The following is a 144,179-nucleotide window of genomic DNA, read 5'->3' as shown; positions in this document are numbered from 1 at the left end:
TTATGACATATTCTGTTACGTTTGCATCACATGTCTATGTATACGCCCTGTACACGCCTTCTTGTTGCATCAGTTATGCCTTATCTTTCGCGACTGTTACAGACTCCGCCTACTGCTACGCCTATTGTATTGAATACAATGTATTTTGTTTAACTATATATACCAATGTACTGTTATTAAAAGTTACCCTCCGTCCCTGTATCCTGTTCCTGCCCCAGATGCGCATCATCTTCCCCATTCCTGTACAGGCTGTCCTGTTCCAGTCCTTTATGCTTAATTAAAGCCTGTCAACTCTAGCTACCTCGTATCTTGACTCTTATTTATTGAGCTAACCCGTTTATTGATTATAGTCAAAAATAGATCAGGTAATAATTTATTTACTTACCACATAATGGCGCCCGAATAGGGACTTGCCCTTTCCCCACGCGCCGGAGAAGCCACGCAGGCCCCCTGATCCTCTGCAGCCGTGACGGAACCATACCGTGCACGTGCAGATATTTCTGCTTCAAGTATCCCTCAGGCCCACGGAGGAAACGGAGGTTGCGATCCAGCGTCCAGACGAGGCGGTGGAGGAACGCGGCGAGTCCCGACCAGAGCCCAAGCCGAGAGTCCAAGGTCCGAGGTATCCAGAGGCCCACCTGTAACTGAAGTCCGAAGTTCGTCCGTCCGTCGTCGTAGCAGTCCAGTCCAGTCCGAGGCCTTCCGTTCTTGCTGCCCGGTGAGTACCGTTGCTGGGGTAGTATCTAGACAGGGTCAATTAATTTGTCTCTGGTCCGTGGGTTTGGGTACACAGATCCAACACGAAGTGTCCACTTAGGTGGATGCGGGTCCTGACGTGTCTCTTTATGGGACCGGTAAGTTTCGTACTGTTTCAGCAGTGCATCTAGTCATTCTAGTGAGTTCTGTTCTCGGGATAATTCATGTGTTCTGTTTTCAGTATTTCAGGTAGTATTCTGTCCGAATCGTTATTTTTTAAATGTTATTTCATGTGTTTTCAATGTCGTGGTATGAATGATTGTTTTTCAAGTAATTATTGTGTTCATTGTGTATTGTATTGTGTCCAGACTCCAGCCTAGTTATGTTTTCAAAGTTACGTCAGTTAAAAACGAGAAAAGGTCTGCTCGAAGAAGCAGTTCCTGTCCCGCCTAGGGACAGTCCAGGTCATTTTATGTATCAAAAGCATGGCATAAGTGCCATATTATATCTAGATTTATGGGTGGAGTACACCAAACAATTAGAGGAAAAGTATAGATGGCCCGTATCAGGTACGTGGGATGCCGAGTGCATCATGCGAGTAGAAGAAGTATTATGGAAAAAGAAAGCCAGACAGTCCCAGAAAGATGCCATCGAGTTATGGCGCAAAGAATCTCATAAAAGAACAGAAAAAGAAATCAGAAAGTCAGAATTAAGTAGAGAATCCTCAGAAAGAGCCCAAGAAAGGGAACTAATTGAAGTAGGTGAACGAGTTAAAGCCGAACAGTCAGACAGACAGAGAAATGCCCTCATTAAGGGTATGTATCCTCTTCTTGCTGAGGGCTTGCCAAAAGCAACCCCGGAAGCATCGTGTAATTTTCCGCCGCCATTAGTTCCGATTAAGCTACGTCACAAACCGACCGCAGCTGATATTTTTCTCTCGTCCTACTTGGACGACACAGTCCCAGAGTATGCGAATCCTGCTCCGCCAGCTCCAGTAAATAATGTAATTCTCGTTCCTCCAGCCACCGGGGCACCTATTACAGTACCTGTTACGGTACCCCCGGTCCAGCCCATAGTACAAGTTCCCGCTACATCAGTCACTCTGCCAGCACGAAGAGTATCAGTCGACGATTCCAGTCTAGGGGCCGCGGGAGGAGGTCCTCCTGGTACCCCGCCGCCACACAAACGTATAACGTTAGTCGAGTTACATGAACGTGCGTTACAGCGTATGCCCAAATATCAGTCCGTTGCAGAAATCAGGCGAGCTCTTACCGAATGCTGTTATGATCCAGTCCCAGGCGATGACAATATGGTTTTATATTCATTGCGTGTAAGACGGGTGACCGAGTATTTGGACACCCTACCGAATATGAAAGAAGATCTAGACAGAATGTATCGTTTCATCCGTACAGGAGAAGATCCAGAAAGTATTGGCGAAATCATGTCTCTAAGGAAAGCTGAGACCCAGCTCATGCTATTAAAATTTCTAATCAATTGTTTAATAAGGGAACAAGATTATCCGACCAAAGATCCGACCGAAATGAAAATTCTAACAAGGTGGAGTGATAATATAGCCGAGGGTAGACACAAGACACTCAGTAGTATAGAGAGTATGTACAAGAAAATCCGTAAGGAAATAATGAGGTTACACGAAAATCGTAAAGCAGTACAAGTAAGCGAGAAAGAAAACGAATCTGATACCGAAGAAGTAGAAGACGAGAATACCGCCAGAATAGCGTATGTAGGTAAATCTAGATTTCCAGACCGACATTTACGCCTAGAACACAAGAAAGTCTTTCATCTTCCAGCACCAGAACAAGGTTCTCTAGAACAAGTATTTCAAGCTACCGATCACATTCTGAAATCACGAATCGGTTATAGTGAACTTAGTACCATGCATGAACAAGAACTAGCCCGATCAGCAGTCCGATGGATTACTGATTCTACCACTTTTCCAGACGAAATAGTGGCACAAATGTTTCTGAAACTGCCCCCAGCCGAGCAGCGATTGGTGGGTATGTATATGATCCAGCACCTCATTACATTGTATGAGGGTCAACATTCTGATCCAGGTCCGTTACATGATGTCCTGAACGAGTTACTCCAGTATAAATGGAAAGGTTTAGGTACAGATTTAATTAGTGTCATTCTAGAACAGCGCCACAAATATAGAACGTTTCTGAACCCGCATTTTGTTCACGTCTCACCTCCAGAAAGTAAACCATTTTACATAGATAGACAGCATCCGTTACGAGAAGTACATCCAGTTAGGACACCGGATGGTGAAATGCAACGAGTATTTGTTTACACTCCTGTCACAAAGATGGAACTCTTAGAGATGAAGAAATTAATTCCCTGTCACGACAAAGATCCAGCAGGGTTCCATCGCGAATTAAAAGACATGCTCCGTATGGGAGAATACACGTATCCAGATATCATTAAAATGTTAAAGGTCCTGTTGCCCGCAGGGGTATATGAAAAACTCAAGGAAAAAGAATGGGAGGTGGGAGAGAAAAAGATTGATTGGACAGCTCTAGAAGCTGAAGATAAAATACGAGTACCAGGTACCGGTCTTGGAGAGAAATGTAAAGAATTACCAGAGTTATTGATTCAGGTTTTGCCCAGGTTACTAGCCACGAAAAAGGAAGATTGGGATGCAATCTCCGCATGTAAACAGAAACAGGATGAAGATACTAGTGATTTTTATTCTAGATTCGAGAAATGTTTTATTATCAACAGTGGTTTGAAGACAGGTAGCGAGTCATACCCTCATCTTTTTGTTACTAAACTAGTCGAGAATTCAAGTCCACAAGTTAAAAATCGAGTTTTGAAAGTCGAAAGTACCTGGCAAGCTAGTACCCCGTCCCAGATGTTACAGATGCTCCAGTATCACCAGAATAGAATCAGGGAAGAGCAAGAACACGAAAGGAGACGTATGAAAGACACGAAAATGAAAGTACTAGTTGCACAATCTGTTCCGCAAGACAGTCAGAAGAGGGGTCCGAATCAAGCCAGTCATCCTGCAGCTCCCGTTAAAGGGACATGCAATTATTGTAAACAGCCAGGTCATTTTATAAACGAGTGTGCAGTTCTGAAACACAACATAGCCACTGGTAAGACTAAAGAAAGACCACGTCCGCCTAGACAAGAACAAGTTTCACAGACTTCTCAGCCACAGAATGCACAACAGACAGTTCCAGCACCGCAGCCTATCGCTGCAACACAGCATGTTACACAGCAGATGTACCAGTATGCCCAGACAGAGTATCCAGAGTATCAACCGTATTCATGAAACAGCCTAGAGAGGGAGGTAGGCTTGCCTCTCATCGAGATACCTGTAGATCAAGAGGGTCCCTATGTACATAGTCAAGTATTAGGGAAAGACAGAAAGTTTTTGATTGATACAGGGGCAAGTAGGACTACTATCAGTCATGACGAGGTTCCAGGGGCTCCGCTCTCAGGCTCTAGAAATGTTTCCCTTGGATTTTCAGGAAAGCCTATTGTAAACGAGATATCAAAGCCAGTTACTCTAGAAGTTGGTCCATTGTCCCGAACTACTGATTTGTTACTTACGAAATCATGTCCAGAAAATTTGTTAGGTATTAAGACATTGAAAGAATTAGGTGCAGTTATTTGCTGTTCCCCAGAAGGAATACGTATGTTTTTAAGGGATTTTAAAGGTCACTATGTATTACGAGATTTTGATCCAAGATTGTCTAATGTTCCGCAGCATTTATGGGCGCAAGGTCCAACTGATGTAGGTTTTATGCGAATCACACCCCATCGTGTGACTCTCAAGCAAGGTATAGTCCTGCCACGAATCAGACAGTACAGATTGCCACCTGAGGCTGTAGCAGCCTTATCCAAAATTATTGACGAGCTCATTGCTCAAGGAGTAGTTGTAGAAACTGACTCCAATGTATGTAATTCTCCTATCATTCCAGTCATGAAACGTACTGATCCAAATGCACCCCCAGTATATCGATTAGTGATTGACCTTCGAGAACTTAATAAATGTATCATACCCCAGTATCCAGTAGTCCCAGATATTTCATCCCTATTGACAGCTATTGACTCTGAAGCTATATTTTTCACTGTAATAGACCTCAAAAATGCATTTTTCAGTGTTCCAATTCATCCAGATAGCCAATACCTTTTCGGTTTTTGTTTAAATGGAAGGAGCTATAAATTCACACGAGCTCCTCAAGGTTTCACAGAAAGTCCTAGCATTTACAGTCAAGCACTTAAAAGACAACTAGACAATATTCATATGCCAGCTGACACTGCCCTGCTCCAGTATGTCGATGATCTACTGATCACCGCCCGTTCTGAACGTGATTGCGAGCGAGCGTCACTTACAGTCCTGTATTTCCTAGCCGAGATGGGGCACAAGGTGTCCCCTTCGAAGCTCCAGTTCTGTGTCCAGCAAGTGATCTACTTAGGCCACTTACTGTCCAAGTGGGGTAGGCAGTTGACACCAGACCGTATCCAGTTAATAGCGAGTCTTCCACAGCCCAAGACACAGAAGGAGGTACGTGCTTTTATTGGCCTTACTTCTTACTGCAGACAATGGATTCCTCAGTATGCATTTCTAGCAAAACCACTGATACAGTTAACGACACAGGAGGCAGCCGTATCGACTGTTCTCCCTTGGACATCTGAACATACACTTAGTTTTAATGAATTAAAGAAAGCTTTATGCCAAGCACCTGTTCTAGCTACACCGAACTACAGTAAGCCTTTTACACTTTTTGTCACAGAACGTGATGGTACAGCATTATCTGTTCTCACACAAGATCAAGCCGGACAGTACAAGCCTTGTGCTTATTTTTCGAGCACATTAGATCCAGTAGCCCAGGCTTTGCCTGCGTGCCTCAAGTCAGTTGCAGCCACAGCTCTAGCAATCAGACAAAGTGATTCCATAGTATTAGGACACTCCCTGACAGTACAAGTTCCACACTCCGTGGAAGTTCTTTTAAACCGAACACAGACTCAGCACTTGACAATTGCACGCTTAACAGGTTATGAACTGACATTGTTCCAGCCACACATAGAAATCAGACGCTGCAACGTTCTAAATCCTGCTACACTGTTACCGTCAGTTACTTCAAATCCCGCCACACATGACTGTGTGGAAGTCATTAACACTATGACTAAGCCCAGACAAGATCTGACAGACATTGCATTACCTGATCCTGACCTGACACTTTATGTGGATGGTTCATGTATGAGAACTAGTACAGGAGAACTAGTAGCCGCGTATGCAGTGACTACTGACACTGAAGTTATTGAAACACACCGTATTGACACCTTGTCTGCTCAAGCAGCAGAGCTAGTTGCTCTGACCCAAGCCTGCATACGTGCCAAGAACCTGAAAGTAAACATATATACAGATTCACGTTACGCATTCGGAGTTGTACACGACTTCGGAGTGCTCTGGCAGGAGAGAGGTTTCATGACTTCTCATGGAACCAAGATTCAGCATGGTCTCCTCATTCAAGCTCTGTTAGATGCAATACATTTACCGACAGCTATCGCTATCATGAAGTGCAAGGCACACACGAAAGTTACAGACATTATTTCCCAAGGTAATGATCTAGCAGATCGAACAGCCAAGCTTACAGCTCAGACACCAGACATTCCAGTTAACAAAGCACAGACATCCACTCCAGAACAGACTACTTGTATGACAGTTAAGGACCCTACACAGGATGTCATAGACATACAGTTACATGCTACTCCCGAAGAAATCAAGAAATGGTCCGAACAAGGAGGGGTCCAGACAGATCAGGGATGGGTGACGAAGGGAAAAGCCACATGGTTTCTCCCCGACTCTATGGTTCAAGTCATTATCAATACCGCACATAGTCCAGCACATCTAGGAGAAAAAGCCATGTTAGACAGTATCCAGAACCTTTGGTTTAACAAGCACTTACGAGCTGCAGCCAAGCAGAAAGTCCGTACTTGTATGATATGTTGTCAATTCAATCCAGGTAAAAGTGTCCCGGTGGAACAAGGTGGATTCCAGCCCCCTGACCACCCTTTTGAGGTCCTCCAGATGGATTATATTCAGATGGAGCGATGTCGAGGTTTCAAGTATGTCCTTGTAGTTGTATGCGCTTTGTCCAGGTGGACAGAAGCATATCCAGTTCCAGATTACACAGCAGCGACCACTGCCAAGCAGTTGGTTCGTGAATTCTTCCCCCGTTATGGACTCCCTAGGGTCGTGTATTCTGATAACGGCCAGCCATTCTCATCTGAGTTAATGAAGCATGTTTCCCTTTTGTTAGGGTACCAGTGGAAGTTCCATTGTGTACGCCATCCTGAAGCAGCCGGTCTCGTAGAGAGACATAATCAAACCCTGAAAATCCGTATTGCTAAGATATGTCAAGAGAAAGGTGTAGACTGGCTAGTTGCCCTGCCAGTTGCTTTATTCTTTATGCGCATGGTCGCACACTCCAGATCAGGTCTGTCCCCTTATGAGGTCGTATTCGGCCGCCCCCCAAATATGTGGGGTACACCTAGACCCCGCAGTATTACAGATGTTTCCAGTAATATGCTGACAGATTACCTAGCTTCCTTGATGTCTGCCCTACACTCTTGTCGTTCACAGGTTGCCGCTGCATTTCCAGACAATACTGAAGTGAAACCGCACGAGGTCATTCCAGGCGACCTCGTGTTGGTCAGGAACTTTGATCGTTCAAATCCGCTGGAGCCTCGTTGGAAGGAACCGAAACTAGTCCTCCTGACCACCCGTACGGCCGTGAAGTTGGAGGGCCGTAAGGGTTGGGTCCACCTGTCACATATCAAGAAATTTCATGGAATCCGGAAAAAGACTTTTAATGACAATGCCAAAGACTGTTCCATTTCTAAAGACTGCCTGAAACCAGACTCTAAATCAGACACTAATCTCAATCCCGATTTGAAAGTTCCTCTGTTAGAGAAAACTCCGCAGCAGGAGTATAAGTTAAAACTCCGGTCTAGTAAAATAAGTCAGCCAGTTTAATTGTCTAAGTCCCCCTCGGGTGAAACGGTTAGACAGGTATCTGACATGTATGAGATAGACCCCCATAGTGAGAGAGTTAGTCAAAACTCTATCCGATGTATCGTTTTTCTAAGTTTTCTATTGTTTCTAAGTTTGATGGTTACCTGCACAAGTTATGCATTGCATTTATGTTTTCCAAATTCTCATGTAAATAAGTTTTCTAATGCTACAGTAGAGCACACGTTTAGTGATCTGCCTCCTCACGAGTTATCCTATCGTCTTGCTATGAGAAATAACACATTCATTAGAATGTTACATTATTCACACCAGACCAGCAATGCTACTAATTGTTGGGTGTGTGGTCGACTCCCCCCTTTCCAGACACCGAAGGGAGTTCTGCCACTTTTTCCTTATCCGTTTTCACATAATGGTTCGTGTGGAGCATGGTCCATGTTAACGTCATCTTCAAATGATATGTCCCTTCTGAATAGAACATGTTTTCCAGACAAGCAAGGTCTCTCCCATAGAACAGGGTTAGATCTAGAAAATGAAGTTTATAATTTAGGTAATTATTCTTCGAATTTTATGGTCCTGAATGTTCAGTCTGATACTACTCCAGACTTACCTGCTATTTCAGTACTACCAGTCAAAGGCGAAATATGTGTCCGAAATAATGGTTCCGTACATGTAGGACATAGTGATTGTACTACTACTGTTGAGTATAGTGACAGTGGGAAATCTATTTTTAAAGCTTCACGTCATTCTTATTTTGTTTGTGGTCAGACCGCATATGTTCGCCTGCCCCTCGATTGGGATGGAACATGTTACATTGCCTTCCTACTGCCACCAGTTTTTCTAGCCCCATCTGATTATCACAGAAACACACATCTAGTACACGTCAGACATAGAAGGGAGATTGAGTCCCCAATTGTCGATCAAACTGAAACTGCTCTAGAACAGTATACAGATTTCAATAGAGGTTTCTTTTTCTTTATAGGACCTGTCCAGAATAGTAAGTCAATCCGTAGATTAACCAGAACCCTTGAAGCAGTAGTGAATGAGACTACTTCTGCCCTAGGTAACTTAACCGAAGAGCAATCTGCTATGAGATTTGTCGTGCTCCAGAATCGTCTCGTTCTTGACGTCATACTGGCCGATAGAGGAGGAGCATGTAGAGTCATCGGATCTAGTTGCTGCATTTTCATTCCTAAAAACGCGCCGTTTGTTTATTCAGCTATAACCAGACTTCATAAAATTGCCCATCAGTTACACCAGAATCCAGGCACCTGGACATGGTCCGGTTGGCTCTGGAGTATCATATCTGCCTGGGGATGGAAAGTATTGTCATTCCTAGGTATTGCAGTAATGATCATATTCAGTTGCTGCCTCTGTATACAATGTGGCCCTGCGATTTGCGGCATTTGTGCTACCTCTTGTATTCCTAGTCCTAAGTCCCGTTCTAAATCCCGTTCCAAGACGATTCGAGACGAGCAAATGATGCTGTATGAAATGATAAATGGTATCATGAATATAGATGTTTCCTGATGGAAACGTAGGGCACAAGGAGGGAATGTGGAAAAGTAAATTTTGCCATGTTATATGTGCCTACGTGTTCCCCATGTTATGCCATATGTGCATGATCGATATGCATGTATTCCCCTATGATCGATTAAAGACGCAATTACAGTTGTGTCCATCTCTAGTATGCCAGTTTCCAGTCTTCGTGAATACAACGAATATCAGGCCTATGTAAAGCTACGTTGCCACGTTTTACAGTATGCATGTTAATTCATTGAAAAGTCCCCGTTTCTAGGCCTCAAAAGGGCCCGGACTCAGATTCAGCTCCTGTTTCCTGAACCCTCTCCGAGGAGCGATACAGCCCCCACCTGTATCCCTGACCCTTAGCTTACTTTCATGCCTCGCAGTGCCCGGCTCGGCCTGGCTCTGCCTCCTAGTCTGCCAAGAGTATGTTATGTTTCTAGTTATCAGTCCAGCCCTCCTTCTCTGCATTCCTCAGCTACTGAATCGCATCAATAGTTTCCGTCATGGTCTAGCCTTTATGTCTCCATGTAAGAGAAATACTGTATTAATATTCATAGAATATTCCCCGCACACGCACTACATGTAGGATTATGTATGCACCAGCCTTAATGTCTGTTAGCCTTTACTCTGATAACTTTTGGATTCTATCAACATGTTCTCTAAACACTAGATACTAGATAGGCTTTAGGTACGTGTCGCTCTGACACTCCAGACTTTAGTCTCCTCTCCTAGCGCAGAAGTCATAGCCCCCCAGTTCTCCCTAGTAACACGTCATTGTCAGTTTGCGCGCACCACTAGGTTAGAGGTCCCAGCTGCTCAGGTAGCCCCCTCCATGTTTCCGCCCCGTTTATAACATATTCTGTTACGTTTGCATCACATGTCTATGTATACGCCCTGTACACGCCTTCTTGTTGCATCAGTTATGCCTTATCTTTCGCGACTGTTACAGACTCCGCCTACTGCTACGCCTATTGTATTGAATACAATGTATTTTGTTTAACTATATATACCAATGTACTGTTATTAAAAGTTACCCTCCGTCCCTGTATCCTGTTCCTGCCCCAGATGCGCATCATCTTCCCCATTCCCGTACAGGCTGTCCTGTTCCAGTCCTTTATGCTTAATTAAAGCCTGTCAACTCTAGCTACCTCGTATCTTGACTCTTATTTATTGAGCTAACCCGTTTATTGATTATAGTCAAAAATAGATCAGGTAATAATTTATTTATTTACCACAGTTTCCGCACCCTCTTGGTAATAATGTGCTGAATACTAACTTGGGACCCTTTTAGATGTTAAAGAGATGCCACTCCACAGAATATGGAAGCAGAAGTGCAGTGAAGAATCTGCAAGATAGGGTATCCACCAAAAAGACATGGCTGTCAAGGCAGAAGTGGTTTGTGGATATATGCACCAATGTCCACATTGCAGCTTTGCAGATATCGAAGACAGGCATCCTGTGTGCTAGTGCAGTGGTAGACCATGGCCCTGGCGAAAAGGATCCTCAGACCTTCCAGATGCTGTTTTTTGGCCTTTGTGTAGAAGTTCTTAATGCAGAGAGCTATCCACCTCAACAAGGTTTTACTCTGTGCAGGCTTGCCTTTCTTTGCTCTGGCCAACCCCACAGAAATATTATCGTCCACTCAATGGTCTTTCGTACGATCTATCTAAAAACTTAAAACCCTTTTGCGATCCAGCCAATGGAGCCTCTCCTCTGCTTTCTAAGGCTAGGGTGTAACAAAGAACGCTGGTGGAGTGATGGATTGCCCAACATGGAAGGAGTTATGACTTTTCATAAGAAGGCCACCCGAATCCTCAGCACCAATTTATAAAGGGGTATGGCATTTGCACTGACAGTGCTTGCTGTTCACTCTCATAAGACAAGCCAATATAATTACAAGTTTTATATATATATATATATATATAATATAATTACAATTATAATTACAAGGTCAGGAGAAGCAGTGAGCAGCAATGCATAGGCGCGAAAAGGTGTACATATGAGTAATGTTAAGATTAAATTACGGTCCCACTGTGGCACACAAATGAACTGGGAGGGAACATACCCATCAAACCTTTAATAAATCTCATCACGAGAGGTGATTTGAACAATTGTCTTGTAAATGTAGAAAGGCCGAAAGGGCCAACAAATAATGTTTTATTTTATCCACTACAAGGACTTGCTAGATAATGGACAAAACAAACAAAAAAAATTCTGAGACCTTCGTTTGTAAGGGGTCGGTGTTCTGGGCACAACACCAGCTTATGAGCTTATCTCAGTGTCCAGCATAGATGGATTTCATGGAGGGTGCTTGGCAGCGAAAATTACATCTACTACCTTAGGTGGTAGATTGAAAGCATTTAACTGACGCTGCTCAATCTCCCCGCATGGGGGTGTAATTTTTTCAAATTTAGAGGGAGTTCTCTGCTGTGCTGGTGGGACAGGAGGTCCTCGCAAAGTGGTATCCTGATTGGAGGACATACACTAATGTTCAGATGCTCTGGGGACCACACTCCCCTGACCCAGTCCGCAGCCACCAGGATGATTTGAGCGCCGTCATTCTTAATCTTCAACGGAACTCGGGACAGGAGAGGTAGCGGTGGAGAGCCATACAGTAGTCTCTTGTTCCATACTATCAGAATGCTCCCATTGAATTCAGGAGCGCACCAATATCAGCTAGGGAATCGTCTCTGTGATCGGAGATTGAGGAGAAGACCAACTCTCATCATGATACTGTTGTATTCGCCCTGTGCCATGCGTCACTGTCATTGTCGCGCGCTGTGCTCGCGCTGCCGACTTGGTGACATATCTCGTGTTCGGTCCAACGGTCGTCAGTGGCCCGTTTGGTTCTGTCCACGATGGTTGGGTTTTCTACGTCGTAACTGAATAAACAAGCCTGCTTGACACGACGCTGGTGTGCCGCCTCATACTTCAATTTATAACATTTTGGCGACTTTGACGACGGCTGGAGGCGGAGGATAATCCGAAGAAGGAAAACAGAGTTTTAAAAAAAAAAAAAACGACGCAAGAAAGGAAACCCGACCAGAGGAGATTTTCAATGACAAGAGGAAACCTTTGAAGCATAACGTAAGCCTCTCCTGAAGGTATGTCAGAAAATCACTCACCGTGAAAGGAACCACGTTTAAAACTGTCTTCGCCCCAAGCCTGACGGAGTATTAACTATTAACTCTTCCTCCTCAGCCGGTCTACGTTGCCTCCTGCATTAAAGGGGAAGTCGTTGCTTAAAGGGGAAGCCTGTAATTAAAGAAAGGCAAAACAAGTGAGCCCCACTGCCCGGAGGGAGGAACGAATTAAAGGGGAAACGCACACCTTAAGGGAAAGCTTTTCAAGCAGATTTCTGCGCAATTCTGCCTACAGTGACACACTCACTTCCAAACTAAATCGCTTCGGTGTGTCACGCAGCCACAAAACGTTTGTCAATAAAGACGACCGTCTTGGAGGAAAGCAAATTTACAGTGACACACACACTTTAAAAATCGACCTCGTCACAGTGTGTTACTCAGCTTCTGTCAACAAGCAAATTTACAGTGACACACACTTTAAAAATCGACCTTGTCACAGTGTGTTACTCAGCTTCTGTCAACTTACGAGTCAGTGACACACACACTTTAAATGGGGACATTGTGAAATTTACTGAGCGTGCAAAAGGTTTTATCCTGTTTAACTTTTCCTTTTTGTGTTTTGTGCATCACTTTTTGGTATTCACCATGAATGTGAGTAATGCCATTCAAGCACCTGTTCCTTTTCTTAGTGCCCCTGGTGAACCCTCAATGGAATGGGATGACTGGTGTGAGGCGTTTGAAAATTATATCATAGCCTTGGATGGTACAAAGTTTTCTGCCATCAGGAAGAAAGCGTTGCTTCTGGGTGCCCTAGGGAAGGAGGGACAAAGAATATTTAAATACTTGCCAAATCCGCCTCTTGACATTGATGATGTGTACAAAGATGCTCTGTTTAGACTTTACACTAGATTTGCTAAGCAAGAAAATGTTGTGATGCGCAGGCACAAATTCTATACTGCTCCTCAAAAGGAAAATGAAACAATAGATGAATTTGTCTCTAGGCTAAGGGAACTCTCTATGAAATGTCAGTTTGGGAACATACAAGATGAGATGATTCGAGATCAGTTAATTGTACAATGTTTTAGTAAAAAAACACAGGAAAAGTTGTGGGCAGCTAAAAACCCCACCCTTACTGAGGCAATTACCATTGCCAAAGTCGCTGAAGAAAGCGATAGGTGTATGAAGGAGCTTAAAAGAATACAATTGGGACACAATAGTTGTCAGGAGGTTGCGAGTTTACAGGCAGATGCTTCGGAGAGCATTGGTTTAATACAGGGGAAACAGACAAGTAAGGGGGGGAAACCCACAACTTCTTTTAATAAAAGTGGTACAAGCAAGTTCAGACCGCCTACACGGTCTTGTAATAGGTGTGGAAGTCCTTTTCATTTAGCTGATTGCAGGAATTGTACGGCTTTGTCCAGGGATTGTTTAAAATGTGGGAAGAAAGGGCATTATGCACGGATGTGTAGAACTATTGGCTCAAGAAAGGTTGCAATGGTCGAGAGCGAAATTACTGATGATGAGGCGGAAGTAATGATGATTACGTCTGCTGGCAGCTTGGAGTCAACTGAGGGTGTTGTCCTATCTCGACCTAAAGCAGATTTTGAATTGAATGGTATTGTTGTTAATTTAATGGTGGATACAGGGTCGCTTTACACAATCATCCCTAAGAAATTGTATAATTCAGCCTGCACTGGTTCCATTTTAGTGAAATCTGACATCACACTAAGGGGTTACCAAGGTGTGAGCATAGGTGTCCTTGGATACTTTGAGGCCAATATTGAGTTCAAAGGGAGAGTCACCCAGGGGAAAGTTTATGTGTCTCCACATGGCCCTGCTATTTTAGGGTGGCTACACCAATACGAGCTCAACATAAGGGTGAACCCGAGAGCTGATCCACCTGTTATGTGTGTTGAAGTTGAGAGTGCAGCATGCACTATAGTACAAGAGAACTTAGTGGGTATTCTTAAAAAGCATGAAAGCATTTTCAGTGAGAAGTTGGGGGAGGCCATTGGTTACCAACATGTTATCAAAACAAAAAAAAGTGTAGCACCTGTGAAACATACTGCTAGGAAGATACCCCTATCTGCAAGAGATGAGGTCAGGAAGGTTATCAAGCAATTGTTGGAGGATGACATAATTGAGCCTGTGGAGGCCACACAGTGGTTGAGTCCTGTGGTTATCACACAGAAACCGGACAAATCCTTGCGCTTCTGTGTGGACATGCGGAGCCTTAACAAAGCCGTGATAATGGATAACTTTCCGCTTCCAAACATCAATGAGATTGTCCTGAGTTTGGGTGGAGGCAAAATCTTTTCAAAATTGGACCTTCGCAGCGCATACCATCAGGTTAAGCTCCATCCGGACTCAAAGCAATTCACATCGTTCATCACTCCGGAAGGAACTTACCAATTCAAAAGACTTCCTTTTGGTCTCTGCTCTGCAGCAAGCGCTTTTCAAAGAATCATTACAGATGTACTCAAAGGCATTGAAAGGGTAGTATTTTTCCAGGATGACATCCTGATTCATGGTTTGGATGTTGGTGACCATGATGTTATCCTGGACAAAGTTCTTTCTGCTCTTTCAAGGGCAGGCTTAACATTGCGCAGAGAAAAATGTGTGTTTGCTGTGGAGGAAGTAGATTACCTGGGGTACCACGTATCTGGCCGTGGCATACAACCCAAAAAAGACCTAGTAAGTGCTATTTGTAATGTGTCTGAACCTGATGACAAAGACAAACTAAGGTCCTTTATGGGCATGGTTGAGTACTATGCGAAATTTGTACAGAACTTTGCAGAAAAGGTTGAACCCTTGCGAATTATTTTGCGAAAAGGGAAAGGTTTTACTTGGGGTGCAGATCAGAGGAATGCCTTTCTATTGATCAAGCAGAGCATATTGGATGCTAACATTCTTTCAAGTTTCGTGCAGTCATATCACACCATCCTCACTGTTGACGCCAGTTCTGTTGGGATTGGTGCCGTTCTAACACAAAAAGGGGGTGGCAAACAGAACACTATTGCTTTTGCGTCGCGTTCTCTGACTGAGACTGAAAGGAATTACTCAGTCATAGAACGTGAAGCACTAGCGGCTGCGTGGGCAACTCGGTATTTCAGGGTGTATTTGTGGGGAATCACCTTCACACTCAGAACAGACCATAAGCCCTTGTTGAAGGTTTTAGCCCCTGGGGGGATTAGGAACTGCTCTGGGAGGTTAGCGAGACTTGCTGTCAGTGTGCAGGAGTTTACATATAGTGTGGAATATTTGCCTGGTTGGTGCAACAGTGTAGCGGACTGCCTATCTAGATTACCTGACACTAAAGTGTCGCCTAAGGAGTTGGTGACCGAAAGTGTGGTCGCGTTTTTGGATGATTTAGAAAGCGATTTACCCAGCTCTATATCTAGGAGGGAATGGATTGAGGAAATGGGGAAAGATCCTGTTATGGTTGGCCTATTCAAGATGTGCAAAGAAGGGGCGCCAAGGCAAAGTACAGTCTCACCTGCTCTTAGGCCTTATGTTCAGTTACAGGATGAGATTTCTTTACAAGGGGAGCATATCCTTGTGAGGGGTGAGAAATATATACCTCCGGTATCCCTCAGACCCCGTATCATTGCCCTGGCGCATGAGGGCCATCTAGGCCAAACCCTTACTGGCAAACGGGTCAAAGCTGATTTCTGGTGGCCGGGGGTAGATGCACAGGTGAGGAGTTGGGTTGAGCAATGCCAGCCTTGCAAGGAGTCTGAAAAGAGGTTGCAGGTTTGTGCGGGCAAAGGTGACATGGGGAAAATTATCACAGACGATGGGGTATGGCAGAAAGTCTGCATTGACTTTATAGGCCCCTTTCATGACTTGACTGATGCTGAGAAGTTCGCCTTGGTATTGGTGGATTCCACTTCTAGGTGGGTTGAGGTTGCTTTCATGAAAAGCATTACTGCTGAGTCCACTGTCAGGGCCCTTGATGAGATATTTCGGCGTGAGGGTATTCCCTCAATGGTGTTAACGGATAATGGCACGCAGCTTACCTCTGCCATTATGGAGGATTACTTTATTTTTCTGGGAGTAAAACATTTGCGTACATCGCTTTACAACCCACAAGGGAATGGACTTTGTGAGCGAATAAACAGGCTGGTTAAGGGCACTATGCAGCTCGCCTTAGCGTCAGGACGCCCTGTGCAGAAAGAGATTAAAGAAATGCTGTGGGCATACCGCACAACTGTTCATAACAATATGTCTGTAACACCTTTTGAACTCATGAGGGGGAGGGTGCCAGGCACGAAACTCATTCCTACTTGGCTACATGAGAAAAAGAACAAGGTGGGAGGCTACATCCGGGGCAAAGTCCTCTCTACCAAAATAGCTGAAGGAGACCTGGTAAAAGTTAAACCGGGAGGTAATCAAAAGATGTTCAACAAGTTCAGGGGACCCTACCTGGTCAAGTCTGTAGTTGACAATTATGTGAAGTTGCAAAATGGTCAAACGTGGAACCTCCGCAGGGTAGCACTTTACCAGAAAAGGGTTAAATCTGTGCCTTTAGCTCAAACTTCTAAGAATGTGGTTGCAGATAAGGTTTATAGACCTATTCGCTGTAAGGTTGCTCCTGCCTATTTGAAAGACTATGTGTAATTCCGTTTGTTTAAGGGAGGATGTGGGGTTGAATGGCCTGTTTTACCTTGTCCTGCATTCTCAAATGTAGCTAACATGTTCGATTCTGCTTTGTTCCTTTTTGGTGTTTCATCTTTTCTCCGCAGAAGGTTACTGTGAAACTTTTGACTTATGTATTCTACTGCTTTCTTTTTATTCTCTGTTTAAGGAAAAGAGATGTGTTGTATTCGCCCTGTGCCATGCGTCACTGTCATTGTCGCGCGCTGTGCTCGCGCTGCCGACTTGGTGACATATCTCGTGTTCGGTCCAACGGTCGTCAGTGGCCCGTTTGGTTCTGTCCACGATGGTTGGGTTTTCTACGTCGTAACTGAATAAACAAGCCTGCTTGACACGACGCTGGTGTGCCGCCTCATACTTCAATTTATAACAGATACCCATTGTGCCTTCTATTTAAATACAGAGTGATGGGATGGGCTTGAGTCGCACTTCGTTTTTTAGTGTTTGCATTTGGACTGCAATTTGGACTTACTGGAGGACTTTGATCACAAAGAATAAGTTACTTACCTTTGGTAATGTCTTATGTGGTAGAGACTCTATCTTGCTGCAGATTCATTACCTTAGAATATTCCTCGGGCATCAGACTGTATTTGGACGTTTTCGAGCAATAACCCTGCGCTCCAGTAGGTGGCATTGTTCAGCTCTGCGTTGGCATTGTCGCGGTCGTCCACGCCGATTATGGCATGCGAGATACCTATGTAGATGCCACCCCAGCGAGCTGATGTCAGTTACTTTTGCGACTTCCCACACTGGAGCACGGAGCCACCTCAAAAACTGACAACTGATGTAAATTTCTAAGGAGTTTAGAAGTATGACCCTTACACTGTAATCAGCTCACAGAGTGGGGAGGATGGGAGGGACAATAAGAAATCTGTGGCTGGATAGAGTCTATATGTCAGAATTTCTGAAGACAAGAACTTTACAGTTGGTATCACAGCTCAAGAACTGCCGCAAATCAACATTAAGGAAGGAAGAATTGTTACATTGAGCAAGGCATAGATTAATAAGACGTATCAGAGCCTGCAGCTGATTTTAAAATGTATTATATATTTTTCTCATTGTAAATCTTTTGACTAATATTTAGCTGTTTGTATTGTTTTTCTAATATGTAGACAAACTTTATATTAAACAAAATAGTAGTCTGCATGCTGCCAAGGCAGTTGAAACTAGTGGAAGCGATGGCATTGATCTGGCGGCTCATGGAGAGGGTGGAGTCCAGGATGATGCTGAGGTTCCAAGCGTGGTCTGTTGGGGTGGGTGGGTTCCCGAGGGTGGAGGGCCACCAGGTGTTGTCCCAGGCGGAGGTGCAGGGTCTGAGGATGAGGACCACGGTCTTCTCTGAGTTGAGTTTCAAGCAGCTGTCTTGCATCTAGGTTGCCACGTTCTTCATTCCTTCCTGGAAGCAGTGTCTGGTGTTTTCGGGTTTCTTCGTGAGTGAGAGGATGAGCTGGGTGTCGTTGACGTAGGATACGATGCTGAGCCCATGCTGTCTGACAATGGTGGCAAGGGGGGCCATGTAGATGTTGAAGAGCGTGGGGCTGAGTGAAGATCCCTGGGGCACTCCGCAGTTGATTTCTGTGGGTTCGGAGAGGAAGGGAGGGAGGTAGTCTGTCAGACTTAACAATTTCTTAATATTACTACACAGGAACAGAGATGCTTGCTCCCGAATCCACTCCGACAGCTACCCAGAGCTTGGTATCAACAAGCCTCTAAGTATGCTATCAAAGGGGAAGGGGGAAAGTGGATAAAATAACAAAAGAGAGAAGAGAGTGCTCTGGTGGTTCCCTCTGTAGTCCGTTGTGCAGACCTTTTACAGTTGACGAAACCTGTAGGCAAGAATCTATTTCAATTAAACAAATCTACTCTAATCCTGAATGTGAGAAGTTGGCCTGATATATGATGTTTCCAATTCTGGAACCACCTTGTATCAGTCCAAACTACCCCTTATGTTGTCTGGTTGTAAGTAAACCTTGTAGACAAGCTATCTGAATGGTAGCATAGACTAAGCAGCCTTAAAGGCTAAACTCAAGAGGTCGTGTTAAGCGAGCTGTTTTACCAATCACAGTCCTGTAATATCAAATGAAAGGACACCACACAAGTATATATTATAAAAATATATATGTTTATTTCTAAAAATAATCCCCAGTACTCTTTATGAACAAAGGGGCACAAGCGTTAAATCAAAAGCACAGTATAACATACAAAGTTGCACAATTATGGATGAGGGCGGGGGCCACTCAGACCATATACTAAGAAAGTGGTATAAGAGATACCAATCGAACAGTGGTTAGGCCTAGGGCCTAGGGAATCGCTGAGAGCAGTCGGGACAAGCAATGCTCAAGTCGTGAAAAGCCCGCGGGATTCGGGTGCAGTGCTTAAAGCACACGCATGCACCAATGTTAGTCAATGGTGCGTAAAAGTTACACAAACAGAGTTTTAGGATACTTCCGCTGAACCTAGAAGGACAAAACTTTAGACACAGACCCTAGAGGTGTGTACCAGTGTGGGAACACTAGTGTTGCAATGTTACCTCACCCACAGGAAGCGGGTGCATAGGGTCGAAGTGGCGTCGTGGTTTCGTCACGCAGGTTCTGGGTGCTTGAAGCAGAAGATGCTGCAGGCGATGTGAAGTAGAAGTGTCCGGTGTGATCCAAGGGTGGATCAGAGTCGAAAAGTACCTGAAAGCAGAGGGTACAGAGTCTGGGTCACTCAGCAGTGACCAGGGTGGAACCAGGACGGAATCAGGCAATGTCGGGCGCAATCAGGTGGTTGTCGAGGAGCTTCTCTCCGCTGCCATGTGGGCTCTGGGGCATCTGCAACGTCCAGGAGCGGGTCACAAGCTGTCCCACAAAGGCTCTCACCGTCGGCACTGTCGGCTTCAAGATTGGAGCAAACAACACTTGGCAACAGCAATCCACGCGGAACTGGAAGATTGCTTCTCACTCGGACCAGGAGGGTCAGAGTGGGTGCTCCTTTTCAGAGGAGCTGGTGTAAGTCTGGAGCAACCAGAATCACAAGTCGTATTTAGGTTTTCGCCGGCACAGGGACCACAAGCCAGCTGGCAAGTGACCGGGCCAACGCGTTGAGCCAAAGAGAGCAGAAGGGCCCCACGCAGCACTCGTCGAGTGTAGAGGGGTGACCTTCGGTGCAAGAGTGGCTCAGGGTTGGGGCTTCTTAAACCCCGGTGTACAGCTTCGAGGGTCACTCGTGGGCTGCACGGTCAGCGTCTCGTGGTCTTTTCAAGATGGCGTGCCCCACGCTTCCGGTCGCCTCCACGGGTCTCAGCTCTGCAGGGACTGTGGATCGGGCTGTAAGAAGGCAGGCAAGCTTGATCTCGTCGATCTCTGTCGCTCGAGTTCCGGCGGGAACTGCAACAAAGCAGACGTCGAGGTGCTGGATGGTGCCTGTGTGCACAGGTTGGTCACTCCTTGACCACAAGGGAGATTCTTCAGTCTTCTACGTTGAATAGGATGTCGAAGGGTCCAGAGTTTCGTTTCTTATGTTTCATCAGGATAATCTGAAGTGCATTGGCACTGCTCCCATTCTTATACCAATCTAGGGGGCTGGATTACCTGCTAGGTCCCCTCCTATGGGTGGGACCCAGGAAGGGGGTGGGTACACCCCTTTCCTTTGATTCAGGCCGCGCTGGGACGGGGGCTGGTGTGCCCCAGAACCGGTTTGGCCGGATTATGCAAGGGGCAGCCTTGTGCTCCCCAAGCAGTGTCTGGTTTCTTTCAAACCTCCCTGCTACAATCCACTATCTCCTGTCTGGGGGGGTGTGACACCTCCCTGCGACAGGAAACCCTTTGTCCAGGCCCCCTTGGCTGAGTTTCGGTCAGCTGCAGGGGGTCAGACCCGTGTCTGTGGCAGAAGCATCCATTTTGTGGATCTGAGGCTCTTTTAAAAATCAACCGCATTTCAGCAAAGTAACATGTCTTCTCCCTCAAGAGGGGTGGAATGCTATCCCCGTCGCCAGGACTGGCGAGGGGATAGTATTCCAAATCGTATGACACCTTACACGACATGTTTTGATAAAGCCAAACCAAAGTTGCCATATAACCGCGAGGATTATAATGCACTTAATAGTATATGGTATGGAATTATCCCGGAACAGCATAGGGAGTTGTTCCCGACAGCTGCAGACAGGCTCAGCTCATGCTAGAGCTCCATCTCACATTAAACCACGCACTCTGCCTCCAGGATTGATAAGGCCTTCCATAGGAGTGGCTCACAGGTTTATATGTGTCCAGATATAGGTTTAGATCTAGGTATACTATATCTAAGCAAGAGGTGATTACACCATCTTGCCCCAGCTGAGTGATCAGCCAGTTGTGTCAATTTAAGAACCAGCCAGGGGTGGCAAAAGATATGCTGCAGCCCCTGGTAGGCCTTGGTGGCACCTATGCCCTGAGCACCTATAGTGCATGGTACAGGGGCTGACAAGGAGTCCATTTCCAATTGTGGTATGTACCTAGGGTACATGGAATCCATTTTACAGAGAGAGCAGATAGCCTGGGGCCCTGATTAGCAGGGAACCAGGCCAACTAAGTCGAAAACCAGCTAAACACAAGGCAAAAAATCTGGGGTAACCATAGTCAAGTAGCCACCTTCCTACACTGAATCTTTATTTGTCTTATCTCTATTTGTCGCACTTCCTTACCCTTAACTTCCAGAACACTGCTTCTCTTCTATTTTTATTTGGCTTTCTTGTGTTGTGTGCTATTTAGTTTTCTGACTGATTCTTCTTCTGCAATTTAGAAAAATATTTTTTAAGTCACAGCTAAAAAACCTCCTCCTGTGCTTTCGCTCTCCCTTTAGGCTTACTCACTTGTCTATCTTCTGTATATTCCTTTCTATTTATGTCTTCTTGCTCTCTGCCTTTACTTGCAGTATTCTCCTCAGCTGTATTCCTCTCTTGCACACCTATAACATATTTATATATTCTTATTAATTAAACAACTTTTAACTCCCTTAGTGGTCTTTTTAATTTTTATTTATTGAGTTAGCTTTGCACTTACTGTGTTTCCTGACCTTTTTCCTATTCGTAATTATTCTTCAGCAATCATAAATCTCTTCTTTTATATATATATAGGTTCTGTCTTCTCGGCGTAAAGAAATCAAGTCTGTCTGTTGTTGACACTACCTCTCAGGTATGTATTCGTTTTCTATCTCTATAACTATTTACACATATGCATAATGTAGATATTTGTCATGAATTATCGAATTGTCACTTAGCTTCCGTTTCGTTTCTCTCTGCAGGCGCGCTGGTGAAGACGTCGCGGCTTCACTCGAAAACGCGGTAAGAATCGCCTCAGAATGTCATGCTCGACGCTCTCTCTTTGACCCGATACCTTCTTCCTCTGTGAACTCTGGAAACGTTGTCCGTAAATCTTCCTACTCCCTCGAGCTGATTCTAGGACGGAATTCCTATGAAATACTTTTAAACTATGAACATGAGTTCCGTTCCGAAAATACACTCCTCACGCTGTCTAATCCTTGGTGAAGTGCGCAGTCCGTGGCAAGCGCGAGCCTCACCTGGATTCTGCCGTGATTACTGCTGGGCACTAGAACGCTGACCTCAACTCGGATCTGGCGACCATCTTAAGGTGCCATTTCCGAGTTGACTCTGTCGAGGTACTCTCACTCGCTCGGATTGCGCAACTATTCCTTCTCTTATGCGCAATTACACCGACTTGGAATCTGGGGGTCCTGACAGTGTCGAATCCTCTGGGTTTCTTCCGGATAGGAAGGATTGGAACGAGTCGAGGGCAGCTCCTTGTATCCCCGCGTCATGAAGTCTGGCAGCGAGCGTGTGATGAGAGACGGTGTCAAAGGCCGCGGAGAGGTCGCAGTGTGTCCCTGATCTAGTTACATGCGGATGTCGTCAGTGGTGGCGAGGATGGCGGTCTCGGTGCTGTGGTTGCTGCGGAATCCAGACTGGGAAGAGTCAAGGATGGAGTTCTCTTCGATGAAGGCGGTCAGCTAGGCGTTTCACGAGCCTCTCGGTGACTTTGCCCGCAAAGGGGAGGAGAGACATGGGGCGGTATTTTTTCAGTTCCGTTGGGTCAGCTGTGGGTTTCTTGAGGAGGGGTTTCACCTCCACCCGTTTTCAGTCGTCTGGGCCGATGCCAGATCTGAGGGAGGCGTTGATCGTCCGTCCCAGTTTGGGTGCGATGACAGCAGCGGCCCTGTGGAAGATGTGCAGTGGGCAGGGGTCCGTTGGGGCTCCTGAGTGAGTTTTCTTCATGGTTGTGGTGATGAGTTCTACGGTTGCTGGATCCCAGGACATGATGGTTGGCTTGTCAGCGGTAGTGGGTAGTGGGGTAGTGTCCGGTGCTGGTTCCCTGAAGTTGTCATAAAGGGCCTTGATCTTCAGATGCAAGTAGGAGCTGAGCTTGTCGCAGAGTTCCTGGGAAGGTGTGATGTCTATGGCTTCGCAGGTGGGTTTTGCGAATCGCTGTATGACGTTGAACAGCTCCTTGACGTTGGTAGTGTTGGTCTGGACTTTGTCTCTTATGAAGGTCCATTTGGTGTCTCTTATGCACTGGTGGTATTCCTTTAGGCCACTCTTGTGGTTGTTCCGTGCTTCCGTGGATTTCTGGTTTTGCCAGGTTTTCTCTAGGTGTCTGCAGGTGCGTAGGGCTTCTTGAAGTTCTGTGGCTGCCTTCAGAGGGCGTTGTTTGGGGGGGGTGGCGGAGGGGTGCCATCTTGTCGGTACAGCAGGAGACCCAGCTGTTAAATTCCCTTGCTGCGGTGTTGCTGTCGGTCATGGCGCTGGGGGGATTTTGACAGAGGGGATGTTTCGGTGGTCCTCCGTGATCTTGCTCCAGTTCCATCGTGATGGGCGCGGGCTTGGCTGCGGTGGTGGTGTTGAAGGGGAAGTGGCCTTAGTGGTGGTCTGTCCAGATGGGCTGGGTGGTGTGGCTGAACTGGATGTTTGTTCCTCCCGCGAAGATGGGGTCGAGGGTGTGACCCGCTCTGTGGGTGGGCGTGTTAACGAGCTGCTTCAGTCCTAGGTTTGCGAGGTTTTCGAGGAGAGTAGTGGAGTCGGGGTCGTTGCTTTTGTCAAGGTGGAAGTTCAGGTCTCCGAGTAGAATGTAGTCCGTGGAGGTGATGACGTGGGGTGAGGCGAGCTTGGCGATGGTAGTTGTGGGGTGGGTGCGAGGCCCTGGCGGTCTGTAGATGAGGGTGCTGCATAGCGTGGTCCTCGGGCTGGTCTGGATCTGGAAGTGGAGGCGTTCTGTGTTGGAGTGGGGGTCACTTGTCCTGGATGTGGAGAGTCATAGGGGGGTCTTGTGAGCGATGGCGAGTCCTCCTCCTGGGTGGTGCGGGCGGTTCTTTCTCTGAATATTGTAGCCGTCGGGGGAGGCTGTGGCGATGTCGGGCCGGAGGAGGCGTTGGTCCAGGTTTTCGTGAAGAAGGCGACGTCGGCCGAGAGGGTGTCGATCAGGTCCCAGATTTCTACATCGCACGTTGAGAAGGATGTAAGTCAGGGTTTCGGCAGTGCATGCATCAAGCGGGTCTTCGGCGGTTGTAGAGGCCTTGTCGGTGGTGAAGGAGCTGCGGCAGGGTCTGCACAAGAACTGCCCATGTGTGGTGTTCGGCGAGGATTTTGCGCAGTCGGCGTGTCTTCTGGGATTGAGTCAGTGGAGGGTGGTTGAGTGGTAGCATTTAGGCCCCGGAGAACCAGGGGTCCAGGCACTGGGCGCGTCGCGGACGGGCACAGACAAGCTTGCCTTAGGTGCGCCCCCGGCGCGACCGCGCTGCGGTCTGCACTAAGTGACCAGTTGTAGGGTGGCGAGAGCGGGGCTGTGTCGGGGAGCGGGGCCGCAGGGGCAGCAGCGGTGGGAAAGAGAGTACAGCAGAGCAAACAGTAAAACATGGTAAAATAAAATACAGTAACCCAACAAAATGCAAATACAAGAAATTAGAGTGGGGGATTACTAAAAGAGCGGAGAGGCAGGTGGAAGGGAAACACCTGAGGCACGCTGCCGGCGCAAACTCGTTGAGGAGTGGCTCAGAGCCGGAGCAGAGCGACTGCAAGCCGGAGCTGCTGGGGAGTGCTAGTCTGGACCAGGAGCTAAGGCTTTACACGCGCTCCCCCACAGCGGTTGGCAATAAGTAGTGAAGGGGGACGGGACCAGAGGTAGGGTGGCAGGAGCGGGCTGTGTCAGGTGGCGGGGCCTCAGGGGCAGCAGCGGCGGGAAAGAGAGTGCAGCAGAGAAAACAGTAAAACACGGTAAAATAAAATTCAGTAACCCAACAAAATGCAAATACAAGAAATAAGAGTGGGGGATTACTATAAGAGTGGAGAAGCAGGCGGAAGGGAAACACCTGAGGCGCGCAGCCGGCTTGAATTTGTTGAGGAGGGGCTCAGGGCTGGAGCGGTGCAGCTGGGGAGTGCTAGCCTGGACCAGGGGTCAAGGCTTTACATGCGTTCCCGCATCAGTCAGCATTAAGTAGAGGAGGGGGCGGGACCAGAGGTAGGGTGGCGGGAGCGGGCCGGGTCGGGTGGCGGGGCCGCAGGAGCAGCAGCGGCGGGAAAGAGATACAGCAGAGCAAACAGTAAAACGCCGTAAAATAAAACAGAGTAACCCAAAAAAATGCAAATATAAGAAATAAGAGTGGGGGTTACTATAAGAGCGGAGAGGCAGGCGGAAGGGAAACACCTGAGGCGCGCTGCCGGCGCGAACTCGTTGAGGAGGGGCTCAGGGCCGGAGCAGAGCAGCTGCAAGCCGGCGCTGCTAGGGAGTGCTAGCCTGGACCAGGGGTCAAGGTTTTACACTAGAATAGATCCCCAAGCAATGTCTGCCTGGAAGTGGGTCTGCAAAGCCGATTTAAATTAGAAAGTCCTATAGGACTAGGGGCCCGATGTAGGTAGCCCTTTACCGATCGGAATCGGCCGAAAATACCGATTTTCGGCCGTTTCCGATCGGTAAAGGGCTATGGAGATGTAGGGGCACATTTTCGGTAATTTTACCGAATCGTTATCATTACCGAATCGGTAAATTTACAGAGTCGGTAATATTTACCGATTCGGTAATGATAACGATTCGGTAAAATTACCGAAAATGCAATGTAGGTAGCCTATGTTCCGGCAGCACATGGCTTACAGAATCGGTATTTTACCATGGAATACAAATCCATGGTAAAAAACCGATTCCTGTGTACATACACATCTGTGCATGTACACATGTGCCATGTGACAGACAGACGTGCCCATAGGGCATGTCTGTGTGCCACATTGCACACATGGCCGTTTTGGGGGTGCTAGAGGGTGTCAAAGTGACACCCCCTGCACCCTTGTGAATTCTTAAATTACCGATTTGGTAAATACCGAATCGGTAATGCCTAATCATTCCTATGGGCTTCAAAGCCCATAGGAATGAATGGGCATTACCGATTCGGTATTTACCAAATCGGTAATTTAAGAATTGTTAAGGATTCGGTAACGAATCCAGATGTTGGGACCTACATCCCATTTACCGATTTTTGAATACCGAATCGGTAGGATTCGGTATTTCAAAATCGGTAAATGGGATTTACCTACATCGGGGCCTAGATGGGCAAAGTGCCCGTCACGACAGACCTGACTGTCCAGACAGTAGTGCTTAGTAAACGTGTGCAAAGAAGCCCTTGTTGTTGACTGACAGATCTACAGGACAGGGCTTCCGCGGGCTAATGCAGTGGTCACAGCCTTGGCTCTGGAGAATGAACATGCAAGCCCTCAGGTGCTTTTTGGCCAATGCTTAGCAGATCTTGATGCAAAGTACTATCCATCTTGAGATGGCCTGTTTCTGCAATGCCTTCCCTTTTTTGGCCCCTATGTACCCCACGAAGAGTTGATCATCCACCCAGAACTCTTTTGTGAGATCAAGGTAGAACTGCAACACTCTTTGTAGGTCCAGATGGTGGAGTCTCTTCTCCTTTTTGGAAAGCTGAGGCACAGCAAAAAAGGTGGACAGGGTGATGTTCTGGCCTACATGGAAAGTAGTCACAAACTTCGTAAGGAAGGAGGCAGGTGTCTGGAGTACCAGCATGTCTTGATAGAGAGGGTGTGCCAAGAGTGCCAGCAATACGCTGACCCTCCTAGCTGATGTAATCACCACTAGAGAAGCAGTCTTGATGTACAGAGGCTCAAAGGGCACACACATTAAAAATGTCAGGGCAATGTTTAAGTCTCACTGGGTCATGATGTATGGCCTTGGAGGAAATATATGTTGCAAACAATGGAGGAATCTGGCCGCAGCAGGTGACTTGAACAAAGAAGGTTGATTCAGCAACCACAGAAATGCTGAAATTGGCAATAAATAACCTGTAGCTGTGCCTAGAGCCCTTCTGGGCTAAGTATAGAATGCAGATAGAACATGAGAAAGTGGTTCAGAAAGAAGATTGCTGTTCCTAGATGCATACCATGCCACAAATGTATTCCAGCAGCAGGGTATGCTGACTTGATGGAGGAACAACTGGCTGCTAGGATAACATCACAGACTTCGGGAGAACATTGAAAGCTGTCAATTGTTGCTGCTCATTCTCCATACATGAAGGTGAAGGGTGCGCAGGTTCAGGTGCAGAACACTCCCCTGTTGCTGAAATCAAAAGATCCTCTTGAAGAGGCAACCTGATCGGGAGACTGATGCTCATGCTCAACAGTTCAGGGTACCAAACTCTCCATGCCCAATCCGGAGCCAGAATAATAACTTAGGCCCGGTCATTCCTGATGTTCTTGAGAACTCTGGGCAGGAGTGGTATTGGCGGAAAGGTTTACAGGAGACCGGAGCTCAACTCGAGATGAAAAGCATCTCCAAGTGATAGCTGCTTCAGAAACTCCAGCACGCAGAATTGCCGACTTTGCACGTTCTCTGCAATGGCAAACAAATCTAACTAAGGTCCCCCCACTCTTAAATAGAGACCTTGCACACCTCTGGATGGAGACGCCATTCACGATTCGCTAGGCATCGTTGGCTGAGTTCATATGCACTGGTGTTCAGTGAGTCCACCAGGTGTTTAACCACCAGGAAAATTTCCTGGCATTCCAGCCATGTTCAGAGATGCAAAGGCTCTTGATGAAGCGACCATGACCTCACCCTACCCTGTTTTTTGCAGTACCACATAGCTGTGCAGTTGTCCATGAACACCTGATCACCCAAAGCCCCAACAGGTTGATGTAAAGCCCGGACTCCACCAGTGACCAGAATCTCTGATCTCCATCTCTCCCAGATGGCCTCACCATCCCATAAGGGATGCATTTGTCACTACAGTTAGCTCTCATTGAGGAAGGGAGAGGGGTCTGCCCCTTACCCAATTGACTTTCGTCAGCCACCACTTCAGATCTTTCACAGTTCCCTCCGAGATCTGGACCATGTTGGAGAGATTCCCCTGGTGCCTTGCCCTCTGGGACTTCAAGTCCTACTGCAGAGCCCGCTTATGCCAACAAGCATGTGTTTCAAGCAGGATGCAGGAAGCCATGAGGCCCAACAATCTCAGGGTAATTCTCTCAGAAATCCTTTATAGAAGCTGAAACATCTGTATCATAGGCTAAATACCCTAGGCTCGCCACTCGAGAGGATAGCCCAAAACTGTACTGTGTCCAGAAGAGCTCCAATGAAAGCGAGCATCAGAGAGGGAGTCAGGTGTGACTTCGGCATGTTGATTGTGAACCCCAGTGAGTGCAGGAAGTTCGCTTTAGTCTGGAGGTGGGAGAGGACTGCCTGTGGTGCGCCCACCTTCAACAGCCAGTCTTCAATGTAAGGGAAGACTGGAACCCCGGCCTTCGCAGATGAGCTGCAACCACCACTGTCACCTTGGTGAACACCCAAGGGGTGTTGGTAAGGCTGAAGGGGAGCATGGCAGACTAAAAGTTCTATTGGCCTACAGTGAATTGCAGGTAACGTCTGTGGAAAGGCAGGACAAGGATATGGAAATATGCATCCTGCAAGTCCAACGTTACCAACCAGTCTCCCGGGTCCAGGACAGACAGAACATTGGAGGCTGTGACCATTTTAAATTTCTCCTTTTTCAGAGGACAGAAGGAGACAGAGATGGCACAGGTCTAGGATAGACTACCACTTGTGTGGGGCACCAAAAGTAGGAGGAATAAGTAACCACAACCTGCTTCTGATGCCGGCCCTCTCTCATTGGCTCTCTTGGCAAAGCAAGTCAACACTTTCTGACAGAGCCAGAAAAGTGGTGGGGTGGTCTCAAAAGGGATGATGATCTGTAAAACCCAACAGTCAGATGTTACTGATGTCCAGTGGTGCAGGTTATGGTGTATCCTGCCCCCCACTGGTTGCCCATTATGGTCGTAGGGCAAACTAAAGGGGTTTAGAGGCTGCATTTGCCGGGGGTGGTGGGGGCAGTGTGGACTGGCCTGACATCTGGCTACCTGTCCCACTTGATCTATGGGACACCCATCCTTAGCCACAAAAAGGCCGGAGAGCCTGTTGGCCTTGGTGACTGGAAGCATATGGACTCGGTTGGAAACACCTTCCTTGACTATGAAAGGGGCAGAAGCCAGACTGTGGTTGATGAGGGGCCATGGAGAGGCCCAAGGACCTGGTCATAACTCTGCTATTGGTGTGAATCTATCTAGGATCCTAATCAAGATATCCCCGATTCATGCCCTTATATGGTTATAACAAAACATATCCTTATAAAGGCATAGGAATCATGTCCATATCTAGTCATAGCCCATGCAGTCCAAATACGGCAAGGCTACTCCCATAGACTCCTAGAGAGTACAACGCTTTCTTTAAACAAACCAAGCCTCCAGCAGCCCGGGAAATCCCCCTGCTTTTGTTTTGATTTGCACAAGAACTCCTGGAGTCCAGAAAGAACTGTTAGTGATGTCTTATGTCCAACCTTAGGTCAAACTTGGCACCTTTCAGGTATAAATATACCAACAGTTGCCTTAAGCAAACACACAGTGGTTTGGAGCAGAGCGGCTATCTACTTGCCCGACGCCCAGCTGATGCGAGTGCCGAAGGAAGCTGACTCTCCATTTGACGCACTGAGAGACGCTGTCTTTTCTCAAGCCGAGAAATCCAGCTCCGGTGTTTCCAGTCACCCTTGCGGGTTGCTGGGAGATCGAGTCCTGAGAGAGAAATACAAGACCTCCTACATTCTATTACCAAGGTACGGAGCTGACTAAACCCTTAAGAGAATTCTTGATTCAGATTCTTGGCAAAAAACCAACTTAACTTAAACTGCAACTTACTTACTCCTTCCCACGTATTAGGCTTAGGTCAGGTACACCGGGGTAGGCGTATCTTAGAAGCACCAGTTGAGTACGTTAGTCAATGTTTTTATGTATGTATATATTTTATCCATTTTAAAGTATCATATGGCTAAGAAACCATATCAATGCTTTTACAGTATTATTTCATAATACTCCTTTTACTGTACGCACTTTACTTTATGATAAGTATTGCAATTGTGGCAATTCATTTCTCTTGCATGAGAAAGAAGACTGCTCAATAAATAACACCATTTATTGAAAACGCCCGTCTCTCTATTTCTCTGCACTCCTGGTGAAATTAAGCATGCACGATTGACTGAGTGAAATAACTGTCTATTGTTTTCACACAACTCTAGAGATATACTCCTTATTCTGAGGGAGCAAAGTTGTCATGTTTATGCGGTTGTCAGAAACTAATCCCTTCTTGTCTATTCAGGAAAGTTAACCTTTTCCTGTTCACTCGAGAAAGTTTCTAGTGACCTCTGAGCTAGCTGGCAAAACTAATTAAGTCTAACATAGTCAGTAGAGACCTAGATGACCTCAGTCCTACGTCTAAACTACTGTTTATGTTATTCCAATGCGCAGAGCCTATTGGGAATATAGGAACTACACTACATGGCGCCCAACGTTTGGTAAGGCGATAATCTAACGCAAGACATTAGAGTAACTCAGTCGTGCTTTTCACACAGACCCCTTTTTTCTATAAAAACTCCAAAAGACGTCTGGAGTGGGTAAAAGGTTAATATCCGCCGGAACTTAGTAGGAAGAGATTCCTATGTATTAGTTTTTGGTTTAGTCAACGTTGAAGGATACAGTGTTCCAAAATATTGTGCACCTAATCTTTGTTTCCTTGAAACTTGCTCTGCAACAAAAAACTTTCTGTCAGTAAAATGCCGGACGGTGACGAAAAAAGAGATGCTACAGCGTATCAACTGTTGTTAGATGACACAACTCTCCAACAGAATGCTCCGAATGCTATAATCATTCCGGTTAATGTAAGAAAAACTATAACTATTAAACGTATAGAAAATGGACTATCATCGAGAGGTGGTACAGTCATATTCGTGGTAGAGGCCCATGAATATCAGCAGACAGAGGTATTCTATTCATGGATACATTTTCCAGCAGCAAATACTGTGACACACGAATTCCACTATTACAAAACAGAGGAATCTCCGGATGAATACGCTCCTTTCGAGGACGTTGAAATTCCACTAACTTACCAAGAGCACCTGCTCTGGTTTAATGGCGCCCTAAAACATCAAAACACATCACCAAGCTTGGTCCACTAGGTAGACCAGGTGCCACGTGGCCGGTTCTAGCCAGCTACACAACACATCACGACATTGAAAAGATGTCAAGCGAAGAACTTTTGGTTAAACTAAAAGAATTAACAAAGGCATATAGAGAATTAGTTTAATTGACAATTGACGATACAATATACCTGCAGAAATTGAAAGAAACAGATATAATAATAATAATAATAATAATCTTTATTCGGAATTTCAAAGTTAGAAATCCATAAAAGCATGACAACACATACTAAAACAGTTATATATAAAAAAAAATGCAAAATAATTACATGTGACTGGTAAGTTCCACGTCTGACTTATAAAAACATTAATTTGTTTAAGGAAATCACTTTAAAGATTTTTTCTGTGTCTGTATATACACTTCAGAAAATTGATCACATGGTAACAGGTAACTTCAGTGTCCAAAAGCTGTAAGCTCAACATGGCAGGGCGACATTGTCTGAGACCCCAGGATTTTAATAAAGTCAATAGCCAAACCTTGCGGTGATCGTGATAAAACTTGCAAAACAAAACAGTGTGCAAGGTGGTTTGTGTTGACTTTTCATCACAGGGGCATAAGGGTGGATTCGGATCCCAAACGTTTGGTGTTGGAAAAGCTACCAGTCTGTGAAACATGTTTAGTCTGAATCTTATCAGTAGGAAACGGTCAAAAATACCGATATTGAGATTTAGATAGGGCTGAATTAAAAGAGTGGATTGGACCATTATCGCGTGTTGAACAGACGGTTTGCCTGCTTCAGATTGTAATCTCAGGTTTTCCAAATGTCCCAGGGCTAATGCTTTTAGTTGTTTCTTTGTAAGTTCTCTAATTTTTTCAGGATTTGAGTAATATTGCTCTGCCCCAAGGTCAATGCAGAAATTCCTGATATAGGCTAACCATTTGATTTTTAAAGCGTGGTCTAACATCATGGCGTCTGCCACTATCAACTTGGTTAGGTAATTTTTTTCCGAGGTCCAGACACGATGCCATAAAAGTAGCGGTTGGATTTTTGCAAGGTCCTCGATGTGTGGGATGCCAAGTTCAGCGTGGCAAGCATAAGTTGAGGATCGCTTTGGGGCCATCAGAAGGAACCTTAGAAAGTTATTTTCTGCTATTTGCAAGGAAGTGACGTCCGTGTGACCCCATAAACTTGCTCCATACAGGGCTGTCGATATGCATTTGGCCCTATATATCGCTAACAATTCCACAGGCGGTCGTTTTCCCAGTTTTTGTGAAAAAGTCACCAATGCCGCCAGCGCTCTTTTAAAGCAGTGTTTCCTCGCTTCCACTGCCTTCTTCCAGGACAATTTATTGTCTATTGTAATTCCCAGATAGCAGTATTCAGTTGCAGAGTCTATTTTTTGTGTGTTGAGGGTAATGTTTTTCAGGTGTTTTCTCCCAGCACCTGCCGTCATCACAAAAGTCTTTTTCACATTTATGTGAAGATCTAAGGTAGCCATAAACTGAGAGTACCTGTTAAGGATCTTTTGGAGTTCGCGGGGAGTCCGTGCCAGGAGGACAGCGTCGTCCGCATAGAGCAGAGCGGGAATCGGGCGTTGTTTTGCCTGTGGGAGGTCCCGGGCACCCTTCAGAAGCTCAACCTCCAAGTTGTTAGTGTAGAGGGAGAAAAGGAAAGGCGCCAGGACACATCCCTGTCTGACTCCACGCTCCACTCTGAAGGACGCTGTCAGCTCTCCCTTGATGCCATAACGGACTCTAGCTGAGGAATTGGAGTACATTTCCCTTAAGAAATCCAGGAGTGGCGGATCTACCCCCATTTGAGCTAAGAGGGACCACAATTTGGTGTGAGAGACACAGTCAAACGCCGCGGACAAGTCCACGTAGATCATGTAAAGTTTATCTTTTTTGGCATGTATATATTTTCCAATGATCACGGAAAGGTTTAGGGCTTGCTCCACCGTTCCAAAGCCCTCTCTAAAACCAAATTGTAGGTCAGACAGTATGCCTCTCTCCCCTACCCAGTCCTGAAGTCGCTCCAGAATCACCCTACCTGCCATTTTTCCCAATGAATCCAACAAGGATATTGGACGGTAACAAGCAGGGTCCTGGCGATTACCCTTCTTGAATATCGGTACCATGACGGACCTTGTCCAGGACTCCAGGATTCCTTTCTTTGCCGCCGCCGTGCACACCCTGGTAATGATCGGGGCCCAGAGATCTGTATTGTACTTGAAGAAGTCAGCCGGGACTCCGTCCGGGCCTGGGGCTTTTCCGTTCTTGCTTGAATTCAGGGCCAAAAGGATCTCGGAGATTTCAAAGTCTATTTGGATGGGGTAAAGCGGAGCTTTTAAGTTCTCATCTTCAGTTTCTTGGTCTGAGGATGGTTTTTGGAAGATTTTTGAGAAGTGTGACACCCATTCTGTCTCATCTATTGCAACTTCAATTTTTGGATTTGTGTCGTCAGCCAAAAAAGGGGTTCTTTTTACTCTCCAAAAGGCCTGGCTGTTTTTTTCCTGTGCACTAACGTGGAGTTCATCCCATAAAACTTGCTTTAATTCCGCTTTTCTCTTTTTTCTGATTGTAAGGTATTCCTTTCTTAAAACGGATATGGTATGAGGATCCCTTTCATCTTTGTTTAGTGCTACTTTAAGGTTTTTATGGGCCGGAGTACATTCTTGGTTAAACCATCCTTTTAAACGACGCGGTCCAACTTTATGTTTAGCTGTGAGTAGGGACTTTGTTTTTTCCAAAATTTGGGCAAAACTTTTAAGAATTTCCTCATCTTCTGCCAGGGTATCTAGACATTTCTTGATTTGGGGGTATACTGATTTTATCAAGTCCTTGGTAATTTCCTCTGGGTTTATCTTCCCCCACTTTATTGAGTACCCATTCAGTTGGCCCAGGTTTATATTGTCCTGGGACAGTGCACTAGCTATCGTCATGGGGAGAGATTGTTGATGATTAATAGTCATTTCCATTGTAAGAATGGCGTGATCACTATGAGTGTTGGGTATGACTTCAAAGCCATTTACTCTGGGTAGTAGGCTAGCTGATATTATAATGTAATCAACCGTAGTGCTAAAGCCTCTACCTATAAAGGTCGCTTCTAATGAACTTGTTCTGTGATCCGGGATGTTTGCTATTTGGAGATCCAGATCTGATAGGAGCTCGTTCATTACTCCTCCTGCATTATTGTGTGAAAAATGGATAAGGGAGTCACCTTCCTCTGTCACCATACCAGGACATTTTTGCTGTGGTTGGGTACAATGATGTAGATTGAAATCTCCTGCCCATATTATAGACAATACACCCCTTGCTCCTTGTTTCTGTCTAAGGGTTGTTAATTTTTCGTGGAGGTGGGTGAAAACTCTCTGGAGCTGTATTTCCTCAAGGTTGTTATAAAAATTGACGAGGACTACAAACTCATTTTTTGATAAAGTGAGACCAATGATCTGGAAGTTAGGCTCCAGTTCAATGATATTTATTTTTATGTTTTGGATGGTGTTGGCTATGTGAATATTTAGTCCTCCCTTTGGTCTACCCTTTTGTCCCCCCAGTGCAGGGGAAAAATATTATACCCCTGCAAGTGAAGTTCTAATTGTGACCATGTCTCCTGTAGGTAGACTATTTGGTGTCTGTGTACATGGTGCATGAGAGTCCCATCCTCCAGCTTTGGTCGTAATCCCGCGATGTTCCAGGAGATCACGCTCAGAGTTGAGGGATTACTTTTGAGGGCATTGTCTATTTGTAGATTACTGGGGATGGCTGGATCTTCAGGGATTAAAAGGTTATCTAGGATTGGCGGGATGGCTGGAGTTTTAGAAGTCTGTTCTTCTGGCTGTGGTGGTCAATCGACACACTCTAAGCCACTATACATATTTGTTAGTGGTAGTCCATTCCAGCCGTCCCAACGTGGAGGTTCTCTATATTTTCTCCACTGTTCTTGCCCTCTCCATTCGTCCCTATCTCTGCCTCGATAACGAGGACCTACTGTGTACCAAGGTCCCTCCATTTGCGAGGGACCGTCTTGAAATGTAGATGGGTAAAAGAAGGAGAGACGTTTTATTCCTACCCCCCTATTTGGAATTTGGTCCTCTCCTGAGCAGATGTGTTCCACTATTCTCGGGTCCTCAAAAGTAATTAGGACACAGTCCCCCTGTATTGTTTTTTTGCCATGGCCGACCCAAGGGGCTCTTCTGATCATCAGAATTCTAGTGGAGCAGTAGGGGGGTGGTGAAGGACGATTTATGGTAAGCCAGTGTTGTATCTTGTTTTTTAATGACCAGTTTGGTTCGTATTTTTGGTCCGTCAGCTCTGGTACACCAGTCAATATAGCAACAAAGGGACTGGCTTCTGGTGGAAGTGTTACTGGTCGTGTTACTGGTTGTGTATCGCCCTGTTGTTGTCTTTCCCTCGGTCGGTAAGGTTGAGATTGCTTGGTTGATGGTTGTTTATTTTTTGAGGCTATGATAGTGGCATTACCAGAGGTGCTATTTTTTCCTGGCGGGATTGTTGAGACTAAAGTGTCTGGTACTTTGTTCTTGGTTGGTATTATAGCTGAGGGTTTCGGAGCTGTGGTGGGTACCGGTAGCGAATTTTCTCCTTGGGGCACAGGGATTATATTTACCGGTTTCAGTGGACCGGGTTTTTGTACTTTTTGTAGATCTTGTACATGATTTGAGGCAGAATTGGCTTTCAACGACACTGTGAGGTCGACTACGGCTTTTTCTAGTTTTGCCAAGGTCTCTTGAATGGGTGAGAGGGATTTATGTAGGAGATTTCCAATTTCTTCCAGCAGGTCTGGATTGTAATTATAATCAGTATCGTTTGATGGGGAACCCTCAGATGCTATCACTGAGTTCGTGGTAGGTGAGGCGTCATGGTGTATACTCACAGTATGCCTACTCTGGTTTCCCAGGAGGGGGGGACTAAGTGTATTTCGTATTTCCTCTGTGGAGGATGGAGTTTGTTTTCTCGTTGGTGTTTCATTTGTCGCCAGATCATTTTTTCTCTTTTTTATAGCTCCCTCCCTCCTCCCTCTTGCCTGTCTTACCTCTTCTGGTGTAGGGTGTAGATTTAGGTCAGGAGTTTTTTCTAGGTCAAAGTCAGCTATAAGTTGGGATTCAGAGAGTTGTGACACTGATAGATCAACTATATTTGAGAGACTCTGTCTGTTGTTGATCCCGCCCTCACTTTGTCTTTGACTTTTAGTTGGAACTGGCGTTCTAGCAGTTGCTAGATGTCCCAGTGAGGATCGCCGGGCCTCCAGGAGGTCTTGGGATACTCTCCGTTCTATGAGTAAAATACTCTGATCTATGAAGCTGTTAGCCTTTGTTAGGAAACTATCTATGGGGCCAGTTAGTTGTCCTTTTTTTGCAGCGGTCTTACTTCTGCTTCCCCTTGGAGACATGTTTGTACAAGTGGGGATATTTAGGAAAGATTTTTGCAGATGGGAGTTAGGGGGGTAGCCCGGCCCGGCTCTATCCGGCCTCTAACGGCCTAAAACGGCCCGCTCTTTGCCCGGTCTTCGCCCCGGGATATGCCCCGCGCGCGTCCCGCGGTGCTCGTCACTGGGCTTGGTTTTGTAGTCTAGGGTGGAGAGGTGGCACCGGGAAGAGGACACAGCTGTGGATGTTGTGAGCTGGTCCTCGCAGTCCCGGGGCCGCGCCTCTCGCCTCCTCTGCGGCCTCGCGGCTGTCACCTCCTCACGCTGGCAAGAATAATATCCTGGAAACAGTTATTAGCTACACCTGTAGCACGGTCAGAGTTGTGGCAAAGAGACTCCTCTACTCGAGCGGCTCCCGCGAAGCGGGGGCCGCGAGGAGTGAAGAGCGCTTTTGGTGGGGGCGGGCACTGGGAGGGGGCGCGGCTCACCCGGGAAGAGGACACAGCTGTGGATGTTGTGGGCTGGTCCTCGCAGTCCCGGGGCCGCGCCTCTCGCCTCCTCTGCGGCCTCGCGGCTGTCACCTCCTCACGCTGGCAAGAATAATATCCTGGAAACAGTTATTAGCTACTCCTGTAGCACGGTCAGAGTTGTGGCAAAGAGACTCCTCTACTCGAGCGGCACCCGCGAAGCGGGGGCCGCGAGGAGTGAAGAGCGCTTTTGGTGGGGGCGGGTACTGGGAGGGGGCGCGGCTCACCCGGGAAGAGGACACAGCTGTGGATGTTGTGGGCTGGTCCTCGCAGTCCTGGGGCCGCGCCTCTCGCCTCCTCTGCGGCCTCGCGGCTGTCACCTCCTCACGCTGGCAAGAATAATATCCTGGAAACAGTTATTAGCTACTCCTGTAGCACGGTCAGAGTTGTGGCAAAGAGACTCCTCTACTCGAGCGGCACCCGCGAAGCGGGGGCCGCGAGGAGTGAAGAGCGCTTTTGGTGGGGGCGGGCACTGGGAGGGGGCGCGGCTCACCCGGGAAGAGGACACAGCTGTGGATGTTGTGGGCTGGTCCTCGCAGTCCCGGGGCCGCGCCTCTCGCCTCCTCTGCGGCCTCGCGGCTGTCACCTCCTCACGCTGGCAAGAATAATAGCCTGGAAACAGTTATTAGCTACTCCTGTAGCACGGTCAGAGTTGTGGCAAAGAGACTCCTCTACTCGAGCGGCACCCCAGAAACAGATATAGCAGAACAACCTTTTGAACTTGCCAGAATCATAGAAAAATCCTATGAAGAACTAGGAAGAGATAGTTTGGGTGGGAAACCACTAAAACCACAACTAATTGAAAGTCCTGAAAAAACATTTATTAAAAATAATCTGAATACTCCAAAAAAGAGTTGGGATGGTAATAAACAATCCACTCCCAAAGAAAAACGTTTTCAGTCCAGAGGAAGGTCTCCTCAACGGAGAGATAGATCTCCAGAACGAGGAAACAAGTCTCCACAAGGGAGCCCTCTGAGAAAAGATACAACCTTAGAGATAGGGATAAATTGAGAAAACCTGACAGATACGGAGTAGTTTCTGTCCTGTAACTCCAGTTCTGTAGTAGGGGTATCTCTGTTATAGTCATAATCTAGTGAATAGTCCCGCCCATGTGTGAGGACCCCGGCAATCAAAAATAATCTCTTAAGTTGTCAGAAAATTGCAGAACTGCAAAGACACTTAAGAGAAAATTTAAAGACAAATAATGCAGCCTATATCCACAGGCTACACTGTCCAGTACAGGGGTACTCATAGTACGGCCCGCGGGCCAGTGGTGGCCCGGCAAGCCTGCCGTGGCGGCCCGCGGACCTCGCAGACATCATACCTGTGTTTTAAAGAACACATTTTTAAAGAATGTCTGCAAACAGCAGCGACACTCGAGAGACTCTGCTGCTCTGTGGGGGCCGGGTGATTCATTCCAGTGATAGGCAGAGCAGCAGAGTCTGTCTCACACACACAGCCGCACCCGAGCACTTTGACAGGTCTTTAAAAAAGACCATTTGCATGTTAGTGGAGCTTTGTTGATTTTACCTCTTCGTAGGCCCCTGCAGCTCCACTCTGCCTATCACTGGAATTAATCACCCGGCCCCCACAGAGCGGAGCTGCAGGGGCCTAAGAAGAGGTGAAATCAACAAAGCTCCACTAACATGTAAATGGTCTTTCTAAAGACGTGTGAAGTGCTCGGGTGCGGCTGGAAGCGAGAAGCTGTCTCAGCCCTGGCAGACACAGTCATATTAGCAGTCTACTCAAGGAGACATTTTACCACAGAGATGCACTGCTCTAAATGTAATGCAGCTAATTCCTTCAGTATCGAGTCAAGGGCAGTTTAAATTTGAATATTTGAGTTTGGATTTGAATAAATAAATAAAATAAATAAATAAGTTTCCGATATGGTGGTGGGGGTCATGTGCTTCTTCATCCTGCTTGGGAGTGCCGAAGAAGAGCATTTATCTATGCTGCTTTTGGAGAAACATGCAATGATTTTAGCATTAGAATATAATGCATCATAGTGTGGCAAGGGTCTCGGAACACCTCAGGGTTCACAAGGTTGGTGGCACTCTGTCTGTAGTGAGGGCACGTAAGAGATGCTACTTCCAGAAAGTAAAGTGAATCAAGATTAGCCACTGCTAAGAATTAGTCCTATTGAATAGGAGTTCATGGGGCAAGAGCATTCTTAAGGTAGTGAGACTCTTTACGTCGAGGGAGGTAGAGGGAGACAGAGGGAGAGGGAGAGGGAGGGAGGGAGGGAAACAGAGGGAGAGGGAGGGAAAAGGAGACAGGGAGTGGAGAAGGGAAGGTGAGTGGGGAAGGGGAGAGAGAGAGGGAAGGGGAGTGGGGCGAGAGGGAAAGGGAGTGGGGAGGGACAGAGGGAAGGGGAGCAGGGGAGTGAGGGAAGGGGATAGAGGGAAGGGGAGTGAGGGGAGGGAAAGAGGGAAGGGGAGTGGGGAAGGTGAGGGCGAGAGGGAAGGGGAGTGGGGGCGAGAGGGAAAGGGAGTGGGGAGGGACAGAGGGAAGGGGAGCGGGGTAGGGGAGGGAGAGAGGGAAGGGGAGTGGGGGCGAGAGGGAAAGGGAGTGGGGAGGGACAGAGGGAAGGGGAACAGGGGAGTGAGGGAAGGGGAGTGAGGGAAGGGGAGTGAGGGAAGGGGAGTGAGGGAAGGGAAAGAGGGAAGGGGAGTGAGGGAAGGGAAAGAGGGAAGGGGAGTGAGGGGAGGGAAAGAGGGAAGGGGAGTGGGGAAGGGGAGGGAGAGAGGGAAGGAGAGTGGGGCAAGAGGGAAAGGGAGTGGGGAGGGACAGAGGGAAGGGGAGCGGGGTAGGGGAGGGAGAGAGGGAAGGGGAGCGGGGGCAAGAGGGAAAGGGAGTGGGGAGGGACAGAGGGAAGGGGAACAGGGGACTGAGTGAAGGGGAGTGAGGGAAGGGGAGTGAGGGAAGGGGAGTGAGGGAAGAGGAGTGAGGGAAGGGAAAGAGGGAAGGGGAGTGAGGGAAGGGAAAGAGGGAAGGGGAGTGAGGGGAGGGAAAGAGGGAAGGGGAGTGGGGAAGGGGAGGGAGAGAGGGAAGGAGAGTGGGGCAAGAGGGAAAGGGAGTGGGGAGGGACAGAGGGAAGGGGAGCAGGGGAGTGAGGGAAGGGGAGTGAGGGAAGGGGAGTGAGGGAAGGGGAGTGAGGGAAGGGGAGTGAGGGAGGGAGAGTGAGGGGAGGGAAAGAGGGAAGGGGAGTGAGGGGAGGGAAAGAGGGAAGGGGAGTGGGGAAGGGGAGGGAGAGGGAAGGGGAGTGGGGAGGGACAGAGAGAAGGGGAGCGGGGTAGGGGAGGGAGAGAGGGAAGGGGAGTGGGGGAGAGAGGGAAGGGGAGTGGGGAGGGACAGAGGGAAGGGGAGCGGGGTAGGGGAGGGAGAGAGGGAAGGGGAGTGGGGGAGAGAGGGAAGGGGAGTGGGGAGGGACAGAGGGAAGGGGAGCGGGGTAGGGGAGTGAGGGAAGGGGAGTGAGGGAAGGGGAGTGAGGGAAGGGGAGTGAGGGAAGGGGGAGCGGGGAAGGGGATTGAGGGAGGGAGTAAGGGAAGGGGAGTGACGGAGGGAGTGAGGGAAGGGGAGTGAGGGAGGGAGAGAGGGAAGGGGAGAGAGGGAGAGGGAAGGGGAGAGAGGGAAGGGGAGTGAGGGAGGGAGAGGAGGAAGGGGAGTGAGGGAGAGGGGAGGAGAGAGGGAAGGAGAGAGAGGGAGACAGAGAGAGGGAGTGAGACAGTCGGAGTGAGGGAGAGAGAGTCAGAGTGGGTGAGACAGAGGGAGACAAGGAGAAAGGGAGAGAGAGGGATGGAGGGAGGGAGACAGAGAGAGAGAGATAAAGAGAGATGTGTGTATGCCGGGTCTGGTGGCTCAGTGGACGAAGGTGTCCGCTGCAGGGACCTGTGATCAACCACGTGGTCACAGTTTTTTGTTGTTGCTCTAGCCCCGCCCCCTCCCCCACTGACCCCGCCCCCACCGGTGCGGCCCTCGGACCCAAACCACAATGTAAATTTGGCCCCCGAGAGAAAGTTTGTGAGTACCCATGGTCCAGTACTTCAACTAGAAAATTCCACCAAAAATCCACAAACAGCAAAGCCTGTCCAGATTTCCCTTGCTTTAACTGCAAAACCCCTCAGAGATGATAGAGAGGAAGGCATGGACAGACAAGCCCCATAGGCTGCCATTATGTGGCTTAAATAGGATACTGTGCCTTTAAGAGAACCTTCCAGAACTTTCTCCCAGTATCCCAGAATGCATAGCAGGTCCAACTTACTTTCAGTTCTTTTTGAAGGCGTAATACGCCAGACCTGTCGCATTCCTCAAAGGAACATTTCTCTCCACCGGGGAGGCGGGAGGGCGCTTATGACTATAACAGAGATACCCCTACTACAGAACTGGAGTTACAGGACAGAAACTACTCCTTCTGTAGTAGGGGATCTCTGTGTATAGTCATAATCTAGTGATATAGCCCATCCCCACACCAAAGCGGCAGTGGAGAAAAGAGAATTAATACCACTATTGTGCGAACAGATTCCGCAGCGAAGCCTGTCCAACCTGAGCGTCTGCTCTGGCATCAGTGTCCAGGCAGTAATGCTTAGCAAAGGTATGGACCGACTTTCAAGTGGCCGCCTTGCAGATTTCTGCAATCGGAACATTACGGAGCAAGGCTGTCGTGGCAGCTTTGCCCCTGGTGGAATGAGCCTTAGGCTTACCTCCTAAGGTCTTACTAGCTTTTTGGTAACATAGCTGTATGCAGGACACAATCCACCTAGAGATAGACTGCTTAGAGGTCGCAAGACCCGTCCTGACTGATCCATAATTGATAAACAATTGGTCAGACCTACGAATATCTTTGGTCTTATCCAGATAAAATTTCAATACCCTCCTAACATCCAGGGAATGTAACGACCTTTCCGCTGGAGACGAAGGATTCTGAAAAAACGTAGGCAAAGTTATGGTCTGGTTAACATGAAAATCAGAAATAACCTTGGGAAGAAATTTAGGGTGAGTACGCATAACAACCTTAGCAGCATGAAATACAGTATAAGGTTCTTGGCAACACAACGCCTGAATTTCACTCACCCTGCGGGCCGATGTAATGGCCACGAGGAACGCCCCCTTCCAGGACAGGTGCTGCAACGAAGCCTTATGAATAGGTTCAAAAGGCTCCTTCATCAATCTGGACAGCACCACATTCAATTCCCATGAAGGCGAAGGAAGCCTGACAGGAGGGAACACTTTCTTCAAGCCTTCTAAAAAATCTTTGATCACAGGGATCTGGAAGAAGGAATTCTGTGAAGGGCATTTCCTGTAGGCAGTCAAAGCAGCAAGATGAACCTTAATAGAATGGACATTAAGGCCAGACTGCGCCAACTGAAGAAGATAAGGAAGGATGACATCTTCCTTACATGTCGTCGGGTCATAGTTCTTGATCTTGCACCAGATACAAAACCTCTTCCACTTGTAAGCATAGGAAGTCCTAGTGGAAGGTCTCTTAGACTCCTTCAGTATGTCCATACAATCTGCAGGAAGATTCAAATGGCCATATTGCACTATTTCAGGAGCCATGCTGCCAAACTCAAAGACGAGAGGTTGGGGTGCAACATCAGCCCCCCGAACTTCGTGAGAAGGTCCGGCCTGCACGGCAGTGGCATGTGAGGAAGGAGAGACCGGTGAAGCAGGTCCGTGAACCACCACTGTCTGGGCCATTCCGGGGCAATCAGTATCATCCGCGCCCTGGACTGGGACAGCTTGATGAGAACCGTCGGAATCAGGGGAATGGGTGGAAAAGCGTACAGAAAGCTGTTCGACCAGTTGATCCATAACGCATTCCCCAGCGTCCCCGGCTGGTAGTACCTGGAGGCGAAGTCTCGGCATTTGCTGTTTTCGGCGACGGCGAACAGATCTACGTCTGGAGTCCCCCACCTTGCGAAGACTTCTCCTAGTATTTCGTAGTTTATGACCCATTCGTGGTTTTCCTGAATCAGTCTGCTCAGTGCGTCTGCCTGAACATTCTGCACACCTGGCAGATGGGTAGCCGTTATCGTCAGTCCTCGAGCCAGAAGCCAGTGCCAGATCGCCTGCGCCTCCTGCGACAGGGTGCGCGATCTCGAGCCCCCCTGCTTGTTGAGGAAATATATCGTGGTCGTATTGTCCGTCTGTACAAGCAGAGAGTCGGTCTGGAAGGACGGGTGAAAGGCCTTCAGTGCCAAGTGAACAGCTCTGAGTTCCAGGAAATTGATGTGGTACGTGGACTCCGTCGGGGACCACGTCCCTTGAATCTGTAGGTCTCCGGAGTGCGCTCCCCATCCCTGGAGAGAAGCATCCGTCACGATAGTCTGTGTGGGAATGTCCTTGTGGAAGGGAACCCCTCTGAGGAGATTCTCCGCTGAACACCACCACTTCAGAGACTGAAGAGCATGCAGAGACAGTCGTATCTTGTCGTCCCAAGATCCTGTCTTCTGATCCCACTGATCCTCCACGCACTCCTGCAGCGGTCTCATGTGTAGCCGCGCATGTGGCATCAGGAAGATGCAAGAGGCCATCGATCCCAGTAGAGAAGACACCGTCCTCACTGTCGTGGACGGAGAGGTCATAAGAGCCTGGGCCTTCCGAAGCAGTGATAACCGTTGCTCTTCCGAAGGAGACACGCTTGCCGACAGCGTATCGATGGAGGCCCTCAAGTACTGAATGCACTGGACCGGAGTCGGGACAGACTTGGACATGTTGATGTGCAACCCCAGCTTGTTCATTAAAACGCACGTCTTCTGGAAGTGTGCTTGCGCTTCCGTGAAGGAGTAGGCCTTGATCAACCAGTCGTCCAGGTACGGGTATACAAACACCTTGTTCTTCCTTAGGTGTGCGGCTACCACTGCCATGCACTTTGAGAATGTCCTTGGCGCAGACTTCAGTCCGAATGGCAGTACTGTGTATTGATAGTGATTGGCGCCGACTTGGAACCGCAGGAACTTCCTGTGTTTGTGTGCAATGGGCACATTGAAGTACGCATCCTGGAGGTCTATGGCACACAGCCAGTCTCCCCGTTGCAGCTGAGGATAAATCTGATGCAACGAAAGCATGCGAAACTTTTCTCTGCGAATCCATGTGTTTGCTTGTCGCAAATCCAGAATGGGCCTGAACTCGTTCTTGTCCTTTTTTCGAACCAGAAAGAACCTGGAGTACAGACCTCTTCCTCTTTGAGACAGAGGTACGTCTTCTATCGCCCTTTTCCTTAACAGGATATCGGCCTCCGCCTGGAGCTCTCGCAGTTGATACTGTGAACCGACCGGAGGAATCGATGGAGGCGGGCTGGTGAATCGAAGACTGTATCCATTGCAAACAATATTCAGCACCCACTTGTCCTGAGTAATTTTTCTCCACTCTGCCAGAAAAGATTGGATGCTTCCCCCCACCGGAGCGGGTAACAGTTGTAGGGAAAGTAAGTGCTCAGGGCCTAGACCCGGCCTGGCCCTTAGTCGCTGGGACCGACTGATGGCCGCCTCTGCCTCTCTGGCGCTTCTGGAATGGTCTTCTGAACTGCTGCTGCTGTTGTTGCTGCTGTTGTCCAGAAGACTGGCCACGCCCTCTGCCTTGACCACCGAACCGACGTTGGAACGGACGGTACGACTTCTTGGTCTCCTTGGGCTTCTCCAAACCCACTGCTGTGAGCGTTTCGGCCTCCGCCTTCATGCGGGCCATTTCGTCATCCGCATGCTTCCCGAACAGGGTTTCGCCAGAGAATGGCAGATTGGCAACCCTTTGCTGAGCGTCCGGTTTCAGAGACGTAAGGCGGAGCCATGCATGTCGTCGCTGGTTAATTACGTGGCAGAAACCATGCGCCGCCAGTAGAGAAGAGTCGGCTGCAGCGCTGATGACTTGATTCGCCACCAACATCCCTTCGTTCAGCACCTCCAGGAAATCTTCCCGCTTGTCCCGCGGTAGAAGCTCCACAAACTGTTGAAGGGATTCCCAGAGGGCTCAGTCATACCGACCCAACAAGGCAGTGGCACTAGCTGCCTTCATTGAGGTCGCCGAGGTCCCACTAACTCTTCTCCCAGACGAATCCAACCACCTAGATTCCTTATCTGGCGGAACCGTGGAGGAAGGTGTGGTGGCATGCTGTTTGCGCGCCACCGTCACAATCACCGAGTCTGGAGGGGGCTCCATCCTTAGAAAGGCCGGGTCCGAGTCCGGAGCCCGGTACTTCTTCTGCAGTCTGGAAGGCGCCGCCTTAGTCACTGCTGGCGTGAGGAAAAGATCCATGGCCGGTTCCTCCAGCCCCGGCACCAGTGGCAGTAACGGCCGAGACAAATGCTTCTGGTGGAGCGTCTCGAAGATGACCGATGTCTTGGGAGTGGGAACCGTCAAAGTAATGCCCAATTTCGCCGCACCACGTAACAACACGTCCTGGAAGGACACCAGATCATCGATCGGTGAAACCCTCATGTCCGGCGAATCCGACAAGGTCGGGGAGTAGTCCCTGGTCCCAGACGACCGGGTCCGTGAATCAATCAATCAATCAATCAGAGCATTTATATAGCGCACTACTCACCCGGAGGGTCTCAAGGCGCTGGGGGGAGGGGGTCCGCTACTACTCGAACAGCCAGGTCTTGAGCTGCTTCCTGAAGGCGAGGTGGTCCTGGGTCAGGCGAAGGTGGGTCGGAAGGGAGTTCCAAGTCTTGGCGGCCAGGTAGGAGAAGGACCTTCCTCCTGTGGTGGCTCTTCGGATGCGGGGGACGGCGGTGAGGGCGTGGCTGGTCGATCGCAGCTGGCATTTGGGAGCGTAGAAGTTGAGGCGGCTGTTGAGGTATCCTGGTCCTCGGTTGTGTAGGGCTTTGTGTGCGTGGGTGAGGAGCCGGAAGGTGATTCTCTTGTTGACCGGGAGCCAGTGCAGGTCTCTCAGGTGTCCGGAGATGTGGCTGCGGCGGGGGATGTCCAGGATGAGTCGTGCTGAGGTGTTCTGGATCCGCTGGAGTCTTTTCTGGAGTTTGGCGGTGGTTCCGGCGTAGAGGGAGTTGCCGTAGTCCAGACGGCTGGTGATGAGGGCCTGGGTGACCGTCTTCCTGGTCTCGGTGGGGATCCATCGGAAGATCTTTCGAAGCATGCGCAGGATGTTGAAGCATGACGAGGAGACGGCGTTGACTTGTCTGGTCATGGAGAGGGAGGAGTCCAGGATGAAGCCCAGGTTGCGTGCGTGGTCTGTTGGTTTGGGTGCGCTGCCCAGGGCGGGGGGCCACCAGGAGTCGTCCCAGGCGGAGGGTGAGGATCCCAGGATGAGGACTTCCGTCTTGTCTGAGTTCAGTTTCAGGCGGCTGTTCGACATCCATTTGGCTACGTCTGTCATCCCTTCGTGTAGGTTGGCTCTGGCGGTGGCGGGGTCGTTGGTGAGGGAGAGGATCAGCTGGGTGTCGTCGGCGTGTCTCCTGTGGCGCCTTCTAGATCGTGTGAAAGACCTGTGACGCGAACGTTCCCTTCTCCTGGGGCAGGAGCGCGACCTCCCAGCACGTGGGCGCTCCACCGGTTTCCGTGGAGGCGTCTTCCGTGGCCCATCCTGGGGCTTCGGAGTAGGCGTACCCTTAGGAGGTGTCGGCAGCAGCAGAGGCAGCGACATCGCTCTCGGTGGCTTATGAGGAGGAACCGGCGGCAGAGGTTGCCCCGCAGGAGGCAGCGGAGGAAGGGAAGGGAGCGGCAGATTAGCCGGAAGGGTCTCCTTCGGTAGAGGTGGAGGGTTCGCAGGCCTTGGCGGTGTATAGACCACCAAGTACACCGTGCCCGTTGACTTCTTCGAGGGAGGGGCCCGTGATCCAGACCCTCCAGAGCGTGAGCGACGTCTCCGACGTCCTTCACCAGATCTAGCGTGACTTTTGGCACCAGAATCCCTCCTGCGCCGCTTAGAAGAGGTTGAGATCCTCGGTGACGCTGATCTCTTCCTACTCGACGTCGAGCGTCGTTTCTCAGGCGTGGAACGGCGATCCCTCGACTCCGGCATCGAACGCCGTCTCCTCGACGTCGAGTGCTTCTTCCTCGACGTCGAGTGCTTCTTCCTCGACGTCGAGTGCTTCTTCCTCGACGACGATCGTCGCCCCCTCGACGACGAACGTTCAGACCTCGCCGGCGAGCGTCGACTCTTCCTCACAGTCCTCGATGTCGAGGATCCCCTCGACGGCGATCTGCTTGACGGCGACCGGCGGTGTCGCTTCGACGGCGAGCGCCGGTGCCTCCTCCGTCGACGGCGATGCCTCGACTCCGACGTCGTCGGCGGTGATCTCGACGGCGGCCTACCCAGGCCTCTCGACGTCGATCTTCCACGCTGTCTCAACCCGGAGCCCCGGGGAGAAGGGGAACATACCGTCGTCATCCCTTTCGACGTCGTCGTCGATGCTATCGATGTCGACGGAGACCGGGACCTTTTGCTGGTCTTCCTGCCTCTGGGGAGCCCCCCAGAGGCCTCAGCAGGGGCAGAGGGAGCCTTCCCAGCCTGCCCAGACCCACCTGCAGCCTGCAGTCGCCTCTCTTCCAGGCCTTGAAGCCTAATCTTCAGCCTGTCCCTCAGGGTCCTTGTAGAAAAGGTCTGGCAGATGTCACAATCTTCAGGGACATGCTCTTCAGGGAGGCAAAGAATGCAGACGTCGTGTGGATCACTCTTGGCCTTCTTCCTTCCACATGCTGGGCACTTGTCGAATAAAGCAGGCATTTTAGATCCCTAAAAGCCTGAACAAACACACAGAAGTGAAAAGGAAGTACCAAGAATCAATTGAGAACACTTTTAAATCCAAAAAGTGAACAAAAACTCCAATAAACCCTTGAAAAGCGAGAGCTCAATGCACCAGGGTCCTGTAAGCAGGAGCCGGAAAAAAGAACTGAAAGTAAGTTGGACCTGCTATGCATTCTGGGATACTGGGAGAAAGTTCTGGAAGGTTCTCTTAAAGGCACAGTATCCTATTTAAGCCACATAATGGCAGCCTATGGGGCTTGTCTGTCCATGCCTTCCTCTCTATCATCTCTGAAGGGTTTTGCAGTTAAAGCAAGGGAAATCTGGACAGGCTTTGCTGTTTGTGGATTTTTGGTGGAATTTTCTAGTTGAAGTACTGGACAGTGTAGCCTGTGGATATAGGCTGCATTATTTGTCTTTAAATTTTTTCTTAAGTGTCTTTGCAGTTCTGCAATTTTCTGACAACTTAAGAGATTATTTTTGATTGCCGGGGTCCTCGCACATGGGCGGGACTATTCACTAGATTATGACTATACACAGAGATCCCCTACTACAGAACAAGATATTGATACACGTCCCTCTCGATCTTTTCAGACTTCCTCACAGAAATCGGAAAGAAGAGGACGGTCAGAACACAAGGACGAGCACGTCAAGTCCAAAGACAAGGAACCTGCTCATTAAAGTAAAAAATTACAATTTCCAAGAAAGAAGGTAGCGAGTATTAAAATAAAACATGCCGAGGATACTGAGGACACAACGGAGAGTGGGCCCAGACAGTGCTAGACAGCGGAGCAGAAGTAACCATAGATCGCAAGATCCTGATGAATCTTCTGGAGACAGTGGACACGAATGAATACATTCCAGTGGAAACTGCAGGCACCAGAGTTAGCAAACCCCATAAATTATACGAGATAACATTGCGTATAGAGGGGGACAAAACTAGGAAAATAAGGGGTCTCTTTTGGGATAACTTATCTAAAGGCTATGATATCCTGTTAGCTGAAAAAGACTGGCCACCAGAGTTTGTCAGGGAGTGCCCTCATGACGAAGAAATGATTACACCTGCCTTCTCATATCATATTCCAATTCATAAAAAATACACATTTGCAAGAAAATGGGCAGTGGCCCAAGCTCCTGCATTATATAAAAATCATGTAGGATGGGATGAGGATTCTCCTCCCCACAAAATCCAGTTAAAAAATCAACCTACTGCACAAAGGCAGTATCCAGTTAAACAAGAAGCTAAAAAGCAAGTCAGGGAGATCTTAGATCAACTTGAATATCAGGGGGTGATTGAACATGCACCTCACAAATGAACAATCCTTTGTTTCCTGTCTCCAAGCCAGACGATTCATATCGTCTAGTTTTGGACTACAGACACTTAAACTCCTGTTGCAAAACATTTGCAGTACAAAACTCACACAGTGCAGCACTAATGAATAACATAGTGCGCAAAAAATATAAAACAACATTAGATATCTCCAATGGATTCTTTTGTCAGAACATTGCACATGAAAGCAGGTATTTGACCGCTTTCTCAACAATAGGGTTGCAAAAACAATTCTGTCGACTCCCACAGGGATTCAAGAATAGCCCAGGATTATTCTCAGAAAGAGTAACAGAGTTACTACAAATATATGATGATGAGGCATTATCTTATGTCGATGACATCTATCTCACAGACGATGACCTGGAGACACATTTGAAAAGAGTGAACACCATAATACTTGGGTTTGCAGCTGAAGGGTACACATTCAACTTTAAAAAGTCACAAATTGCTCACCTAACTGTCCTGTTTTTAGGATATGAATTATCAAGTGAAGGCAAAAGCCTAGCAGACAATTTCTTAGAGAAATGTGCTGTACTCCAAGCACTAAAAACGCTGAAGAATTTACAATCAATACTAGGTTTTCTGAATTTCGGAAGAACATACTTTCTAAATTATGCAGAGAGGGTTAAACCTCTCTATGAATTAATAAAACCTTATTACAAACAAACCAATTGAACTCAGAAACACACAGAAATTTTAAGATCATTACAAACAGATATGTTAACTAAAACAAAACTGCAAACACGCGAAAACATAGGCAACCTTGTAATCCGAGTCATCCCAGGAAGATGCGGATTCACGTACCTGACCTCTAATGAGGGAGAAACGGTACCAATAGCTTACAAATCACATTTGTACACACAAGCTGAAATGAAGTTCAGTTCTACTGAAAAAATTCTAACTGCGGTTCAAACTGCTGTAGCAAAAGAAAGAGCCCTAACTCAAGGCAAAAGGATATCTGTTTTAACAGCAGAATCAGCGCTTGAGGCACTAACTAGTCCACGCAATCTGAAAACTGTGGCATTAGATCCAAAAGGGATACAATGGGAAAATTCTCTTGCTGCAGAATAAGTGAAACACTATTTTGACCCGAAAATGAAAAAACTAGAAAATCTAGAATACGAACGTGAATACCCTCTGTCAATCGAAATTTTGCCTCTAGAACAGTACAGCTGTGTAATCTACATGGATAGATTTGCACAACACTACAATGTGGATAAAAAATCCTACAATGCAGCGTGCGCGATTGTTAAAGGTCGCTGGCGCTTTGGTAAATTCATACCGATAATCACCAAAACTGAATCACTCAGAAACTGTACAGCTCAGCGAGCTGAAATAAGATCTTTAAAGATGACGCTTGTAAATGCCGATCGCGAATTCCCCACACTAATAGTGTGCGATTCGCATTACTGCGTCCAGTCTTACAATAATGACATGCAGACATGGATCAAAAACGGTTACAAAGATGACACTGGTGCCACAATCAAGCATAAAGCGCTTTGGGAATAAGTAGTTCTTTTGCAGAAAGAACTACGAAAGACTCACGTGATACATACACTGAGTCATCAACGTGATGGCGTTCACGTTGCAGGGAATTCATTGGCTAACAGAGCCACAGCTGCAGCGGTTCAACCGGCTTCCGTAGTCACAAAAAAGCGTACTAAAAAACAAATAGACGGAGAAACCATGCTGGGGGTAAAAGCGTCTTTAAAAGGCGACTATGCAGCATTACCTCTCGGCTATCCACTCAATAATACATACATAATTGGTGCAAACTCCGTTCCTTTTGCTCAAATCCCTGGAGTGGGGGATAGAGTAATTCCAAACACGAACCGGAGAATCTGCTTGATTGAAGATGCACACATGGGATTGGGTCTTAGGCACCAAGAGATCGCGAAATTTCTAAAAGAATTACAATCAGAATACTGGTGGCCGGGGATGAGCCTGCCAAATTACAAATTTGCAAAGGGTTGTCCAGACTGCAACAGAGATCGCAGTTGTGAACCGGACCAGACTACTGCCAGGACACCCTTATTAGAAAGCATAAGGCTATCTATACGCAGAAATCCAGCAGGAGAAATGTGTTCCTATAATTATTAGGACTAGATTCACTTAAGATGTAGACCCCAGCGCTCGGCTGATGCCAGAACTGTTATAAAAGATTTGCGAGTCTTTATCGGCACATACGCAATTGGCATGCTACATTCTGACCAGGGTCCTGCGTTTAGCTCTCGAGCTTACAAAGAGGCCATGGCCAGCATGGGCATTGCATTGCACTACTCTTCTCCCTTCCATCCTGAGGGAAATGCGGTAGTGGAAAGAAAAAACCCGTGACATAAAGCAATCTATAACGGCAAGGGTATTAGGTTTGGGTGATGGGTGGGTCAAACATTTAACAAGTGTCCAACATAGTCTCATCAATCTGCCAAGAAATTCTCTAAAAGGTATCACTCCGTACGAACTATTGTTCGGTACTAGAATGCACATCCAGGACTTAGATAGTCAGACTTCAGTGGTGAATAAAAAATCCTTTGATATCAAAGATCGTTTGGCTATCTTACAGGACTTAAATGAAACAAGAAGAAGTCTGAGTAATATAAAGTTAAAGCCAACAGCCACTGAAGAGAAACCACCTGTCCCAGCAAGACCTGTCTGGATTCCAAAGATTGGGGATCTGGTCAGAGAGAAAGATCGCGGTGAAGAAGGAATTTGGGCCTGCTTACAGAAAAGCAGTACCTGTCTTAGCTGTCAGCGGAACAAGATCAGTAGTACTACCGCCCCTTGCTGGTAAAAAGGAGAACCGAGTTGTATCCATCGACCTGGTAAAACCACAATCATGTGGCCAATAATAAGTCGTAGGCCCAGTGGACTCCCAAGAAGTAGCAGAAGACCAAATCTTGCTACAATCCAAGAGGTTCAAACTGAAAGACTAATCACATTTGATAAACCTGCAGTGAATAAAAAAGGACTATGCAACAAAGCCATGGAACTTGTGCCTCTTGAAACCCAAATTGCAACAGTTCGTCAAGAAACACCAGTCTACAATGATGTAGCTTCAGACTATACTAATGTGACAGAAGATTCAAAGACAAAAGAAAATCCGGAAGCAATTCCAACAATTGACAGAACTGGATCTGGCTACTTCATCAATTTCAATGACTTTTCTGATGATCCAAGCGAGCATGAAGAAACGCCAGCAACAAAAACGTTCAAAGAAAAAATGACTGAACTCTTTCATCGACTAAAAGAAATTTTGGATTGTGTTAGGTGTACTCTTCCTCTTACTTTGGCTCATCATGGTTCTAGGTTTTGGAAAATTAATTGAAGGAAATATAGTACAATGGACATAGCAAGTCATAACATCAACTTTGTCCTAAAGCCTCACAAATCCTCACACATCGAGAAAAGAGAACTGTCATCAGTGAACATTGCAGCCAATCCAATACCCGGTGGGGTAGCATGGGCCAAAACTGATTATGACATTTATGGCCCGATTGAGCTCCTGAAATATCTACATCAATTTAAGGTTTCATTAAGTGTCTTTGTAAAACCAAGCACTTTCTCTGATGATTGGGACTTTGAAAATATTAATAATATGATGTCAGATTTAGTAATGTCAGCAAAATTCACAGAACAAGATTATTTGCAGGGTTCAGCAAAATATGAAGAAATGTACTGCTATAATCATTATGGTCATCACTATTTGCATAAATCTGCTAATCCTAGAAATGTTTTTAATTATAACCAATGGGAACATTGTGCAACTCCGCCAAAAGGCAGCTCGAAAACATTTTATGAGAAATTCCCATACTTCTCAGGGTTTAACACAACTGCTCCAGAAACGTTTTATTTCAAAATGTCAAATAAGACAGGATTGAAAACAATGTTGACAAATACTAAATTGATTTATTCTGAAAATTTTTATGACAAAATGTCTACATTTGGTTTTGAATTTTGGAAAAACAACATTGAAACAAAAACCATCTGGGGTTCAAAAGACTGGAAGCATTATTTAGAGCCTGTATGATCCCAGAACAGTTGATATTCCTGAATGACACCATTCAGCAAACAACCTGCCTTGGTTTAGCCAAGATAAAAGATTTAAATAAACTATCTATTCCGAAGCCCATACCTGATAGTAATAGCACTATAGATGAGGAAATAGTCGTATCCCATATTTACACCAAAACAGAACAAATCCTGATTGGAAAAAATGGTTGATCTGGCCCCCAGACACAAATAACTGTCAAGATAGATTCCTGAACAAAATACAGGGGTTCAAACAGACCAGGCCAGACCCAAGATACTCCCAGAGACAACATTATGGGATAGTTACAACATACAGTGTAGGGAAACTATGCCTCGAATGGCTACAAAAATCCACACTGGCTGAAATTAAGCAACACTTATCTTTACTTAAAGACGGTGCTGACTTGCGTGATTTCATACTGGGACCACGCAAACAGCGTCAAAAACATTTCATATACGCCGGTATATACGCTGCTTACAACGAAGCTTGGAAAGTAACACAAATTGAAACTGCAGAAAAAATACGAGAAATTGATCGTATAAATTTGGAAAAATCACTTTCTGTAGTGGACAATGGGTTAACGACTCTGTCCTCCAGAATATATTCACTGGACAGCATTGTATCATCTGCTATTGATATAATAGAGCAGGACTTACTAATGTTACAACATGGTCAGTCTCAATTGCGTTCTATTGTACAACTTGGCTGGACGTTGCAAAACCTGCGTTCAGGCTACGTACCATGGTGTCTAATCAACATAACGTCATTATTTTCTATCTTTAACCTTACTGATAAACAAATCAGTTTGGCACAAAAAGGAGCAGACTATACGATTCTGAGCATTGAAAAACTTGAGAGATTACCATTGACAATGTCAGAGAGACCTGTCATTGAATGGATAATACACGGAACAATTACAATTCCGATAACAACTTTCCAGTTTAAGTATTGCCAAAAATATATACCAGCAGGCCTGTATGAAAGGTTGGGTAAAGGATACATCAAGTCAACATGGAATTTACCTTATACACACAATTGTTATAGTGAAAAAAAGGAGGTATTTCTTAGTGGTAATAATTGTAAAAGATCACTAAGCGGTACACTTCTGTGTCAAGGTATTAACTTACATGGAGCCTGCGAAGGTTCATCAAATAACCTTTCATGTCACCTGCCTGGCACTTCTGCGACACAGATAGAGCCATTTTTCAGACAGCGTTCCAACGGCAGCTACGTTCTAATAAGTAACCACAGCTGTTGTGGCATGGTGCCAGGAAAAGCCTATCTCGTGAGCGTTACTTCCATGGTCACTTGCTGTATGCAAGTATTGTATATAAAAACAGCAATCCAGACATGGAGGCGGCAATATGGCCTTCTTTGAATATCTCTTCTATTTGAATTGATACTTTAAGCAGAATGAAGTCTATTATTTTACAGACAACTGTGCCTTTAACCTCGTCCAAAGAGACGTATGATCTGCAAGTTGCAAGGACCACGGCAGAGATACATTCCCTATTATCAACAAATTGCCCCGTGCATTTCGTAGAAATGTTAGGTCAAATCTTAAACGTGTCTGATACCAGTGGCATCGCACATGTATTTAAGACAATTTTTTCGGGACTGTTAGCACCCTTTGAAACAGTTCTGGGCATTTTTCCGAATTTTGTCCATTCCCTTTTCGGCGGCCTGCCTCTTCTTTTAGGACTCGTAACAGGAATTTTATTTTTGATCCTTCTGCTCCGATATGGCAAGCCAAGCCACAGACAAAGCTCCAGCTACGATGGAAGAAACCATCCTAGCAATACGCTACCGAGACCGAATCACTAAAGTCATCGGATTAGCACGGCTGAGAGATCTGAATACAACATGGTTTGTTTCATTCAGACCCATCTGGCAGAATTGCATATTATCTGTTCTTCGATGTCTGCTATGCGGAGAAGAATGCGTGTTGGACGTCTGTCTTACACTACCATCAGCAGTACCAATGGATATCGATACTTTGCTACGTCCTGTAACGACTCATGCATCGTGTTGTCCCCAGCGGCTACCTATTCTGATGACGGCATTCGTTGAGACTTCACCATTACGAATAGGTGGCGGTGAAGTACGAGAGGAAAGTAGCACCAAACAGGTACAACCTTCTGTGAGCATTGCTGATCCAGACATCGATGATAGCAATCATTCTCACATGTGCACAATTTCAACTTTTTCGAACTTGGTCGAACTTTCACCTGATGTTGTAGACCAATTTTTTGCAAGCCTGTCTGAAATGATGTTCTCCCCTGAACGAGAATAACTTTTTAAAAACAACGAGCACACAGCGTTCCCTGAACTCTGAATTCGGTCTTCAGTATTTGATAAACAAAACTACTGAAAACATTTGGAACTATTTTTTTCCCTGAAAGAGAAATTATTTTTTTCACTTCCAAAATATTTACCTTTTTCTGGCACATGGTACTCTGCTTAAAGTAGAACTATTCTTAGAGAACAGAGCTTCTATTTTTAGAGACACTAGAGACAATATTTTACCTCAACCTCTAGCACATGTACAGTATTGTATAAATATGTGATGAAATGGTCTCGACCTTCTTTTCTGTATACAGAGCCATTTCATGTGTAATTTTCGCAATTCATTCAGCTAATATTTATATATGCATTTCCTGAATGATAACACTGCTTGAAAAACGTACAGTATAAATACTCATTTTCGTGTATATACCATATACCATTTCAAATGCAATTTATGTATTTTGGGGTGGGTTGGAAAACACATGCATCGTTATATGTTTAGTATTGCTTAGTATTTAGTAATGATGGACATTAAACATGGAGTGGGTGTTGTGAATCTATCTAGGATCCTAATCAAGATATCCCCGATTCATGCCCTTATATGGTTATAACAAAACATATCCTTATAAAGGCATAGGAATCATGTCCATATCTAGTCATAGCCCTTGCAGTCCAAATACGGCAAGGCTACTCCCATAGACTCCTAGAAAGTACAACACGTTCTTTAAACAAACCAAGCCTCCAGCAGCCCGGAACATCCCCCTGCTTTTGTTTTGATTTGCACAAGAACTCCTGGAGTCCAGAAAGAACTGTTAGTTCTTAGTGACGTCTTATGTCCAACCTTACGTCAAACTCGGCACCTGTCAGGTATAAATATACCAACAGTTGCCTTAAGCAAACACACGGTGGTTTGGAGCAGAGCGGCTATCTACTTGCCCGACGCCCAGCTGATGCGAGTGCCGAAGGAAGCCGACCCTCCATTTGACACACAGAGAGACGCTGTCTTTTCTCAAGCCGAGAAATCCAGCTCCGGTGTTTCCAGTCACCCTTGCGGGTTGCTGGGAGATCGAGTCCTGAGAGAGAGATACAAGACCTCCTACATTCTATTACCAAGGTACGGAGCTGACTAAACCCTTAAGAGAATTCTTGATTCAGATTCTTGGCAAAAAACCAACTTAACTTAAACTGCAACTTACTTACTTCTTCCCATGTATTAGGCTTAGGTACACCGGGGTAGGCGTATCTTAGAAGCACCAGTTGAGTACATTAGTCAATGTTTTTATGTATGTATATATTTTATCCATTTTAAAGTATCATATGGCTAAGAATCCATATCAATGCTTTTACAGTATTATTTCATAATACTCCTTTTACTGTACGCACTTTACTTTATGATAAGTATTGCAATTGTGGCGATTCATTTCTCTTGCATGAGAAAGAAGACTGCTCAATAAATAACACCTTTTATTGAAAACGCCCATCTCTCTATTTCTCTGCACTCCTGGTGAAATTAAGCATGCACGATTGACTGTGTGAAATAACTGTCTATTGTTTTCACACGACTCTAGAGATATACTCTTTATTCTGAGGGAGCAAAGTAGTCATGTTTATGCGGTTGTCAGAAACTAATCCCTTCTTGTCTATTCAGGAAAGTTAACCCCTTCCTGTTCACTCGAGAAAGTTTCTAGTGACCTCTGAGCTAGCTGGCAAAACTAATTAAGTCTAACATAGTCAGTAGAGACCTAGATGACCTCAGTCCTACGTCTAAACTACTGTTTATGTTATTCCAATGCGCAGAGCCTATTGGGAATATAGGAACTACACTACACTATCCCTAAAGTGCTCCAGCACTTAGTCCACCTTCTCGCCAAAAAGATGAGAGCCATCAAAGGGCATGTCCAAAAGCCAGGCTTGGACATCCCCTGAAACGCCAGTGGTTCTCAGCCAGGCGTAGGGCCAGTAGGGCCACCAATGAGGAAACTGCTCTACACAGCATGTTGGTTGTGTCTAGTCCACATCGTATGGTGAACTTTGATGCATCTCACCCATCAGCAATAGCTTGGGAGAGTATAGTCAGGCCTCCTCCGAAACAATAGGCAGTACTTGTACAACCGAATCCCAGTTCGTGTGGAAATATCGGCCCATAAGGCTGGCAGATGAGGACATCATTTTGCCAAAGGGATCAAGCTTCCTGGATTCCCTATCCGGTGGAATGGTAGGAAGCGCTCCAGGGTTGACCCTAGAGGTGGAGTTCGTTCGGGGGAGGGGGGTTGACTCCTGGTTGAAGCACCTCTGTCAAGACATTTGTCTTGACTGCCACTAAGGGCAACTGAAGGTACCTACGCATAGCGAATTAGATATCCTTCTCCATAGCCACGGTAGAAGAGACCAAGCCAGTTTCTTTTAAGGTGGCTAACTCACTAGATCTATCACTTCTACATAACATTTGTCCTCAGAATCATCTGGGGGTTCTAGTATCTATAAGGACCACTCCCATACATCTCCCTCTTGAGGCCTGAAGAAAAAAGGCACTAACTTCAATATGAAGGGCATGGTCCCAGTCAACACCCGTCTGGCTCCATGTCAGAGTCAGGAATGACAATTGGGAATCAACGGCGTTAGCACTGGAACAGGTTCCAAAGAAGGTCTTAGTCTCGCAGGCGGCTCCGTTCCAGATCCAAACACCGGATTCAAAGGGATCCAAGGGTTAACCTACCAGTGAGGATCCAGTGGGGGCCCTTCCTGAGCCTGTGGGCCCGAAAGCAGCTCAAGCTGCCCAAATATGAGGTGCAAAGACGTATGAAATTCTTTCAGATGGGCGGGGGTCGCTTTGGCTCCGGGAAAGTCAGGGAAGTGTGGATTAGGTCCTGACTCAGGCTATTCTAAAGTGCGAGGCTTGGAGTGCCAACGTTCCCTTGCCTCATCACAAACACTTTGATGGGAGCAGTTAAGTCAAATACCTCTTTGACTTATTTGAATTATTTTTGTTGGTGGGGCTTACATGAGGCCTTCAAATGAGGCGATGACCGCCAGGTGTTACTCTGCGAATGGTCCAAGGACCTTCTGCACGACCAGGATCCTGAGCATGTGAGGTTGTCCGATGTTTGGCAGTGAGGAGCTTGAGGGAATGCTCCCTCAGAGCCTTCAGGTGCATGTTGCGGCAATCCTTGCAGTCTTGGAGTTGTGGTCCCTCTCCAAGCACCACAGACAAACCAAGTCTGGGTCTGTCACAGACATCTACCTGTGACAGGCACCACATGGTTTGAAACCAGCAAGTTTCTATGGGGACATCATGTCACAGCAGGAGAAAAAAAGTCTTGATAAAGGCTTCAACAAAAAGTCGAGAAAAAAACTTTCAAAAAATAACTGAGTGTAGCTCTTCATGGATTGGAGCTATCTGGCGTGGAAAGGGAAGAACTGACATCAGTACACCGGGGTGGTGCATATATAAGTACCTCACACCTCATTTCCAGCGCGGATGACGCCGACGACACCAACATGGAGCCGAACAACGACACCTACTGGCGCACAGGGGTACTCCTTGAAAACTTCTGGGTCCAGTCTGATGCCTAGGGCATATTCTAAGTTAACGAATCTGCAGCTAGAAATCTCCATCACATGTTGACTGCTTTCTGGAACTGCCTTGAGGGCGGGATCAAGTTTGAGCCAGCAACTTGGACCAAAAGCATGACTTACGCAAAAGCTGTATCTTCTTCTTATGTTCCACGATGTACAACTTTGCTTATATGTCCATCATCAACTTCTGGTGCATAAGAGAGAATTTATTGCATGACTTTAAGTTGTGGCCCGAACCCAGGTGCCTCAGACATACCTTATGAGGGTTTATCGCTGACATTTATTTTATATAGTCAGCATTGTTTAAAAACAGAAGTTTTAGGAGGAGACATAGTTCTCTAGCACACTACTTGTTTTAAAAATCACCATAACACCAATGAAATTAGGAGTAGATGCGGCTCCTCTCTCTTTTGATGTACATATAGCCACAAATATTATTGCTGTAGCATTGATATTGTAGCGTGAATGCTGGAATAAGAAGATGTCAATCTTTCATGAGATACATTTATATGGTCTAGCCTAACTGTTTCAGTAGAAAAGTGCCTATCCCCAATCCCAATATAAAAAATCATAAATAAATGGAATTGTCATTTACAATGCCAATAGCTTAATCGCTCGCAAATGCATGACCTATTGCATTTACTCCCACACAGAGCCCCACACACACAGACAGAACCCCCCCCACACACACACAGAGCCCCCCCACACACACACAGACCCTCACACACACAGAGAGCCCACACACACAGAGCCCACACACACACAGAGCCCCCACACACACAGAGCCCACACACACACACAGCCCCCACACACACACACAGCCCACACACACACAGAGCCACACACACACAGAGCCACACACACACACAGAGCCACACACACACAGAGCCACACACACACAGAGCCACACACACAGAGCCACACACACACAGAGCCACACACACGCACATAGCCACACACACACAGAGCCACACACACACACAGCCACACAGAGCCACACACACACAGCCACACACACACAGCCACACACACACACACAGCCACACACACACACAGCCACACACACACAGCCACACACACACACAGCCACACACACATACACACAGCCACACACACACTCACAGCCACACACACAGCCACACACACACACAGCCACAGACACACACCGCCACACACACACCCAGCCACACATACACAGATCCACACACACACAGTCACACAGAGCCACACACACACCCAGAGCCACACACACACCCAGAGCCACACACACACTCAGAGCCACATACACACACAGGAGAGCAAGCACAGCGAGGGGGCAGGAGAGCAAGCACAGCCAGGGGGCAGGAGAACAAGCACAGTGAGGGGGCAGGAGAACCAGGGGGCAGGGGAGCAAGCACAGCCAGGGGGCAGGGGAGCAAGCACAGCAAAGGGGGCAGGGGAGCAAGCACAGCGAGGGGGCAGGGAAGCAAGCACAATGAGGGGGCAGGGAAGCAAGCACAGCGAGGGGACAGGGAAGCAAGCACAGCTAGGGGAGCAAGCACAGCCAGGGAAGCAAGCACAGCCAGGGGGCAGGGAAGAAAGCACAGCGAGGGGGCAGGGGAAGCAAGCACAGCCAGGGGCTACTTTATCCCATATATTATGCTATATTTTAGTATGTTATGTTATACAGGTTTACATAGGGCACTTTCTTCCTTTGCTAGGACGTGGGTGACGTCTTTCACTGTAAAGGAACTTTAACACCAGATCTGTGATGCAGAAACCGGTGCTATGTATGGCAGGGCTAGGCTTTAGCCACGTAGATATAGAAACGAAAGGCGAAAACAAAGATGACGTGATCAGGCGCGTCACTCTCTTCCACGGGTCCGTGGGCTCGGTGTCCCGTGGGAGGTGGCAGGATGGATTTCCAAGAGGAAGAAGCTATTTTGGAAACTCGAGCAATGAACAAATTGACTTTAATTACCCCCTCCCGTGCTTGTTACATATTTCCACTTTCGGATGATTCAAAATAATTACAAGTTAGCCTCAACGGTCCGTCCACGCCCCTCGGGTCAATGCCCATCCACTCAATTGTTTTCAATAATATTTACCTGTGTCTGCAGAGTTATGCTAGCCACAGATTTTAAGCAGAAATCGCTTTCAATTTCTGATCTGAAATCACATAAGAATGTTAGAGACACCTAAAGAAGGCATTCCTCACACTTACAGCCTAAGACCTAAACCCTTCCCAATGAAGGGGACTCTAAATGTAAAACATGGAATTAACCAGCATCGAGAGAGTGAGACAGCGAGAGTGAAACGGGAGGGATCGAGTCAGTCGGTGGCGTTTCACCAACTGAAGGGAGTTCAACAGTTCAGGGTTGGCAAATATTTAGACACCCTCTGCTACTGTATTCGGTGATAAGTCAGAGTAAACACTGAAAACAAATCTACTGGAAATCAAACAAGAGCGACAGCGCGCTGCCTCTGTAAATAAACAGTGTGAAACCAAGTCCGGGCCAAAATGAAACACCTAGGTGTTACTTTCTGCTTGTGACGGTCTGCTGCTGTGTTTTAATTGAGCCGATTTCATTCGGTATTTCGCACTGCTATGTGAGGTTGTTTTTCTTTCATTATTTACAAAATCCATTCTGCACCTGCAGGAGAGCTCTACATGTAATCTCTGCAAGGATGAAAATGTGTCTTTGTCTTGCTCGGGGGTTGTTCAGTCAGTTGAATTGCACTCGTTAAATCATGTTAATTCAACTAATAAACCAATATGTGCAAACAAAGTCCCTTCGGCTGACATTTTCAGGAGAAAGGAGGTGAATATCCAAGGTGTTGCCTGGTGACAGAGTCACACCGCAAGCCCTTAGCACATTTAAACATCTGATTACAACAAACAGCAGAACCTAACAACATTGGATTTTCACAAGTAGAAATATGAAAAGGACTGCGGTCGGAGGATGAATTCGAGGCTTCCGTGCCAGGGCTGCAGCTGCCTGTCAGAGACGCGCAGCATGCCACTGGGAAAGAGACTTTTTCAGGATCGTTGGCACACGCCAGCAGCCGGATTCCAGGCAGATCTCTTTCCATAGCACTGCATTTCCTGAGGGCAGTTTCTGGGATGGAGAGATAGGAAATCCCCCGCCTCCCCCACATGACCCCCACACACACCCCTCCTACGGCGAGGGATTCTGCTTCCCAACACGGGAGACAACCCCACGGAGCAATGGGCTCAGGCAGCGATAAAAACAAACGTACCTCTCCTTCTCAGAGTCCACAGCGTCGGCTCGGGTGTACCCGTTTCGCGGGGCCGGATGCGGTCCCGGCTGCGCCAGGATAGGAAGGGGGTGAAGCGATCCCTGGAGGCGCTGTACTGCAACATCCTCAGTTACCTCTCGCCGGAGGAGAACCTGCTGCCGGTAACCACGCGAGCCCGAGGGAGGTGGTGCAGGGGGGAGCAGGGGAAACTGCACCGCAGCATCCTCAAATACCTCTCGCCGGAGGAGAACCTGCTGCCGGTAAGCACTCGAGCCTGAGGGAGCGGCAGGGTGGAGCAGGGGGGGCAGGGTGAAGCTGCTCTTCACCCTACTATAATTACAAAAAGGGGGTGGTGATGGACAGAGTATCTGAGTTAATCAGAACACTTCTACCCAGTCAACAGATCAGGGCTTGATCCATCACCGTTTTTTAGCTCACTGCACCATCCCAGTTCAGAACCTGGCTATATGCAAATTAGTCTGTCCCTGGCCCAGTGCATCATGGGAACAGGGCAGACCAAACTACCAAGCCAATTCTTCACTGGAAAGGAAACAAGCTTCCGGGGACCGGTTTCTGGCATTACAGCCGTCTTCGGCCCGGCTTGCTTGAATCCTGATGGTGCAATGAGCAAGGGACTCATGTCTGAGCATACCCTTCCACACTCATGGTGGCCAAAATAATTACAAAAAGGGGATGGTGATGGACAAAGTATCTGAGTTAATCAGAACACTTCTACCCAGTCAACAGATCAGGGCTTGATCCATCACCGTTTTTTAGCTCACTGCACCATCCCAGTTCAGAACCTGGCTATATGCAAATTAGTCTGTCCCTGGCCCAGTGCATCATGGGAACAGGGCAGAGCAAACTACCAAGCCAATTCTTCACTGGAAAAGAAACAAGCTTCCGGGGACCGGTTTCTGGCATTACAGCCGTCTTCGGCCCGGCTTGCTTGAATCCTGATGGTGCAATGAGCAAGGGACTCATGCCTGAGCATACCCTTCCACACTCATGGTGGCCAAAATAATTACAAAAAGGGGGTGGTGATGGACAGAGTATCTGAGTTAATCAGAACACTTCTACCCAGTCAACAGATCAGGGCTTGATCCATCACCGTTTTTAGCTCACTGCACCATCCCAGTTCAGAACCTGGCTCTTCACCCTACGGCAAGGGATTTTGCTTCCCAACACAGGAGACAACGCCACGGAGCAATGGGCTTAGGCAGCGATATTCATTATTGTAAAATCGCAACGATAAAAAAAACAGTATTGACCGCCGATGGCACAGTCGGGCAGCAAGGCTGTGTGCGGCCGTTGGCTCCGCCGTCTCTTTCGGCCCCCGGACTCAGAGGAGCGCCGCTGGGCTAGGCTCCGATAGCGATCAGGAGTGAGGAGATGCCATTTTTTCCGTTTAGGAAGTCAGCCAATGGAGGAGAGATGGAGGAGAGAGGCGGGTTCAAGCCCTGTACTCAAAGACATTAAATCTCCGACCGGAGACTGCGCAAGCGCAGCCTTTAGGTCCTCGACCTAAAAATAGGAACATAGGGTCAGACGTACGACCATTACATTTTGCGCCTCACAGATTGCGACAAATTGCGCGTTGCAATTTGCGAGTCCCAAAATTAAATATCCCCTGGGGACCCCTTCCCATTTGCAAGTGCCTTACCACCCTTCTGGGAAGGGTGGTAAACTGTTAGTGTTGGCTCGCAAAATAGGGTTTGATTATTGGGCTGACCTATTCTGAGGTCGCAAAGGGGCCAAAATCCCATTTTGCGACCGCAAATAACGGTCTTACATCTGGCCCATTGTCTTTGGTAAGACTGTAGGAATATTTAGAGGATAAACTTCACTAGGGCTTATGACCCTCCTGTGTTGCCTCTATAGCCACCTGCATTGATCTTGGTTTGAGATTGAGTTACATCCACAGCTTTGCACATCTATACCACTGTCTTTGCAGCTAAGCTGCACTGTTCCTTATAGTGTGAATCCATTCCCTTTCATTCACCATTGATTGGTGTACATGAACCAAGGGAACGTTATCCTGTAAGACAGCCACCTTTCCCCAAAGCAATTTAGCTCTTATAGATTTACTTTTTGAATGTCTGGATCTGTTCAAGCATTAGTGGGGTAGATCAACATTGTAATCTTGTACACAGAAAGCAGAACCGGTCACATGATTGTGAGAACTAACAGATCAGATTTCTGATGGCCCAGAAGGACATGAATCACGTTTGTTTGTCTAATTGAATGGCCTGATGTTTTAGTATAAGTCTATCATGCCTTGAAATCACCATTTTGGAAAGCTCCCTGCACTACAACATCAGCTGCACAGTATTTATTTTTTAGAGCCAACCGCAGGCTATGTAGAGCCATCAGTTTAAAGCACACTTCTATACGTATGTATAGAGAATATGTAAGAAGCCTGCGGTATTTCCCGATAGTACTGTAAAATATGGTGTGTACTGAGTGTAGGATTGTCAACTGGCCAATGACAGATCAGGAGATACACTGTGTGATATGCCAAACAGGTTTATTAATGTTCATGCACAATTTAATTTCATTCATGGCTTATCCCCTGATCATGCAGGGCACCATTATCTTCATCATTGGGATTGTTGCTGCAGTCTTGTCTTTAAATCCAACTTCCTAAATCTCACACTCTGAGCGTGGGCTTCCTTCGGATGAACTTGTACCCTGTGCTTGAATGGTGTCTCACTCTTTGACCTACAGGATTATGGCTCCTCCTCCTCGGTTCTCACTCCCATTTTCTAATTTCTGGCAGGATCTAGCACCTTTCACCTGAAAAGAAGAAGGACCTATGGTAAGGGAGTGTGTTGCCCTGTAGCTAATCTCCGTCTCTGCTGATTGAAACCTGGCTTTTATGGTCGCAAGACCTGCCACCTTCCTTTCTATGTCCCTCCCCTTCCATTCTGATTCTTGTTTCTCCTTTCCCCTCCACTGTTGGTATTCCTCTCACTTGGATCTGCCTCCTATAGAACTCCAGGTCCTGCCCCACTTCTCACCAACAGTCCATGGCATTTTTGGCATTCTGATGTTTCTCTGCTGTAAGGATTATTCCTGCTCTGCGAAAGCTGCCTGTTCACCCTTCCCAGGTAAGTGAGTTTGCTATGCCCAGTCTGAAACAGGTTTTCTGGTGAAAAATAAAAATATTTTGTTTTGCCATGCTACAAATTAGTGTCCTCTTGTGTTGATGGTGACCTCTTATCTTCACACCATGGGTCCACCAACCAACCACATAGGTCCCTGTGGCGTACACTTCTCCCTCTGGACATTGTATTGTATTGTAATTGCATTTATATAGCGCTTACTACCCCTGATGAGGCGTCAAAGTGCTTTTATGGAATTGGTTCTTAAAAGGATCATACTCATATTTTATAACACTTAAATTATGAGTATAGGGCCATTGAATTAAATTCAGGTGTAATGCATGCAAATATAGGAGGCTTGATTTAGGAACTGTCTCTAATTTAGGCACAGGACAAACAACAATTTGCTCGCTCTGTACAAGAGGAATGTTTCTTCAGTATGGCCGTCTTCACCGACAGATGAATGTTCTCAATTGTAGCGAACCGTTCCTCTGCAGTTGGATACAAAAATGATTTATAAACTAAGAGGGTCACTTGTACCTCATTGTATATTACTGAAGTGCTAAGAACAAACTTAATTAGTAACATTTTGTTAGAGTTCCATGTCTAGATCTATTTCATTACTATCATGCCTGCTTGCAGTCCATTTAGAATAGATGTACGTGTATCAGTGTAATTCTTAGCTTCTCTTGCTCAGAATTGTATGACAAGTAGGGTCTTCCAAAATTTTAAAACTCCATAAGGCATGTCGTTTTTTCCATGTATTTAGAGGCTGCAAGGTAGCACATTTCTAGGAAATTTAGTGTCAACCCTTTGCCTTCTCTGCAAAGTTCATATCCTAAAAAGGTCACTTTAAGAAATGCTACCTTTGATTTATAAACATTTATTTTATATCTGTGTCGGGCCATATAATCACTATGCTGGCCACTTTTTCTAATTTCTCGTCACTGTCAATAAAATATATAGCATTAATATACAACAACGTGTCAGGATCACTATGTAGAATTGCCATTATTCTTGATCCGAATTGCCTCGGGCTAGTCTTATACCCTTAAGGCAATCTTGTATATCCATAGTGGATCTAATTGAATTCTAAAGGCAGCTAGAGATTGAATTAAAGCATCATAGTTTAGCTAAGTTCAAGGTTGATTTAATTTTTTACTGACTAAATTTGTCATTAGTTCAGTACTTTGAGTTTTGCATCACATATGTACGCATGTGTGATTTAACATTTCTACAGTCCAATACAATTCTGTATGAATTGTCTGGCTGAATCAACGGAAACATAGGTGTGTTCGTTGTTAAATAATAAGGCACCGTTACTTCCTGAAACTTTGTGTCAGGATTGCTTTTTTTGTACATTGCCTTTGGCTTCATTGGAAAGTGAGCCTGCAGCTGAAGTTCACGCCTATGGGGAAACAAATGCAGCACAGTCTCTAGCCTGCCTAGTTGGATTTTTGTAGAATATTGGAGTTTTATTTTGAGCCAATTCACATGTATATTTATCATTGAATTCCTTAGGGGTTGGGGGAATTATTTAGTTATTACCTTCTCTACGATTGGTGTCCGTTAAAAAAGATGGAGGCCAATCATACTCAGCTTGGATTATATCATAAGCATCAGACAAGTGTGACCAGAAAACTACCTTCATGGTGCATGATACATCACCTTGTATCTGTCTATCTCTATTATAAACTCTGTTAGGGAAATTTACATATCTATCTGCTGTTTCTATCTGAATATAGTTATCAGTAGAAGTCATAGCCATATGCACTGTCTGGAAGCGCTACTGTCCATATTCCAATTTGCAGAAGTATTCACATTTTCTAAAGCATGTTTCTTTCTTGTTAAACCAGTCACTTTCTGTATATAATGATTTTTTTTCGGAATCTGAACCTTTCTTCTCTTTCTTTACAGTATGCTCTGTGTCCAGAGAGTGATCTTTTCTAGTTTTACATTTTTGTCTTTTCTATAATGCTCAGTTCGGCTGCAACTTTTGTCTTTTTTTTTAATGTCTACTCTCCCCGTGTCATGTGAAGTACTGGATGAACTACTATAAGTATACTGATAAAAATTAGGCTTTAATGTTTTCTTGGTCACTCAGATTATAACTCCCCCCCCCCCATGTACTCCTGCTGTTACGGAGATCCTGGAGATCCAGAACTTGTTTTCTGTTTAGCCTTTCTGCCTAAAAAGCTTACTCCCTTAGCCTTTTCTCTACCTTATCCTTTACTTGAGTTGCAGCTGTGCTGGACGAGAAGGCAAGTATCTCAATCTGTGCACGCACAGGTTTCAGAAATAGTTTTAGGTAGTTTACAATCACACTTATTTAAAAGAACATCAGCAAGATAATGGTTTATGGCCAACAAAGCCGCATCCCCCTAACGTCATGAAGAACTATCAAGAAGACTACCCTTTAACTACATGCCCAAATTAACCACCAGTTCAGCTCCGTGTTTATTTTGTATTTGACTCCCAACATCCAGTTATTTATTTTATTTATCCAGTAATACCACAGTAGAGCCTGACCATGACCAATGGTACATATTATAGCAAAAAAATACTTCCCTACACAGTACAATCATATACAGGTGGTACCATTCCCAGGGGGAGAAACGTATTAAATATTTTATGCTTATCTTGGGGTGTTTTATGAGGGAAGGTCATTTACAATTGATTAATTTTGCTGGTGCTTAAGAAGGAAATTTCATCTAAGTGGACAACTTGCCCATTACTGCATTTATAGTCTAGGGACTGACTGTCTAGGAGGTCTATGTGCAACTAGTGGAGTCCCAACATTCGTCCTGCTGTCTGTGATACGTACCATGTCCACTATATAAAGTCACTAATTCTATTACTAGCTCTCATACTTGATCTGCAATCAAATTCTGTAAATGTGGATATTGTGTATAAACCACTAATACCAGCCAGAAACGTTTTTTTAGGTTCAATTTCCAAATTCAAGCACACTACACTACACATGGTCATGCCCATCATTCCATAATGTATGTTCCTGATAACTAATGTCAAATATGTCAAAATACCTCTAGCATTCACCATTATTTGTACAACCATTCTGGCATTTTAACACACATTCAGAATGCAATTCAAAACTCAATCGAACAAACCCTTCAAGAGAATAAAGGATTCCTATTTGAACTCAGGGAGAAAGCCGATAATATAATAGACATCTATGCATTAATAATAATTGGCAATTACTTGTGTGTGGCCCCTAAGGGTATTAAGGCAAACAGACCATGAATTGAGTGTTATATGTTTTTACAAATGTGCTTGTAAGCATGTATGTGTGTGTGTGTGTGTATGCTTATGGGATTTCTATAGCACAAAATTAGCCCGAAGGCAGACGAGCACTGTACATCGTCAAAGATCACCACAAAGTCAACAAGTGATAGGAGAGGTAGCTGGTTTGTGGCTGTTAATGTGTTACTGCATTGTGGTGTAGTATTCTTTAAAGAGGTGAATGTCCAATTTTTGTCCTAAATTGGAGCTGCATTATGTTATACCTGAGGGATACAGGGATGGTGTTGCAGATCGTGGCTGCATGGATGGAAAAGGCCTGCCACCTTGTTTTTTATTTTTAACACTTTTAGTCTGCAGTCTGATGGTGACCTGACTATGAGTGTGCTGAGAACCACCAGAGTTAGTGAACATGTGCGCAAGATAGGCTGGGCTGCTGGTCGTGATGGCTTTGTAAATGATACCGCTGGTTTTGAAGATGGCATAGGCTGGTGAAAGTAGCTAATGAAGTTCCATCAGGAAGCGGGTGATATGATCATACTTTTCCATGTCCCACTAGATCCTTTCCTTCTTGGCCCTCGTGCAAGAATAGCGCTGTACCAACTTCAGCAGAAGGAACAGACAGTCTGTGATCCACACATCTCCCACAATATTCCAGAGAATGCCAGGAATACATTTACATTTCTACATGGGTTGCAAGTACTCATGTCCCCTTAAGATGCACACACACAAGAAATCCACACTGTTGTATATTTAAAAGGTTTTATCAAAGATTACAGTTTATATGAATATATGAAAAAATGTCATTGCAGATATAAAACGTATGGTGGTTAATAAAAAGCACAATATTTGACAATCTTTGATGAAAGCCCTTTTTAGTCCTAGCTACTGTCTATATTAGTACCAAAATCCTGCCATAAATTGGAGCTTTCTAGGTGGCACTCACTCACACCTAAGCATTGCTCATGATTTTCTAGTATGCTGCCTGCCCTTGGGGCAAGGCTGGTTCTCATCTCTGTTATGTCACTGTTTCCACAATGACACAAAAGGATAAAAGAGAACATGATCTTGGTACAAACTGTTTGTCTTAGATACACTCCAAAATATATGCATCTTTTATTTTGTTAACGAGACCTGTAAACATGGTTTATATTCTATGGTCAATTATAAGCATAGGAAATGTTACCCTCATAATTATTGATGTATGGTGGGAAAAGAAACATGTGAATAGCCTTACAAGTCCATTTAAAAACCACAGTGCTTTTCTTTATTATGTTAAAGTTCTTGCTGAACTGTGATTCATTCTTATTGTAAAGCTTTATTTTCAACCCGTATTGAACTGACCTCTGGCTGCAGTTAATTTATTATCTCTAATACCTGGGCCTCGGTGGTGTCAGAATCCACTGCTCGGGTTGAAAGATAATGGGGGCTAAGAAAGCTCTAACCTTGTAATCTGGATCCCACAGGGGATATGTATAGCCCCACACTTCATCAAATCCATTAATAACTCATCACAGTTGCAATATGCTAGTTGGCAATAGCCCAGTGGAAAGAGGAATGGACAAGAGCTAAAAAAAATACAAGAGACACTCTGGAAATGACCCCTCTGACTCGTCATTTCTGATGAGCATGGACTTCAATCTGTCATAGCGATACCCAGTGGTTACCTAAAATAGATAAAACAATTGTGTAGAGTTTAATATCTTGAGTATGTTGTAACCTGTCCTTGTATCACTTCTTATATAACATTGGCTACCTTTAACTGTGGTTCCAGATTCAACTCATGATGTGTGAAATATGAATTTCTGGTTACAATATCTGTGAGCTGAAATATACAATATGAATCAGTAGTGAATTACCTTTATGGTTACAGTATTCACTCTCTTAGAAGTATTAATACTTTGAATCAGGGGTCTTCAACCGTTTCTCTAATAATAACTCCTTATATTCAATTATAATCATCCCAAGCAATTGTTATTAGTGTAGTCACCACATGAAGCCCCCCATATTTAAAATTGTCAGCAGTGATAACCTCAATTCATCAGACACGACAGCCAGCAGTAATGTAAAAAAAAACAAGCATTTGCAATGAAATAGGTCTCGCATTAGGAAAGTTTGAGCTATTGGTATTGTAAATGACAATTTTTTTATTTATTTTTTGGTTTTGAAAATAGCGACATTATTAGCTTTGTCATTTACAATGTCAATAGTTATAACTTTCGTAAATGTGACACCTATAGCATTTGTAATGCAATATGTGTTGTATTTAGGTGGCTTACATGTTTTGATATTACAAATAACAATGGCTTAAAAAAAAATAATAATATTTAAATAAAAGTTATTGTAATTTATAATGGCAATAGCTTAAACTTTTGTAGATAACTTGTGAAGATTATGTTCAGAGTATTTTATTTTGACGCAAATCCAAGAACAGAAGTGAAATATTAACACCTTTTTGTGACATTTGTAATAAAGCTTGAAACATTGAGAGAACATATTTGAACCAGTTGTTGGTGAATGGTTGCACAGATTGATGCTGTGGTGGCGCTGAGTGATGTTGTGGTGGCGAACGAGTGATATTGTGGTGGCGAACGAGTGATGCTGTGGTAGCGCATAGTGATGTTGTGGGGCCCCTGAGTGATGTTGTGGTGCCCCTGAGTGATGCTGTGGTGCCCCTGAGTGATGCTGTGGTGCCCCTGAGTGATGCTGTATGCTATACTATGTTTTGTTTTGCTATCCTATGCTTTGTTTTGTTATGCTATGCTTTGTTTTGCTATCCTATGCTTTGTTTTGTTATGCTATGTTTTGTTGTGTTGTGTTTTGTTATGATATGCTTCGTTGTGTTTTGCTATGCTATGCTATGTTTTGTTATGATATGCTATGCTTTGTTATGCTATGTTTTGTTATGATATGCTATGTTTTGTTATGCTTTGCTATGTTTTGTTGTGTTATGCTATGCTGTTTTGTTGTGTTTTATTATGCTGTGCTTTGTTTTGCGTGCTATGTTTTGTTATGCTATGCTTTGTTATGCTATGTTTAGTTATGCAATGCTGTTTTGTTGTGTTTTGTTATACTATGCTATGCTATGTTTTGCTATGCTATGATATGTTTTGTTATACTATGCTTTGCTATGCTATGTTTTGTTATGCTATGCTATGTTTTGTTGTATTTTGTTATGCTATGCTATGTTTTGTTTTGTTATGCTGTGCTTTGTTATGCTATGCTATGGTTTGTGATGCTATGCTATGTTTTGTTGTGTTTTGTTATGCTATGCTTTGCTTTGTTTTGTTATGCTATGTTTTGTTATGCCTAGCTATGTTTTGTTGTGTTTTTTATGCTATACTATGTTTTGTTATGCTATGCTATGTTTTGTTTTGTTATGCTGTGCTTTGTTATGCTATGCTATGTTTTGTGATGCTATGCTATGTTTCGTTGTTTTGTTATGCTATGCTATGCTTTGTTATGCTATGTTTTGTTATGCCTAGCTATGTTTTGTTGTGTTTTGTTATGCCATGTTTTGTTGTGTTTTGTTATGCTATACTATGTTTTCTTATGTTATGTTATGCTATCTTTTGTTTTGCTATGCTATGTTTTACTATCCTGGTGTGTGGTTGTGTGTGTGTGTGTGTGGTTGTGTGTGTGGGGGTTGTGTGTGTGTATGTGGTTGTGTGTGTGGGGTTGTGTGTGTATGGGGTTATGTGTGTATGTGGTTGTGTGTGTGGGGTTGTGTGTGTGGGGTTGTGTGTGTGTGTGTTCGGGGTTGTGTGTGTGTGATTTTGTGTGTTTGTGTGTATGTGTGTGTGGGTGTGTGTGGGTGCGGTTGTGTGTGTGTGTGGGGTTGTGTGTGTGTGGGGGGTTGTGTGTGTGTGTGTGTGGGGGAGGGGGTTGTGTGTGTGTGGGAGGGGGTTGTGTGTGTGTGTGTGTGTGTGGGGGGGTGTTGTGTGTGTGGGGGGGTTGTGCCTGTGTGTGTGGGGTTGTGTGTGTGGGGCTGTGTGTGTGTGTGGGGTTCTATGTGTGGGGGGGGTTGTGGGTGTGTGGTTGTGTTTGTGTGTTTGTGTGGGGGGTATTTGGGGGTTGTGTGTGTGTGGGGTTGTGTGTGTGTGGGGGGGTGTGGTGTGGGGTTGTGTGTGTGTGGGGGGGGTTGTGTGTGTGGGGTTGTGTGGTTGTGTGTGGGGGGTTGTGTGTGTGTGCAAGATGTCGTTACCAAACCAGACAGCTGCACTGTATGGTAGATTTCATCCTTAAAAGTGCTATGATGCAGCAATCATTGGTCGTGCCATAGTTCTTTTTAATTTTGAGCCATGCTGGTGCTGCACAACCAAGCCACAAGCATCGAAAAAGCCAAACCCTCACGTAGGTGAGACCTATTGGCTTTGCCACTGCTTGTTGTAATTTGCCTTTAATCCCCCGGACGTGGGGATAGAATGTTCACTCTTCAAAGGGTTTACACTATGGCTTTAGCGGTAAGCCAGGCGGGTCCCCAATCACCATAGGATGTGAAAGGAAAGTGTTGTGCAGTGTTTCAATAACCCCTCAGCTCGCGCTCTCACCCACAGAGGCACCCAAAGCCTTTTCGTAAATTGGCAGCTTTACCGTGGAAGGCTGCGGGGCACGTTGATGCCTTTCATCACGGTAAAAGGTTGAGTCCCCACATCAGGCGCAACTCGCCTGCACAATCATCTCTCGGACCAATGAGGAAGGCGAGGGCGAGTCCAATGTCAAACCCAGTGACCTTTTGTCTGTCGCAAGAAATGCATCCAAGGAGGATTTTCTGAAAAATCCATAAGGCTGTGTGCCATTATTCTCATAAAAATCTAGAGCTTTCAAATATCTGCTGGTGGGCTCCAAGCTGGTTAGATCAGACCTAGCCACGAAAAAATGTGTCCTTTCGGAAGGTGAAAACATCTACACAATTGTTTTTCTAGTATTCGCCTGCAGGTGTATCTCAAAAGGTCTAAAATTGTGCCCCATTCTGCACTGCTCTGGACGTTTAGGAGTGCATTTATTTTACCAAATCTGGACTTTTCTTCCTCGCTGTTCCCCACATCCCAGAAATGGTCTGGAGCCCACAGATTTAAATGGATAAGAAAACCAACAACCAGAGAAAAATCAGCTTTCCCAATTTAACATTTATTAAACCCACATGGGTTAGCTACTTAAAATCTTAATTGATATGCTGACACGGTCCCCTGAAAATCTGTGATAGAAAGCACAGGTATATAATGTATATAAGGTGCTGCGTAAACCCATTTAAAGCTATGCCATATGGCGCCAGCCCCCTGGTCTTGTTTGCCATATATAAGGAGCCTGCCACGGCAACCTAGATCTGAATATATCCCTCAATCGCTCTAAAACAATAATTGGCAAGTTTCCGAGTTCCTTATGCAGTCTGGTTTGTTGGCTAGTTGGCCCGCTCATGCACTCAGTGCCTCTGCATTACTGCTAGGGTGACAGGAAAGAGTGACAGACGTTCAGTCATAGAATATCATCTATTTGTCCAGGTAAATATAAGGACAACAGCCTGTCAGCCCGGCACTCCTGGACTTTCCTTAGTAAGATGCCGACAAAGCACAGCGAAGCCATTTGTAAAGACATCGCTGGTGCCAGCACACCGCCTGTACGGGTTCCAGTATGTAATAAAACATTTTCCAGTAATTGGACATTCGTGCAGATGACACGACTCATTTGTTAGAACAAAGAAAACGCTATGGCGTGACGCTTTGGAGGTGCTCGAAGGAGCGTTTAACTTAAAAGCAATATTATTCTGCTTTCAAGAGAAAAAGCATTGGCCGCGTGGCCGGGCCACAAAGAACAAAAAAAAAAAAGCATTGGCCGTGTGACATTCGGAAGTCAGGCAGCCTTCGTTGGGACGTGGGCGGGGCCTGCAAAAGAAACAGGAAGGAACCGCCGGGAGAACGTCCGGAAGCCTGCAGCCTGAATGCTGAAGTCCCTGGCCCCATCAGAGGGACCGGGCGAAGACTGCGTGGCACCAGAGGCAACACGGGGCTCCCTAGTGGTGAGGAGACCCCCGCGGCGTGCCAGGAGACGGGCAAGGACCGAGCCGGTAAGTGAGAACACAAGTTATGTGTACTTGCTGGGGGGTAGCGCGTGTGTGTGTATGCAGTGTGTGTGTGCGTGTGTGTGTGCCTGCCAGCGTGCATGCGTGCGTGTGTGTATGTGTGTGTGTGCGCATGCGTGAGTGTGGCTGTGTGTGCGCGCGATTGAGAGAGGCTAGAGGCTGACTTACTGTGAATGTGAGACAGGAGATGTGCACGGCGCCGTGCTGGGCGTGCGCGCCCACTAGGTGAAATCTCCGAGGGCTTGCGCGTGCACATCCCCTGTCTCAGATTCCTAGGAAGTGGCCAACAATAGATACTTCGCTGGGCGCAATGCTTCGCATTGCTACACCAGCTCGACCTAAAAAGGCATTTGTCAGTACGGCATGCCAAATTATTTTTCACTCAAATATCAGTTTTATATATGTTGGAAATTCAACCCATTTTCTCCAAACATCATCTTATAAGTTCTGAAAAGAAACACAATTTTGTCTGGAATTCACGCTTTTAAATTCAGTTAAACATTATATAATTCGACCAAGCTAAAGCTTTAATTTAGTAGGCTGTGCTGTGATACTTAGAGAGATGCTTATAAATAGCTGGAGAGCTACCAGTAGTTTATGAGCTGCTTATTGGAGACGCCTGCCTTAAATTATATTTATATACTCTAAGGATCCTATTTGCGAACTTTGCCTTATACAGACCCAAATACGCTTAGAAATAGTTATCCAGAAATCGCTTTGAAATTGTAGTCAGTGTTTTGTTTCTAGTTCATGACTTATCAAATTAAGTAGTCTTGACATATAAAAATTCAAAGTCACTTCCTTAATTTGACTTCATCCTTACACAACTTCCCTGCGCATAGTGGCAGACTTCAGAATGTGAGATGCTTTTGGAAACAACACCGCTCATTGTGGGTTTCAGATAGCAAGATCCTGGGTGCATTAACTGAACATCTTGAGGCAAATTCACAAACTACATTTTGTGGTACGCTTAGTAGTAGAAATGCTATTGAAAAACCTACTTGTGGTGGTCTGTGCCTGGTCATCTCCTATCTATTATGTGCGGAGAGCTTTTCCCCAACTATGGAGATCTCCGCACACATGCTGTCAGATTAAATGAGGGAAGGTTTGGCTGGATGGGGAATACCTACTACTAAAGGGGAGGAGTTAAGGGAGGGATATGAATCGGTTAAGGGTGGTTTTTAGAGAGGAGCATGCATTCACCAACAAAAAGTTAAGCCCACTAATATTTACATACTGTTCTTCTATAATTACTACAGTCAAAACGGACCTAAAACAGTAGTAGTAAATGCATTAAGTTCAGCACCACTGGTACTGCAACACAGCCAATGTGAAAAAATGTTAAACTACATTAAATGACATAGATAGATCATATTTAATGTACAAAAAAACTATACATTGAACATAATTATATTTTAAAATATTTTGTTAACCTTTTTAAATGTAGACAATAAAGCTACATTAATATTTATTAAAATAATTGAATAACTTAATTAATTTATGAATCACTTAATAATTGTAATCCATATATTTTTTTTAATTTAAGTGGATTTCTTTTTTATTTAAACCTCAATTCTTTTTACATTTAATATATTCTAAATAATTCAATTTCTTAATCGGAAAGTAAGTTATTAACGCTGTAAGTTTTATTAAAAAAAAATTGGTCGACATTCAAAATAAATATATAAAAAGTGGATGAGAGTAGGATCTGCTTCTTATGATTACCCCCACTTTTTACTGATGTATGTTATGTTATGTTACAGTGATTTATAATGTGCACGGGTATTCAAGAGTGTCCTGGCACGACACTGTTTTCAACTTGGACTGACTGGGATCCTGCTATCCATGACCCAAGTCTATCTGCTTTCTCCTATAAATTGATTGCATGTACTTTAGGTACACTCCAGATTGGATACTGGGGTACCCTTATCAGTCCCTAGTATATGGTACACCATGTACCCAGGGCATGGGTACCCCAGAGGCCTCCCCTAGGCTTCAGCATGTATTATGCCACCCCTCAGAGACCATTCAAACTGACACAGCAGGTTTGCTACTACAGCCTGTGTATGGTGGTGCATGCACCCCATTCTTAGATATAGGTTACCTATATCTATTCTAAATCACTGCGCATATAAACCTATCAGTCACCCCATGGCAGGCCTTATCAATCCTGAAGGAAGGGTGCTGGGTTTTGTGTGAGAGGGTGCCCCTCCATGAGCAGAGCCCCTCTGCAGCCTTCAGAATCTATTCTCCGGGGTTGTCTGTGATGCAGCCAAACCATATGTACTTAAGTGCATTATAATTAGGGCTCCCGGTTTTATGGTATTTATTTTTTTGCCATTTCCGTCTGTATTTATCCATATTTATTTTTTGGGCATTATTTCTGTATTTATCCGCATTTATTTTTGCCACAAGGAAAACACGCCGCTACAGCTAGTATTTTTCTGCATTTATTTAAGTTGACAATACACACTAGCCCCCTAATTCACAACATGAGGTAGACTGCGAGACTAATATGAGTGTATATCTACCGAAACAACACTTTTCAGCAGCATTAGGAATAGATAATGAAAGACTGGGGGGGGGGGAACATAACGACCTGACTATTTTAGGCAGTTTGCTTGCAGCTCTTTGATGACAGTTTGTAAGAGTCACTGTTCTATATTAGGGTTGCAATTTATGAACTGCTTAACAAAAAGGATCTCTGTGACAAAAGCAGGAATCCTCTCAGCTATCCACATAAAATTAGGGTCTGTGACCTGCACGAAACGAGTTCTTTGAAGCAGGCTTATTAACCCTCTGTGCTACTTTTTGCCACCAGGCCAAACTCCGATCTCACTCTCTAGTACGAACATTAAACGCAAGAGTTATCTTGACATTATATTGCTGCTGGAAAGCTGGATGGGACAAGGAATTCTGGATAAGGTTGTTTTAAATTGTACATTATTGTTAACAAAGCGCACCCCCTCAGGCCAAGTGGGCTGGATGTCGCGCGCACAGAGGTAAGCCTGCTTCAGTGCCAGAGATCAGCCGAAAACTTGATAAAAATCGTCTAAAACGGAGTTGTCCTGCAAACGTTGTGGGGGAGTCACCGAACTGATATGTGCCTCGTTACAAGGCTACGTGGGGTGTGATGTGACTGGCTGTCCCTGTGTCCCAGCGCTACCAGCCGCATATCAGGTGAGGTCATCAATGGTCATGCACGTGAACGTTTCTTCCCGCGCTGAAGCAGAGACTCCCTCTATTCAGGTAGCTAAGTGTGCCCTAGGGAGAACACGTCTCACCCCGGAGGCCCCGCTCTGACGCGGACTCTTTCTTCCTGAACTCCATGCAGCACTGTGTTTGCCCTAACGCTGGGAACACGTCTGTCAGCAGCCTAATGAGAGTATCACTAGTGAAGGGGCATCGTTGTAAAATGACCCTCATTGCCTGCCTCTTGTATCGCTACATCAGCCCTAGGAGTCAATCATTAGAAGTAGTGGCAAGTGCAAGAGTGCCCCCGGGTTCCCAAAGATGTCAGATATCACTTACCGGCCCGTTTTACACCACGCTAACATTCTGCCTCGGCCTTCTAGGTTTCTGTCCCAGAAAGAGCATCTTTAGGTATTTATCTGGACCCCTCCTCCTCCAGGAGTGCAAACAAATGACCAAGCACTATCATCCACCCCATCTTTTGAAACCTAATGTAGACAGACGCTGCCCCCACCAACACCGCAGTCTCAGACATACCCCGCCCTATATCACCTCAGACCTCTCGGATCAGGAAGAACGGATACCCCAGAGGGAGGGTGGCAAACAAATTGAACAGCACTGCCAGGAGTGGAAACAGAATTATTTTGAGTTCATGTGTGAAATATTCGTATCTACAACGTCCCTAGCGCTACACGTAACCTGCTTCCTGTGCCGGGGACTCGAGACGCGCAGGGGTGGGGAGGTTAGTGGCACTAGGAAAAAGATCAACGAGCATTTTCAATTGCTTGGATGATGGATCAGAGGAGGGTAATCGCGCATTGAAAACCCTCAAGGCCAGGGCAGCGTCTGCCGTATATATGTAAGGACGGGACGGCAGAGGAGAGAATCACAGTTGGAGAGATGTTGAAACCATACATGCTCACGTGCCCCTGGCAGGGCAATGAGTGCAGGGGCACCTAGGGTGATTCAGTCGCTCCTCCACCCGCTGCCCGTGCTTCGAGAGCCGAGGTAATGCCCCCAACTGTGCAGCCCACACACGTCAAGCAGAGCCGCCCCAAGAATCAATTCCGACTCTTTAGAGACATTAATTTGTGAATAGGAATGGCGTCGGGCTGGCGCAAAGATAAAGCCAACGGTGGCAACAGGAAGGCGCCTTCACACCTGGTGGTCCGTAGTGCATGCAAACAGGAAGAATAGGCAGGTGAGCCCCAGAAATAAAGGCCAAAACTTACGAGGCAGGGGCCGGAGGTGTTGAAATGCCCACAGTGACGCTATGATCAGACCAGGATAGGCTGAGGGGCACGATCGTCACTGAAACACCCTGCCCCAAAGGCCCACATGAGGGCAGTAAAAGACCCTGATTGAAGGATTGCAAGGAATTTCCTGGAACGGGGCGTGGCAAGGAAACTCTTCACTGGAGCATGGCAGAGCCCGCAGCAACATTTAGTAGTATTTTGCCGTATATACATATAAATACAGACAAAGGAAATATCGATGTCCGTCTGTATTTATATGTATTAATCCGTAAAAACGGCAAACCGAAAGCCCTAATTATAATCTCGCGTTAAATGCAACCTTTAAAACGGCTTCTTATAAACATGTCGTATTTGGTGTCAAACACCTTGGAATCATACCTCCCCCGCCAGTAACTGGCGAGGGAGGTATGATTCCACCCTTCTAGAAGGACTTATGTGAAACACCTGTACACCCGGTACCAGCTTTCTTAAACTGGACATCACAAAAATGGAGGTTGCCAACCACAGACACGAGTCTGCCCACCTGCTGCTGAGCTGAGCTCGAGCAGAGGAAGGCCTGACAATAGGTTTCCTGTCACAGGGAGATGTGACAACCTCCTAGACAAGATGTTGTGTATTGGGGCTGGGTGGGTGCACTCTGAGAGTGCCTTAAAGTCTGCACTGGGGGCACATTTGGTGTCCCAGTACATAGTCCAGCTCAAACCAGGTGCAGGAGCTATTTGCGCCTGCTCTGGCGCGAAACTGGACAAAGGACAAGGGTGTAGCCACCCATCTGTCCTAACCCACCCATAGGTGGTCCCCTGAGCTTGTCCAACCCCTTCCTTGGGTATAAAGTAGGAAACCTGACTACATGACTTTAGATTTTACCTGGACTAAACTCTGCAAGCAGAAACCACATACTTCGATGGTCTACACTTCGCTGGAAAACAGAAGAATCTCCCTTGGAGTAAAGGAGTTCCTACCCTGCTGAAGCAGGCACCTTAACGCATCTGACTGGTTGGCACCTCCCGAGCTGCTGAGGACTCCGAAGATTTCTGCAACACAGGAGGTGGGTTCCCGAGCATCCCTGAGGTCGATCTGCTCTCTCAGCAATTCTGAGACCAGTATCCCTCGTGGGGACCGTGCAACCCGAACTCCTGTTCACCGTGTACTTTTGCAGCAGCATATGATTTTTGGCGATCCCTAAGGCTGTGATTTGGGCTACGATAGTAGTCCTGACCAGAGCAGTATTTCCACAGAAGATTTCAGGCCTCCACTCCATGAGTGTTGCGTGGGCCTGTTGAGGTTCCGTGAATTCTGAACCCGTTTCATAAAGGTCATGGTTTCGTTACGATTTTGATATTAGCGAACCGTAACTAGTTAGTGCGGCAAGTATGAGTGTTTTCATCATGTTAGACCGATGGATTCACTACGTATTTAGGGATTTCGTTCTGAACCCTTGTGTGCCATTTTGTGTTTGGCAGCCATTTTGTGGTTGCCCTCACATAGGCCGATGACTGTGGCTGAACTAGCCTTTTTAAGGACATGTACACCTTAGCTCGAGTTTGTGCTGACTCCTGTTTGACCTGAGTGAACTGACCCTGTTGCCTGAAGCTGACCTTGTAAAACCAATTCCTGCCCTTTAGCTGATCAAGAGCACAGGACATCATAAACTTTTACTGCACACAAATATGCCTTATCCTACTCTCACCTGTTTCAGCTCCTTTCTTTATGGTCTATTTACGATTGGGTTGTGCCTTTTTTATTATGGGTTCGTTCGACCTGTCTAAAGAAGAATGTTGGGTTTGACCGATGATTGATCATGGGCTGGGCAACTGAAAAGTGGGTTTTACCGTCATGCGATACCTTTGGTGTGAATACATGTGATTGGACAGTTTGTAAATGTTAGGTATTTGTCTGGAATGTGATTTTTGGCATAAAAAGGGATGACTTGCTTTGTAAAATTGAGCAGTCTCCTGAGAACTCATACCGTGATGATTTCTAGGACTTCTGTTACTGGCTGCAGCCAATAAATTTGATCTTTGACGCCACCAAGAAGTATCCCGTGTCTCTGTATTCTAAGACAGGTGAACCCGAAGACTTTGGGCGTGCCCCTGGCGCCGCTGGGTCTTAAATAACCCGGTTCTTCACTGTACTTCGCGATTCAGCTCAAGGTCCCTTCGCGATCCCTGGTCTGTTGGCCTATGGGTCCTTGTGAAGGTAACTTTGATTTCCCCAGGGCTTTCCTGGTTGTTCCATAGCTTGGTGAGTCTCCAGGACCTTGCTGGTCCTCACCATAACGTGTTTCCTCTGGCCGCATGGGTTGCCTTTGCCAAGGCTTGTTGGTGTTCAATCCAGACACTGACCCCCTCAGCACTCGACAACTTTTGTGGGACAGCTCAACTCCGAACTTTGGTCATAGTCTACGTCTTCGGGTCCCCGTGGCTACAGAGTCAAGCATCCAATCTTCACACCTGAAGCACCCGACATCGGTGGGCAGTCGTCTACCGAGCCCCTGGTCACCAAGAGTGACCCAGACTCTGTCCCCTCTGCTTTCAGGTTCTTCTCACCGTGGATCCAGGCTTGGTTTCCACCGGACACTTTTCATCTTCCCGGCAGCAGCACTTCTTTGAGTCATGCCATTGAAATCGGCAAAGGTTTCCGACACCACTTGTCCCCTATGCACCCAGCTCCCCTGGGATAGGTAACACGGGTACCTCAGTACTCACAAGGGTGCTGGCCTTAGAACCTTCTATATTGCAAAGGGATTGCTTGAAGTCCTCTCTGAAGTGTCCTTAAACTGTAATTTTCCAACCACGACTTTCTCATAGAGTTGTATGGAACTCGCGTCTGTGTTCACACACTGCACCCGTCCTCCGTGGGCTCCCTGTGTCACTCCTTGGGTGGTTCAATGGGGTCCCCAGTGATTCTACGTGCTCTAGGCAATGTGTCTAGTGATGTCGTTGTTGTTATAACATTCTTTTAGTATATGATTCGGTCTCCCCCTGGAGCCCGCTGTGTATTGTGCTATTTACTGTTGCTCTATTGATTAAGTATTGTGTGTCTTGTGCTCTAATCTCATAAAAAGGTTAGTAGAGAGTGTTTAGTAATAAATACATATATTTTATATATCTCTTGAGTGGTTCTCCTTTCATTTGGTTATTCAGGAGGTTCTGATCTGGTAAAAGAAGCTGCTTTACATTCCTTCGAGACTTAGCCTGAAGGCTGCTCTCCACAGTTACCACAAAGATAGCTTTCTATAAAGGTTGTCTTTAACCTAATCATCAATAAGGGTTGTTTGGACTGGTACAAGGTGCCCCTTTAATTAGTGGACAGCATATACCAGGCCAACTTCTCACATTAAAAATGGCCATTAATATTTACCATAAAATATTTTTCCAACTTTTTAAAAAGTTTAATATACATTTAAACTTTTTCCTACACTTTACCAAAGGGAGGCCTTTAGATGAGTAAAAACAGTAGTAGAGTTAACTTTACAGTAGTATTTGATGTTTTTTTCTGACTCCACCCCGAATTTCATGGTGAAAGAGACATAAGTCTTCACTTTTGAGTAACTTTACATTCCTAAATATTGAATAGCTAAATGTAGAAAGTTACTAACTTCAATGCCTGCCACAATTCCCAAACAATGTTAGAGTTCACGAATCATGGGCAATGTGGTAAGTGCTAGATATCAGTGTGTGGTGCGTCCTTCAAAGACGCAAAGCTTTTTCAATATGTTGTCGAAGTTCCTTGACCAGCTCCTGCATTTTCTTCCTTTGACTGAAGCGAGTGCACTGAAAATATGATGCTCACATTGCCGCAGATTATGGAAAGGTGAGCAGTTTTTCACAAGAGTGGCCTGCAGAAAGGTTGTATTAATGTAAGTTAGTGGACATACAGAGCTATGCATGTACAAGACTGCTTAGTTATGTGCAGCAGGTGAAGGTATTCAGAGAAGGTATCTGCAGATGGAAATATTGGAGCATGCAACACACAATGGTTGACAATCCAGATGGTTATGGTTCACTTACTGGGTGACAAGGACTGCTCTTTAGTGATGTTATACGCTAATAGAGGATCATGTAGATAGATGATGTTTTGCTGAAGTACACCCTGTGGGACAACTGCTTATAGAAGTCTTTAGAGTGACAGAGTGGCGCAGAAGTGGTTTCCTCTTGTGCTGGAATGCTGAATAACTCCACAAATTATGACAGACACTGGGCGAACATTTAAGTATATTCTTTTAACAAAGGAAACCACTCACATCCTGTATCACTGACTGATCAGCATCAACTGAGCAGAAACATTAACCAAATCAAACACTACTGTGGTGCTCTCAAGCATATCAACAATAACCTAACACGTCCCATTGATGCTAGAGTTTTTTGAGCCACTGATGACTTACTGCACTTTTCTTCCTCTAGCCCTTGCTCCTCCATTATTCTTCATGTCCACTGTCTCACACACACATACCCCTTTTGTGGGTACACAGCAGAGGCTCAGAAGCAAAGTAGCCTGCCGATCCGCTGGTTTAAGTGGCACCACTTTCGAGGAGTCAATGCTGGAGTTCATAGGTTTATTTCTAGCTGGGCCTTCATGTGTGGATTAGGCCTTACTACAATTATGTCAAAGGGAAGATCAGCACAACTTGTGATGGAAGAGACTTGGGGCCTGATTACAACTTTGGCGGTACTCACACCGCCTGCCGAAATACGACAGCAATCCTTGGTGGGGGGTGGATGTGCTGCCGTGGTCTCACGGTGCGGTGGTCCCTAAGTCTCATAGGAGAACCTTAGAAAGGCACCGCCATGAGACCATGTTGTGCATTCCATCCCTTGCAAGTACTGGGGGTGCACAAATACAAGGGGGCACAACATGTGCTCCCATTGCATGCATCCCCATGCACAGAGGCACATATTAGGACCCCCTTGTTGCCTCACCGCCACTCTTTTCATGGCAGTCTCACCAAGACCAAGGATGCTGGTGAGGCAATTTGTAATATGCTTGGCGGTGCCCAGCATATTGCAGCCTCTGACAATTGTGCAGTCATAGCAGTCCTGTGGTGGTCCAATCACCAAAGTCATAATACAGCAGGTGGTCCACCCGTCTGACAGTCCACGGACCGCCACCGTGACTACGGCGGTTCAATGGACCGCCATAGTCGTAATCAGGCCCTTAGTGTGTGGCAGAAACTTCTTGTTGGAGTTTTACATCATCATTCTGCAATTATTTGGAACGCTTTTACTTTTGTGTTTTCTGCCTAAATTTTGTAATGTGTCAGTCCGTTACTCGAAGTGATTATACTTTGTTACGTTATTGTATTTTAATTGCTTTCAATATGCAAAAATGCATTTAACACCACAATTTATTCAATACTTTGGGGAACCAAGTATGGAAAGGGAGACTTTATACAAGCTTTTTAATAACTAATTGCTAGCTAGCAAAAGAAAAGAAAAAACACATTGCAGTTACACCTATTAAGAAAAGAGGGTCAAAATCATCCAGAAAATTTACAAAGATATTTACCTACACCACGTATGGCTGCAGGTGATTACAACAATTTTTCAGATGTAATTGACTATCTCTAATTGCTCTTTAGAGATTAACCGCACATTTTCATGAAAAGCCACAAGTTGTATACTAGACATAAGTAGGCTTGAGTCTATAGAATCATATGTGATTCCACTAAGAAGTTTGGTTTCCAGTGTGAATTTGACAGCACCATTGATTAGTACATTAGAAATTAAATTATTGGTTTGTAGGTAGACCCCAAAAATACAAGAATGGCTGGTACGCCATAGGACTCCTACTAAGAAGACTATTCATATTGTCAAAAGAGTTGAAATATTCATATATTCAGTTGCTTACTGTGAAGCAAGCATATGCAAAAGAATTTGATGATGCAAGTAAAGAGAATGATAAATAAGTATCTAAGATTCAGGTAGACGTATGACTCAAGAAGGCATGTGTTTGTAAAACTGCCCTACCATTAGTAAGGAATGTTATAGGTGTAAGAAGACTGACCATTTTTTAAATGTATTCCAAGGAGGCGTTAGAAAACAATGTTGTTCCGGACATAGAGACTGACTCAAGTGAATTCAAAGTGAGTATGGTATTATATGTGTCTACGAAGAAATCAAGAAAGGTGACACTAAGCTGGTGTATGGTATTGAAGGGGAACCACATGCTCCACCTAAATATGAAGTATTTATTAATGAAAGTACATTGTAGCTTTTGGCTGATTCTGATTGCCGATTTACACTCATTTCAGAAACGTATTTTAATAAGCATTAAAATGGCAAACAGAAGGAATTAACAAATGTCAGTACATTTACTTATGGTGGTAGTCTGAATGACATGTTTTTTTTATTTCCACTATACAATTTAGGTACCCAAGAATAGTGGTCAAAGTGTAGGTAGGGAACACAGTGCAACATTTGTTGGATTAGCGACATAAAGATTACTTGGTGAGACTTTTAAGACCAACAGACTAATTTAGAGTTTCGGCAATATTCACCATAAATGTGAGCATATCCTATCTTTCTTATTACAAGTGCCATAGGATATATTGGACTTTTCATAAGGCGGACAGAATAGCCGTAACATTTGTAATGCAACAACCCTACCGCCACATTGTAAATCAAAGGCCATGATCAATGAGTCCCATATCTTTTGTCTCTACTGTTAATAAAGAAATATTAGGTGTTTTTCAGCAGTATGAAAATGTTTTCATAAAATATACAATCTCTGTTAAGCAGAAATTGGTGGAATGTTATCTACGCTAATTTATTGCTAGGATGGGAAAAACAGATATCTTTCAACATTGCATTTATTTTAGGTGTATCATCAGAATAAGTTAATACAAAAATGTTTCCATCTGACTAAATTTGTTAAACGAAATGCTTGAGAAGAATAAAATGCTAGGCTTGGGAAACTATCAGAAAGGCTCCGTGATATGACTCTTCAAGTGGACATGTAGACATTTTTGTGTGAAGAGGTTGCTTATTTAGGTCTTAGGATAACCAGTTGAGGCAGCAAGCCAGGAAATCTTTGCTGAAGGCAATTAAGATTGCACCATCTTCCAAAACAACAAGTAGAAGCTGACATAATTTCTAGTGGTCTGCAAGTACTGTTGATGGGTTTTCTTCATTGACTAAACCAACAAAGGCGTTGTTAAAAAAAACTGCCTGTTTATATGGACTCTGGATTTGGATACTTTTTGTTTGTCTCAAAGAAAAAATTGTAATATTCCCAGCCTTAACTCTGTTTCCAGAAGAGAAGATGCGTATTTTACAGTTGATGCAAGCAGAGCATGTTTAGGAGCTGTTCTATCCCAGTGGAAGAAAGACTGTAAAGGTACTGAAGAAACTGTTGCTTGTGTCTCTAGAATGTTGACGTAAGCTGAGCAGAGAACCTCTAATATGGAGAGGGAGAGAGCGATCCCTGGTTGTGTGTGGGCTATGGAACATTGTAGAACACTTTTGTGAGGCACACAGCTTTACAACTGACTGTAAAGCTTTAATGTTTACTTTAGAAAGCAGTGGCTTTAGTTACGTTACCAGATTGGTTGGGATTTCATCAAAAATATATTAATTCGATTTTCTGTTGAATATATTCCTGGGAAACAAAATTATTATACCGATGCTTATGCTAGTTACTAGTTTGCATTGGAAAGACAGATCAGAGTTTAAAATTGTGTTGTGGCTTCAGTCAGTGATACCTTAAGTTTAGTACAGGAAGACACGGAGGACAATACTTGTTTTTAGGGCTCGCACTGCCGTTGTGGAGCCCTATTGTGATCAGTTTTGCTTTCAAGAAGTTCAAGGGGAGACAAGAGACTGTCACGTTCAGCCTGCCGGAATCGGATCAGGTTGCGTGCATGAACACGCGCCCCGATTCCGGCAGGCTGATCCCCGTCACAATGGAGCGCGCACGTAGACAGACACACACGCGGGCACACACACAGACACACGAGCACACACACGCCGCCGCCCCCCCCGCGCGCACACACACACACACACATACACACACACACACACACGAGCCCCCCCCCGTTTCTCCGCGCGTGCACCCCACGCAGAGGGAGCTGCGCGAGCGCACGAGGGTCTCAACCAACGGCCTGTTCACCAGAAACAATGCGCGACGGCTCCCAGGAGGTACTCACTCTTGAAGAGATAGTCGTACTCGTCGTCTTTGCTGCCCATGGCGCCGCCGGAGGAAGTCTGTCCGACCTTGCTCGTCGTCCGCCGCTTCCAGGTGCCCGAGCTCTGCTCAGCTTCCGTCCCGCAGCGCCGCAGACCTCATTCCGCAGGTATTTCCTGCTTCTGCGCGTCACACCGAGCCGGCATTCCGCCCACACCGGCCACCTTTTAAGGGCTTCCCGAGAGCACGGAGGAAATACCTGAAGGTGAGGGCTCGGTGTGTCCGGGCGGATTCGACGCCGTTGATTGGTCAGCTTGAGGTGCTTGTCACGCGATGGGCAGTGTCTATTAGCCTAGTTTTTTCTTCTCTTTGGTATTCTGAGGGAGCCGGACAGCCCCCCTTGCCTGATCCCAGACAGTTGTGGTGCGGGAACCCCTGACATCTTCGAAGTTGATGTTTGGAAAGCTGTTTATTTGGAAGCTAACATTTTGTGAGTTGTTTTCACTTTTGCTGGCTTTACCTTGGTGAGTGAACTGTTGAAGCCCTCAGATGAGGGTTCGGCTGGCAGCACCTGATGAAAACCCTAGCCATGGGAAAAGCGTTTGGAATATTCCTTTTTGTGTGCGCGCTGGGACCAGCATCTGCCGAGCATGGTGAGTAAATGGTTAATCAAAGTGCGTTCACTTTTCTGTAAAGACGTTACCACGCAAGCCGTATGGTTGGTACATGGAGCATGCGTAAGTGTGAGTGGGTATGGGAGTTCTAAGTGCTTTAAATGGGCAAGTGCTGCTCGGTACGAAGTACGGCACTTTTTTTATTTTGAGAATGTAAATGTAAATGTAAATGTAAATGTATTTCGATTTATATAGCGCACGAATCACCCAGGGGTCTCAAGGCGCTTGCTTAGGGAACCCGTCCTGGTATTCCCCTGTGAGATACCCCGGCAGGGTATCCACAAGGTGAAAGCCAGGCATCCCGCCGCGAGGGGCCGTAGTGGAGATTAAGCAAGCTATTGCCCAGAGTCGCAGAGTGTGACCCCGTGAGTCGAGTAGGCACCGGAGCGAGAATTGTCGAGTCCGTGGAATTTTAGAGCCCGAGACCCGCCGAGGCAGGGAATCGAACCCTGGTCCACGGCCGATCTCAGCTTCCGGGTCTGCCGCCTCTAACCACTGAGCCACGCTTCTCCACTGAGAGGAAGAGTTCCGGCATTTCTCAAGACAGACATAATACCTTTAATTAGAGAGCCCCGGCACTTCTCAGTTACAAGCAGTACCTGCACTTCTTTTTTTGCATTTCAAGCACCGGGAGTACTGGCACTTCGAAGCATCCGAAAGTCTACCCTCACCAGGCACCGGTATGCCACTGGTGATGCCATTGGGCATACTGTTGAAAGTGCAAGTGTCCCGTTTCACCTCTCCATTGTATGAGACTTCTAGATGAAATGTGTGCCTTTTGCTCAAAAAGTGACTACTACAGAGTAGCCTCCACCTTTATTTTGCATAACACACCTACAAGTACAGATGTCACAGTGAACGTCCTCCACATGCTTTTTCGGGATCTATGACACCCCCACCATCCTCTACCCATCCATGCGTTGTGTATTGATTTACGGCTTGTGGTGCACTGGTACATTAGGTCAGGTTCTTAATGGGTGGATGAAAGGCGTGTATCGCGTGTTTAAGTGCTTGTGGACGGGCTCCACTTTTCATCCTAAGGAGACAGACATGAACCTTTTCATTCAATAGATGCTAATGACAAGCCATTGACAATGTAGCCCAGGTTCACTGTGCGAGCAGGGCGCTGAGCAGTCACAATGAACCCTGCTAGAGTGAGGTCTGAGTGTGTGAGGTGCACATGGCATAATATGGAAAAATTACTCATCGAGTGAATGTGCCTGCGGATGAGAGCTGTGCACAACCTGTGAGCCATAGCGATTATAAAGAGACTAAACTCGATTTCTTTCTTCAGACGTTGATAAAATAAGTATCTCTGGACAAGAATACACACATTTTTGCCTAAAACGCTGCAAAGATAGAATTACTGTCACTGGTGAATGTTTATTATTCCATTGTTGAAACCTCTGAACTTCTCACAAGTTCGCCCTGCTCTTCTGTTTGTTTGTTTTTACAGCTTTTATCTGATGAACATATGATTTGTAAAGTTGTATATATTTAGTAAAAGCTGCTATGAGATTGAAATATACTTGGATTCATTCCTTTTTATATATGATTTTAGACTATTCTCATAAGTGTGACCCGCTTTTCTGTCTTCACACTTTCATCCAATGAGCGTGTTATTTTAATGAAGTGTGTTTTTAGGTCTCGCGCCTAGCGCGATACACTACGCAGCGAGAGTCAATCAAACCTAACCACACACACACACAACTACACACAACCACACGCACAAACCCACACACAAACCCACACACAAACCCACAGACAACCACCCCCACAACCACACCCCCACAAAACCACACACATCCAACCACACACACCCACACACACCGAACCACACACACCCAACCACACACACCCAGCCACACACACACAACCACACACACAACCACACACACACACCCACCCACAACCACACCCCCACAACCACACACACAACCCCACACACACAGCCACACACAACCACACACGCAACCAAACACACATGCAACCACACACACGACACACACAACCATACACACGACACACACAAACATACACACACAACCACACACACCACCACAACCACACAGCATCAGTGCACCATTTCTACAGGCACACACACCACCAGCCATCAGTGCACACATCAATTGTTAACGCATCCACAATTAACTATTATAGCAATCGCAGTATGGCGCACTTTACTTTTTAACATATTAATTTAAAGCGCAGCATGCCACCATTGCTACAAAAATAAATACACATTTTTTTGGCCTACAATTTATAGACTTTTGTTGCAATTGGTGTTGCAATATTTAGCAATGCCAATAGCTCAAACTTAATTAATGCGAGACCTATTGCATTGTAAATGCTTGTTTAAATATGGGGCCAGAGACCATTCTGTCTGAGGTTTAGAGAAATGTCAATAAGAATTGATCCAGGAAATACAATCTTTAGTGACCCAGTTAAAGATATTTTGAAAGGTAAAACTAAAATACCGTGTGAAGATGATGTTGAACCTAGGAGTGACACATTTGTACCTCCACAGAATGTTAGCATGAACATCATTAAGCTTGTCCATAGACAATATTTGGGTAAAAACTGGCTGACTATGGAGGGCAATAAACATTGGAAGGATGGCAGACTATGGAGGGCAAGAAACATGGAAGTGTGCATACATTACAGAGGAAGACAAACATGAAAGGTTCAACAGAAGACAACTTGATAGCAGCAGATCAGAACACTGTGAAGAACATTCTGGAGCAGCCACTTCGCCTTGAAAGGCCCTGGGAACTCCTGGTATGAGATGCAGCCGGTATAGCAGACAAGAGACAGTCAGTCAAAGGCAAGGACTTTGGGAAGATCACAAATCCATATGAAGAACAAGTAATGTAGCTTCAGTAACACTTTTTGTGGTAGAGACCCAATGTAACCGCAGATTTCTCACCTTCTGAATACTTCCACAGGCATCAGACTGGATCCAGAAACTTTTTTGCAGTACCTCTGTGGGTCACCAGGTGGCGCCTTGGGGCACCACACCGACGGTGTTCAGCTCGGGAAATGACATGCAGAGCCAATATAGGAAAATTCTCATGCCCTCTCAGTTGCTTTCGAAGCTGTCCACGCTCCCAGCTGCAGAGCTCCAACAGCAAATTAGCATCAAACCAATGTACAGAATCCTAGACTTGGTATATTAAGGTCTCGCCTGCGCAGCGCGCAAGCGCTGCTTAGGAGGGACCTCTGGAATCGCACTGTACTTTCTTGGAAACTCGTGCATGTTTTGCACTGTTTCCAATGAGTACTCGTGCATGCAGAGCAGTTGCCTTGCAGGAGCGACCAGCGGGGCCATCTGTTTGCAATTATCGCGCCTTGCTGCTCGCTTCCGCAAGGCAAACGCTCTGCATGCACGAGTACTTGTTAACGTGCGGGGCTGCGCTTGTCTTTCAGCGCTTGTTTTCTTTTGAAACGGTAATCATGCATAACTTTTATGGCTGAAGAAACACTCAGAAGTGCATTTAAATTGATGATAAGTATAGTGATGACTTTATAGTGCCATTTCAATTCTTTTTTTTAAATACTATGCACATGTACAATGATTTACAATACTGAGGTTTGAACGATCAGTCACCCGCAGTAAACTCGGCGGTGAGTTATGGAAACCTTTTTCAGGTTGAAAAAACCTTAATAACTTTATCCTGCCTCAGGTGTTTGCAAGTTTGGTATCCTGGGGAGGAGACGCCATGATAACTTTTCTCGCCGAGATAATCTTCATTTCACCCGCAGTCCCCAGGCGGTGCCTGTGACTGGAAAGCAGTTTATGGGCGCATGGGAGCGGAGAGGGGTGCGTGCGCCTGAACCCTCAGGGCACCCGTATTTCATGAATAATTTTGACACCACTTTCAGGGTTGGTTATGTATATTAATAAATTAAGCAATGCTCATTTACAACACGCTGAGCTGTGGCGGGTGCTGTGCACATGAAGTCATTTGAGGTATTCTGTTCCAGCATGGCATGCTGCAGAGCAAACCGCAGCCAAGCAGGTAATAATCCAGTCAAGGAGGGGTTTGGGGGGGTTGGAACAACTCTGAAACTTTTTGCATGTTATCAGGTAGGTTTAATGATAACTCCATGCTGTATGAATCTCAGAGTACAAGTGTGACCCATAAACTGGGGACCCTCCCTTTTCAGAAGTCTATATTCCTACCACATTAAGCAAACAGCATTGGCATAGCCAGTTCTCACCTTTGGGACCTGCTGCATAACTAAATACTTAAGGTCCCAAAGGCAAGACCTATTGGCTATACCAATGCTTGTTTTACAGGACATAGCTCAATTTGCAGAGTAGGGAGGATGGGAAGATCGCTTAGGAATCTGCAGTTAGATAGATTCTCCACCAGAAAGAACATTACAGAAGGTAAGTAACTTGTTCTTCCTACAGAGACTTCTAACCCCGAATTCCTCACCTTTTGAATACATACCAATTAATCAATCAGTGGATTTATATAACATGACTAATCACGAGAGGGTATCCAGGCGCTTGAGGGTCATGATGGTTCAGGTGACTCAATTGAACAGACAGGTCTTAAGTGCTCTCTGGAATTCCAGTAGGGAAGTGGAAGTCAGTAGAGGCAGAGGGAGGTCGTTCCAGGTTTTTACTGCGAGGTAGGAAAAGGAGCGTCCTCCGCTGTTGCTTCTGTGGATGCAAGGGCTGTAGGTGAGTGAGAGAAAGGCAAAGAGTTGTTGTCGGGTAGGATGGTGGAAGTTCAGGCCGTGGCTGATGTAGGCTGGTCCTTACTGTGCAGTGCATTGTAGGCATTGATCATCAGTTTGGATCGCCATCTCTTCTGTATAGGGAGCCAGTGGAGTTTTCTGAGGTGGGGTGATATGGGTCCATCTGGGGAGGTCGAGGATGAGTCTGTCTGGTGGCGGAGTTCTGTACCCCTCTGCAGTCTCTGCAGAAGGTGGATTGTGATCCCAGCGTGCAGCAGACTTTTCATAACATGTGAAGTGTGAGATAGCAGGCAGAGGAGACTGCATTGATTAGGAACTTCATGGTCAGTTTTCTGTCCAGGGTTATGCTGAGATTTCTGGCGTGGTCGGTCAGTTTGGTTAATGGTCCTAGTTCCAAGAGCCACCAGGAGTCATTCCAAGGGGTGTTATTGTTGATGAACATCAGCATTTCCATTTTGTCCGTGTTGAGCTTCAGGCAGTTGTCCTTCATCCAGTTGTCGACACTGTTCATGCACCTCTAGAAGTTGGTTCTGGTGTAGGCAGGATCTTCTGAGAGCGAGAGAATGAGCTGAGTGTCGTCTGCCTAGGACAGTATGTTTAATCTATGGGATCTGACGAGGTTGGCCAAAGGGGTCATGTTGGTATTAAAGAGGGTGTGGCTTAGGGAGGATCTTTGAGGAACAATGCAGAATATGTATTTGGGTTTGGTGGGAAATGGAGGTTGGTCGACCATCTACACTCTTCCAGTGATAAAGGAGGCAATCCATGTGAGGGCGTTACCTTGGATATCAATGTGATGCAGTCTTCTGATCAGGTTGTGGTGAAATACTGTGTCTAAGGCTGGTGAGACTTCGCAGAAGATTAGAGCTGCTGTTTCTCCCCAGTCAAGGACGTCTCTGATGTCATTGGTAGCCGCAATCAAAACAATAACTATTCAGAGGTGGGACTGTCAATTGGCTCAAACCAAAAAGTCCTGTAGAACCAAGCGGGCGAAATGCTCAGGGAGAACCTGGATGTCTAGACAGTAGTGCTTTGTGAATGTATGGAGGAACACCAATGTAACCACCTGACAAATGTCCAGGATAGGAACTCGACATGCCAACGCAGTAGTAGAAGCTTTGGCTCTGGTTGAATAAGCTCATAGACCTTGCAGGGGCGGCTTCTTGGCCAGTGTTTGGCAGATCTTGATGCAGAGTATGATCCAGTGCAAGATAGTTCTTTTCCTCCAGTGTCTACTCTTCTTTGCTCCCACAAAAACCCACAAAGAGCGTATCAGTGGTCTCTGCTACAATGTAAAAGCCTAGCACTTTGTTGGGGTCCAGGCGATGGAGTGGCTCATCTCCCATAGAGGTGTGAGCTTGAGCATAGAGCACCAGTAAGGTGATGGTTTCACCGACATGGAACAGCGTCACTACTTTTGGATGAAAGGATGCCCGAGTTCACAGAACCAGCTTGTCAAGGAAGAAGGTGGTATACAGCGATTTGACACAGAAAGCCTGGAGCTCACTCACCCCGTGCTGATGGTATAGCAAAGATGAACACTGTCTTGAGGGTGAGAAGCTACAAAGGACTGCTTTGGAAGGAGGAAACCGATGTTGGAGTCATTTAAAAGAAACCATCACTACAGGTGATTTAAACAATGAGGTTTGATCCGGCAATCATAAAAAGGCCGAAAAGAGCCGAACTATACTCTTTAACCATGCCAAAGGAGATACTTGCTAGGCAAGGGATAGAAAACAAAACAAAACTTCATATAACCTGCTTGCGGGGGACTATCTGTCATGTACCACACTGAACTCCAAATTTAGATACTTCTGCCCAGTAGCTCTGGATGCCAAATGTGCCACTAGTATGACTTGGGCCCGGTCGGTTCTGATCTCTCTGGGCAGGAGAGGGGTCAGTAGGAAAGCATACAGGCGCCCCAAGTCACCACATAAGGGGAATGCATCTCCAACAAAGATATTCCTTGGGGACTTCAATTCACAGAATTGCTGGCATTGCGTGTTCTCAGTGATGGCAAAGAGATCGAGCCAAGGTTCTCACCTTGTGTGGAAGAGACCTTGCACCACCTCTGAGTGTAACTGCCCATCCTCAGCTTCTTGGGGTCGACAGTTGAGTTCATCTTCCAGAGCGTTCCACGATACCAACAGGCGGTTCACCACCAGAAAGATCCCACAGTGAATCAGCCATTTCCAAAGGTGTAGCGCCTACTGGCACAAAGTCCATGACCCCACCCTGCCCTATCTGTTTCGCTACCACACAGCGGAGTTGTCTGTGAGCACTTACTTGCACAAGTCTTTCTTTGATGGAGGGTAGGAAAGCTTGTAACTCCAAGTGAATGTATGTCAAAAAATGTTCCCTTTGGGCAACTTAATTTAGAAACAGTACTTATAACTGACACAAAAATACAAACATAAAATGGACCATACACAGGCCTATCAGTTGAAGCAATGCATAAGAACAATAATAAAAACCAAATAAATTCAGCTAGCACAGTTTATTATTTTACATAAAAACATATCAAAATATGATTACAATTAAAATTAAAATTAAAATTGGGAACACAGACAATATATTGAAGGACCAAAGGATACACAAATATTCATCAATACTTCCTATTACTACACATAAAGGGAGAGAACACACTCAAGGTTAACGTTCTGCAATAGTCAGAGTAGTCCTTGATTGATATGTGGTGTACTTCTCCCTTAGTTCAACGCGTTTCGACGGACAGTAAACATTGAGCCGCCTTCATCAGGAAAATATTAACTGTATTCCCAAGACTTCTGAAATTTAAACAGAATGCGTTTTACAATCCAGAATAAGTTCGGTTAAAACCACTATTTAACACTAAGTCAGTTAAATCTAAAAGGAAAATACAATTGTGTCACGAGGACGAGCTCCCTGTCCTGGACGGACGGGGCGTACCTGCTAACTTCTGTCCATTTCCGCCCCGTCCGCAGGATCCCTTTGATGTGGCATGGAGTGGGTCTGCGCTGCCTTCGCTGCCTCCGCTGTTGGCCCTCCCTTCTGTGACGTCAGGGGGGAGTCCCCTGACGATTCCGCCATTCAACCTATCGGGAGTGGCCTCGTCATCACCAACGGCCCTATCAGCGGAGCAGGAGGAGGATAAGGAAGTGCTGGGGATTCCTACATGCGCGGTACCTGATGGGAAGACGCCGACCCGCGAGGAGAACGCCGACGCCGAGGAAGACGGAAGGAGAGAAGAGCCATCGCTGGTTTCGCCGAAGGAGAGACGCGACAAGCCAGGAGGCCCACGGACCCACGAGCCGCCCTGCCACACTTCCAGGGAAGAAGTGTGGCTAACCAAGGTACGAGGGCGTCTACAGGGGTTGTTCACCGCACGGGGTGGGACGGGGTAGGACGAGGGTGGCCACGGAGCCCCGCACGTTCTCCTAAAAGCACATGGTCATAGCAACGCTGAGTACAAGGTGGTGCACCCTGGTGATCCCTCACTTCCCCTTCCCCCCTCTCATGCTTGTCCCTTAGTTATACCACTAACGAGGCTCTCCTGTGTCTCTTTTCTCCCTGACTGTATCCGGAGCCGTGAAGCCCCGAGGAAAGGGAAGACGGGACCCTGGTGTACACCTTCCCAGTGCAAGACGACTCCACGGCAGGAGGAACTCTTTGAGTGGACCGAGACTCTGCCCACGGGCAAGCCCCTTATACTGTCAATAAAGGACTTGTTTGGACTGCACTTTCTGTTGAGTCCTTCCTTCCCCGGCCCCTCTGTCACAATTGGCGAGCCAGATAGGAGCATCAAAGGAGCCACGCCATTCGACACAGAATGGAGAATATACTGACCCAAATGGAAGCAGACCGGAACGCGTTCACAATGGCCATCCAAAGTCAGTCTGAGAACATTCTGAAACTGGCCGAGGGTCAAACCCAGTTAATGACTGTCATCGGCCAAGGAAGGGCCACCGCCCCGCCCCCAGGTACGGTGGTTCCATTGCAGAAGTTCACCCCTGGAGAGGACCCCCTGGCGTTCTTCTTGAACTTTGAAAGAGCAGCAAGAGCCAGCGCCTGGCCGGGGGATAGGTGGCCATTCTACCTGGCGCCCCTGTTGATAGGGGAAGCACAGGCGGCCTATCAAACGGTGAACCGGGATGGCACCACTGCCTACGCTGTAGTCAAACAGTACATCCTTGACAGGTTGGGGGTGGACGAGGAAACCCATCGCACTCGGTTCCGGCAAGAGAAAGGGGCACCAGGGGATTTACCCAAGACACTGTTCTTCAAGTTAAAGGAGGCCGCCGATCTCTGGCTCAAACCCCAGGACGGTAACATAGATGCCATCATGAATAAAATATACCTTGAACAGTTCATTGAAGCACTCCCTTATAGCACCCAGCGTTGGCTCAAACAACATGCGGGACTAACGTTAGACCATGCCATAGAGATGGCCACCTGTTACGCTCGGGCTCAAGGGAGACCGTACGTGAGGGAGCCCGAGAGACCTCCTAAATCCCTACCTCCCAGTAAACCGGAAAAGAAACCACAAAAACCCCTGCCAGAGCCACCTAGGTTGCGTGTCCAAAGACCAGAACTGCCAAACACAGGACCTCAATGTTATGACTGCGGGGAGTGAGGACATATAGCCCGGTACTGTAGGAGAAAGAAAGACAAAGAAGATGAACCTATGGACGTGAGCTATGCCCCCAGATCCATCCTTTATGCACAAGAAACCGGAACTACGTTCTACGTAAGGGTTTCCCTTAATGGTACTGTTGTAAGGGCACTGTTGGATTCGGGATGTAAACATTCAGTAATACGAGAGGAGTTGGTGGATCCATCAGCCCTCATCCCGGGGAAGCAGGTTCATATACGTTGCGTACATGGCGACGTGAAGGAATACCCAGTAGCCTCAGTCACTTTATACACTCCTTCAGGAAAGGGACAAAAAGTTACCTTGGGGGTTATGTCCAGATTACCCGAGTCCATCATTATAGGAACAGACAATCCCTCCTTTTCTGTTCTGTTACTTGAGGCCCTCCAACACTTGTCTCTTCCCCATGACACCCTACTAGCCTCAGAACCATGGGCTAGGGACACGCATTTTCGGACAGCCCAGTTAAATGATGCAAGTCTCACAAATGCGTGGCAGGTAGCACGAGATGGGAAAGATCCGTCCACCAAAAGTTTTCCTACGTTTGTGGAGAAAAATGGGTTGCTGTATAGAATCGCCAAAGCTGGTGCGGAACTTCAACTGTTGGTTCCGAACGACTTTCGCGATCAAATACTGTTCTTCGGACATGCCCATCTGTTGGCAGGTCACTCAGGGGCAGAAAAAACGAGTCAGGCCATCTTACGTCATTTCTTTTGGCCCGGTGTTTACGCCCAAGTCCAAAAATACTGTCAGGAGTGCAGGATATGCCAAAAACGAAATCCCTACACCCCTCTTCAAGTACCTCTGGTCCCCATGCCCATCATAGGGGTTCCGTTCGATCGCATAGGAATGGACCTTATCGGCCCTTTACCCAAATCTTCTAGAGGTCATCAGTATGCCCTTGTACTTGTTGACTATGCAACTCGTTATCCAGAGGCCTTTCCTCTGAAAGCAGCCACTTCAGCCGCCATAGCCCAGAGGCTCGTGGAGGTATTCTCCCGCATGGGTTTTCCCCGGGAAATCGTTACGGACCAGGGCACCCCTTTTGTTTCCCGTCTGATGCAACAAGTGTGTGGGCAGCTAAACATCACCCACATTAAAACATCTGTGTACCATCCCCAGACAGACGGATTGGTTGAGCGATACAACGGCTCCCTGAAACTCACCCTAAAAAAACTTCTGTCTGGGGACGGGAAGAACTGGGATCAGTTGCTACCCCTAGCCCTCTTTGTCCTCCGTAGTCAGAAACAGTCCAGCCTAGGGACTTCCCCATTCGAGATGTTGTTCGGAAGAGCCCCAAGGACTCTTCTGGAAATAACAAAAGATAGTTGGGAAGCCGAGGGAGCCCAGGAAGCCGAGGCTCTATTGGACTATACCCGCCAGTTACAGACCAGGTTACACAAGCTCAGAACGCTGGCACACGAACATTTGGCCATAGCACAAACCAAACAGAAGGCCTTTTATGATAGAGGCAAGAAGTGGAGAATACTTGACGTTGGTGATTGGGTTCTTATATTATTACCCTCCTCGTCACACAAAATGAGAAAAGAATGGCAAGGGCCCTTTAAAATCATCCGAAAAATAGGGCGGACAACGTATCTTGTACAGTTGGGAAGAGGCAAAACTCAAATGTACCACATAAACATTCTCAAGAAGTGGTTGGGCAAACCTCCCCAAAATGTTAATGTTGTATCTCCGGTCCCAGACATCACCCATACGGTTGGAGATACCCCTATAAACCAGGATCTGTCCCCTGAACAACGGGAAGAAGTCAGGTCTCTTCTGTTGTCCTTTTCGGGTATATTCTCTGACCGACCGGGGCATACGCATTTGGCAGAACACCACATTCCAACTCTCCCTAACACAGTAGTAAAACAAAAACCCTATCGAATCCCGGAAGCAAGACGTCTTGCCTTCCAGAAAGAAGTGCAGGACATGCTGGACGCCGGAATTATTGTGCCTTCGCATAGCAACTGGTGCTCACCGGTAGTATTAGTCCCAAAACCGGACGGGAGCATCCGTTTTTGCATTGATTTTAGGGCCGTGAACAGGGTGTCCAAACAGGATGCGTACCCATTACCCCGGGTTGATGAACTGCTGGAGCGCCTTGGTGAGGCCCGTTACATCACCACCATAGACCTCACCAAGGGCTATTGGCAGATACCTCTGGCAGAAAAAGACAGGGAAAAAACAGCCTTCTCTACCCCTTCGGGACACTACCACTTCACGGTTCTGCCTTTCGGGTTGCATGGGGCACCAGCCACGTTTCAAAGGGCTATGGACACCCTACTGGCTCCGCACTTGTCTTATGCATCAGCCTACCTTGACGATATTGTTGTGTTCAGTAAGACCTGGGACGAACACATAAACCATCTAGGAAACATTTTGTCTAGCCTAAAGGCGGCCAATCTCCATATCAATGCGAAGAAATCCAGAGTTGCTTTCCAGCAAGTCAAGTACCTGGGTTATCTTCTAGGGGATGGCCGTATCATGCCTCAGACCGAAAAACTCGAAGCCATCAGGGCATTGCCATACCCATCCACGAAAAAAGAACTCAGGGCTTTCCTAGGGTTGGTGGGGTATTACCGCCGTTTCATTTCTCAATTTGCCCACTTGGCCGGTCCCCTCACTGATCTCCTCAGAAAAACCGTCAGATCCTCCTCTCTACCGCCTCCTTCTTCCGCCCACACATCCGCCTTCCAAGCCTTGAAGGACGCTCTGACTTCCTCCTCTGTCCTAGTGTCCCCTGACTTCAGCAAACCTTTTATTCTTCAGACGGATGCTTCTGGGGTTGGCATCGGGGCCGTTCTCTCCCAGGAGGACGAGCAGGGTGTGGAAAGGCCTGTCCTCTTCGTCAGTCGAAAACTGTTTCCTCGTGAACAGGCCTATTCTACCATCGAAAAGGAATGCCTGGCTGTCAGGTGGGGGATCGAAAAGTTGAAGTACTATCTCGAGGGGAGGCCCTTTGTTTTGTACACCGATCATGCCCCCTTGACTTGGCTCCAGCGTAACAGAGGTACCAATGATCGGATTCTTCGTTGGTTCCTGGCTTTGCAGCCATTTCAGATTGATGTCCGGCATCGAAAGGGTTCTCTGCAGGGGAACGTTGACTTTCTGTCCCGCTTTCCTGTTTCCCCCGATCGGGTCACTCCTGGGGGTGGGATGTGTCACGAGGACGAGCTCCCTGTCCTGGACGGACGGGGCGTACCTGCTAACTTCTGTCCATTTCCGCCCCGTCCGCAGGATCCCTTTGATGTGGCATGGAGTGGGTCTGCGCTGCCTCCGCTGCCTCCACTGTTGGCCCTCCCTTCTGTGACGTCAGGGGGGAGTCCCCTGACGATTCCGCCATTCAACCTATCGGGAGTGGCCTTGTCATCACCAACGGCCCTATCAGCGGAGCAGGAGGAGGATAAGGAAGTGCTGGGGATTCCTACATGCGCGGTACCTGATGGGAAGACGCCGACCCGCGAGGAAGACGGAAGGAGAGAAGAGCCATCGCTGGTTTCGCCGAAGGAGAGACGCGACAAGCCAGGAGGCCCACGGACCCACGAGCCGCCCTGCCACACTTCCAGAGGAGAAGTGTGGCTAACCAAGGTACGAGGGCGTCTACAGGGGTTGTTCACCGCACGGGGTGGGACGGGGTAGGACGAGGGTGGCCATGGAGCCCCGCACGTTCTCCTAAAAGCACATGGTCATAGCAACGTTGAGTACAAGGTGGTGGACCCTGGTGATCCCTCACTTCCCCTTCCCCCCTCTCATCCTTGTCCCTTAGTTATACCACTAACGAGGCTCTCCTGTGTCTCTTTTCTCCCTGACTGTATCCGGAGCCGTGAAGCCCCGAGGAAAGGGAAGACGGGACCCTGGTGTACACCTTCCCAGTGCAAGACGACTCTACGGCAGGAGGAACTCTTTGAGTGGACCGAGACTCTGCCCACGGGCAAGCCCCTTATACTGTCAATAAAGGACTTGTTTGGACTGCACTTTCTGTTGAGTCCTTCCTTCCCCGGCCCCTCTGTCACAAATTGTCAAAGCATAGCTCCAAAAGTAGACATAAAACATAACTAGACACCATGAACATTAGACATTGCCTACCAATTTCTTAGAAAATGCATACATGATATGAATCATATATCAACTATAGATCACATAATGAGACAACATGCAAAACATAAAAATCATAAAAAACATAAAAAACGCATTCCGTATGTCAACATTTAGACCCATATTAGGGGAACATAGAAGAAAGCACAATTGTATTTTAATCTAAGCTCACATGAGAGTTAAGATACATTAATTTTGATAAATACTTTCCAGATATTTTATTGCCTTTAGTGCATATCTGATAACAGAGATTTACTACCCTTTTTTTAGATGGTTCATGCTGGCCAGGGATATGTAATGCACAGATCAATAAGTACAACCCACAGAAAGACACATACCTCAGAACGACCAGTTTATGATTGGGTTAAATAACCTCTTTCCCAAATATAAAAATTCTCTTCCAGCGAGACAGTAAAGTTCTATTTCTAATCCAATCAAAGATCTGTAATATATAATACGAGTAATCGATATTAGAAGACATAAAGTGCATTCACTACTTCTATATCCAGCAGGATTACACAAAAAACCACATGTCTACCTTGTGAGGGCTTTAGTTATGGGCAAATTCTGCTTCAGCTAATAACAGCCCCAGATGAATAAATCTCATGGATGCTAAAAAGAGAGAACATAAAAATTGGATAGCATCTATTTTTAATTAGACAATCTACAAGGTACACGACAAATGGCATTATACTCACATATTGTTCCCATATGGATGTTTGGGAGTATATAATATGTTTATTAGAGTAGTCTCTAAGTATATCTCTGGTTTTGGAGACAAACACCTAAAAGACATATATATATATACATATATGTCCACTAGAATTTAACAATACAGTGATAAATATCTTGAGCAGAGGATTTAGTTTCGTGCCTTCCACCAATCTTGATAAATTCCAATTAGAAAAAGATCTTCGGTCATTTTTTAGAAAAATTAGACTCAAACGATTCTTTGAAAATAGAGAGAGTAGGGTGCATGACAAGGTCTCAGGTATGAAGCCCAAACCAACTTTTACACCTACATTGGGGATGGTAGGTAAAAATATTGAGGCATTCGAAACAGCGGTTGAGAGTGGGATACACAGACTCCTTGACAACAATAAGAAATGTCATTCTTTTAATATCTCCAAAATTGAGAGAGAAGCCTTAGACAAACTGAGGAATGACAACTCCCTTACTGTAAAACCTGCAGATAAGGGGGGCGGAGTGGTGGTTTTCGACACCGTAGATTATGAGGTTAGGATGCTCAAACTGTTGGAGGTCAAAGAACATTATGTTCGTACAAATGCTAGCTGTCTCACAAGAATATCACAAGAATGTCTGGCTCTTTTAACTGATGCGAGGGATAATGGATATATCTGTGAGGAGGAATTTAAATTCCTAAATAACCTAGAACCTAAAACTCCAGCTATTTATGGCCTTCCAAAGGTACATAAACACAAACTAGACCCCCCTATGAGGCCTATTGTAAGTAGTATCGACTCTTTGCTTGAGCCAGTAAGCAAATATGTTGACCACTTTCTGAGGCCATTGGTGTGTAACTTAAAATCTTATGCACGGGATTCTGCGCACATTATTTCAATGGTGGAGGGGATGCCATTTTGTGAAGAGACTCAGTGTCTAGTCACCCTGGACATTGAGTCTCTCTACACAAACATCCCTCAGGCAGATACAGTTGAGGTAATTGATGACCTCCTATCCGATCTTGATTTAGGAGGTGCCAACAAGGACTTTATTGTCGATTGTGTGAGACTAATCCTAACTAATAATGTCTTTCTTTTCAAAAATGAATACTTTAGGCAACTAAAAGGGACCAGTATGGGGGCCACCTGTGCCCCGGGCCTGGCTTGCCTCTATGTGGGAAGGTTTGAGGTTAAACACATAGATAAAGAGATGGCACCATTCTTTGAAAATGTAGCGGGCTGGTACCGCTACATTGATGACATTTTCTTTATTTGGGAAGGATCTACTGAATTATTGGAGGAGTTTCTCAGTTGGATCAATTTAGGAGATCCAAATCTTACATTTACTTCATCCTACAGCACCACAAAAGTAGACTTTTTGGATATCTCCATTAAAAATTTTGATGGGGTGTTGTCAGTTGAATTGTTTACAAAACCCATGGCAAAAAACACCCTGCTCCATTTCTCGAGTTTCCACCCCAAATCACAGAAAGAAAGCATCCCTTTCAGCCAGTTCCTCCGTCTCCGGAGGAACTGTTCAGACATTAAGGATTATTACAAACATGCTGAGACATTGAAAAAGAAATTCAAAGATAGAGGATATCCCAAAAAATTGCTGTCCCACTCGTTTAAAAGAGCGCGATTTTACGACCGTGATGCTCTGATTCAAAAAACGAAGAAAGAAAAGAGTCCACTGAATAAAGTGGTGTTTGTGAGCAAATTTTCTCAAATTAGTAATCAAATTAAAAATGTGGTAAACAAGAACTGGCACATTTTAAATTACGACGAGGAGGTTGCCCTTGAGAAACCCCTTTTCGCGTTTAAAAAGAACAAGAACTTACGTGACCTGCTAGTCCACACATATAAAGATGATGTGGTTGAAAATCAAAGGACACTGGACAATATTAAAGTAGTGGGCACCACTAAATGTGGTATGTGCAATATCTGTGAACAATGCATAGTTTCAACAGAAATTACATGCAATAACATTAATGTTAAATGCAAAACCCACAATAATTACAGAAGCAAGAATGTGAAATATCTCCTCATATGCCCATGTGGTCTGGGCTATGTGGGTGAAACGGGGAGAGAAGCTCGGATTAGGCTCCAGGAACATAGGTCAGCAGTTAGAACTAAGAAAATTACTGCTCCGATTGTCGCACATTTTCAGGAAAAGAACCACAGGGAATGTGATTTTAGATGGTTCATTCTGGAAAGGGTTAAGATAGGAAAAAGAGGTGGAAATATTGTGAATGCTCGCAAACATAGAGAACAGTGGTACATTTCTCACCTTAATACAGTGAGAAATTGACTTAACTCACGAGAAGAGTGGGACCGAATCATTGGTGGTAACCAGTGAATCTGTTTGCCTAATATTTTCTGTTTTGCAGAGGTAGGAGGTTTTAGAACCATATCTCATCCTGGGGATTTACCAATGCTTATTATGTTTAGTATGATCTGTAACATAGCCCTTTGACAAATGGGTGACTCCTTGGTTTTAAATATTAGTGCTTATATCCACAGAATCTTGGATGTGCGCAACTCATATTAATTGCCTTACTATGGTTAGATTTGAGGTCAGTAGTATGTTGAGAATAGGCCTCTATTGGTGCACATTTATTATAGTAGTATGTATGTTGAGCCATTGACATTCAATATAAATATATAAATGACTGTCGTTTGACAGCTGTCACAGTCTCTAGAAACTATTATATATTATATATTATACATTAGTGTCTTGATAGGGATTTATTTACCTATTAGTCGCACTTCGTTTATCTATATTGTAAAGTCGATATGCTGTGACTGGATGAATACAATCTTGAACGTCTCCTCTATTCATAGTGGAGTATGTTACACTACTGGTAATTTCACTTGGCACTGCGTCTGCTTAAATAACGTGTAAGAATGTAGTTTTTAAGAAATAGCAGACGGCGTTATAAATGAGCGATGATTCTTATCTCAGTCTCTCTTCGGTTTCCATTAGAAGGTAGAAGTTATGTCGTTTGGCAAGGGATCATTAGGATATCGCATAAGGAGGAAGTGTCCACTTTTTGTGTTTACTTTCGGATTCCTCTGTCTATTTCCACTAATTTCGCGTCACCACGCAATCACGGAGGAAATGGGTTGTGCGCGATTACGCGATCCTTAGGAGGAAGTGTCCACTTCCTCTGTGTTTACTTTCGGAGTCCTCTGTCTATTTCCACTTATTTTGCGTCACCACGCAATCACGGAGGAAATGGGTTGTGCGCGATTACGGTTATATATAAAAATGCGCGCCTCTTGTCGTTCTTCCAAACAGTTTGCCGGGACGACACGCGGGACGCTGGTGCACTCTTATTCAAGGTAAGGTGTTAGACAGGAGGAGTTGAATAGTTGAGATGGAGACACCGAATATAGATAATTATAGCGTGTGACTTTTCTTGCAGAGGCGGTGAGGCTGAACATAACCCCATATACTTGAGGCCGATTAAGAAACAATATTGTGAGTAGATGGACTGCACTTTTTAGATTCTATATGGGAAGGACTGGAGAGATATTAATTGGAGTCCCTCTTTTCTGTTTCTCTCTCTCTCTCCCCAGTGTAAGCGCTACTACTGGGGTGTTGTGTACACATATTTAGATGCTGAACATGCCCTGCTATCTCTGATGGGTCTACCGCGTGAAAAGTTAATACTATTTTAATAGTTTTTTCAGTAAGTATGAATACTGAGTTTCTTGCATAGTCTGCTAGTCTGCTCGAGCTAGGGGGTGAACGTAGATTCTAGTGGACATATATGTATATATATATATGGCTTTTAAGTGTTTGTCTCCAAAACCAGAGATATACTTAGAGACTACTCTAATAAACATATTATATACTCCCAAACATCCATATGGGAACAATATGTGAGTATAATGCCATTTGTCGTGTACTTTGTAGATTGTCTAATTAAAAATAGATGCTATCCAATTTTTATGTTCTCTCTTTTTAGCATCCATGAGATTTATTCATCTGGGGTGTAGCGGTTCTCCGGGGTGTGGGAGCCGGTAGTGTGCACTCTGTGAAGTTCAGACAATGTAGTACCTGCAACTCGCCACTGGAGGGAGCCTGGCGGTTGCGGAACTACAATCCCCAGAAGCCCCGTAGCCGAGGAGGCGGAAGTATGGCAACAAAAGCCTTCCGCGGTCAACGGCTCGGGGCTTGTCAATCAGGACTGTGAGAGAGGTCGGACGTAGCCTCGTTTGTTTCCTTGCATACGGATTTGGTGCTTAGTCTCCCCCAAGCCGCGGGAGCTGCTTCTTTGAAGTTTTGTTTCTGGAAACGCGAGTCCCCGCAGGTTGTAAGACGGGTGGCCTCGCGTTGTGTTTGAGTGGCGTTTGTGAGACCCGCGCAGGAGCGCGTTGCCGTCTCCGTCACTGTGTACTTTTCCTTGGGACCTTTTGTGCTCCTGGCGTGCCGGTACCGGTACGCACACATCCAGACTCCTTGCTGATTTTGCCTTTTCTTTTTACCTTCCTTGCTGATTTTGCCTACCTTTGGAGACTCCTGTTGGTTTCTTTTGTATTCACCGACTAACTGGATACAGCCGAGGAGGCTGGTAACATTGTCCAGGATTCTGATGTTCGTGGGTTGCTGCACTTGAAGGGATACAGACACGCTTGTCCAACACCACAGTCAGTACTCGCTTTTTGTGTTCATATGTATGACTTTTCTGACAGTAAAGGGCTGGGCGTCTAATTGTTCGTTCTTGTTCTTCCCTCACCTGCAGTATCCCATCGCGGGCGCTACCAGACCAGCGAGGGAGTGGGTAGACGGCATTCTACATCCTTTCGGAAGCCCCACTGACCAACCTTTTGTTATTTTATCCACTTCCCTTTTCCCCGGGGGGCACAACGTACATAGCTGTGTTTTTCTTCACACTGTGTGTGGTGCGTCCTGGAGAGGAGGGGGGATATTCGTCTCTCCATCGTTCCTGCTGACATCTCTCAGAGGTTAGTGGTTTCTTGCCATTGACGTCGTGACAGATTGACAAGCCCACGAACGTACTTCAGCCTGAGCGATGGATACGAATACTGTGTTGACTTCCCTGTTGGAGAGTTTGTCTACTCTCCAGCAGGAGGTCCATGCCACAAGACAGGAGAACCATGACCTTAGAAACGAAGTAGGTTCCCTGAGAAGGGAGGTGGCTGGCCTTGCTCGGAAGGGGAGAAGTTACATTAGAGAGGGAACACTCCCACCCCCGACACAAAACCCGGATGGGGCTTCGGCGGGGGGTGGATTCTTTGCTACACCACCCACAACTCCTTCTCTTTCTGGGTCAGTTCCTACAGTCCATGTCATCCAGAACCCCGGTATACCTTTAGCACCTCCTGAGCGATTCTATGGGGACACCAAGAAGTTTGAGACTTTTCTGAATCAATGCAGACTCCATTTCCTCTGTAAACCAACTGTTTTTATGGACGATGCCTCAAAAACCTCATTCATGATGTCTTACATGGGGGGCAACGCTGCCAGTTGGACCATTCCGTTAATGAAAAGGAATGATCCAGTGCTACACAACTTCCAGGATTTCTGTAGTGAGATGAGGAAACTATTTGATAGAAAAACGCACATGCTGTCCCTAGACCGTGAATTAATGACTCTTCGTCAAGGATCACAAGACTTGTTGACTTATATCACCACCTTCAATCGGCTTATAGTGGAAACGGAATGGCCTCCTGAGAAACGTACCTCTTTGTTTTATCAAGGTCTTCGAGGTGAATTGAAAGATGTGCTCTCCCAAGTGGTGCAACTACCCAAGACTTGTGATGAAATGATAGACCTTGCTGTACAGCTCGACCATAGAGTGCAAGACCGAAAAGGCGACAAAAATAGAAGGGAAATGCGTTCTTACTTTCCTAAAGCTCGCCCTCCTCCGGAGGATTACACCAAACCTGGAACAGGAGTGGAACCCATGCAAATTGGAGGGGTCAGGGGTCCGTTGACTCCCGAGGAAAGAGAAAAAAGACGCCTACAAAAGCTGTGTCACTACTGTGGGAAAAGTGGCCACTTCATAAGAGAATGCCGCGCACACGGAAAAACGTCAAACCCTGGAGGGGGTCCCCGAAAACAAGTCGCGGTAACACAGGAGTCGGAAAACTGAAGAGCCCAAGTATGGACGGGGTCTCCGTCTTGGGTTCGGTGGAAGAGGAAAAGATCCCATTGTATCTTGCTAACACCTTGCAACCGTCTGTAGCTCATATGAACATTACACTTGCATTACGGGTCACAGAGGATGAGTCATTTACAGTGTCTGCCTTGTTGGATTCAGGGGCCACGGGGAATTTCATCGATCAGCAGTATGCCAGGAGTATGGGCATTCCCTACGAAAAGAAAAAAGTTCCTGAAATGGTAAAAGCTGTGGATGGAAAGGCTCTGACCTCAGGACCAGTCCGACATCATACTGTGCCTCTAGCGATGTGTGTCGGTATAAATCATCAGGAACTCATCCAGTTTGATATCATTGACGCTCCCCAGTTTCGCCTGATCCTCGGCATGCCCTGGTTAACCTTACATGATCCAGTGGTGAAATGGGCTGCGCGTTCTGTATCTTTAACATCCCAGTACTGTCAAGAGCATTGCTGTCCCCTCGGGGCGTCCAAAGAAACCCATGAAACACAGGCATCTCTTCTCGCCCAGGGATGCAGCGATGGAAGGTACTTTGCGCTACCGCACTTCCTGGAGAGTACGCGAAGTACCAAGACGTCTTTGACAAAAGGAAAGCAACTCAGTTACCACCTCACCGACCCTATGATTGCCGGATTGATCTTGTTCCAGGGGCGGACATACCCTGTAGTCGTGTGTATGCCCTTACTGAGCCTGAAACGCGCTACTTGAAGACCTATTTGGAGGAAAATCTTGCTTCAGGGTTTATTCGACATTCCACCTCTCCGGCGTCTTCTCCGCTCTTCTTCATAACGAAGAAGGACTGTGACGAACTCCGCACGTGTATAGACTATAGGTCTATAAATAAAGTAACCATCAAGAACAGGTACCCGTTGCCCCTCATACCAGTACTGTTGGACCAGCTACGGGGGGCACAGGTGTTCACCAAATTGGATCTCCGTGGGGCCTATCACTTGGTACGAGTGAAGCCAGGCGATGAATGGAAGACTGCCTTTCGCACCAAGTTCGGTTTATACGAGTACCAAGTGATGCCTTTTGGATTATGCAACGCCCCTGCTGCCTTCCAGTACTTCATGGATGAAGTACTGAGGGGACTGTTAGAAACAATCTGCATCGTATATATCGACGATATACTGGTCTATTCTCGTAACCTCACAGAACACGTCTGCCATGTTAAAACAGTATTGGATCGTTTACGGGTCCATTCCCTGTTCGCCAAGCTGGACAAGTGCCTCTTTCATGTTAACGAGGTGGCCTTTTTGGGATATGTCATCAACGCCCAGGGGTTCCAAATGGACATGAGCAAAGTGGAAGCGATCACACAGTGGGCAGCCCCAAAACATGTCAAGTCTGTACAGAGTTTCCTTGGGTTTGCTAACTACTACAGGAGATTCATCAAAGACTTCTCTCGCATAATCACTCCGATATCTAGACTCCTGAGAAAGAACGTACCTTTTGAGTGGACGCCTGAAGCAGACCAGGCATTTGAAACACTCAAACAGCGTTTCACTCAAGCTCCGATCCTGCGGCATCCAGATCCTACACTGCCGTTTGTGGTTGAAACGGACGCTTCACAGTATGCCTTGGGTGGGGTGTTATCCCAACGACATCCAGATACGGGGCAGCTACATCCAGTGGCCTTTTATTCCTGCAAACTTACACCCTGTGAGGTAAACTATTCAATCACAGACAAGGAACTGCTGGCTATCAAGAGGGCCTGCGAGGAATGGAGGCACTACTTGTTAGGGGCCCTGCATACCATCGAGATGTATACGGACCATCGGAATCTGTTGTTTCTGAAAACAGCGAGAGCACTGACACCAAGGCAACTTCGATGGTCACTCTTTTTCTCGGACTATGATTTCATCATTAAATACAAACCCGGTCCCCAGAATGGTAAGGCAGACGCTCTCTCCCGAAAGGTCGACCAGCCAGGACCCCCTCTCGTTGATGAGACAACCCCCCCTACCATTCTTTCTCCCTTGGCTTTTCCTGACACAACGCTGGCTTTCGTGATTTCCAACGACTTCCTGGAAGACCTCAAAGTCACGGTGTCTGGGATTGATGGCGCTGCATGGATTCAGGAAGACCCTGTTCACAGAAGCACTAAGGACGATCTGTTGTACCATTTCCATGCTTTGTTTATTCCCTCAAGCACGCTCCAGGAACTGATTATGCAAATGTGCCATGACTCTACGTTGGGAGGTCATCTGGGAGAATATAAAACCATCGCCAGTATAGAACGATCCTTTTGGTGGCCTTCGCTGCGGAAGGATGTTAAGGATTATATACAGAAATGTGCTGTTTGCGCTCAAAGCAAATCCAGTCATTCCAAACCTGTGGGGTTGCTACGACCTATCCCAATCCCTCCTTCTCCTTGGCATACTGTATCGATGGATTTCATAGTGGAGTTGCCCCCTTGTGAGAACTATACCACAATTTTAGTCTTGGTTGATCATTTGACGAAAATGGGTCACTTCATTCCTCTGAAAAAACTGCCTTCCTCTTCAGAATTGGCTTTGGTGTTTCTCCAACATGTAGTAAGAGCTCATGGTATACCTAGAGTCCTGATTACCGATAGAGGCTCCCAGTTCACTTCTCGCTTTTGGAAAGCGCTTTGTCAGGCATTGCATATCGAGGCTCGGTTGTCATCCAGCTTTCATCCCCAGACTGATGGCAAAACCGAGCGGCTTAACCAGTCCCTGGAACAATATTTACGTTGCTTCACCCTTCAGAACTCAGATGACTGGTTCCCTTTGGTTTGGATGGCGGAGTTCGCCTATAATAACGCAGAACATTCCACGTTGGGGTGCTCCCCCATTCTTTTGTTTATATGGGTTCCATCCTGACATGCTCCCCTTCGAGTGGCCAGTCACCTCCTCTCACCCGTCCATACAGGAGCATCATGCTCACCTCCGGGCAGTCTTAATCGATGCCCGCAGCCAATTGGCTCTGTCACAGGAGGCCCAAAAGCGTTATGCAGACCGGAGGCGGGTTCCCGAACCCGAGTACAAGGTCGGGGATAAGGTGTGGTTGTCGACTAAGAACCTGCGACTGAAAGGGAGAGGGAAGTTGGCACCTAAGTTCATTGGGCCCTATGGCATTGAGGGGGTGGTTAACCCTGTGGCTGTCCGTTTGTCCCTCCCCCATTCTTGGCGCATTCACCCGGTATTTCATGTGTCCCTCCTTCGTCCCTGTCGGGTGGGTATGCGTCTTCCCTCGCGTCCGGGTCCCGTGGAGGTGGATGGGGAGGAGGAGTACGAGGTAGAGGAGATCCTTGATTCCCGTCTGAACCGTGGGAGGTTGCAGTACCTTGTGGCATGGAAGGGGTATGGAGTGGAGGACAGGACTTGGGAGCCTTCCGCCAATGTACATAGTCCCTTGTTGGTGGATAGGTTTCATGCTGCGAATCCTGGCAAGCCTGGTCGACCGCCGGGACGTCGGTCCTCGAGAGGGGGCTCTGTAGCGGTTCTCCGGGGTGTGGGAGCCGGTAGTGTGCACTCTGTGAAGTTCAGACAATGTAGTACCTGCAACTCGCCACTGGAGGGAGCCTGGCGGTTGCGGAACTACAATCCCCAGAAGCCCCGTAGCCGAGGAGGCGGAAGTATGGCAACAAAAGCCTTCCGCGGTCAACGGCTCGGGGCTTGTCAATCAGGACTGTGAGAGAGGTCGGACGTAGCCTCGTTTGTTTCCTTGCATACGGATTTGGTGCTTAGTCTCCCCCAAGCCGCGGGAGCTGCTTCTTTGAAGTTTTGTTTCTGGAAACGCGAGTCCCCGCAGGTTGTAAGACGGGTGGCCTCGCGTTGTGTTTGAGTGGCGTTTGTGAGACCCGCGCAGGAGCGCGTTGCCGTCTCCGTCACTGTGTACTTTTCCTTGGGACCTTTTGTGCTCCTGGCGTGCCGGTACCGGTACGCACACATCCAGACTCCTTGCTGATTTTGCCTTTTCTTTTTACCTTCCTTGCTGATTTTGCCTACCTTTGGAGACTCCTGTTGGTTTCTTTTGTATTCACCGACTAACTGGATACAGCCGAGGAGGCTGGTAACATTGTCCAGGATTCTGATGTTCGTGGGTTGCTGCACTTGAAGGGATACAGACACGCTTGTCCAACACCACAGTCAGTACTCGCTTTTTGTGTTCATATGTATGACTTTTCTGACAGTAAAGGGATGGGCGTCTAATTGTTCGTTCTTGTTCTTCCCTCACCTGCAGTATCCCATCGCGGGCGCTACCAGACCAGCGAGGGAGTGGGTAGACGGCATTCTACATCCTTTCGGAAGCCCCACTGACCAACCTTTTGTTATTTTATCCACTTCCCTTTTCCCCGGGGGGCACAACGTACATAGCTGTGTTTTTCTTCACACTGTGTGTGGTGCGTCCTGGAGAGGAGGGGGGATATTCGTCTCTCCATCGTTCCTGCTGACATCTCTCAGAGGTTAGTGGTTTCTTGCCATTGACGTCGTGACATGGGGCTGTTATTAGCTGAAGCAGAATTTGCCCATAACTAAAGCCCTCACAAGGTAGACATGTGGTTTTTTGTGTAATCCTGCTGGATATAGAAGTAGTGAATGCACTTTATGTCTTCTAATATCGATTACTCGTATTATATATTACAGATCTTTGATTGGATTAGAAATAGAACTTTACTGTCTCGCTGGAAGAGAATTTTTATTTTTGGGAAAGAGGTTATTTAACCCAATCATAAACTGGTCGTTCTGAGGTATGTGTATGTCCCTAAACTTAATGATCTTTCTGTGGGTTGTACTTATTGATCTGTGCATTACATATCCCTGGCCAGCATGAACCATCTAAAAAAAGGGTAGTAAATCTCTGTTATCAGATATGCACTAAAGGCAATAAAATATCTGGAAAGTATTTATCAAAATTAATGTATCTTAACTCTCATGTGAGCTTAGATTAAAATACAATTGTGCTTTCTTCTATGTTCCCCTAATATGGGTCTAAATGTTGACATACGGAATGCGTTTTTTATGTTTTTTATGATTTTTATGTTTTGCATGTTGTCTCATTATGTGATCTATAGTTGATATATGATTCATATCATGTATGCATTTTCTAAGAAATTGGTAGGCAATGTCTAATGTTCATGGTGTCTAGTTGTGTTTTATGTCTACTTTTGGAGCTATGCTTTGACAATTCTATTTTCCTTTTAGATTTAACTGACTTAGTGTTAAATAGTGGTTTTAACCGAACTTATTCTGGATTGTAAAACGCATTCTGTTTAAATTTCAGAAGTCTTGGGAATACAGTTAATATTTTCCTGATGAAGGCGGCTCAATGTTTACTGTCCGTCGAAACGCGTTGAACTAAGGGAGAAGTACACCACATATCAATCAAGGACTACTCTGACTATTGCAGAACGTTAACCTTGAGTGTGTTCTCTCCCTTTATGTGTAGTAATAGGAAGTATTGATGAATATTTGTGTATCCTTTGGTCCTTCAATATATTGTCTGTGTTCCCAATTTTAATTTTAATTTTAATTGTAATCATATTTTGATATGTTTTTATGTAAAAGAATAAACTGTGCTAGCTGAATTTATTTGGTTTTTATTATTGTTCTTATGCATTGCTTCAACTGATAGGCCTGTGTATGGTCCATTTTGTGTTTGTATTTTTGTGTCAGTTATAAGTACTGTTTCTAAATTAAGTTGCCCAAAGGGAACATTTTTTGACATAAAGTCAGGTCTGGTACCCTATCCCTTTGGTGTTGGGGTCCCTCTCTCTTTTATTAGAGACTCCAAGTGAATGGCCAACAGCTCCAGAAGCTTGATTTGGAGCTAGACCTCTGCCGGAGACCAGGGGGCTCTGATCTCCACCTCTCGAGGAGGCCACCTCAACTCCTCACAGTTTCATTGTCACTGCTGTCAGCTCTAGGGGGGACAGGGAGTTTCCATGGACCCAATTGCGGTCAAGCAACCATTACTGCAGATCTTTTGCAGTCTCCTCTGAGATCTGGAGAAGGTTAGAGAGGTTCCCTCGATGTTGCGTGCACTCAGACTTCAGATCACACTTCAGACCTCCCATATGCCACCTGACGTGCTTGACTAGCAGGATGCAAGAGGCCTTCAGTCCAAGCAGCCTCAGAGTCAAATACAGGACAGAGGCTGAAAGATCAGGATCATAGCCTGAATGTCCTTGACTATCCTTTCAATGGGTAGGGAAATCAGAATATGTACGCTTAATGTAAATGGTCTTAATGATGGCAAAAAAAGAGGAATCTTGGCTAAAATGATATACTTGCTGCAAATAGACATTCTTTGTCTTCAAGAAACGCATGTTTCTTGGGGAAAAAGAGATCTTTTAAAGAATCTTGGATTAGATTTGTTAATCTGTGCTAAACAGACAGGCATCAAACGAGGGGTGGCTATACTTATGCGGCGGAATCTAGGTATTTCCCTTAAGATATCAGCTGATAAGTGGGGCAGGTGGGCTTCGGCCGAAATTTTATTATCTCAGAATAGGATTATGATATACTCTGTCTATGGTCCTAACCTGGATGATTCTGAGCTGTTCAATTCTTTAAATCAGGAGCTTGCATTATGTAATATTCATATTATTTTCAGTGGTGATTTAAATATCCATATAGAAGCCAGTTTCAGTATTAGACAAAACGAAAGATACACAGGTTCTAAACCACAGACGTTTAAGGCGTTGAGGACTTTGGTATTAGATAACGGTCTTCTGGATGCTTGGCATATTTTACATCCTGAGGCTCCTGGTTTTCGTTTTTTTCTCAGCCCCACATAGGAAATTTGTGGGCCTTGATTACTTTTTTTATCTCAGTTTTTTTCTTATAAAATAAAGATAGAAGTTCTTCCTAAACTATTATCAGACCATAATCCTGTTTGCCTAAATCGTAGCATATTATTAACTGGGTCAGGTCTGCAATCAACCTGGTCGTTTCAGAGGAACCTGTTATTACAACAGAACTACATACTTTTTATGACGAATATTATCCAGGAATTTTTTCAGATTAATAACGAGACAGCATCAGTTCCAATAGTCTGGGATACATTTAAATCTATTATAAGAGGAGAAACTCGAAAGTACTCGAATTTCCAACAGAAGAATAAACGTAATAAATTAAAAAAAGACTGTGATGTGGTCCTAAAGGCAGAAATACGATTAGCTGAAAATATTAAAATGAATAAATATATAGAAGAATCTCAACTTGAGTTGTCTATTAAACGTAGTTTAGTTTATTCTTATATTGCTGACCAGGTAGCTTTACGTTTCATTCAACATCGGACAGAAAGCTATGAATTGAATGAACAAACAGGGAAAGTCTTGGCCCAACAATTACGTCAGCGGGCAATGACTAATGAGATTTTTTAAATCCAAGATCTTGGTGGAGAGGTGAAAACTTCTAAGGGAGATATACTGGCAGCATTTAATGAATTTAATGAATTTTATAAAGTATTATATCATCAACCTGATAATCCACTGATAATCCTGATAATCCACTAGATTCAGATATAAAACAATACTTTGAATATATATATAAAACCGAATTGCTGATAGAACAGAAAGAGCTACTTAGTGCCCCAGGTACTTGGGAAGAAATTGAAACAGCTATCACTGGATTAGCTGCCGGTAAAGCAATGGGACCGGATCACATTTCTTTAGAATTCCATTGAATGTTATCGAGTCTTTAGAAAAGTCCTGAAGCCAGAGCTGATTAAGATCTTTCAGTCCGCCTTTGCAGGCTATCCACCTGCTTCATGGTCACTTGCCACAATAGTTATTTTTAAAAAGAAAGGTAAAAACAGTGAAGAATTAGGCGCATATAGACCTATCTCCCTTATAACAGCTGATAGCAAAATGTTCTCGAAAATTCTAGCTAACAGACTAAACACATTAATGCCGTTTATGGTATCTATCAGACAACATGGTTTCATTTTTAAAAGAGACACTAATCATGTCAAAAAAATAATAGCTTTGCTGGATTGGGCACAGGCCTCGGAATCTCCTGTTGCGGTGGCCCTGTTGGACGCAGAAAAAGCGTTCGACAGGGTCACCTGGTCGGTACTGGTTTGGATGGGATTTCCAAAGGTATATATTAATGCAGTTAAAGCTCTTTACTTTTATCCGAAAGCTGTTATTAGAATAACAGATTCTCACTCTGAAGGATTTTCAATAACGAGGGGGACAAGGCAAGGTTGTCCTTGCTCCCCCTTATTGTTGGCCTTATATTTAGAACCTTATCTTCGTAAAGTATCTGTTGCAGCTGATATTATCCCTGTTACAATTAGAAAGGATCAATTTAAAGTATTCGCCTATGCAGACGATGTCGCTATCACGACCATAGACATAAGACTTGCACTTCCAAAAATAATCTTCTTAGCTGGAGAATTTGGAGAACTGTCGGGCTACAAATTAAATATAACCAAAACTCAATTGATTCATTCTGAATGGGGACGACCTAACAAAATAGCTTTTGTTCCAGAAGCTCAATATCTTGGGATAACTATATCTTCTAGGGTTGACGATATTGTACGCCTTAATATTGAGCCCGTGTTAAAATCTTCTAATAAGGTTTTAGAAAGGTTAAATAACCTACATTTCTCTCTTTATGGTCGTGTCAATATTATTAAAATGCAAATTTTTCCAAAATTTTTATATTTATTTCGAATAATACTTTTACTATTTTCGTCACTTTATTTTACTAAAATCAATAGAATGGTATCTAGGTTCCTCTGGGGTTATCATTGATCCAGGCGCGCTTTAAAATGGTGTGTTTTACCGAGAATAAAGGGTGGCTGGGTGGTCCCTAACTTCCGGTTATATTACTGGCGTATATTTTTAAGACATATGGGTATATTACTTTTTATGCATACCATCACAGAAGAATCAGTATATCCGTCAATTTATGAAATACTGCTAGGTGAAGAAGTATCTCAATGTTTAGTAAAAATCATAGAACCCAGTTATTATAAAAAAACTAAATTCAAAATTGTTATAGCAGCATTTGCCGTTTGGCGGCAAATAAGGAAAAAAATTGTATGTCTGGGTGAAATCCATTACTATTCTCCAGTTCTAAATAATCATATTTTACCAGCTGTCTTTCATGATCAAACTATATAAAGATGGTATCTTTCTGGAATTCATTTATTAGGAGACCTTTACGAAGATACTCAACTTGTCTCATTCTCGGACCTTCAAATTAAATATGGTTTATCAAAAAATGATTTTTTTAAGTATCTTCAGATACGGAGCTATTTAGATTCTAAAGGTCTTCTTATTCATAGTTGTATGAGTAAAAATACTATTTTAGAAACTAGTAGGAAAGTTAAAAAAAATAGGTTCAGTTTATCTTACTGCTATTAATCAATTTGAAGATGATCTCCTGTTAGTACAATACAAGGTCAAAAAATATGGGAGACGATATCTAAATGGATTTAATTTGACTTGTTTATTGTATGTGGTGCCATTTGATCTTGAGGAAGTATTATATATGATATGATGTTTTATTTTGATCTTTATGTAATTTTGCTATGTACCTTGCTCAATGTACGACTGATTGTTGAAATAAAAGTTAAATAAATAAATAAAATTTAAAAAAAGACTATCCTTTTTGGGTGAAGGGCATGAAACCGGATCATGTGCAGAATGGCTCAAATGAAAGGGAGCGTCTGACAAGGAGTCATGTGTGACTTCAGCACATTGATAGTTAAACCCAAAGATGAAAAGGCAGTTTGCTATAGTCTGGAAGTGAATGGGAATTGCCTGAGGAAACCCGCATTCAGCTGCCAATCATCAGGATAGGGAAATACTGGGACCCCTGACCTCTGAATATGTGCTGCCACCACGTCCATCACTTTAGTGAACACCCAAGGGGCGCTGAGGAGACCGAAGGCAGGCACAACAAACTTAAAATGCTCCGGTCCACCTGTGTACCGCAGATAATGGCTGTGGGCCCAGAGAACGGGGTGTAAGAATAAGCATCCTGCAAGTCCTAGGCTACCATCCAGTCTCCTGAGCAGACAAAACCTAGACTAGAGTGAGCATTTTGAAATTGTCTTTCCAAAGGAAGGTGTTGAGAGGGTGCAGGTCAAAAATAGGACAAAGGCCTCCGTCTTTCTTTGGCCCCTCCACCCTCTTCCGCAGCAGGCAACCTCTCAATAGCACAGTTGGCTTTTACTTCTACTGTATTTTCCGGCGTATAAGACGACTTTTGAACCCCTGAAAATGTTTTGGAAAGTCGGGGGTCGTCTTATACGCCGGATGCCAAATTAGACCGTCTGTTTTCATGTGTTTTTTTTTTACCCGGATTTATTTTCTCCACCATCCAGAGGCCTCTTGACCTGCTCAAACTGAGCATCTAAAGCTATCTGACATGAAAGTTGCATGTAGAATAGTCACACAGTGCTAAAGTTATATGCAAGGAATAAATCATATTTTCAATGGCTTGTTAGTATAACCATAAGTTTACAGTTTCTGTGAACAGGATAAAATAAGTGTTGCGCGTGCGTGAGCATATATTTTTTTCTCTGAAAAATTAAAAGTGAGGTTTTGGTTAGCTTTGTTCATAACATCTTTAAGTATGTTAAAAAACGGCTAAAGTGCAATTCTAGCTATGAAATAAGAACAAAAATCCCTGATACTCTATAGTTAAAATTAGCTCCACAAACCAGCTTACACCTCCCTTTCGGATAATTGACAAAGACATCAAATACCGGTAGTTCTGGAGCCCCCATAGAGTTTGCTCCTCGGGCAGCAGGTTTCAGTGACAACAGCTCCTCGCACCCCAAGGCACATGTCACGAGGCACGCAGTGAAGCACACAAGTGAATACCGGTACTTCTCATCGGGCGGCGAGCTCGGGCACCAGTGCATACCAAAGCACTTGGCACTCGGAGGCGCGCATCTTCCTCCCTGCTGAGTTGATCACTGTACGGCGCCTACCTGGTCCCACAAAACACTCACCTACAGTTATGAAACCCTCACTTAGCACCAGATTATGAAGTGCGCATTTATCAAAGTAAACTGTACATTTAGCACCATGAGGCAGGCATAGTAGCGCTACAAAAAACAAGCAAAATTCAAAAACCAGACACGGCTACGGAAACAAGGATGGGGTCGGAACGGCAGAAGGAGAGAGAGGGCAGAATGGGAAGATAGACAAAATGCACGCGTGCTTCAATGTCAATGTATGTCTGTCAGCTTTGGGGTGTCGGCCAGATAACATTCTGCAGGGACACCCCAACAGTTTGTGTTACCCCACCAAGCGCAAAGAGAAAGTGAAAGGAAAGAGAGGAGGAGGACTAGAATCACTAGTAAGCCCAAAATAAATTCTCAAAATGGCTATGCAGGACTGCGTTGGACTGTGCTGGAAGTGGGGGTAGTCTTATACGGCGAGTATAGCACAAAACCTAAATTTTATCAAGCAAAGTAGGGGGTCGTCTTATACGCCGGGTCGTCTTATACGCCGGAAAATACGGTACTTAGGATGGATACATGGCCTATTGTCAGTTGTTCTGGGGATTGTGAAAGGTGCAGCCAAAAGGGTAGAGCGTACCTCTTCTGAATGATTTACAGGACGCACCTGTCCAATGTTAAGGCGTGCCAGCCCTGTAAAGATCATTTTATCCTGCCTCCAACTGTTTACCTGTAATCCACTAAGGGCACATTAAATGGGATTGGCATGTGGAGCTGGGGGGAGGGGGTTGGGAGTGGCAGGTTTGGGGGGAAATGGACTGAGCAGAACACTGTCCATGACTGTGGGTTCGGTGGGTGCCACAGCCTCTGCCACGAAACGGCTAAGAACATTATTGAGGTTGAAGTGGCTGTGTTTATGGGGGATGTGAGGAAGCACCCAAGACCCTCTTACAAAAACTCTGACTTACGTCCCGACTTTCCACTGTGGTCTACACTTCTTTTGGGTCCTGATTACGTCAATAGGGGCTGGAAAACAGAGCAAACATTAAACAAGCATTTGCAATGCAATAGGTCTCGCATTTGTGAGAGTTTAAGCGATTGGCTTTGTAAATGACAATGCCTTTTATTTATATTTTAAAAACCAAAACATAAATAAAAGACCTTGTTATTTACAATGTCAATAGCTCAAACTCACGTAGATGCAAGAGCTCTTGCATTACAAATGCTTGTTGTTTTTGTGTTCAGACATAAGCAGCCTGCTGAAATACCCAGTAAGTAGTAGTCCTACTTTTACGACAATAAAATGAAAGCAACTGAGTCTGTTATGCCAAAGACTCCATTTGTCAGTCCCATCCCCTTATTACCATCGGGACATGAAGTTTTAAAAATATAAATATATATATGTTCATTTGCAATCACACAACAGACATGTTTAGCAGGCAAGTAATAGCTCAATTAAACTGGGGGCACTGCAGATTATTAATTCTACTGTGCGTGTGGTTGTTGATAACTGCACAACGGGCTGTTTAACACTGTAACAAGACAAGCCGCCACGGGCCAGACCCCACCCTGGTACCGACCCCTCCGGCTGAGGGTATTTAGGGGGGGGGCTGAGGATGCGGACCGGTGTATGGAGAGATAGCACTTCTGTTTATTAAAGTTCCAGTAAACCCTGAAAGGATTTCACTGCTGTCTATGGCGAGAGCCTGTAACACCTGCCGGGATAACTTTGTTAACCACGGTGGGTGCTTGTAACAGTAGAATGGGTAGCTCTGTTAGCTAGTCTGAGAGCCTGTAACAACTCGATGGATATCACTGTTACCTGTGGTGAAAGTTTGTAACGAGAAAGGATAACTCTGCTAGCTGTGGTAGGAGTGTATAACATCTGGAGAGATAGCTCTGTTAACTGTGGTAAAAATTTTAGCAGAAAAAGGATTGCTCAGTTTGGGCATGAGGGTTCAAGAGAACCTTGAGCTGAGCCAGAGCCAAGACCTGGCTCAAGTCTAGCTTAAGCCTTCAGTAGCTTACCCACCTCTAGATGAGACACCTGGGGATTCACATCTGCAAAGATTCAGCACATCAGCTGTTGTGTTCTTTTAAAAAAGGACATCTCAGTGGTCCAATATATCAATCACTTGGGAACAATGAAATCCCACCTCCTGGCAGAGATTGACACTTTTGGTATTTCTGCCTGACTCACAAGCTCTCATTGTAACTATCTAGGACTCTTAAAGGCATTGAGGATTGAAATTCACGTTTCCTCAAGGATTCCAGCAAATGAAAAATGAACTCTTTATTTTCTAGAATAAGGTCCCGGTCACATGGACCTCTTTGCATCTCGGCTGACGTTCCAATTACCATTGTTCTTCAGCTAGAGATGGGACCCTCTGGTGATAGCAAAATATTCTTCCTACAAATCAGCATAAAACAAGAGATGTATGTACCAGTCTTGGACACTGCAAAATTAATTTATTTAGACAGCAAAAGATAAAGAAGTACTTGAAGTAAGGCTGTGCCCATCAGCGAATAGACACCAAAGCGCAAAGTGCTCATACGACGTTAATAGAACAATTTTGAAAACTGTGGTCATAAAGATTGTCTTGAGAGCTTTGCACATCAGCACATATACGTGTTACGATTGTTATTTCGAAGCTGTGTGCATCTGAGGTGTAAGTTAATTTCAGATCATTAACACCATTGTGTGTGGTGTTGGCAAAGGCCTCAAATAATTGGACACAGCACACGTGTGTATTGGCTACTGTGACCGGCTACTGCCGGACGCCACACCCAGGTCCCTGGGCTTTTATTAGCACTCCAGCGTGCCGCCCGCGTGGACGCAGGGTCGGCCCACTGCTTATACGCAGATGGGGGGGTGTGGCTACAAACCCCCACAAACAGTACCCACTTGGGTTAGCCCATTACGAGGCTGAACACTACATTCCTCCTTTACCTAGAAATGTGAAGAAAACCATTACATCAACAACAAAGCATTGCTTAAATCGCCAGTTCAAAACATTTCAGCTTCTGTAACTTCCGAAGACAAAACTAGAACAGTCTTACTTGGGTTTGGCAGGTAGGCAGGATCATCCTACTTCCACAAGCGGCAGCGGGCAACAAAGTCTCGATACTTCTGGGAGGGCTGAGGGCAGGGCCGCAGGTGATACCGGCCCTGACTGCCCCTGCTCGGCGGGGTTTGGAACATGTCCTCCGAACAGTCTCTTTCTGCTATGTCCATGCTGCTCTGTGTTTCTGGCGACAGGGCTCCTTCCCGGTCTTGCGTGGAGGGGGCGCTTCTTGGGCTGGAGATTCTGGGTGGCAGATCGTTCCTCAACGTTTCTCCTGGGCCTTGTGGATGTCCTGGTGGTCACCTCTAGACGTTTCTCTTGGGGCCTGTGGAGTGTCCTGATGGTTATCTCTCGCTTCTGGGAATTCTCCGTCTTCATCCGCTGGGACCTTTTTGAAAAATGACACATTTCTCGTGACTCTTTCACCCCACCGGGATGCAGTGACCATAGTGCCATTGATGTGGATCACGATCCAGGGGTCCAATTCGAAAGGCAGTCAAAACTTTCCCCTTGGGTGACGATCTTTTACCAGCACACTATCGCCTACTTTGATCAAACTGTCAGTGGCTCTCCTCGGACGGGACGCTTCGGTATTTGTTTTTGTTCTTCGTTCCATCGACCGGTTCGGTGGGGCAGGAGCCTCTGCCCACGTTGGGTGGTGTGGGATGGTGTCCGTGACTACCCTACCAAAACAGAGGCGGCTTGGCGGGATTCCTGTCGTGCAATGAGGTGTCAGTCTGTACTCACGCAGGAATTGATAGAGGGCTAGCTCTAGACTTTGACTGTCAGCTAGTGATATCTGGATAGTCTTGTTTAAAGTCCTCATTAGCCGCTCCACTTCTCCGTTTGCTTGGGGCCACCTCGGGGTTATGCGTCTGTGTTTGATTCCATGAGACTGTAAGTAATCGCCTAGCTCCGTGCCATTGAAGGGGGGGCCATTGTCTGTACGCAGTTCACCGATGAGCCCATGGGTAGCTATGATCTTTTCCAGCTTCGGTATGACTTCTGAGGCGGCGGTGGTGGACAGGATCTCCACTTCCGGAAACCGTGAGAAGTCGTCCACCACGACGAGCATGTATTTCCCCCCTGGGAGGCTACCAAAATCCACGCTGGCTCGTTCCCACGGGGCCGTTGGCCCTTCTTCGGTGATTACTGGAGCGGGGTGATCAGGCAGGCTGGTTGCCAGACACACGGGGCACCTCTGGACTGTGGCTTCCACGACCCGGTCCAGACCCAGGAACCAGAGTTTGCTCCGGAGGCGATTCTTCGACTTCACGATGCCCTGATGCACACCATGAGCTAGGAGCGCTGCTTGTTGGGTGAGGCAGTCCGGCAACACCAGGCGAGGGCCTCTCAGGAGGCATCCTTCCGGGGAGACTGACAGTTCATCTCGGACTTGGTATAACGCTTTCAGCTCCAGGGGTACGGAAAGAAGCAGGGTTTTGAAGGCTCTTCCAGTTTCCGGAAGCGATGGCTTGGATGGCGATTTGTAAACAGTCGTCCTCTTTGGTAGCTCGCACTACTTCGTTCAGGGAGATAGTTAGCGGCCTGGATCTTTCCACAATCATCCGTACATACTCCTCTGTAGCCGTGGCTTCCGCCGCTTCCGCCGCCGTAACTGGGCGGGCATGTCGCGACAGGAAGTCGGCGGGGTTCCGGGTGCCGGGTCGGTATTCCACGGTGAACTAGAATTCCTGGAGTTGCAGCACCCACTTTTCGATTTGTGGAGGAGGACGAGTGGAAGATCCTTGGAACAAAGGGATGAGGGGCTTGTGGTCCGTTATCACCACGAAGGGGTGTCCATACAAGTAGATGTGAAAATGCCGACATCCCCACAGGATTGCGATAGCTTCTCTCTCGATTTGCGTGTAGCGCTGTTCTGTAGGTGTGAGGGTTCGGCTTGCATAGGCTACGGGGGCCCACTCGCCGCAGGCCTGCTGCTGGGCTAGGACGGCTCCTAAGCCTGTTGGGCTGGCGTCCACTACTAGTTGCGACTCGTTCCGAGGGTCGAAGTAGGCCAGTGTTGTGTCTGCTGACAGGGCAGCTTTGGTCTTGCGAAAGGATTCCTGCTGCTCCGGGCCCCACTCCCAGGTGGTGGTTGACTTGGTGAGATCGCAAAAGGGGGCCGGTGAGATCTGCTAGGTCTTTGATGAATCGCCCGCAGTAGGTGACCCTTCCAAGGAAACTGCGGACGGCCGTCATCGATGTGGGGGCGGGAGCTTCATGAATGTCTTTTACTTTGTCTGGGTCCGGACCTATCCCTTGATCAGAGAAGCGGTACCCAAAGAAGCTGATGTCCTTACGCAGGAAGTCGCACTTTTCCCGGTGGAGGGTCAGGCCTCGTTCTTGGAGCCGGGCGAATACCGCATGGAGGCGCCAGATGTGTTCATCCAACGTAGGTGCGTGGACTAAGATGTCGTCACTGACGTTCAGGACGCCGTCCAGCCCCTGCAAGACATTCTGAATGATGTTTTGAAAAACTTCGGCAGCACTTGAAATTCCGAAGTTCAATCGGGTGTATCGCCAGAGTCCGGCATGAGTCGAGAAGGTGGTAATTGGGAGTGAATCCGGGTGTAGGGGAATTTGGTGATATCCTGACCTCAGATCCATCTTCGAGAACCATTTCGAACCCGCCAGTTCCCCAATTATGTAATCAATTGTGGGCGTTAGGTGGCGTTCACGCTTGATGGCAAGGTTGGGAATGCGCATGTCCATGCAGATTCTCACTGCGTCTGGCTGTTTTGATTTCTTTGCCACCACGATGTGTGATACCCACGTGGTAGGGCCGCTCACCCTCTCGATGATCCCTGCTCGTTCCAGCACCCTTAGCTCTGCTTCCACCTTAGGTCGCAGGTGGAACGCGATGCGTCGGTGTCGGAGGGCCACTGGGGCGACTGATTTGTCTATGTGGAGGTGGATGGCCGGTCCTTTCAAACACCCGATTCCGTCGAACAGGGTTGTGAACTCCTGCATTAGGTGGTCAAGGCTGTGGGCTTGGACTGTGAGGGCGAAGTGGATCAAGCCTAGGTCCTGTGCTGTCCGGCATCCCAGCAGGAATCCTGACCCTTCCTGAGACACGTAGACTTTGGATTGTAGGCTGTTGGAACCATGAGATAGGTTGGTTCGGAACAATCCGCACAGGCGAAGTGGGCGGGTGGTGCCGTAGGCGTACACCTGCACTCTGGTGGGTTGTAGTACCGGGGCGTTCGTCAGTGTCCGGAATACGCTGGCCGCCATCAGATTGATTGTCGCTCCTGTGTCGATTAGAGTTGGTACCATCTGGTTTTGGATGTTGATGGTGCACAAGGGTGCTGCAGCCGGATTGGCTGCGAGGGTGTTAAGCATCCGGACGACATGTACGGAAGCGCCATCGGCTTCGTCTTCGTCCATGTCGCTGCTGGTGGGGCTGTTCGGGAGCGGCTCTACTGTCCTTACCCTCCTGGGTGGGCCATTCTGTTTCTTCCTTGGCGTTGACCGGCACACGCTTGCGAAGTGGTTGGCCTTCCCGCAGGCGCTGCAGACCTTGCCTTGCGCTGGACAGGCTCCGTTGTGTGGCGTCAGGCCTCCACACCACCACAGGTGTGGCTACGCGATGACTGGGCTGGTCTAGGAGTTCCTCGCCGAGGCTGCTTTGGGCCGACATCCGGGGAGTCAGCCAGGAGGGTGCACACCGGCTCTGTCTTGATTGCAACGGTGGGTTTAGCCTCCATATGCACGGCTCTGGCCTTGGACAGCTCCTTGGACCGACCGAGCGTGAGGATGTCCCTCATGGTCATATTGTCTTCTTCCAATACCCTTTCGCGCAGCTTTGAAGACGCGCAGCCCTGTATGAACTGGGCGCGGATCTCATCGTCAGCATCCGGGAGGGTGCACGTGCTTGCCAGCTTCTTTAGCCTCGCATGAAAGACGTCAACGGACTCTTCTGGGAGCTGGCGGGCTTGGCGGAGTAGGAATCTCTCGTAGTCGGCACTGGCGAAAGGCTCGAAGTACGCAGTGATTGCGTCGCGCAACGCGGCGTAGTTTCTGGGCGGGCCGCCCTCCACCACATCCTTCGAAATGTGGTGGATCGCCTCCCCTCCGAGGTGCAATAGCATGGCACGCCGCCACTCAACTGCGATCTCCGCCGCAACAAAGTAATTTTCCAGGTGTTCTACCCATTTCTTCCACCGTGTGGCTTGCGACGGTGGTGTGCCGGTGACTGTGAATGGTTCCAGGGGGGGCACGTGGGTCATGGCCGCCGAGGGCAGGCACAGACGGCAGGAGCTTCGACGGCAAACCTCAGGGTGAAGTGTCTCCGCACTCCGGTGCCGTTGGTGGACTCTCTGGGCTTGTCACAGGATGCTAGGAGCTTCAGGCTAGCAGAAGGAGCACACTAGGGGCCACAAACGGAATAAACTGTGCCTCACGCGAAATGTGTGAGAAAAGGCAGGTCCGTCCGGTGCGTTGCACGCGAGAAGCGTGATGGATAGCAGGGTGTCGCGCAGCTCCGCGCGTGCGGCCTCCGCTGGGGCAGAGAGTTGCCGGGCGGGTGGGGGGCCAGTCACGGGGCCTGGAGGGGGCTGCTCGGAGCGTGGGCAGGCGTGGAGATACCGCTGGGGCGCTCGAACACTGCGCACTCTCACCTTGGAGGCCCGGGGCACCACCGCTTGGCAGGAGAGGCGGGGTCGTGGCGGGGAGAGGGAGTCAGTGCATCCGGAGCCTCGACTGAGGTAGGTGGCGAGTATGGATGGGGCGCGCTCGGCACCAGGGCAGCTAGGGGCCTCAAACACCCACGTGGCACGGTGGGAGCTGGACCGGCCGCCGGATGGAGGGAGGCTGCAGGGCCGCGCCGAGCCGCTCCTTGGGCAAGAGCGTGGGAGGCAGAGCACACGGTGGGGTGGCAAAGACCACCTCGTCGCCAATGTGGTGTTGGCAAAGGCCTCAAATAATTGGACACAGCACACGTGTGTATTGGTTACTGTGACCGGCTACTGCCTGACGCCACGCCCAGGTCCCTGGGCTTTTATTAGCACTCCAGTGTGCCGCCCGCGCGGACGCAGGGTCGGCCCACTGCTTATACGCAGGAGGGGGGTGTGGCTACAAACCCCCACAAACAGTACCCACTTGGGTTAGCCCATTACGAGGCTGAACACTACATTGTGTTAAACTGTATTATATTAGAGCTGTGCGGATCAGCGGTACAGACGTTAACACAGATGTGCACATTCAAAAGCCGTGGGCATCAAAACCTAGATTTTACTTGCTGTGCACGTCAAAGTAATGTCGAAACCTGTGCGCATCAGCGACGTTGATCCCACACAAAGATGGCTCCCAAAACGTCCTCCGCAGCATAGGGGTGAAGCATAATTGATGACTTCACTCACGCGGAGACGTTGAGGTTGTGTGCGCCAGGCTCATGCATAGCTAGAGAAGCTTGTGCATAATAACACGCCTCAGGCTTCCTCGCAGCTAACATAAAACAAGCATTAGAAATGCAATAGGTCTCGGATTTATTTGAGTTAGAGGTAATGGCATTGTATATGGCAATGTCTTTTATCCATGTGTTATAGAGTGTATGCATGTGGTGTGTTGTAGAAATATGTGGGTTGGATTGGAATTGTATCAATGGTGGCATGCTGCGCTTTAGATGAATTTGTTTAAAAGTGAAGTGCACCATACTGCGATTGCTACAATAGTTTATTGTGGATGCGTTAACAATTGATGTGTGCACTGATGGCTGTTGGTGTGTGTGCCTGTAGAATTGTTCACTGATGGCTGGTGGTGTGTGTGCTTGGTGGAAGCGTGCACTGCCGGCTGGAGGTGTGTGTGCCTGGTGGAAGCGTGCACTGACGGCTGGTGGTGTGTGTGCCTGGTAAACGTGTGTACAGATGGCTGGTGGTGTGTGTGCCTGGTGAAAGCGTGCACTGATGGCTGGTGGTGAGTGTGCCTGGTAAAAGCGTGCACTGACGGCTGGTGGGTAGTGCGCCTGGTAAAAGCGTGCACTGACGGCTGGTGTTTGTGTGCCTGGTGAAAGTGTGCACTGATGGCTGGTTGTGTGTGTGTGGTGAAAGCGTGCACTGACGTTTGGTGTTGTGTGCCTGGTGGAAGCCTGCACTGACGCCTGGTGGTGTTTGTGCCCGGTGAAAGCGTGCACTGATGGATGTTGGTGTTTGTGCCTGGTGAAAGCGTGCACTGACGGCTGGTGGTGTGTGGTGGTGAGTGTGTGGTGGTGAGTGTGTGGTGGTGGTGAGTGTGTGGTGGTGGTGAGTGTGTGGTGGTGAGAGAGTGGTGTGTGTGTGGTGTGTGTGTGTGGTGTGTGTGTGTGGTGTGTGTCGTCTTATGTGTGTGGTCTTATGTATGTGTGTGTGGTGGACTTAGTTTAAGTGTTCGTATCCTGCACACTCACACACTGCCCCTACACACTCACACACTGCTCACCCTGCGCACTCACACTGTTCACCCTGCACACTCACACACTGTTCACCCTGCACACTCACACACTGTTCACCCTGCACACTCACACACTGTTCACCCTGCACACTCACACACTGCAGTCACTGTCACTCTGCAGTCACTGTCACTCTGCAGTCACTCTGCAGTCACACTCAGTCTGCACTCGCAGTCACTCTGCACTCACTCTGCATCTGCACTCACACTCACTCTGCACTCACTCACTCTGCACTCACTCACTCTGCACTCACTCACACTCTGCACTCACTCACACTCTGCAATCACTCTGCACTTGCACTCACTCTGCACTCACTCTGCAATCACTCACTCTGCACTCACTCACTCTGCACACACTCACACTGCACTCACTCACACTCTGCACTCACTCTGCACTTACACTCACTCTGCACTCACTCCAGCAATCTCTCCCATCTGCCGCGCAGGACTACTAGTGGGCTATGCACCATTGTAGCCAGGGCTCTACAGAGCCATGTCACCAGATGTCTATTCAAAAGGCAGTTTTGAGGGAAAAGATTTAATCTTAAAACAGAACACATTATAACTCTGCTTCTGGATAATCCGGTGTAAACTGTATGAACTTGTTTTCAGACAGACGTGAATAGAGCTGCACTGTTCACAGTGGGGGCCAACATGGGAACAGGAACATGTTATGGGTGTTGTCAAAAGTCTGCCATTACCCTACAATGCCTTGTGAAAGGTAGTACGTGTTATATAAGTACAAATTTACTAATACAAATTACAAATAGATGGAATCCATGGGGACATGATAGTAATTTAATTGGAGGCTGCATAACCTGCTTTCTTGTTCCGTCTGCCACACTCTACTAAATGGTTTGCTACAGACTGGGCAAATCACCTTACTTACCTCCATGTGCCTCTATTTCTTTCTGCCCCCGACCCCCTCCAAATTGGGAGTGTTTAAAAAACACATGAATACCCAGCATTGCGCGTTTTTGGATAACTTAACATATACCTGCGTGCCTAGCTTATTAAAATGGCTCCTCGCAGAGACATGCAAATAGTTTGAAGCAAATCAGGCATTAACCAATGAGATACAGCAGAGCTCAGAACAGATTATGCACTCAAGCCTTCATGGGAAATATATTAGCAACTGAACACGACCGTGCAGAATTACAGATGGACAACAAATAGACTTTCCCGCCCATTAAATACAGCACATATCATATTCAAAGGCACTGTTTTGTTCGCCGTGCTGAACAAGTAAACACATTTGAATTCCACCCCAGTGTGAACTTGGAAAGAAAGAGATTTGTCCTCTGCTTTGACAACATGCCGTCTCCCAGGGCTGAGATAACTCACTCGCGTTGGTTACCAGGGGGAAATAGTCGGAGCTGAAAAGAAAAGCGGCCTTTATTTGTGCTCAGTTTCGAGCTGTACGTGTCCACGAGCCTGTATTTCACCCGCGCGCCGTTTGCATGAGTGTATGTCGCCTTTTCGTATGTGCGGATTTAATATATGTCTGCCTGTACTTTATCGTGTGTGCGTGGAAATAGGGAGGGGGGATATGAGCGAACAGCATAATACACGCCCGCTCGGAGTAAATTACATTTTTTTTTAATAGTAATACGACTTTACATTCGCTCACTTTCACACACCTATTTAATGCTATTCTCAACGTGGGAGACACCTCGGCCGGCTCACAGGGGCTGCTATTTTCAATGACACGCATGAGCGGGCTCCAGTCACACCTTGATCCTGCCAGCAGGCTGTTACCGGGGTCTGTGATAAACTCCCCTTGCACGATATGGAAACAGAAAAAAGCCCCTCTCCTTTGTCCTGCCGAGGGTGGGGGAGGGAGAGAGAGGCGGCGAGAGGCTCCCGCGCCTCATACAGCAAAGATTGTTATCAATATAGACCGTGCTGCAATCCTCCCCATACGGCGTCCTAGGGACCGACAGCAGTGTGAGCCGGGCTGCCTCCTGCTAGGAAACCGCATGACAGATCCATGTGCTGGTGCTGCACTGAAAGCGATCGCGATTACAAAAAAAAAGCCCGCTACAAAAAAAAAAGCCCGCAGTGGTACGTGTGCGTGCGTCACTGCAGGCATATGTTTTGAATTATCGCGGCCGTCAAGCCGCGATAATTGCAGAAATACGGCCTTCTGGTGTGCGTGACCGCACGCAATATGCAATAGGCGGAGCTACTCTACCGCCTATGGCCTATTGCGTGCTGGCTTCTAAAAACACAGGCATGCGAGGCCCAATTGCCATGCAGCTGCCAAAAATAACTAGCAAAAATCACGAGCTTTCTGGAATTCGGTAGGTTAGATTTTCGAAGTCCTCAGAAAAGGACTCTTAAGCCACGCCCACTTCGTGGGCCGTCGGCCGAGCCCTAAAAATGGGCACATGTACTTACATTAGCACACGTGTGCTATTGTGGAAAGCCCTCTTTACCATAGTTGATACGGCAAACATAGAAGAGGGCAAAGGAGCAAAATCGCCGGTGTTGCGATCCTCGTTCCTCGCTGAACAGAGTAGGTTAAAGATGAAGGACGGTTCCTTGGATGGGAACGAAGAGGGATTAGCGGCTCAGTCAATCTTGCTGATATCCAAGGGCAACAGGTTGAAACTGATGCACTCCACGCAGTCTTGATGAAGAAAAGGTAGGCTCGATGTGTTGGGGTTATAGAAGTACGCGTAGGGTGTTCCAGTCGTCGCCAAATGTAAAAGAGGGGAATCCACAGCGTTGAGTAGAAAAAGAATTAGGTTTATTAAGATGAGTATGAATAACCCCATCCAGCATACCGGTCCTGCAATTGTCAACTGACAAGTTCCTTACATTCTTCCAGGAATCTTATTTCCACGTTCTAGAGTATGTAGCCTAGGAACAGTGAGCTACATTCTGAGCTAGAACAAGAACACTATATAAGTAGGGCTCCCGGTTTTATGTTTTTTTTTTTTACATTTCAGTCTGTATTCATCCATATTTATTTTTTGCTAATTTGATCTGTATTTATCCATATTTATTTTGGGCTTTGTGGTAAATGAAGCTGAAATTAGTATATTTCCGCATTTATTTAACCAGTATGTATGCACTCATGCTTGAATGCCTACTAGGTTTCAATGCTGTAAATATATGCTGAGGATAAATCAATGCACTTATAAGAAGATATGCAAATTTCAGTATCAACATTGTGCATATCTACTGCTGTTAAAGCCTCTTTACTAAAATTCCTTTCTTTTTTTAGCCCCCTTACCTATCAATCCACACAGCTATTGGCCTGGTAGTCATGGCAGACAGTATCTAAAATTACTTAAGAAGCAACCCAATTTCCGTTTTTATCCACATCTAAAAATAAATACAGACAAGAAAATAAATGTCTTCCGTCTGTATGTATGGGAAACAACCTGTACAACGCAGTCATCACATCCCACTACATTTACAACGCAGTTATTACATCACAACATCCTTTACAACACGTCACTACAACACAGCCATTACATTGCATGTCAATACAACGCATGACACTACAACGCATGTCACTACAACGCATGTCACTACATCGCATGTCATTACAACGCATACCATTACAACGCATAGTACCCCTACACTATCCAACACTTACCCTACTGTTGAGCCCTCTGGAGTTAGAATAGTAGTTTTTACCCCTACACTATCCAACACTTACCTTAAATGCAATGTAATGGTGTCAAGGTTGCCAGATAGGCGCTAACAAAGTTGCACCGCCAGCTTCGTGCCTTCAATATGAAGAAACTACAAAGAGGGCTGACTCCCGTATTGATACATGTGCGGGAGCCAGCCAGGGGAACAAATATGTTCTAATCTCAGCCACTGACGCTTCGCGTTCCAGCATTGAGACCGAGTAGTTCAGTTCCGGGACACCTACTTGCATTTCTGGGTCGTCGTCCACTTTGTCGGCTTTCCTCGTGGTTGCAGCGTCTCCTTCGGTGAGATTCTGATATCAGGCATTACCGCCCTCCATCCGGTTCCCGTCTTTGTCCTCCTGGTCGGTACAGTTAGTTCCTGCACATTTATTACAGTTATTTTGGTATCAGTGCTTGTTCGCTGTATTCTTTGAGTATTATTTTGAGTTGTCTTTATACTTATCTGATTAGAGTTCCGAGTTGTGTAGATCGGCTCTTTCTTTTTATCTAGTATTCATTTCTTCGTGAAATTAAGGAAACATTTATTACTTTGGACGCTAAGGTGGAAGTTTTCCAGAGTTAAACTATATTGAGAAGAACATTCAGAGCACCAGTTGTATATGTTTAGGTGGGTTTATTACATTACATTCACTGCCATACTTCTGTATCTCCCATTTGAATTCATCACTTACCCTATTGTTTTCTCTTTAGATGCATATGCCCTCTCTCTCAAACCAGTGGTCATAATAAATGGAAGAAGGCAATCAATCAGGTAAACAAATATGCAGATAGAAAGATATAGAATAAAAACAGGGAGACTATATATATTTACCTCTTATTCTATTATTCCTTTTGACAGACTTTCGCTTTTGATCAACCAATCCTGATTCAGACTGGGGTGCGAAGTGGGACCTTCTCTACTCCTTGTTTTCTTTCCGTTCTTCCCCAAGTTGTTATTGATACTTTAACTTTGTTGGGTGAGATATGCACACTGGGGAAGTAGTGGACATTTCTTAATTTTGTGACGTTCCTGCAGAAATGTGAGTAAACGTTACTTGACAAATCTGACAAATGGTATGCGTTGTACTGGTATGCGTTGTAAAGATATTATGCGATGTAATGGAATGCGTTGTCAATGTAGTTTAAAAAAATTTGTTGTAATGGCATGTGATGTAAATGTATGCGTTGTAAGGGATGTTGCGGTGTAAAAACTGCGTTGTAAAGGCATGCGTTGTAAATGTTTGCATTGTAACGTCATACATTCCTCTGTATTTATCTGTAAAAATAAATGGAAAACTGGGAGGCTGATATATGTTATCCTTTTTTTCTTGATTGCTGATAAGATTTAAACTTCCGTAATCTGAAGCCTCTGTTAATCACATAGAATTGAACATTTATAGCATACATCTACAAGAATGTTCAGTTCATTTAAGGACATTGAGGTGAAGATTATCCCACCCGTATAGTTAAACTGAATGCGTTATTATTCTTGCCTGTCCTACATCTACTGTAATGTCAGTATAGACGAATGGTCACTTAATTCGATGTTTTTTTCAGTTTCAGAAATAAAACAAGAATAAAGTCATTGGTTGGTTCACACAAAAGAAGATCCACTTGCAGTAAGAACTGGCCGTTTGCATTATATTACAACTGTTTATAGTTACCAGTGTGATTGGTAGACTGTTTCTATCTATCCTGGAACTTGTAATTTTTTTCCTCTGCATTTTAGGCATTATAGTCATTGGCTGTGTATATCTTTATTTCTCTGTGGATATGTTACATGGCAGCTATTCAAGTAAAGCAAAGAAGGGAATGCATCATCTTTCCTCCATGCCCTTAATAGAACAACACTTTCTTGTTCATATATGCATTAAAAGTTGTGATTATTCTTTAACAATAATACATCTTTGCAGACAACTACTGCTCAGCCAACAAGCATGGTATGTGTAGAGCGCCACGCGGCCTCTACGATACAATGTATCTCACTACACAGCCAAAGGACAGGGCGAGGCCCGCGCCCATAAATAAAGAAAGAGTTATCGCTTGTGGTCACTTACAATACCCCAATTGTACTGTGCAGAAGTCTTCACCCATTCAGCGTGAATACATGTGCTGCAGCTTTACTGTTCAACTTTCCGGACACCACACTGGTGATGAGGATGGCAGTGATTCCGCATGCAGGGGCTGCCAGAAAATAAGGAACTGCTTGGCTATGCACCACGCAGGTATGCGAATAAGAGTCTGCAGCCGCGCTGGGGTGAGCTGATGTATTCCCCCCACCCTGCTACCTCCTCAGCCGCCATCAGAAGACAAGCATTGGCATAGCCAATAGGTCTCGCTTTTTGGACCCTATAAGTATTTAGTTATGCAGCAGAATATCCTTGGTGCAACAACACCAACTGTTGCATGGCTAAACACTTATAAGGTCCCAAATGCGAGACCTATTGGCTATGCCAATGCTTGTTTATAGGGATTCTATTTATTGCACTTCAATAAATAAATGCTAGCGGTAAAGAGAAATGCTCAGGTGTTTGAAAGGTTCGTAAACATTGGTACTTGCGTGTAGGAGGTTTCGTTGAACCGTATTCCTATTAGTGATAATGAATTCAAAAGCGGGATTAAATAGCTATTGAAGAAGGTATATTTATTCTACTTAGGGGGAAACCTAGGTGAAAAGCACTATAGATAGGTTTTGTAGACATTTCTGCGCCTCAGACAGTGACGTCATCTGTTTTGTGCCTGATGTGGAAAACCACATTAAAGCGTAAGATTGGAAACGAGACACGCACACCAACACTTAAACCTCTAGCCGGGGGAATTCTGCCAATTACGTCATGTAAGGGGACACTGACCTGACTCAAAGCGTGCCTGAGAGGTACAGCTAATGGCTTCCTCTCTGCACAGCGGCACCTTCCCTAACACAATCCCGAGTTGCTGTGTAATTGACAAACCCTATCTTTTGTATGACCCTGATAAAAGGAGTATCATTGAGGTGGATAAAATAAATGATTTGTTAATCGCGAGTCATAGTTCTGCCTGAATTGTCTGCTACACACATTGTCAATGTTGTGAAAAAGAAAGGTGATATCTGCGCAGTTAAGGTCATGACCTTACTGATTCCAAGAGCTCCAGCAGTATTAGCAGCAAAATCTGGGCACGCCTGGCAAAGAAAAAATGTCTCCGTTGGTTAATGTGCCTGCTGCAAAGTACTGACTGCAGAGCTCAGATCTGAATCCCCGCAAAAATTCAGCACTCTAGAGCATTCTGTGTTGACAGAGCAGACCATATTAAGCTTGGCAAACAAAACGCTGTATTTATTTTAAAGTATGTGGTGATTGCAAAACGGCCGGAGCAAGGGCTAGACGAAACAAATAAAACAAGCGATGCGCGCTCTGTGCTGGGGGAGGGGGAGGGCCATTAGCCTGTAAGAACTCGCGGCAAGATCAAAGGAAGGGTGGGAGGGACATTGGGGAACAGATGGCCATGAAAGTTTATGGGCCAAAAGCGCGTGCCTGTACCACCTGAACTCGAAGAAAACCGCACGAAAAAAGCGGTGGTTTCACGAGGATTTTGAGCACTTGAATTCTCGCCATTTCCCATTCCTTCGGAATGGAAAAGACGGGACCTAAAAAATCCCACATGGACAGCACGGCCCGCTGTGCAAGGGAGATCAGCATGGCCAAAGAAACTGGCTGCAGCGCCACCTAACGACTGCCATCCACACTGCAACTTGCATTGAGGAGGCCTATGCAGTGTCAACATTCAGCTAGCAGCAGGGCATCTGAGGGCATCCGGTATCAAGGGATCCAACAGGAAGTCGGGTAACGGCTGACGTCCCTGGGGTGGAGGCTGCATGCATGAAGGGGGATACCTGCCATCCCTTAAGCCTGCCAACTAGCACAAGCTAGTGCAAGTTAAAAAAACAAGCATTTGCAATGCAATAGGTCTCGCATTAGTAAAACTTTGAGCTGTTGACTTTGCAAATGCTGATGTTTGTTAAATTATTATTTTTTTGGTTAAAAAATATCCCATCAGCAGCATAAGCAATACAAGATATTCCACGAAGCAAAGAAAGGGCGCAGTACCTAATGTGGCTAATAGAGGTGACTTCTTTACAACTACACAGGGGCACATAATAACAGCCTGTGGTACTGCACCCTTTCCTTGCTTGGTGGATTTTTTTTAATTACTTATGTTACTGCAATTAATTACAGCACAGTACATGGGATGTGAGGAGTTTATGGTAATGTGTGTCACAATAGGGGTACCCCTGAATGAATTTCCTAAATCAGGGTTAAATTACTGTGTGTGAAAAAAATCATTTAGGAAATAGATAAAAAGTGGACATACGATAATACAGAAAAGTTTATGGTGAACCAGCATTTCCAAGTAAGAAGGCCCCGGTTGCAACTTTAACATCTATGCTTCCTCCCAGACCCGATACTTAAGTAGCTATTTGCTTACTCTGACAACAAGCATTTGCAGTGCAATAGGTCTCGTATTAGGAAAGTTTGAGCTATTGGTCTTGTAAATGACAATTTTATTATTTATATGTTGGTTTTGAAAATAGCTAAATTAATAGCTTTGTCATTTACAATGCCAAAAGTTATACCTTTCGCAAATGTGACACCTATAGCATTTGTAATGCAACATGTTTTGTATTTACGTGACTTAGATGTATTGATATTACAAATTACAATGGCTTTTAATTTTTTTAAATAACTAATACCTAAATAAAAGTGATTGTAATTTATAATGGCAATAGCTTAAACTTTTGTAAATAACTTTTGTGAAGATTATGTTCAGTGTATTTTATTGTGACGAAAATTCAAGAACAGAAGTGAAATATTAACATCTTTTTGTGACATTTGTAATAAAGCTTGAAATATTGAGAGAACATATTTTAACCAGTTGTTGTTGAATGGTTGCGCAGATTAATGCTGGGGTGGCACTGAGTGATGCTGTGGTGGTGCAGAGTGGTGATATGGTGATGCTGAGTGGTGCTGAGTGATGCTGGGGTGGTGCTGAGTGATGCTGGGGTGGTGCTGAGTGATGCTGGGGTGGTGCTGAGTGATGCTGGGGTGGTGCTGAGTGATCCTGGGGTGGCGCTGAGTGATCCTGGGGTGGCGCTGAGTGATGTTGTGGTGGCGACCAGTGATGCTGTTGCGTTCAGTGATGCTGTGGTAGTGCATAGTGATGCAGTGGTGCCCCTGAGTGATGCTGTGGTGGTGCGATAGATAGATAGAGTGAGGGCAATAGATAGATAGAGGGAGGGCGATAGATACAGTGTGGGCGATAGATAGAAAAATAGAGTGAGTGCAATAGCTAGAGTGATGGCGATAGATAGAGGGAGTGCGATAGATAGACAGATCGATAGAGTGAGCGGGATAGATAGAGTGAGGGAGATAGATAGATGTGTGTGGTTGTGTGTGTGATTGTGTGTGTGTGGTTGTGTGTGTGGTTGTGTGTGTGTGGTTGTGTGTGTGTGTGGTTGTGTGTGTGTGTGTGGTTGTGTGTGTGTGTGGTTGTGTGCGTGTGTGGTTGTGTGCGTGTGTGGTTGTGTGCGTGTGTGGTTGTATGTGTGTGTGTAGTTGTGTGTGTAGTTGTGTGTGTAGTTGTGTGTGTGGTTGTGTGTGTGGTTGTGTGTGTGGTTGGGTGTGTGATTGGGTGTGTGGTTGGGTGTGTGGTTGGGTGTGTGGTTGGGTGTGTGGTTGGGTGTGTGGTTGGGTGTGTGGTTGTGGATGGATGGAGGGAGTGGGGGGATGGATGGATGGAGTGGGATGGATGGATGGATGGAGTGGGATGGATGGATGGAGTGGGGGGATGGATGGATGGAGTGGGGGGGATGGATGGATGGAGTGGGGGAGCCGAAGGCAAGAAACAACGAATACAATCAGGGAAGCAGAAGGCAAGAAAATCAGGGGAGCAGAAGGCATGAAAAAAACGAGTACAATCAGAGGAGGAGAAGGCACAAAAAATTAGTACAATCAGGGGAGCAGAAGGCACGAAAAACGAGTGAAAGATAAAGGGAGGAGACTGCGGCATGGGGAGCGGGGCAGAGACGGGCTGCAGAGGAGAGAGCGCGCGAGGTGGGAGGGGGTGACAGACAGTCATAGAGAGACCTCCAGCAGAGTCAGAGGAGAGAGAGCGCGCGGGATAGTACCTCATACCCTCCCAAAACAGAAATTTCGTATTAGTAAAGATCCCCAAAAGAAAATACATCTGATGCAATTCACCTGCAGGACTTTGGAATGGAGAATAATTCGATATATGTAACCCAATAAATGATTCCAGGAGGATGTTTGGCTTTGTCAATACTTTGCTTTGTCATGCTCTTTGTAAAACTGTATTGTTGGGGAAGCTGCTGTGCCGTCAACAATCCAATCAAAAAGTGGCTAACAGCTAAATATATTGTTTTGTCTTAAAGAGCAGATATTGCCACAGTTGTCCCTAACACAAAAGAAACTTCTTGGGAAGCAAATATGCTCCTTCTGAAATGACAGAGTGCTATCCCTCACAGACAAGTTAGCTAATGGCTAAAATGGGCTGACCCATTGCCCCATGTTGTGCGCTGTAGTGGTCGGGAGAAACCCTGAATTACAAGACACCAATAGATGAGGAGGACTTTCTGAAATTCCCCTTTAGTATATTACAACTATATTTCTAAAAAAAGTTTGTAAAATGTTATAGTGCCAAATGAGCAAAACATGTATATTTGGAAACCAGTAAGGCAGTCTAGCAAAGTAAAGTTAAGTGCAAAGGGAAGCAGCGCAGCAAGTAACAGCACTGTATTTTTACGGTACTATAACTTGCTTCCCCTGGCTTAGACATTTAGGCCAGCACCTCAATGGCTGCAATTAAGTAGATTAGTAACACAAAGGCCGTGGAGGTGCCACACAGTTTGGTTTTGAGTTACAGACCTTAACTAGGCTACACAGCTACGGGTAGAATTTAAATACATGTTCACTACTACTTCCAGAAACGGAGGCTTGTACCACGCTGTGCTTTATGCAGGGAAGAAGGGGGAGAGACAAGGGGAACAAACAGACAGACGGAAAACAAGGGTGCCTGTGTGTCTGTGGTGTCTGTGCGCATGTATGGTTGTTAGTCGGTGTGAAAGGGAGCTTGTGTGTCTGTGCGCATGTATGTTTGTTGGTCCGTGTGCAAGGGTGCTTGTTTGTCTGTGCGCATGTATGTATGTTGGTCCTTTTATAAGACGTACCTCTACTATTCTGGAGGGAATACGTTTTGCTTCTAACACAAACATCCGCATCAAGATGTCTGTACTATATGACTGTCAGTAATCCTTTGACACGGTATGTTCGAAGGTGAACCCAACAGGCCAACCCAATGCGAATGCAGATACTTAAAACAGAGGCTAAATCCGTACCAGTTCCAAATGGGGAAGCCTCGGCACTTATAGTTTCCCGGAAAGAAAACGGGAAATAAATATTGTGTTAAAATTTCGGTAAAGAAACTCGTGGCTTCATCTCTTGCTACACAGTCACATCGCTGCTGTCAAAAGACCAGAAGTGTAAAACCCATCAAGGGCCAGATTATAGGTGCACGACCGTGAGAATTTCTGTTGCATACAAGCTTCAAAGCGCCGCATGAACACCCGAACGGTACACCACATTTAAACAAGGGAGGAAGGGTGACGAGACTGCTAGCTCTTTGTTTCTAGTCGTGTGAAGTTGAATAGAAAAGGAGGTTGTGGGAGGGCAGAACTCTACGGGAAAGAAAACACAAATGAAAGAGCAATGAAAGAAGGGAATGCATTACTAGATACCAGCATTCGCTGCTTAATTTGTGCCGGTGTTTGCAAGTGTAGGCTCAGGCTATCGCTGTTAGAGATCAGAATGTATATTTCAACATTACACTTTGATTTACATCAAGCGAGAGAAAGGGAAGGAACGAGATAAGTAAAGACTAAGAGAAAGATAAGAAAGCAGGAATGACAAGACGGAGGGAAGGCAGAGAAGGGGAGGGGGGAGGAGAAATGCGACACGGTGTGAAGCAGCAGGGGCCTTGAAGTGAAGCTAAGCTTCACTTCAAAGGTGTGGGAGGAGTGCTGCTACGGCCTGGGGAGGGGGAGGAGAAATGCAAGTTTATGGCCCAAAAGCGCGTGCCTGTGGCCACGTGAACGTAATGAAAACCGCAGCAAAAAGCCCGTGGTTTCACGAGGATTTTGAGCACTTGAATTCTCGATCCCTCAATGCGCTTGCGCGCATTGTAGGTCACGAGACCTAAAAAGGCCATGTCACTGTAGCATCTATTTATCTGCTGTGTAGTAAAAGTTTCATGTAAGGGGCGGGGCTTAAAATGTGCATATTTACATTAATGTTTTGGGGAGAGGCACACATATGTGATGAATGGTTTCTAACGCTACCTGTATGGCTATCGCCGTATGTCACGCAGTTATTGTGCCAATTATTAGTGTTTATAATTCTGCACTCGCGTGCCGTCGTCACCAGCATGTCCTAACTTACCAGGAAGGCTCCTGAAAACTGGGTTTTCTAAGTGGAAGGAAGTATGAAAAGCAGGCACGGGTGGTATGAAAACAGCAGAGCTAGCCAGGGAGCGCAGGGAACCGGCTCTTCATCAGGTAGGATGGGAAGTGAGCGCGCACTTCACATGCCAGGGAACATGCGTAAAAAGCAGCATGGTTCTCAAATGGCGAGATCCCCTGCTGTAAACAAAAGAAAGTTCATCTCGTCCCTAATAAAAATGAATTAAAGGGTGACGCTTCTTTATGGCAGCTGAGCACTGCTCGAAACAAATTAAATCTGGAAAGAATACTTTCTAAACTTTAAAAAGTTGACAATAAGCAACTGGAAGGAAGAGCTAATTAATACAAACATCTTTAAACATTGAGGATTAAGGTTTCGTACATAGGACGTGCAAAAGTCACGAAGTAGGGCTGACACTTGTATAGCTCAAAACACAAACACAAGGCGAGGCTAAACTGCTTGGAGGCGGTTTTGTAAGCAGGATTGACTGTCTTTTCTATTTGTGAAAGAGACATTCCTTTTATCCAAAAATGGTGTAGATTTCTCTGTTGATTCGAGTCGACCCCTTCTATTCCTGACTCTGGGTGCCGATCCATTCAAATGAAAAATTCCTTGTTTTACGCCCCTACCAGGTGTTTCTAAATGGTAATGTGCGTGTATCTGTTTTATACGACACAGCCAGTGAGATACCAGGAGGTTATCGCCCGCCCCCACAAACACATGCTGGCCGGAGTCAAAAGGCAGCTGGAGTATGTGTGACCCCGGACATCCCTGAGTCCTGCTGCGGAAGCAGCTTCGAGCACCTTTGAAAGCAGACACTTCAGTCTTTGTTAAAGCATGTAGACTTTGTTTATGTTGGGCGCATGTTCTCATGTTTTGTTTTTGAGAGCTCAAAGAGAACCCTGACACACACCTTACCAATAGCAGAGAGGTCTGGGTGGGCGAGTTATGCATTTTACGATACTAGGGTTAAGGAGCTTTCCTTTACGTACTGAAAGATATGCAGCAGGAAGTAGTCAACGTAAATAAACACCTGGATACAAACCAAATTGTCGTTCTATGCCTACTTTGTACAAACGTGCAGGTAAGAGCAGAAAAAGAAACACCTGGATGCATTAGCGAACTTCGCAGAGTTCTGTAAGAAGTGCTGCGACTGCTAGAGGTGGAAGGTGAATGTGCCACAAACCGACCCGCACTTCCGACACAGTTCTGGGCAGTGAAGAGGAGGGAGGTCTGAAGTTGAGGTGGGAAAAGCTTGTGCTGAGTGTTTGGTCATAGTTCTGGGCGGGGTCTTGGAGGGCCATACAAAGCTGAGGTGGAAGTGGGAGAAGCTTGTGCTGAGTGTTTGGTTACAGTTCTGGGCGGGGGCAGGAGAAGCTTGTGCTGGAGTTCCTAGGATGGGCGGTGCTGGCAGACTACCATTTACGTTTTCGTAGTAACAAAAATAGCGCTAGCAACCTTAAAGAAAGGAAATTTAGCAGCAAAAGCAGATCTGCTTTGATTCAAGCCGCTGGGCGTTTTCTTTCAATGTATTACTTTTGGTACAATGGTGGCACACGTCGGGTGTTTAAAGCTATAAAAAAAACGCATGGGGCAGCGTTCCGTGCCATGAATAATAAAACAAAGGCACAGCCACCATTATTCTTACCCAGTCGTGCACACTGCCTACGTAAAATAAGGAATGTCAGAAATTCAGCTGGCATTCGGCCGCGCTGCTGCTCGCTCCCGAGCTCCCTAGGCCAGGGGAGATAACGTTTAGGGAGAAGGCAGGACTTGCACCCGCCTTTGGCCAATTGCGGGCTTTCAAATTTTGAAAGCCACACGTAATGGCCAACCACTTCAGCTTTTCAGCAAACTCGTGCGTGTGGCTTTTTTTAGCCACAAGCACGAGTTTGCTGAAAAGCTGAAGTGATTACAAGGGGTCATTTTCTAGAGCAGCGCATGCGCACTGCTCTAGGCTCGACGTATAAAGCACTCAAATCAGGCGAAGAAACAAAAAAAAGTAAAACAGTTTAATTGAACTACGGGAATGAGAATGACAGGCGCACAAGGGATATGAAGACAAGGCATGTGAGTAGCTTGACCCTGAAAATGATAAGACTCTACCTAAAAGAAGAAAAAAAAGACAAAGAAGTGGAGTGGTACTGCAGAAAACCCCGTAACCACTCAGGCCACAACAGAAAGCACATACAATGGGAGGAGCTCCCGCTGAAGGGACTAGCAGTGTGAAGAACACAAGCTTGCAAAAAAACAAAAAGAAATGTCAAACTAGAAACTAAACGATGCACCACCTGCTCCATCACAATGTGCACTTTCCTCTGTCACATCGTTCAGTCACTTGGTAAACCCCGCCACAGCAACCCCACGCTGCCACCAATGGATTGGATGCCTACAGCACTACTTTTGCAGCACATGTGAAATAGACGGGGCGATGAAGAGATCTATGATGCCCCACGTCGGTGGTGCCGAACTGTATGACCTATTCAAACACCTCCCCAACACTGAAGGAGATGACGATTTGAACGCTGCGGTAGCGGACTTGAACCGCCACTTTGATCTCCAACTCAGCCGCCACTATAAGAAGTTCAAACTGAGACAGGCCGAGCAAGCAGAGGACAACAAGTCTGTAGACGTATTCGACGCACTAGCAAGCCCATGTACCGAGATCAACCAACCAGACAAAATTCAGGCTCAACTGATCCAGAGCTGCCGGTCGTCAGCTCTTAGGAAACTCATATTATGATAGCTAGCTATCGCCCAGGAAAACATCCCGATACTGGCAAGATCCCACAAACTGGCAGACAGTAGGTCTGAGGACAAGGAAGCAGCATTGGCAAGAGGGGCAGCCCTGACAGGTAAAGATCAAAGAGGAGCAAGTCAACACCATCCAGAGTCACTCCGCCCGACTGTGCAACACCGACACGCCCAAGCAACCTGAGAAAGGTTGTGTCAACTGCAGTCTGACAGTCCGGATGCCCAATGTGTGCACTGTACAAGGAAAGACGTGTTTAAAGTGTGGTCACATGAACCCTTTTGCCAAGGTGTGCCACAGAAGTGGGCTTAGCACAAGTGCAGGATACTGAGGGCAAGGGCGGCCAACCCTACGGCAGTTATCCCTCAAGGAGGAAGAAGCGGGGCAT

The sequence above is a fragment of the Lissotriton helveticus genome, chromosome 7 (assembly GCF_964261635.1).
Source record: "Lissotriton helveticus chromosome 7, aLisHel1.1, whole genome shotgun sequence".
NCBI classification, from domain to species: domain Eukaryota; kingdom Metazoa; phylum Chordata; class Amphibia; order Caudata; family Salamandridae; genus Lissotriton; species Lissotriton helveticus.
This window is presented reverse-complemented; position numbering follows the sequence as displayed.